This window comes from Phyllostomus hastatus, unplaced genomic scaffold (assembly GCF_019186645.2).
Source record: "Phyllostomus hastatus isolate PE091 unplaced genomic scaffold, TTU_PhHast_1.1 phas_contig_40, whole genome shotgun sequence".
Taxonomy (NCBI): domain Eukaryota; kingdom Metazoa; phylum Chordata; class Mammalia; order Chiroptera; family Phyllostomidae; genus Phyllostomus; species Phyllostomus hastatus.
This window is the reverse complement of record NW_025333872.1, coordinates 89,431,528-89,546,184: the sequence shown is the minus strand read 5'-3', so window position 1 is coordinate 89,546,184 and position 114,657 is coordinate 89,431,528. Positions and strand designations below refer to the sequence as shown.

The 114,657-nt window shown below is 42.4% G+C and overlaps 3 protein-coding genes across 5 annotated transcripts; 1 reads left to right on the top strand and 2 right to left on the bottom strand.

Moving 5' to 3' along the window:
- Positions 1-27,672: 27,672 nt before the first annotated feature.
- LOC123822025 (WW domain-binding protein 11-like) lies at positions 27,673-29,955 on the bottom strand. The gene is made up of 2 exons (XM_045843834.1): positions 29,558-29,955; positions 27,673-27,768 (listed from the first exon to the last, which is right to left on the bottom strand). Exons 1-2 carry the CDS (start codon positions 29,909-29,911, stop codon positions 27,745-27,747), a joined length of 378 nt encoding a protein of 125 aa, XP_045699790.1. The 5' UTR covers positions 29,912-29,955; the 3' UTR covers positions 27,673-27,744.
- A 17,986-nt stretch (positions 29,956-47,941) lies between these two features.
- On the bottom strand, positions 47,942-61,127 carry ARMT1 (acidic residue methyltransferase 1). The gene is made up of 5 exons (XM_045843126.1): positions 60,974-61,127; positions 58,350-58,455; positions 57,477-57,721; positions 52,828-52,993; positions 47,942-49,900 (listed from the first exon to the last, which is right to left on the bottom strand). The coding sequence occupies exons 1-5, from the start codon at positions 61,015-61,017 to the stop codon at positions 49,133-49,135; spliced, it is 1,329 nt and encodes a 442-aa protein (XP_045699082.1). The 5' UTR covers positions 61,018-61,127; the 3' UTR covers positions 47,942-49,132.
- A 255-nt stretch (positions 61,128-61,382) lies between these two features.
- RMND1 (required for meiotic nuclear division 1 homolog) lies at positions 61,383-114,218 on the top strand. 3 transcript variants are annotated; one of them, XR_006786157.1, is made up of 13 exons: positions 61,383-61,531; positions 66,631-67,145; positions 73,585-73,693; positions 80,757-80,832; positions 86,099-86,138; positions 87,904-88,004; positions 89,664-89,770; positions 90,694-90,758; positions 91,503-91,579; positions 93,577-93,697; positions 102,291-102,407; positions 102,746-102,874; positions 113,822-114,218. XR_006786157.1 is itself a non-coding variant. In XM_045843438.1 (12 exons), the coding sequence occupies exons 1-12, from the start codon at positions 61,399-61,401 to the stop codon at positions 102,776-102,778; spliced, it is 1,494 nt and encodes a 497-aa protein (XP_045699394.1). In that variant the 5' UTR covers positions 61,383-61,398; the 3' UTR covers positions 102,779-104,974. The 3 variants fall into 3 exon arrangements, 2 of the variants coding, with proteins under 2 accessions (XP_045699394.1, XP_045699395.1); XM_045843438.1 differs by lacking the exon at positions 113,822-114,218 and having other exon boundaries at positions 102,746-104,974; XM_045843439.1 differs by lacking the exons at positions 61,383-61,531; positions 113,822-114,218 and adding an exon at positions 61,547-61,750 and having other exon boundaries at positions 102,746-104,976.
- Positions 114,219-114,657: the final 439 nt, after the last annotated feature.

The following is a 114,657-nucleotide window of genomic DNA, read 5'->3' as shown; positions in this document are numbered from 1 at the left end:
ACGTAGGCCTACCAACTACGGCTGAAGCTGAAACCTTTAACTCTTGAGTTCCCCTGTCACTCAAGAAAGGAAAGATCACTCTAAAGAAGTGATGGTTACATAAGAATTTAAAAAATTAAAGTTACTGAGGCAGGAACCAGGGACATCGTTGAAACAGGAACAAGTTCAAGCAGGGCCCTGTGGCAGGGGATAGCCTGTGCGATCCAGGGTCCGAGAGAAGGCAGCAAGGCTGAAAGGCAGACGCAGAGGAAGGACAAGGAAGGCCAGGAGGAAGAGGCCGCTCAGAGTTCATCTGTGCATTCCAGGACGTGGTAGGGCTTCTCCTTCAGAACATCCCGGCTACCCTTTTTGTGCATTTTACCACGAGAATGTCAGGACCCACTTATCAAAGGCCAAAAGAAAATCCTGCTGGTATTTTTATTGGGATTGTGTTAACTTTATAAATACATTTAAGGGGAATTGACATCTTTTACATGTTCAGTCTTCCAACTAAAATAATTTTTTTCCCATTTGTTCGGAAATTATGTGTCCCTTAGCTACGATGGTTAATTTCATGCTCATGCTTGACTGAGTCACACGTTACCCAGGTCCTTGTGACGGAGGCTGGGTGGGTCCGTGCGGGTGTTTCTGGATGAGATTAGTGTTGGAATTGGTTGACTGAGTAAAACAGACTGCCCGTCCCAGCAGGGGTGGGCTTCATCCAATCCACGGAGGTCTGGACGGAACAAAAAGGCTGAACGAGAGCATCTGTGCTCTCTGCCTGAAGCTGGGGCATCAGTCTCTCCCTGACTCAGACACACACTCAGGGCGGAACTTAAAAATAGTCAGCTCTCCTGGGTCTCCGGCTTGCCAACTGCGGATCCTGGGACTTCCCAGCCTCCATTAGTGCGTGAGCCAATCCCTCATCAAAAATCTCTTCGTGTAGAGATGTATGAAAGCTGAAAGAATACAGGAGCGTATTCATTTACAGCAAAGCTTTTGTTATCATAGACCCTTAGGGAGTGTTCTTGATGGTTGTCTTCCAGATAAACTTTAATTGGGTTTGGACTTCTGCTCTGACCTGAGCGAAGAGCTCCGTTGCGGTGAAGGCCCTCCGTGTCCTGGGTTCGCTATGGATTTCTACACGACTGCACGGAGCTCAGGGCACACTGTCTGCATCCAGGGATGGTATTCACCGGTACACACCAGGGTGGCTGGCCACTGTCCGTGCAGAACTGCAGCCTTTCAGGCTGGAAAGTGCCCTTACTGTACCAGGCACTGTGTATTTTCACCATCGTCCTTGCCCTGTAATTTCTCCTTCAGGGAATTTATTGAGGTCTCTATGAAGGCTCCATTTTATGACTGTCCCAGGGGCACTTATATGGAAGGTGTATCCTCTGTATTCAGGGCTTGGAGTTCAGCATGTATCAGTTAGTTCCACCTTATTCAGTATTTTAATTAGGCACCTTCTAGAATTGACTGTCATTTTACTCCAGCATGAGCTGGACAGTGAGTTAAAGTCTCCTATGACTGCTACAATTCTCCATCTCCGTATAGCACTTGTATTCTTGCCTTATGAATGCTGGTACCATTTTACTTGGCACAGATTCAGAATGAACTTTTTTAATATAAATTCTGCAGATTTTTATTTATTTAATTAATTTATTAATTTATTTACTTATTTATTTATTTTTAGAGAGAGAGGAAGGAACGGAGAGAGGGAAAGAAACATCAGTGTGTGGTTGCCCCTTATGCGCCCCTACTGGGGACCTGGCCCACCGCCCAGGCATGTGCCCTGACTGGGAATCGAACCGGGGACCTCTTAGTTCTCAGGTCGGCATTAAATCCACTGAGCCACACCAGCCAGGGCACAGATTCAGAACTTTCATAACTTTGTTATGAATTGTACCACACAGCATCAGAATGTGCCACCATTTGTGTCATTTAACCCTTTCTGCTTGAAGTTCAACTTTTTCACATATTGAGAGCATGATCCCTGCTTTCTTTTGTTTGCATCTGACTACATATACCTTTGTTCCATCTTTTTTTATTTTCAACCTTTTTGTATCAATTTGTTTCAGAAGTCTCATATATATAAATAAAGTTGGGTTTTGCTTGTGATCCATTCTAAAATTCTGTTCCCCTTATTGGATAACTTTACTACAATTATACCTGTTAATATCACAATCTTGCTCTTAGTTCTGCTGCATTGTTTTATGTTATGCTTCTTTATCACTCTTTCACGATCTTTCTCTATGGTGTTTGTCTGCTTTCCTATATTTTGTATGTTTTGCCTGGTAATTAGGAAGGTTTGTATTTTTGTTCTAGTTTCAGGCTTATAACTATAACTTAATTTTTTTTAGATTTTATTTATTTTTAGAGAGAGGGGAAGGGAAGAAAGAGAGGGAGAGAAATATTAATGTGTGGTTGCCTCTCTCATGCCCCCCACTGGGGACCCGGCCCACAACCCAGGCATGTGCCTGACTGGGAATCGAACTGGGGACCCTTTGGCTTGCAGGCCAGGACTCAACCCACTGAGCCACACCAGCCAGGGCTATAACTTTAAATAATACCTCTTAGATGCTTTGCATCCTGCTATTTAGGTTATATCTACTAATTGGCTACAGTAGTTTATCTCCTCCTCCTTACCTCTTTCATCCCTCCCTTCCAATTTCTAATTTTGGGTCTTTATGTTATAATTCCAAATACTTCTCTTGCAACCGTAGCTCCAAGTTATTAGACGAGAGAAATCAAAATGCTTACACTGCTGCTCACCTTCCTTCCTCTCTCATGCTGCTGGTAGTTTTCAGAAGACTAACAGACAAGGCTCAGTCTCTTTCACATGTATTCCAGTTCGTCCTTTTCTGCCTATGCCATTCTAATTCTTTATTGCCGTGTCATTTTTTTCTTCTCATTCCTTCTCAATGCCTGCCTAGCTCCCCGTGCACCTGACAATCTTGCTGCTGTTTCTGTGGTAGTTTCACTATTTTTGTCTGTTCTGAGCTCTGCCAGGCCACATTTCATCTCCTCTTTCCTCCCTGCCATATCCTTTTGAGGTCCTCGTTCTCTGCTTTCTGAACACGCTTCAGATAAGTATCGGCCTCTTTCAATTGTTTATTTATGATGAAATGTTTGGTCACAGTTTTTCTTGCATCATAGCAACAGTTTCTGTCTGATAGATACTCTTCCTCTGTCATATTTTCCCTATGCCTCACCCCCACCACACCCCTCTCTTGTGGATGTTATTGCTGCTGCTGTCATAGTCTCAGATAACTCCTGTGCTGTTTCCTCTTAGATTGCTGAGTAGGGGGTGAGCGTCTGCTGCACCGGTTGTGGAAGAGGTGTGTGTGCACGTAGGTGTGACAGAGTAGGGTCATTCCTGTTCCAGCCAAGCAGGAGTCTCCCCGAGACACGGCACTCTGTGCACAACCTTACCTGACCTCTGCATCGTTCCAGCCCATGGAGCGGAGCAACTGGAGGCTGTGTCACAAGGCAGACCTCCCACGAGCCGATGCCCCAGAGCTTCTTACAGACCTGGCTCGCCATGTGCTTTTTACTTCGCCCTCCTCCCTCTCCTGCTTTTTGGGAACCCAGGGAGGTACAGAGAAGCTCCCTCTGCCAGCCCACACACCTCCGTCTTCTCTCGCAAACATGTAATTTCCGTTGGGCTGCTCTGAGTCAGCCTCTGTCTTTGGAAAGCCAGCTTTCCCAGTTTCTTCTACTCTGTGGCTGCAGGGCCTCCCACCGCACTCAGCCCCACTGCTCCGGGAAGACCTTCCACTCTGTGATTTGGGGTGGCAGCCATCTCTCGGTCACGTCAAAAAGTGAAGTTTGTGCCCTGGCTGGCGTAGCTCAGTGGACTGAGCACGGGCTGCGAACCAGTGTCACAGGTTCGATTCCCAGTCAGGGCACATGCCTGGGTTGCAGGCCATGGCCCCCAGCAACCACACATTGATGTTTCTCTCTCTCTCTCTCTCTCTCTCTCTCTCTCTCTCTCTCCTTCCATTCCCTCTCTAAAAAATAAATAGATAAAATCTTTTTAAAAAATGAAGTTTGTTTCTCATTTTCTTTGTTGCTTGTGGCTAGTTTCCAGGAATAGAAAGGAGAAGTGCTAACTGTATGTTACTATTTTTAAACTACAAGTGTCTAGATTTTTCTTTTTAACTAGATGGCTCTTTGGTGGCTCAGAGGCATTTTTTTTAAATGTCCTTTAAAAATATTTCCATTTTGAAAAAATATCTAACTAAAAGAATGTGCTACTCAGCAGGAAGTTCACAGGAAGATCAGTGTGACCCCCGAACAGTCCACAGTGTCTAGTCCTCAGAGGAACTTAGTGCATGGAAAAAGACGCACCAGAAAGAGCAGGGGAAGAAGCTATCGGTCTGTACACAGTGCAGCCGATTACTGAAGGAAAAGGGAAGAAAGGTTGGAGTTGCATTACCCATTACAAGCCAGAGTAAATTTAAGATAGATTTAAAATACGGAATATTAAAAATACGATCATAAAAAGTACTCAAAATTCATATTTATCTTGTGATGAAAGGATTTTCTAAGCATAGAAGCAATAGAAGAACATCAAAAAAATCACAGATGACAACAATATTTAAAACTTCTATGCATTAAAAATGTGTGAAAAGAATTTAAAGTGAAACAGCAAACTGGAAAAATATTTCAAAAGTAATATAATCAAGACTTTAATATACAAAGAATCCACTCAAACCAATAAGAAACCAATGTCTTAAAAGAAAAATCATGTAGAAAAACTAATAATTGTCGGAAGTACTACCAATGGCTAATAAGGGGAAAAGTATCCCACCTCACTGGTCATCAATTACATACAAATTATAATATCTGATCTTCAAACTCAGCAACATTTGAAATATACTTAATAGTTGCGTGCAATATATGAAGAGAGAGTTGCATGAGAAAGAGAGAAATGCCAGCGCACTGCTCATGGAAACAGAAAATGGCACAAAATCTCCAGGAAGGGATTTGGCAGTATGCAGTAGATTTTAAAAGTGAACACTGTGTCAGACTAAGATTAGAACCTAGAATATTTTTAAATACTGACAATTGGTAAGAAAAATCACAAACAACCCAATAGAAATGGATGGATGGATGGATAGATGGAATTCCCATGAAAAGAAATAGAAATGGCCCACAGCACATGAAAAGATGTTCAGTCTCCTCAATAATCAGGAGAATACGAATTAAAACAAAGACACACCATTTTTGATACATCCATTTGGGAAAAAATGAAAGGCTTTGTAAGATTAGGTGTTAGCAAAGTATAGAGAAAAAGTTGTTTTCCTATGTAGCTGCCAGGCATATAAAATGGTTATACCCTTTGGATACCCAACAATTCAGCTACAGCTATTAAAATTTTTAATGTTAATACTGACTGACCAATCTACTCCCCAGTTAAGTCCCTTTGAAGAATATTCGCACATGTGCATGAAGACATGGATAAGGGTGTCCATTATATTATTAAGTCCAATGGCACAAAAGGGGGAAGGGTTGAAACAATATAAATTCCTGCGACAGGGCAATTACTAAACAGAGACATTTTCTTTTTTTTAATATATTTTTTAAAGATTTTATTTATTTATTTTTAGAGAGGGAAAGGAGGGAGAGAGAGAGAGAGAGAGAGAAACATCAATGTGCGGTTGCTGGGGGCTGTGGCCTGCAACCCAGGCATGTGCCCTGACTGGGAATCGAACCTGCGATGCTTTGGTTCGCAGCCTGCACTCAATCCACTGAGCTACGCCAGCCAGGTCCAGAGACATTTTCATATTATGAGACAGATCTGTATGTTTGGACATAGTAATATCTCCAAGATAAGAAAGTATAGATTTACTGTCTGACACTCCTTTTCATAAAACACACAAAAGGAAAAGTATTATGCCTTTTATACACATATTTTCAGAGGGGATAAAAGTAAAAGATGAAAGAACACACATTTTTTTAAAGATTTTATTTATTTATTTTTAGACAGAGGGGAAGTAAGGGAGAAAGAGAGGAAGAGAAACACCAGTGTGTGGTTGCCTCTCATGCGCCCCTTACTACAGACCCAGACCACAACCCAGGCATGTGCCCTGACTAGGAATTGAACCAGCAACACTTTGGTTCACAGGCCACTATTCAATCCACTGAGCCACACCAGCCAGGGCACACATCACTTTAATAACAGTACTCACCTCTGGATCTGACAGTAGAATTGGAACTGGGGTGGGGAGGGAAGGACAATGGTTTGCTTTTTTCAAGAAGTATATATGTATGCGTTATTTGTATAATTAAACATCATCTAAAGATAAGACAAATACTGGAAAAAAATGTTAACTCTGGCTATCTTTTAGTTATAGGCCTAGATTTCGTTTTCTTCTTTATTAGGTGTTTCTATATTTTCTACATTCTTTACAATGGCCATGTATTACTTTCATAATCAGAAGGATTCACATTATCCCTTTAAATTATAAAAAGCAGCAAGAACAAGCGTAGACAAACATGATAAACTCTGCTATGCAGTGTCTTTAGGAAGCACGTGAGGACAAAGAAACAACCCGGGTAGCACAGAAGACCCAAAGGTGTATGAGGGCGGCCATATCAGCGGTTCTGCTTTCTTAATTAAGCTCTCCTGGAGTTTGTAAAATTTTTTGAAAATCCTTCAACTTCTTCTGTAAGTATTAAACAATCCTCACTTTTTAAAAAACACTAATTTTACCCTATCAAAAATGACAAGATAAAAAAAATCCATCCATTTGTCCTTACCTGAGGATAATCTAAGTTATTATTAGGTACCTTTCAGCTAACCCATGAAGCAATTTCATGTTAATTTTAGAAAGCTAGCTGCACATGATTTGATTCCGTTACTGATATTATTATGATAATGATTGAAATTGCCTCACAGGGTGGCTCACGGTCTTTTCAGAATAAAGGACGGTTTCAAAGCTCAACGGCATAAAGGAGATATGAGCATGCTCGTAATGTCCCACACAATGCGCCCAATTATCTGACCCAGGAACAACGTCTTGGGGCCAGTCTTGCTAGTATGGTATTTAGTTGTCATAGTATCCCCGAGACATAAAAATGAGAAGAAATGACTGCCTACCCCTGACACACAAAACCTCCTACGTCCATTCCTGTCTCCCTGTCCTACACGTGCTCTCCCTTTGTTCCAGCCTTTTTCCACACTGCACAATTGTGTGCCTGAGGCTCTTTCACTGTGGAATGCGTCTCCTCCTTCTCCCCCTCCTCCGCTTCCCCTCCTCCTCCTCCTCCTCTTTCCTTCTCCCTTTGCCTCTCCCTCTCCTTCCTTTCCTCCCTCTTCAGGGTCCCTGCGCTGCCCCAGGAAGCAATCCCTTCCAAGACCCTCATCCCTAGTCTCCAACGTCTACTACCAAGCAAAGTGTCTTGCCTAAGTTGCAGTGAACAAATCCAGTCTTGAAAACTGTGTTTTTCCAACCGCACCCTTGCTCCAGCCCAGTTTTGACTGGTCGTCAGTTCTTCTCCCTCCTTTGGAGGACCTCCCTGGCTCTCTGCTTTTTTTCTTACACCTGCACTTGGTTTCAGGGCTCCCCCGTGCCTGCAGGGAACAGGGTGACGGGTGTGGGTCCAGGGAATAAACCCAAGGGTCTGTGCCTTAGCCGTGGTGGGGACACATTTGGAAGAAGACATTTCTGCATAAAATCAGGTTTTATGGAAAAGCTGGTCTATTATTTTTACATTATTTTCCCATCTCTTTTGCCTTTGGTATCACTCTTCCTCGCGTAAAAACCCTTCTGATTCAATATTTCTATTGAAAAAAAATAGCATTTCTTTGATTCCCAGTCAGGGCACATGCCTAGGTTGCAGGCCATGGCCCCCAGCAACCGAACATTGATGTTTCTGTCTCTCTCTCTCTCTCTTTCTCTCTCCCTTCCCTCTCTAAAAATAAATAAATAAAAATCTTAGAAAAAATAGCATTCCAAAATATTCTTAATACAATTGCTCTACCTAAAAAAAAAAAAATTAAGTTTTCTTTTCACTGGGTGGAAAGGGGCTGCAGTTTGAAGAACTTAGATGCCACATCTTTTGGGAGTTTTCAAGAACTAATCCGTATACATATCACAACCAATATTTACTGCACCGGGAACTACTCCCGTCCACCCTTCACAGCAACCCTATGAGTAGAGACTGTTCTTATGAACATAAAAATGAGGCAGTTTAGGCCAAACACGGAAATTCTATTACCAAGTATCAAACAACCGGTACTGAGTCTGAAAGCAATGATTTCTTTTCTGTGCTGTAAACTTTTTTTTTAATTTTTCATTTCATTTCATCTTTATTGTATTTTTATGTGCTGTATAATTTTTAAAAAAATAAGTTTTAAGTATGTTTAATGAATGGATAGGAACTATATCCCTGTCACTGCCGGACACTTGGGCATACACCCTATGACCCGCAATTCCACTCCTAATTCCACACGAATGTCCGTGGTTTCTAGAGTCCGTAGGCCGGTCAGATACGGTGTACCCACATAGTGCCGCCCATAAGAGGGGACTCTGGAAAGCAGGTAAAAGAACTGACTGATTTGGAGCAACAACATACTATTTTTAAAATAAATTATTTTTTAATTACATGTTACTGATTATGCCATTACAGTTGTCCTGATTTTGACAGGGGGGCCTTTGCCCCCCTCCACCCAGCACCCTCCACTCCCTCAGGCAACCCACCCACCATCAGTCATGTCCATGGGTCATGCATGCCTGTAAGTTCTTTGGCTGCTCCATTTCCTGGCTATTCTGTAACTACCTATTTGTACTTCTTAACCTCCTCCCCCCTCCCATCTGACAACCATTTGGTAACTAAGTGCTTTTCTCTTGCTGCTTTTAAGTTTCTCTTTACAGTACGATACCATTTTTGTTCTTAAAATAAATGTTAAACAAATAATATATTTCCTATAGGCCTAAGTATGAGCATAAAAAGTATTTTTAATGGTCTGAAGGATGCCCACCAAAATTCATTATCTCTGAAGTGACTAATTTTAATATTAAAATTAATTTCTTAATTAATTAAGCAAAAGACAACTGAAAGCATGTTTGAAGCGTCCAATTTACTAGGTTCTCAATTTTCACATCCTAATCTTCAGTCTTAAGAAACTGAATTCTTCTGGCTAGCATAGCTCAGTGGATTGAGTGCGGGCTGCAAACCAAAGTGCTGCAGGTTCAATTCCCAGTCAGGGCACATGCCTAGGTTGCAGGCCATGACCCCTAGCAACCGCACATTGATGTTTCTCTCTCTCTATCTCCCCCCCCCCTTCCCTCTCTAGAAATAAATAAAATCTTAAAAAGAAAGAAAGAAAGAAAGAAAGAAGGAAGGGAGGGAGGGAGGGAGGGAGGAAGGAAAGGAAAGAAAGGAAGGAAGGAAGGAAGGAAAGAAAGAAAGAAAGAAAGAAAGAAAGAAAGAAAGAAAGAAAGAAAGAAAGAAAGAAAGAAAGAAAGAAAGAAAGAAGGAAAGAAAACTGAATTCTATGTTTGTGAATTCTGTCCTGGCTGCAGAGGCCACAGGAAACCCTGGACTTGAACCTCAGCATCACGAAGAAGGCAGAGGGAGAAGGAATCACTGAGTTCCCAGCAACACTAGGAATGTGTTTGTTGTGCAACTGCAATTTGACTACATTTAGGACAGGAAGTTCACCATCAAAATAAATGGAATATAAATAAGATTATAGCCAAAAGAGTAAGAATCTTCAAATAACGAAAACAATTCAGTGATTTTCAGTGTTTTTGTTAACTGTAAAAAAGGACCTCCAAATAACAAAAGGCAAGCCAGAGGAAGAAAATGACCTGAGTAACCTTCGTATTGCATTAAATCCTTGCTTTCTCTTCCAAAGTGGCCCTTAGCTCTGCCCAAAGAAAACTCAGGAAAAAGGACGCTGCGTCACCATTGCTAGCAGCAGCACGTCTTCTGTTAGAAGCAAGGCGTGACATCCAGCCCCACACTCCTGCCAAAGCCTCCGCAGACACCCATTCTGGAAAACATGAGAAGCCGGGCGGGGCTGGGCGGGCACATTAGCAATGTGTAACCTGGAGGTTTCACTTTTCAGTGAAATCAAACAATCTGTAACCTTCCTGTAAGAATACTTACGAGATCCACAATTAAGTTTTTAGAATTGATTTTCCTCTTTTGTGTCCAGAATAAAGAGGATGAAAGGCAGGTTTTAACCTTTACACTGCAACACTTACTAGCTGTCATGACAGGAAGACGACAAGAAAGCCCTCAGCTTGCTCTGCAGGACAGACTGAAGCGGGCAGGCTCCTGCTTGGAAACCCCTTCCTTTACAACCCGGGCTCGCCCTCTCTCCCCCGGGGCCTGAGAACACAGCAGGAGGCAGCTGGGGAAGGCCAGAGAAGGGATCGGAGGCCAACAAGAAAATCAACGGACACTGTATATACCTTAATCGTAATCCTCTCCCTCTTCTCCTGGTGACAGTTGAAAAGTCTAACCCAATCCACTTACCAGGGGGTTCACTTTGCAAGTTACATAAATGTCTAACAACTATGGCATAGAGCTGAAACTGATGCAACATTGAATGTCAACCGTAGCGGAAAGATAAAAAAAAATTTTTTTAGCAGGTCTCCTAAATCACTTTTCCTTGGCCCAGTTTCCTTTAGAACCTGATCAATCAGAATTCCCATAACCATGCTGCTGTCTTTCCACTGTCCTCACAGCAACCTGTGCTTTTCCTGCACAGCACCTCGCACAATGGTCATGAATAAACCGTATGTGTAATTAAATATTTAATATCTCACTCCCTCCAAAGATGGTGGTGTTTACTATGTCATACCTAGCATCTACTCAGCACCTCACCGTGCAAATGCTTAATGACCATTTGTAGGATGGATGCATGCATGGATGTTGTTTTTACCGATATCTTAGCCCTCCCACTTGATCCCCTCCACACTGTCATCCCGTTCTCATCTGCTGTACCAAGTGCCACGGCCCCTGAGCTGGCCAATGTCTGTCGAGCCCTCTGCACTGGTGATGGGTTGGTTCTCCCACTCTGCCCTGCCTCAGCCCATCCCTCAGCACCGCAAACCAGAAACCATGGCTGTATCACATAACCGTCAGTCCTGACAGAGAAAACTGGCCCTCCTTTTGAGTCTATGGGTGTTCTGGAACCTACTTTCCAATAACTGATTAGCAAGGCCCCACCCCGTTAGGGTTTCCCCTAATCTTTCCAGTTTACCAAAGGCCTAGATTTCAGAGAATGACTTTAACTTCCATCCAAAGTTGTGCGTTTATTTCCTATCCAGTGTCAAACCAAGAAAAACAAAAAGTAAGCAAACAGCAGTAAAGGAAAAAAAAATGTAAAGCTAAGAACAAGAGGAAACGAGTGTCATACCCAGGCTGTTGGTGCTGTCCCCTAACTAGTGGGGACCACAGTGTCACCTTCCAAGCAGATCACCATGAGTCACCCAGTCCACAAGGGAAGCAAACCAGTGTCTCAGTAACAGCACACCTATTCACTACAGGAAAGCATGACAACGTGTCAGCACCCGTGAAACAATCCCGTGGGAAAATGCTGAGCCCTCATTCAGTAAAAACACCTCTGTAGAAAGCTCAAAACCACAGAGTCCAAGCAGACATCCCTCTGGGGCTCTGGCTTTTTTAGGATAATTTTTAAGAAGAGCACAGAATGAATGAATGCCTATTCATAGGCCAATCCTCTGAATATCATTTGACAACATTAACTAAATTAATATCAAAAACACATTTCTGGGACCTCTTGTGCAGGTATGAAGCTTTCATTCCTCATTACCTGAACCCAGCTTCCTGCTGAGAGCAGTAAAATACGACCTGTTAGGTGAGTGTGAAGACTTCATATATCAAACCAACACACACTAAATTCTCAAATGTTGTATATGCTAAGCTGATTTCATCACTCTAAAGCATTTCAACATCTGGGTTGAAATGGCTCCACCAAAACTGCCTCCAAAAATAAATGTAGACTAATGCCAATAGTGTGCTTTTCCTCAAAAACATAATCAGGGTCACACTAAAACTTTACATCCTTTCTTTCACTAAATATTAATATGTTCTCAGTATTCTTTTTTAAGTTATTTTATTTTATTTTATTTTACTTTTAGCGAGGGAAGGGAGGGAGATAGAGAGAGAGAGAGAGAGAAACATCAATGTGCAGTTGCTGGGGGTCATGGCCTGCAACCCAGAAATGTATCCTGACTGGGAATCGAACCTGCGACACTTTGGTTCGCAGCCCGAGCTCAATCCACTGAGCTATGCCAGCCAGGGCTCAGTATTCTTTAAAATGTTAAAACATGCACAGTGCTCCATTATAAAGCTGTAAATTAATCAAACTGTTCTACATTTGGACATTTAGCTGTTTTTTCAATTTGTCACTATTACAAGTCTGTTGGAATTTCCAGTTTTTCTTTAGGATCATTTCCTGGCAGGGAAACATCAGGGTTGAAGTGAATTAAAATGTTTAAGGATCTTGGTACATATTATACATAAAGTAACCCCAATAACTTATTATAACAGCTTTATGATAGTAAGGGCCATTGCTTCATCAGTCCCTTCTCAATATTTTCTGTATAACTTTGAAGACATCCCAATTTTAATATTTATTGCATGACTAATAACAATAGCAACATTAGTCATCATTTTTTGAGGACTCGATATAAACAGACACAACGGAAGCACTTCGCTAACGGCACTGCACGCAGTCCTTAGCTCCATCTTATGAAAGAGGAGGAGTCATGGTCGGCCAAGGCCCCACAGGCAGTGAGGGACAGATCCTGACTTCAAACTCACAAGTCCATCTGGCCCTGAATCTAGGCTTTAAACCTGAGAGCTGCACATGGTTTTGTTTATGCAAACTTACGAGTGTGAATTTATGGAGTAAACCTGAATATTATTTATGTATGGATGATATACACATATTGCTGTACCTATTAGGCACCTTACCAAATCTACATAAAAATGTGAATTGAGTAAGGTGAGACACAAAAATATGAATTAAGATGAGACTCAGGTAAATAAAAATTCAAGTGTCTTCCTCCTGAACTGCTCATGAATCATTTTGAACACCCCCTGTAGCCACATGCCCCCTTGGAGAGCACAGCCCTCCTCTCTACACTGCATCCGAGGGCTGCCACTGCGCTGCAAGCTCCGGCGGGGGCAGGCCCTGTGTCTGTTTTCACTGGCACAGAACAGGCCCTCACAAAATACACACTGAATGTTAATAAATGAGTCATTCAGCTACAAGGTCATGGGTTTGAAGGCAAAACCTAGAACCAAGTATATCTGTATCCCTAACACCAAGCACATTTCCTACACATGATGAACACCCCCATCAATGTCTGCTGAATAGATATTCAGCCAATGTAAGTTGAACAAATGAATGAATGAATGGGTAGACGGAGGGATAGATGGATAGATGGACAGATGGATGGATGAGTAGATGAATGAACACAATGGAAAGGCTTCTTCCCCTCCAGTCACATCTTTGAGATAAAAACACCTGGCTGAACTTACTTACTTTACCATAATAACACTTTACTATTGCTAAACAAAGGCCTGTTGGGAAAAGTATAGGTGGAACTGCTCTCACCTCTTGTAAAAATAGAAAACTATACACTTCATATTGTTAAAATTAGCCCTGGCTCAAAATCAACCCAGAACGTAAATATGAGCTTTAGAAGAAGCTGGAAAACATAGCAGACAGTTGGCCAAGATACACTGGGGAGGCAAGGTCATGAATTATTCATCCACATCTTGTTAGATAAACATTTGAAATATCTATCAGATACTTAGCTTCAAGTAACCAAAATTATAAGCCTTAATCCTTGTTAAAGGTTCCTTCCTATCTGTTTATAATTATTCTGTCTCTTGTTATGAAAATATCTTGGCTAACAAGTTAGCAATTGTTTCTCTAACTCCTCCAGTATTTAGAAGCTTCCTGCCTTTGACACCCCTTGTCTAACAGCTAATCTTGATCTCGAGGTTTTACATGCCCGATGTACGTTATGAAAATTGTATTAATCACTCTATAACTTCAGTGTCTTTATTCTATAATCTCGCCGAGATGTCACTCAAGTTTGCTTGCTAGTCGGAAAACATTGAGATGTTTTGTCTTGCCTAATCCTTCAGTTGAGACTACAGTAAATAATTTGTTTCTGAAGTTAATGCAAATATGAAATTTCTCTCTAAGGCTCTTTAAACAAGTATCAGCCTCTCGTTACTTATTTCCTTTCTTGAGGTGAATACTAACACCTCATCAGAATGTAAACTCAAGAAAGATATTATTATTTATAGCCACCAGTTAGTAAATACTTATTATACTAGGTGTGTATTAAGTATAATTCAAATACAATATCATTTAACCCTGAGAGCAACCACCTGAAGCTGTTACTACTGTCCACATTGCATAAAAAGGAAATTGAGTTTCAAAGAAGATAAGCAATTTGGTCAAATCTTACAACTGTTTTTGGCTCTCCTCCTCCCCCCTCTCCTTCCTTCCTCTCCTCTGCTCACCCTCCCCTCATCTCCTCTCCTACCTCACCCTACCTCTCTTACTCTGGCTCACTCTACCCAGCCACCCTGTGGCCTGCTTTCAGGCCTGAAATTGGCCTTCCCAAACCCTCAGTTTAAATTAGATTCTTGTAGACTTCCCACCAAAGATGGAGGCATAGGTAGGTACAATTTGCCTCCTCGTACAACCAAAAGGACAACAAATTTAAAAACAAAAAATAATCTGAACTGCCAGAAAATCAAGCTGTATGGAAGTCTGACAACCAATGAGTTAAAGAAGAAATATCCATCCAGGATGGTAGGAGGAGCAGAGGCCAGCAACTGGGCAGAGAGGACTCGCAGCAAGGTGGTGACTAGAGGACTAGAGTGAGCCAGGCAGTGGCTGGTGGAGCGGGCAGTCCACATTTGCATGCAGATAAACTGGGAGGAACACTTAAGAGTGAGACAGACCATGCAACCCAGGGCTCCAGCTCAAAGAAATAAAGCCTCAAACCTCTGACTGAAAACACCTGTGGGGTTAAGGCAGCAGGAGAAACTCCCAGCCTCATAGGAGAGCTCGTTGGAGAGACCCACCCACCTAGGAATCAGTACCAGCAGGACCCAATTTGCTGTGGGTAGCAAGGGAAGTGACTGAAAGCCGTCAGAGAGTCCAGCAAGTAGCACTGTTCCCTCTCAGACCCCTCCCCCACATACAGTGTCACAACGCAGAAAGCTGGGTTGCCCCACCTGGAAAACATTTAAAGCTCCGTCCCTTACAACCTACCAGGTGTGCTGAGGCAAAGAAATATGGCCCAAATGAAAGAACAGATCAAAACTCCAGAAAAACAACTAAGCAATGAAGAGATGGCCAACCTATCAGATGCACAGTTCAAAACACTGGTAATCAGGATGCTCACAGAATTGGTTGAGTATGGTTGAAAAATAGAGGAAAAAGTGAAGGCTATGAAAAGTGAAACAAAGGAAAATGTACAGGGAACTAGCAGTGACAGGAAGGAAACCGGGACTCATATCAACGGTTTGGAGCAGAAGGAAGAAATAAACATTCAACCAGAACAGAATAAAGAAACAAGAATTTGGAAAATGAGGGGAGGCTTAGGAACCTCCAGGACAACTTTAAACGTTCCAACACTGGAATCATATGAGTGCCAGAGGGATAAGAGGAACAGCAAGAAGTGGAAAACTTATTTGAGCAAATAATGAAAGGAACTGCCCCAATCTGGAAAAGGAAATAGACTTTCAGGAAGTCCAGGAAGCTCAGAGAATGCCGAAGAAGTTGGACCCAAGGAAGCACACACCAAGGCACGTCATCATTACATTACCCAAGATGAAAGAGAGGGAAAGAATCTTAAAAGCAGCAAGAGAAAAGAAGACAGTTACCTACAAAAAAGTTCCCATAAGACTGTCAGCTGATTTCTCAAAAGAAACCTTGCAGGCAAGAAGGGGCTGGAAAGAAGTATTGAAAGTCACAAAAGGCAAGTACCTACAACCAAGATTACTCTATCCAGCAAAGCTATCATTTAGAATGGAAGGGCAGATAAAGTGCTTCCCAGATAAGGTCAAGTTAAAGGGGTTCATCATCACCAAGCCCTTATTATATGAAATGTTAAAGGTACTTATCTAAGAAAAAGAAGATGATCAAAAATATGAACAGTAAAATGACAACAGACTCACAACTATCAACAACCGAGCCTAAAAACTGAAACCAAAACAAAAACAAACTAAGCAAACAACTAGCACAGGAACAGAATCACAGAAATGGAGACCACGTGGAGGGTTATCAGCGGGGAGGGGAAGGGGGTGAATGGGGGAAAAGGTATAGGAAACAAGAAGCATAAACGGTAGGTAGAAAATAGACAGGGGGAGGTTAAGAATAGTATGGGAAGTGGAGAAACCAAAGAACTTACATGTACAACCCATGGGCATGAGCTAAGGTGGGGGAATGCTGGTGGGAGAGGGGTGCAGGGTGGAGGGAAATAAAAAGGAGAAAATAATGAGACAACCGTAATAGCATAATCAATAAAATATACCTTAAAAATAAATAAATTAGGTTCTTGTAGTATTTGCTGTCATGTCAGCCAACACTTATCTTTCACATAATCACCAACTGTAACCATTTTTTTAAATTGCGTGATTATTCATACTTAATATCTACATCCCCCCACTAGACTCTGGTGTCCCTAGAGTCAGGAAAGGGTTTTTCCACCACTGTGTCCCCAGTGACTAGGCATCAGTAAATAGCTACGGAATGAATGGCAGAATGAATGAAATGGCACCGCAAGAATTCAAACCAGAGCCTGTCTGACTACCACGTGTTCTATTCTCTATGTTATTGTTCCATATATATCTGGTTGAATGTTGAAACAATCATTCCTCCATAAATTGAGTTATTTTATGACCTTCATCATTGCTGCCTGTGTGTCTGGTGGTTGTAATCAGTTGCATGGCCATAACTAATGTTAAGTTCAGAGAATTTAACTTCAATAAAATTCATAAATCCCTTTCCAACAACTTTTTGGAAGATTCTTCCTGCTTTGTATAACTGTTCTACAATTTGGGTATAGTCCATGTAGAAGCTCATATTTCAATTAAATATAAAGGTCTTTGAAGGTTTTTTTTTCATCTGTTCACATTAGAAGGATAACTTCTTAAGCTGGATGCAAAGAAAGGCACAGGCAAATTAACTTCAGGCGCTATTTTAAGTGATTAGCAGTATTTTCCCATTGATAGTGGACACATCTCCATGGGAAGCATTGTGTATGGGGCTGTCAAAGCTAATAATGAATGCAGGTGTGGGAACACTGTCACGTATGGGGTAGCTTCTGTGAGAGGAGTGGAAAACAAAGATTTTATAAATATATATAGATAGATAAATATCTATATATATAAATATATATATATAAAATCATTTCACATGTTAAAGATTCCAAAACTCTTCCCACATGGGGTTTTTCCATGCCATCTATTATGAAACACTTGATAAATTATTTTAAAGTGAAATTTTTTCCAGGATGTAATATTTTAGTTTCTATGCTGAGTGGTGTGCTTTAAACTTTAATAAGTTATTCATACAAATTGGTTCCTTGGGATTATTTCCCTTAGAGTAGACTTGAAATATAGTTTATCCCATCTTCCCAAAGAGAACGTCTCTACCATAAAATTGTCATAGGAAGACTTAAGTCTCGCTGGATTTTATTTCAGTACTCTTCAGTTTCATGTCAGCCTATAGGAGAACCGAGCAATTGTGAGATAAAATTTTCTGCAGCGTTACTTACAGTAGACAAGACACAGAAACAACCTAAGTGTCCATCAGAGGATGAATAAATAGAGAAGTTCTAAGATTAGATAGGTAGGTAGATAGGTGATTGATAGATAAGTAGACAGATGGATGGATGGATAGGTAGGCAGATAGATACAATGGAAAGAAAAATGTGTGTGTGTGTGAGAGAGATGGAATACTATTTAGCCATGAAAAAGAAGGAAATCCTGCTGTTTGCAATAACATGGATGGAACTTGAGGAAGTTATGCTAGGTGAAATAAATCAAACAAAGACAAATGTTATACAATGTCACATATGAGTGGAGTCTAAAAAAAGAAAAATTCATAGAAAAAGAGGTTAGATTTGTGGTTACATCTAATTATAAGATAAATAAGTACTGGGAATATAACATACAGCAGAGTGACTATAGTTAACACTGCTATCTTAAATATTTCAAAGTCATAAAAAGTTCTCACAAGGAAAAAACATTCTCCTCTTTTTCTGTTTGTGTCTATGAGGTGATGAATGTTAAGTAAACTTATTGTGATAATTCACAACATATGTAACTTGAGCTATTAGGCCGTACATCTTATACTTGCACAGTGATGTATGTCTCAGGCTGAAAAACTAAAGCTCTATTACCCACCTCTCAGTATTACCTCTTCTGTTACTTACCCACGCTTTCTCCGCAGCTTCCACCCAGCGTCATCCCCCTGAAGGGCCACATTACACCCACGTGTGTGGGCCCTGTGTACTTTGGCCTTCTGGTGCCCTTTCTTCCATAAAGATGTTAAAATTGTATCTTACGACTCCATTGATATAAAGGAGAATGTGCATATCAAAATACTGTGCATTGAAATATTTTCCTCAACTTAAAAGTCCTATTTTTCTTCTTTTCTGATTGTATACAAAATTAAAACATTCTCCTGGGTCCCTTAAAGTACAGTGGGTCCCAGCGGGCACTGGTGGATGGATGGGGCCTCATCCTCTAGGAAATCAGGTGGGATCGATGACAACCCCTTCCCATCTTTCTCTGGTTGATTATTAGCCTTTGTGGTTGTATGTGGAGTACCCGAGGGCCTCGCTGTCACTGTCCTGCGTGGGAACCACAGGCCCAGTTGTTCCACCAGACTCCTCAGGAAAGGAAGGACTCAGCGTGAAATTACCCTGCGAAGAAGTCAGGGTTCCCCAGACAAACAGAACATGGAGAGGGAGGGGGAGCGGGAGAAGAAGGGGGGAGACAGATATATTTTCAGGAACTGGCTCACATGCCTGGGGGGGCTGGGAAGACTCAAACCTGCAGGGTAAGCGGGCAGACTGGAGCCCCAGGGAACAGCTGAGGTTGGAGCGTGAGTCCCAAGGCAACCTGGAAGCAGAACTCCCTCCTCCGTATGAACTTCAGTCTTTTTTCCCCTGTGAGGCCTTCAACTGGCTGAATGAGGCCCACCCACATGATGGGGGGTAATCTGCTTGACTCGAGTATCTCCTCACCTAAATCGCAGCATCGCCTACAAAATACCTTCCCAGTGACAACTAGAGTGCTATTTGGCCAAATAGTTAAGCATAACCAACTTGACACATAAAACACCATCACACCCTGTGTTTTCGAGGGTTATCTATGACCTTGAGGTTGATACCAGGCTATACACAAGGTTGCAAAAATCTTCATGCAAATATTGCTGTCAGACTAGGGAAGGAATAAATGGTCTCAAGGTCAAAATGATCATGAAACAACACTGTATCACCTGTGTCTTGAAAACTAGCTTTGTATACTTGAATACACCTAAAAATTTCAATTTTGCGTTTAAGTAGGTGGCCAGCCTACCCATGTACGAACAGGAATGCAAGCATTCTTCTTTACCCAGAGGACGTGCTTTTTAAATCATGGACCAGAAATGGCCTGAAAATACTTAGCTTATTACTATCAAAAAGACACACTTAACAACCAGTCTGGCCAAAACCATCATCATTAGTTTGGGGGGCTGTTCCCTAATATTCTAATGGCTGATGCTAAACAAATCTGGGGAAGTGTGGCTCCAATGTATTGGAAAAAGAGAACGGGAAGGGAGACTCGACCAGTGCTTAGGTGCTGCCCACTCTGTTGGGACCTCAGATGAGTGGTGGGGGGCGGGGGAACCACAAAAACTCCAGCTGACTCCCTGGCTTCCCGGCATGAGGCCATGGGGATGGGAGCCTCTGAAGAAGTCCTGCAGGTGGCGCAGCTGCTGAGGCTAGAAGGAATGGCGAACCCGGAGTGATGTGGTCATCATGCTGGAGGGGCGCTCAGCCCCCGGCACCCCCTCCTCAGACGAGGAAGGGAAACCATCCCAACACAGCCAACCCCCGGGCCTTGCTGAGCCCCCTCCTCCTCCTCACCTCCCAAAGCCCAGCTCACATCTCACTTCCGGGAGAGCGCTGCCCCGACCACCAAGTCCCAGGAACGCGTTGTGCTCCTCCCCTGACTTGACTTCCCTTTGGCATCTGACACCGGAAACATACATACTCCCCTGAGTGCCCCTTGCCCATCTCTCACGCCACCACTAACCTGGGCATCTCTTCTTTCCCTTCACTGCCTGGCCTTCCCGCCTCAGGCCCTCCTGCAGCTCATCCTCCCTCATCCACTCCTTAAGTCGGTATGTATTCTCTGGGGTTCTGTCCTCAACCCTCTTTCCTCATGACTTGAGATGCCCTCCCTGGCCCACTTCCCGCCCTCCTGCGATGTCAACCCCTTCCAGTACCCAATGGCTTGCAAATCTGCATTGCTCGCTAGAGATTCAGAATTCCAACTGGCACTGACTATCGCCAGCGTGGCCTGCTGGCGCTTGAGAGTCAACATCAACTCCCCACCACCACCAGCCTGCAACCTCAGAGAAACTCCCTCTCCCCCAGCTCTTCCCCTGGCGACCAGAGCAACCCTGGACCCGTGTTGGCTTACTTGTCTTTCCCCCCAGATCCTTATCTGAGAGAGGCCGTATCTTTACTCCGGCCAAGTTTGTCTTCTTCCTTTTTTTAACTTTTATTTATGGCCATTTTTATTTACTGAACTGTAAGTTCAAGAGTTACAGCGTCTGCTACTTGGAAATTCCATTTGTTGTAGGCACATGATTTTTTTTATGTTTTATTTCAATCTGAGGGAAAAGTTACAAGAATAATCCAATAAACTCAAGTATATCCTTCATTTATATTCAGCAACGTTGAGAACACTTTGCCACATTTGATTTATTCCTTTCTCCACGTGCATATTACAATTATGAGTATTGAATCCTGTGTAATTTGCAGGCATCGTGGCTTTTAACCCTTAAATACTTCAGCACGTATCCCCTAAGACCAAGAATACTCTTTTGCATATTAACTGTCAAATTCAAGAAGTTTAACAATGATACCATGTTATTCACCAATAATCTCAAGAATGTTCCTTAGAACGACTATGAATGCATGAGTGTGCTCATTATGTATCTTCAGTCTGTTTAATCTGGTTTTCAGCTTTTCTTTATTTTTCGTAACATTAATAATGAGATAAACTGACCTAAGGCTCCTGACGTGATATGCCGAGAAGAATACCTCTTTCATATAGAATTACCATCAACGCCAAACATCGAATCTCATGATGAGGAAATACTGGACACACCCAAACTGAGGGACACTCCACCAACTGTCCTCTTCTCACCCTCACCTTCATCCCCACCCAAGCGCCTGTGGTTGCCCTTGTCATTTCTGAGGCTGCTCCCTCCCACCACACTCACAACTCAGTGCAGTGGCCATCTCTTCGGATGACATCTGTCATCCAAAACCCACCTCCCAACCCACCTGTGCGAAGCGGACCCTACACTTCCTTACCCACTCGGTCTCCATCCCGTTGTCCTGCTTTATTTTCTTTTCTAAGTATTTGCCACTCTCTTTTTTACCATAAAATTACCTCCTTTGTGTACTGGTTTACTTTTTTATTATCTATTTCCCCCAAAAGAGTATAACTCTTATGATAGTGGAACCTTATCAAAAACAGTGCCTGCTTGAGAACAGACACTCATTTTGTAGTTGCTGGAGGAAATTTCCATATCTTTGGTGCCTGACAAGCTGCCTAAGTCTCCACGGATATTTGCCAAATGGGTGACTAATAAATACAACGTTTGATTCCCTAAGTAGAATATTTCTGGTTCAGATTTCCTCCCAAGTTCTCATTTTTGCTTAGTCTGAACAGTGACAAGATTTCATCATCAAGACTTCCTTTTGTTAAAAAGTGCAAACTGCCATTCATAAAAATAGTCATGGGGATGTAAAGCACAGCACAGAGAATACAGTCAGTAATGCTGTAATAACCATCATGGTGTCGGATGGTGCTCGACTTATCAAGGTGCTCACATCATAAGTTATATAAATGTCTAGTCACTATATTGTGCACCTGAAATTGATATAATACTGGATGCCAACTGTAATTCATTAATATATACACAAATAAATAAGTAGACTTCTTTTGGTATTCTCCACTACAACCTATTTCACTCACTCTGAAGTAGAAGAGGACTTAGGAAAATGTGATCGTTGTAGCCAGGTCTTAAAATGTTCCCTTTGCACAGACATTGAGATTAGACTATGATGACATGAATATGCTAAAAACCACATTTCTAGGTAGCCGATAAGGAAGATTCAAGAGGGAAGTTACAGGCTAAATTCAGTCAATGGAAAGAAAGCTATTTCAGTTACTCAGACATATCATTCAAATGTTTATTTTTTATGCACAATATTTAAAATATTTTCTTCAACACTAAACGTGTAGATATAGAAACCTTAATAATAGTTGTGCTGGTATCAGCAAGAGGAAGAAAGCAGTGCTACTGGGCAACCTCAGCAATGCCTTTGAACTTGCCTGCCTTAGATCAAAGCAGCAATTTCAAAGGGAAAAAAACTGGAAGTGAAACAAAGAAAAACGAAACCTTGGGTGAAGAACATAGCCTAAATAATTCCTGGTGCAGCCAGTGTGACTCCCTTTTTCGATTACATTTTTAAGTTGTCCTTGAACACAGAAAAATTTGAGTCTTTAAATTAGTCGACTTAAGTACAAACCGAGGAGCACTCACCATGGTTTCAGACAGATGAACCTCATATCCAGTAACCTGCAGTACGTCACACACAATCTCGCTAAAACACACAAAGGAAAACCTAGGGAGCTGCTGGAAGTTGGCAGCGTGGGGCTGACAGTCCTCCAGAGGAGAGATCAATTCGTACAGATTTACTGCTCAGACAAGTACAACAAGGAGTTCGAGCATGTCGAGGTGCCTGAGGGAGGACATAGCCAAGCTGGTCCCTGAAACCCATCTGATGTCTGAATCAGAAGGGAGGAATCTTGGGGTTCGGCAGAGTCCGAGACGGGTCCGTGATATGATCCTCGAACCAGAGCTGTTCCGGTGGCCACTGCCCAAGAAGCCACAGAAACGAGGCTGGGGAACCACCTTTCAGCCTCTAGTTTACACAGCTGTCCTCACTTGCTAGCATCGTTCTGATAACATTATTGTGTTGCCCTCTTGTTTCTCACTTTGATTTTTAAAGGATGTTTGGGATACACTGTTTGATGTGCCGGTGACCGGTTTGCCTCTTGAGCAGATCCAGCAGCCCCACAAGCCGGCCAGAGGAGGGCTCTTGGGCTGCAGCCTCTGCTGAGCACGACCCCAGAGACATGGGGAGCTGTGTGTCTGGCAGAACGCACGTGGCAGATGGAGGAAGCACCTGAGAACAAGACCATGGCTGTCACAGGCATTGTGTAAACTTGCTGCTTTTTTTTTTCCTGCCAGGTGTTATATGTATGGTGATTTACATTTCAATGTACTGGAAACTTTCCATTTGATTCAAGAAATCTGTTTCATGTTAAAAGCCTTGATTAAAAAGGAAGGGTTTTTTTATTATTAAAAAAAAAAGGAAAACCTGCTTTCTGGTTGGTGGGCAGAAAGTTATTTTCTTCTACCTGTTCTCTGAATGCTTTCTCACACACTGCATTCTAGAGCCAGATGGTCCAGGAATAATTAAATACCACGAGAAACTAAGTGTTGTAGTTAAATAAGATGGGTGTGCAAATAAATCAGCTGCTTATTCATTTCTAAACTTTTTATTCTAAATAACTTTAGACAGAGAAAAGTTGCAAAATTAGAGCAGAGAGTTTCTGTACACCCTCTGACCTGTACCCAGCCTCCCCTAAAGTTAATAATTGCATAACTGAGGTGCATCGGTGAAAACCGGGAAATCAACACTGGCACAATGCTATAAGCCACGGACCTTGCTCCCCTTTCACCAGTTTTCCATCACTGTCCTTCTCTGGGCCGGGGAGTCAATCCAGACACCCACAGTGCACTTAGTTGTCATGTCCCCCAAGTCTCTTCCCATCACGACCTTGACCCTTCTGCGGAGTTGTTTTGCAGAAAATCCTTCGAGGTGGGTTTGTCTAATGTTTTCTCATGATTAGAGGGTTGTCATTTATTTCGGATAGTATGAAGCCCTTTTTTATTTAAAACAAAGGGAAAACATCTAATTATTTGTCAATCCCTACCAATAGAGTACAGTTTCTAGGATCTTGTACAATTGATTAGTTTTTAGTCTAAAAGTATTGATCCCCTTGGCAAAGAAGAAAAGTCATCCTGTTAAGTTTTACAGTCATATTCCAAGTATTTTGTGTACTTTTATTTATCACAATGGCTTAACCACGTTTATATTTTTAGCTCTCTTAATGCCTCCCTTGACTTAATGTTTTAGCTCTCTTAATGTCTCCCTTGACAAATTTTTGTCTGGTCATCAGATGCTAACAGGAGTGTGTTTAAAAAATGTTTTACTCTAGTTGTGAATTGGTTATATCTCTTTACAGATTTTTGCTTCTGTCAATTTTTATTTTATATATTTTGAGGCCATCTTTTACATGCATACACATTTAGAGTTATTATAACTTCCTTATGAAAAAAATTTGTATGAAATAGAAATATAATTTGTATCATTATAGCGGCTCTCTTTATCTGGAGTAATGCTTTCCCTAAAGCATTAAAAGTATTTTATGTAATTTTACTGTAATTAATCAAATTTCTTTTGGTTGTTATTTCCCAGTTAAATCTTTTTATACACTAATGCTTTCAACTTTTCCACATTATTTTGTTTCCACAAGTCTTTCATAAATAGCATATATCTAGGTTTTAAACAAATTCAACCTGACAACTTTGGTCAGTTAACTGAGCATTTAGTCCATTTATATTTATTATAATTAATGATATATTTGTATTTCTTTCCATCATTATCTTGTTTTTCCTTATCTCCTGCTTTTTCTGTTTCTTTTTCTCTACTTTCTTGCCTTTTTTTGAGATTTGGGTGTTTTTCTTTATAACTAGAATAGACTTCTGACTTAAATTCATATGAAGACATATGATTAGTGTCAGATCCTTAGTTAAACTTGAGCTTGATTAAAAAAAAGAGAGAGAAAAAGGACAAATCACAAGAGGGAGGAAATGGTTCTTTAAAAAGTGAACATGAATACCACCTCACAATCATTAGAATGGCTACTATAAAAAAGGAAAAAGAAAGAAAGAAAGGAAGAAAGAAAGAAAGAGAGAGAGAGAAAGAGAGAAAGAAGAAGGAAGGGAGGGAGGGAGGGAGGGAACAAGTGTGGACAAGGATGTGGAGAAACTGGAACATTTGTACATTGCTGATATGAATGCAAAATGGCACAGATGCTATGGAAACCAGTAGGGCAATTGCTCAAAAAATTAAAGGTAGAATGACCATATGATCCAGGGAGTCCAATCTGGGTAGATATGCAAATTAAGTGAAGGCAGTGTCTTAAAGAGACACTCATATACCCACGATCATGGAAGCATTATTCACAATAGCTGAAGACGGAAATGGCCCAGGTGTCCATGCACAGATGAGTGGAAAACCAAAACACGGTGAACACAATGACAAAGCATTCTTCAGCTTAAAGGGGACGCGATTCTGACATGTGCTACAACATGGATGAGCCTTGAGGACGTTACATGGAGTGAAATAAGCTAGTCACAAAAACAAGTACTCTGACATTCTACCTAATGTCCAATTCAGAGACAGAAGATAGAATGGTGGCTGCCAGGGGCTAGGGAGCAGGGGGAATGGGGAGTTACGGTTTAGTGGGTGCAAAGAATCAGTTTGGCAAGATGAAGAGTTCTACAGACGGGTGGTGGGGATGGTTGCACAATAATGAGAATGTAGTTACTGCCACTTAAATACGGTTAAGACGGTAAATTTTATGTTGTGTGTATTTTATCACAATGTCTCAAAAAGTTGAAATGACCCTGGCTGGCGTAGCTCAGTGGATTGAGCGCAGGATGCGAACCAGGCATCACAGATTCGATTCCAAGTCAGGGCATATGCCTGGGTTGCAGGCCACGGCTCCCAGCAACCGCACATTGATGTTTCTCTCTCTCTCTCTGTTTCTCTCCCTCCCTCCCTTCCCTCTCTAAAAATAAAATACATAAAATCTTTTTTAAAAAGTTGAAATGATGGGGAAATGAAGGGAAAACAAACTCTACTTCCCGGATAATTACACATGACCAGCTGAGACCTTTGTTTTGAGGAACTGTAGTTGTGGATGGACTGTTGCTGTTTACCTTTGCTCCTCATAACAACTGCAGCAGACAGTTCTTCTAATGAACCCGTGTTTTACCGAGAGGAAAGGAACTTGCTCAAATTTCCAACAATGGTACACACTGGAGTCATGACTCTGGTGCAGATGTTCTAGGTATGTGAAAATACAGGCGTAGCTGGCAATCCACTGTGCATTTGTAGCTTCTGACACCCGGTCCACGCCCTTCTCACCAAATGACTGCCATCGCTTTTGGCTGACTGATGATACAACTCTATACAATTTGGTAACATTTTTCAGCTTCCATACCTTATTTCATGTTTCTGTCCTCTGTGCTTGAGCTGATACACTTCAGCTCACATAGTATTGCTCTTAGTACTGCTCACCACATTTTGTAGCCTAGTAAAACCCTGCTGATGATTTGATTAAAAGCAAACCTAACTCGAGAAAAATGCAGCATTAAAGTTAGCTCATGGGTTATGCCAATGAAACAGTCATCATCTGTTTATGTGTCTGTTTCTCGTGATTGTGAACCTTTTTTTTTAATTGAATTTATTGGGCTGACATCAGTTCTCAAAACGAGACAGGTTTCCAGTGCACGACTCAACAAAACATCAGCTGCACACCGCATCGTGCACCCAGGGCCCCAGGCAAAGTGTCTTTCTGTCCCATTTCCCCCCACTTTGCCCGCCTCCAACCGGCCCCCACCCTGCTTCCCTCTGGCTGCCGCCACACTGTCGTCTGTGTCTATGTGTTATGTATGTATGTTTTTTGGCGATTCTTCATTGACAGCAGAGACTGCGTCAAATTTGTTGTTACAGACTCTACCCCTTGCATAGACCCTCAGCAACTGACTGTGGCGTGGAGGCTGAGGTAGCACAGGAGGGGTCGGTGATGGCAGTGGTATAGTGGCTGTGGTGCTGGTGGCAAGGCAAATGCCAAATGTTACAAAGAATAATACATAACAGCTCACATCAACACACACTTATTTTATCAATCTACTGAGGGCTTTATAATGAACTGTGAAGTCCCCAAACTACACTATGTGGTGTTATGATCCCGTTTTTAGGAGAAACTAAAGTTCTGAGGCATTAAGGACTTTTTTTTTTTTTTTGCCCAAGGTGTCACGTACAACATGTGGTATCGCTAGGCCTGCTTGAATCCAAGAATAAGACCCTCAGTCCCGGCAGCCCCCTGCTTCTTCATATGGTTGTATATGGTCCCTGCTCTGTATTTTAATCTGCTTTTCAGTGCATGATGGTGGAAGAAGAAAAGTACTAACCTTTCAAGGGAAAGATATGTAAGTCTCCGCTCCATCACGAGCTAATTAAATAAGCCGTTTCATTGTCCACATAATGGGAAACTCCTGTCTGGCCTCCCTGGCTTATAAGATTATCCGATGAAGTATTCTCTAAACTGAAAAATAAATGGTAACAAATGCTGGCCTTTCTGCATCGACTTTTATTCTCAATAAAATTTAGGTCTTTCAGGTTGATTAAAATCTTGAGTGTGATAGATGCTTTCCTTTATGTACGCAGTAAAACTTACCCTAAAAAAAATCTCAATATGAATCAGTAAGATGACTCAAAAGGATCACTTATGTATAGCTAAAACTTCTTTTTCCACACTTGCAGTGGGAAACTCTGGCAGACGCTACCAATCACTGAGAAGCATCGCCAGTGGGGGCACAGACGAGATCATGTGCCTCCTGGTGTGAAGCGCTGAGACACTTCGTACACTTCTAAAGCATTTCACCAAAAATCTAATCGTGAAAAAAACGATCGGATTAACCTCTTCTACAAAAACAAACGGCCCAAAGTCCGTAAAAACTGTGGGTGCCATCCAAGATGAAGCGTGGCTGAGGGACTGCCTGTTCCAGGTTTACGGGGTCTCAAGACACATAACTAAAGACAATGTGTCATCCTCAAGTGAAAAAAATGTTTGCCGTGAACGGCATTATTGGGACAACCGGCAAATTTTAGTAGGTCGCGTACTTTAGATAATACTGTTGCAACAACGTTAAACATCTGATGTGATCGTTATAGTTTGGTTAGAGAATGCCCTTATTCTTTCAGAGGTCCACACAATCTGGGAATAAAGGGCCATGATGTCTGTAATTTCTTTTCAACGGCTTCTCCAAACAAATACATATAATATAAAAATACGACATACTTTTGCACGAGCTAACGCTCTTCACTTACAAGAGGACACCATATCGGGATAAAATATGCAAATGTCAAACGGAAGAAATACTGGTTTTATTTGCACAAGAGCACAGACACGCTGGGAATCAGGAAATCTGAATGTGGCTCAGACGTAAGTACGGCAACAATCAAAGCAGCTGAGTTATCGGAAGCGCTGCAGCGCAGTGGAGAGCTCGCCCCGAAGAACCCCCCCGTTTCGAACCCAAGAGTCTCCGCAGGGATTTCTGTGGTTAGTGTGGTTATGCCGAGGACACCTCTCAGGTTGGAAATTCAGCGGGATGCATTCCCAGGTCTCTAGCAACCCCCCCCCCCCAACACACACACACTCTGTGCCTGGTGGGGTCCCGATGCCAGGGCGGGAGGGGATACACAACCTAGGCTGAGCCAGCCTGAAGAGTGTGTGTGTGTGTGTGTGTGTGTGTGTGTGTGTGTGAACATACCTGGTGTCCTCCTGGGAGTGAATGAGTAAATGAACCCAACGGCAATTGAATTAATGTGTCGGGGGTGATTAGCAACAAGAAAAGGCCAGAGACTTTGCTCAGGACTGGCATTAACCTGACGCCATCTGATTTTAAAGAAACTGCTCTAAGTCATGTCTTAGTAGCTAAGAAGTGTAAGTTAACCGAAAGAATTATTAGCTAGGAAGGGGCTTGGTGGGGGAAGGCAGGGGATTTGGGGAGGGTCCACAGGAGACGGACACCCTGTTAACCTGTTCAGATAAAGGGTCAGAGAAGCAAATTGGTACAACCTAGACAGAATTCAGACGCACGCCACAAACCCAGGACCAGCCCAAAACTTCCCATAGTGAACGGGGCGCAGGCAACTCCAGTCCATTCCAAGGCTAGAGCACACGGACCCCGGCAGCCCCACGCGCACTCACGCACACGCATTCCAGAGAAGTTTGCGCACCCCGGGCCTCCACCCCGGTGCTCTCCCGGGTTAGGAGAGGCGTCCCCGCCACCACCCCCCTCCCGCGCGCAGCCGGCCGGCTGGGACCGTACCTCGGGCGCGGGCGACGAGGCACCACTGGTCGGGTCCAGGCGCCTGGGGCGGCCGGAGGGGGCACGGCGGCTCATGCCGGCCCTGGAGCCCCGCGGCGCGCTCGGACCCAAACCTCGGAGAGCTTGGCGGCTGCTCCGGGAACCCGCCAGTTTGTCTCCTGGGGCAACCGGTAAACACCGCGGGGGACCAGGAGGCGCGGCCGCCTTCCGCCTCGGAGAAATACCGGGAGCGACCCCGATCCTCGGGGAATGTCTCCTTGCTGTGGGGGTCCCGTTTGGCCAGGCCGAGGCTTGGCTGAGCGGCGGACCCTTGCCAAAGCGACCGGGGGACATTGGGGTTGGAGGTTGGTCCATCGCGAGCGTAACTACAGATCTTTTTCCTTTTGTTGGGGGACAAGTGACAGCTGGGGGTCAATGTTAACAGCGGTGGCGCCGGAGGTGTAGGAGCCTGTGGGCGAGGTGTAGGAGCCTGTGGGCGCAAAGGTGAGCGAGCGTCTGTGTAGCACTTACTGTGTGGAAACGCTTCTGCTTCCAGCTCCAGAGCCAGCTTCGCGGGGCGCGCAGCCCGTGCGGTGGCCCGAGGGCCCCCGCGGTGGTTCACGGCTGCGCTGCCCCAGGTGAAATTCTTCCCGATCTCTGAACGCAGCGCGCGCGCCCGCATCTGCTGTGGGCTCCCCCAGTTGTGTATCCTGTCCCGGTGGGCTTCTTTAGCTTTCTCAACCCTGCGGGCCAAACTGTAAGTAACAGCCATAGCTTCTAATTATGAAGCACGCGTGTTCTTTTGAGAGCTGCTCTAAGTGTTCCATCTATGACCTCATTAAATAAAACAAGATTATGAAGTGGATATTAGGATTAGACATTTTTAAGATGTGCTGCCCATCACAGGGAAATAAACTGTCCAAGGGTATACAGCTCGTCAAAAGACAAGAGTCAGACCCCAGAACATAAAGTACAGAGATACAGAGAAGGTGAGTAATGCCAAAACTTGTAGCAGAAGCTGAACACGGAACCCGCACTTGCCTCACTGTGAGGCCCTCGGTGGACCTTTGTGCGGTTCAGACTCAGACATATGGCAGCTTTTCTTGGTTCCATCCAATTATCTCCGTGTGTCTGAGAATTCCTTGGCCTTGACAGCGGCTTTTGATTTTACAGCAACATTGCCACCTCTCCAAGCCTCAATGCTTTCACTTGAAGCAACCCTAAAAAAAAAAAAAAAAAAAAAGTCCTTAGTGGAAACTAAGACTTTCCTAAAGCTCCTATTAGTAGTAGAGTTTGTAACAAACATGTTTTCAGGTTGCAGTGTTTCCTTGTGGCAGAATCATTACACGTTTCTTAAGTCGTCAATGAAACGACTCTGCCAGAGAAAACATAACAGCTGATGAACCCCCAGGGCACCTGGAAGAGGACCGTCTGGAGAAAGTCCCTTCCCTACTAACTCTACATCCGACTGTTCCAGAATTCAGTTTTATGAAGTCTGATTTGCAGTCTTTAAAAACAGATCGGTGTTGATGAAGAGTGTGTTAACTAGATGGGAGGAATACTTCCGCGACAGACATCAAATCGTCACTATGCACATCTTAAATATCTTACCATTTCATTTCTCAGTGACACCTCGAGAACGCTGCAAAAACACGCAATACCGAAAAACTGTCATCAGTGTTAAACAGATTTTTCTCTGTGTGAAAGCAAGGTACTGTGGTGGTTAAGTGGGAGCAGAAAAAGTACCTGGGCTGACCCCTGCCCAGAAGCCTTTGAACTTTCTGGGATGTCAAGACTCTGCAAGGCAGCATGTGGCCACGTGTCCTTTGAGGGTTGAGAAAGAGCACCCTGAGTGTGGGGCGAGGGTCGGAGCTGGAAGGGACCCCAGTCTGGCATTACCTGCTCTGCGATGGTAGGACAGGCTGGCAGTGGACGGAACCCTGGGTACGATGACCTTGATTTAAGCAAGGGAAGGAAGTAAAAATGCACAAAGCATGTTGCAGCCCAGATTTCTCGCAAAACTGGGCTGGGTTTTCAGAAACATCTATAAAGGCCACATGCACAAGACCAAAGGCAGGTAGGGTCGAGGGTGGGGAAAACTGTAGTAATTATGTACCTCGTATAGTGCCAGACGGATACTAGACTGGCGGGGTCACTCTGTAAGTTATATAAATGTCTAACCACTATGCTGTATACCTGAAACTAATATAATATTGAATGCCCATTGTAATTGAAATGTTTTTTATTACTAAAATAAAATAGAACTTGGGTTTCTAAATAAAAACTGGTTTTCTGACACACTAATCAATGTATAGCTTTAAGTTTTAAAAATATGGCCAATCCTCCTTATTTGTGGATTCCCCCACTCACTAAAACTTCTTTGCCACCTCCAGGTCAATACTTAAGACATTTTCTGGGCCATTCACAGACCTGCATGCAGACGCGACCAGTCTGAGTCATGGCCATGCTGATGTTCCCAGCTGGGGTCAAACAAAGCAGCCTTCTCTCTGCCTCGGGATTCAGTTCCCACTGTGTCTGGTTCTGGGTCTATTTAGTGCCACTTTAGTTTGGCATTTTTTGTGCTTTTTTGTGTGTGTGTGATTTCACGGTTTAAAATGACCCCATTCACAATGCTGAAGCTTTGCCTAGTGTTCCTAAGCATAACAAGGCTGTGATGTGTCTCACGAAGAAAACGGTGTATTAGATACGCTTCACTGAGGCCTGAGTCTGGTGCTGAGTTCAATGTTCATGAGTGAACAATATATATTAAACAAAGTATTTCTATCTTTAAATAGAAATGCATGTAAAACAAGGCTATGGACTGACTGGTTCATGAAAAGGCTGTGACCAAAGGCTAACACTGCATTTCTCCTAGGAACGGTGGTTCAATGTGTGCTAATTCAGTGTTTGGGGCAATTTTACATAGAAAATAACTACTGTGAATAACAAAAACCCACTGTATTCCACTGCAATCAGTCACTGATTAAACTTGACATTCACCCTGCAGTTTGTATGATCTGCTGATTGTTTATTATACAGAATGGTTGGTATCTTTCAGTTCCCAATTTAAATCTACAAATATTTTCATTGTGAGAACTGCCATTATTAAATAACTAATATTTAATAATGTGATAATTAAATGGAATAAGCCAAATTGGTACTTCCAACCAATTCAGGTATATGATCATATAATATGAATTTTTAAAATTATATATCCTTAAAAAATAAAAATAAAATTATATATTCTTGTTCAAGTCTATCTACCTGAAGTAGAACTAGATTTTCCAAAACACTCTACTAGTACAAAGTTCTGGAAATGGGTCACACATGACAAAATTATGAAAAAAAATCTGTGAATCTTGTTATTTTTTTCCTGCCTCGTACGTAGTATTTTTTTGTGCTGTATTTGAAACTCTTTAGGAATGAAGAAAATGAAAAAAAAAGAATAAAAATGAGTTCAAAGATTGGCAGCATTTATCATGCAATCTAAAAAGCTGCCCAAATGTTACTTCAAAACATAATTAACTTTGAAATGCATTTGCTCTGTATTAAGTTGGTACGGCCTGTAAAATAAAGTTCGTGGCATCCGCAAAAAGAGGCCAAAAGTCAAAAGGGGTCAAAAGTCACTGTGCACGATGCCTTTGAAAGCATCCAAGAGACTATGAGACCCTTTGGAGAAGTATGAAGCCATGACGCTTACAGAATATTTCTGGTCATTACAAAACAATGTATTCTTTAGAAGAGGGGTTCACAATATTGGAAGGACACCACTGCTGTGTCGATGCCGCCGACGTGTTACTGAGAAATCAGAACCGATCCACGGAGTGGACCGGGTTTTCCCAGACAAAAGCCAACCCTTGGTGCCAGACGGGTACTGGAAATATCAAGGGAAACATTTTGTAACGTATATGATTGTCTAACCACTGTGCTGTGTGCCTGAAACTAATCCAAAATAATATTGAATGTAAACTATAATTTAAAAAATAAACACTCCTTTTAGGTAGCGGGAAATAGTAGACCAGCCGGTGAAAACGCTGTAGGTCAAGCATTTCCCCTGCTTTAACAACCCCGGCAACCGTAAATGTGCCCTTCGTTGAAATCGTTATAAATAAGGTCTAGTCCTTTTCATATATATGAAAAAACAAAAGGTACCAGTAAAGTATAAACGTGTGTGCCGGAGATCCTGTCCTTTTTAAGAAAACGCTAGAAGCCCTTGAATGTATCCCTGGCCGTGGCGGTCTACAAACAGAGGTTAAGTGGCAGGGTCCCGGAGGCGGGCTGCCTGGGACGAAACCCTGGCCGTTCCCTAGCCTGGTGGCCCTGGGCAGATCTGCCCACCTGGTCGGACCTGCTTCCCCATCCGTCCTACAGTACTTAACTCGTGAAGTTGTTGCAAGGACTGCATGAGTTAATGTATGTAAAACCCCAGTAGAGACCCTGGAACAAAATAGAAAACAAGTCGCTCTTAGCATTATTTTAAAACACGGAGTAGAAAATTCCCACACAAGACACTTACAAAAAAAAAAAATCGGGAAACCAGAGTGTTTACTCTTATTCTAAATGACGCAGAGCTATGGAAGATCACAGGCTTAAAAAACTGTTTTGCCTACTCAGTATGTGAGAACAAATCCTTAAAGCATTTTCCATATTTTCAGAAAATAAGGGGGTTAGAAAGGGCTTGTCGGTGGAAGCAACAGAGCCACCTCCTCTCCGAGAACTCAGAAATCAATTGGCCTTTGATTACACCAAAGCAGAGATAGGCAGACGTCTTTTTTCTTATTTGCCCAACCAAGACAGCACTGTACTTCACTGAATACATTAGTACATTTTTAAAAATATGTGCTAATCACCAGTGATGCCATTGTACAATGAAAGCTCAGGGGGAAGTGGTGGACCTCAAACGCCAACGTCTTGTCCATTTGGTTGCCTTATTTCTCATCTGAATTAATCAGTACACTTTCAGATTTTTACAGTCTGAAAGTCTGTAGCCGCGATGTCGACCCCAGGGACTTTGTCTCCCCTCAGAACCCTCGTCCACTCCAGGGTGCGCCCGAGCGCTCAGGAGAATAGGGCCACGGGACCCTGGTGCCACAGTGAGTCTGGCCAGGATCCCCCTGAGACAGAGATCAAACATGACTGCATTTTCTCAGGTTCTTTTTAGCTCCCGCAAGATGGAGTTCTTGAAAGACCCACGTTAAAAATTCCACCCCAAAATAAGATCACTTGCCAAACATTCCATTAAAATCAACTTCCAAAAGCAAATGTGCTTTCTAAATTAAGCAAAAACCCCAGCTTCTTCTGGATCTTTTCAATGTCTTTATTATTTTGGAAAATCTTAGGGCTTTGAGTGGGGGAGTGTGGGATTTTCCTGACCCCATTTGAGACATGTTTCGGGATTCTTTTCAAATCATGCCAACTTTCTTTCCAAAAAGCAACACATAATTCTTGCTGAAAAGAAAAGTCTGTGGCAGTTGAGAGCGAAGACTGTTCATGCACTGCCCTGGCTTCTCGATATTGATTCTAACCACCCGCGGAGGTTTGCACAAAGTACTCAAACACACTTCCCTGATGCTCTTGATCCAGACCAGGCTCCGTTTTACTACCCGCTGAGGTTCAGCCAACCCTATCCGTACTTATAAAGTGTCTTCATCTACTCCTCCCTGCAACATCCCCAAAATAGTCTAATTTCTGGAAAGAGATTTTATCATCTGCTGATTCACTGATATGACCTCAGTTAAAATACCCTCTTTATAAGCTTGCATTACTAGCCATAAATTTCCTTGGTCTATAAAACTACATCTAATAAAAGAGAAAGAGAAGGAAGCAAGATACAGGAAGCCAAGAATCCAGCGAATCATTTTTTGGAGAAATGAACGCAGGCCTCAGCCTTCCCAGGGACAGACGTCTCTCGAGACAATTCCTGAAAGTTCCATCATTGATACGACACACTGATTTATTAGTGTAATCTGCCTTCATTTCATTTGCTAAATCAGCCACAATTACCACAAAATGCAACCATAAAAAATTTAGAGCAATACTGCAAACATGGTCATTCATAGCTGGAGCTATAAATATTCCTATTGATAGGCTAGAAAAAGACTTCGCTGGGGAGTTGAATCTCACCAGAGCTCCAAAAGATAAAATCTGGAAAAGTAAGAACTTTCCTCACTCCTGCCATCTCATGCTTCAGGCATAGCCACTTCAGAACATGTATGGAGACAAAACTCTGAATCCATCCTTACACTCTGCAGTGTTCACACACAGTCACGAAAGCTCATAAATACAGCTTGACCAAAGCCAAACTTAAATCCAGGGCCCAGCTTTATTTTTTTCCAATTTTAATTGCAATATTTTGTAATTGTACATAGCTGGAATGGTTAGCTGTTCACTAACCCTAGTTAGGTGTGGCCTTGAATGTCAGCCTTTGGTACGTGGGCGGCGGAAGTGAAATGTCTCACTTCCAGATTTGGCTCCTAGAAACCTCCAGTCTGTGTGCTTCCTCCGTCCTTATCTTCTGCTTAGACTTTGGTCCCAGCATGACCTCGGAAGCCACCCACTGAAGGTGGGAGAGCCTCTATCCATCCGCCTGGGTCCCTGAGTGTCTGCAGGGAGCCGGTAACCCCGTCACTTCCCACACACGTGTCCTGGCCCTTTGGACCGCGTACGAGTACATTCCATTCTGTGAAGCCACTGAGCTTTAGGTATATCTCTGTGGTAACAGCTAGAATAACCTCAGTTATACAATGCACCGTTTTTACAACAAAGGAAAAAAAAAAACAGATCCTGCTCAATTTTGTTGGAGAATGCTAAATATTTATGAGTGGAGATATATTATGAATTTATTTTCATTTTTAGAAGTTAAACATAAAATATCTGAGGGGAGTTTTTCTGGCTGAGTCAGATCTGTGTCCCCGGCACCACACCCCAGGCCCATGCTGTGGGGCCAGCACAGCTTCCGTCCGTGGGAAAAACTAAGACTCTTCATTTGTGGAGTAAGTTTTTGAGTCTATGGTTCTTTACAGAATAAACCCCCTCCTTTTCTTGCTCTGTGTAACAACAGTTCAGTGAAATTTTACAGGGAAGCAAACACATGGAAACAGATCATCTTGGTGCTGCTCTGGTTAAAGCGGGGGTTGCAAATGTGGCTCCCACCCCAAACTGTTCCTGGCACCCCTGGAAACACCTTAACAAAATCCTGGGGGGGCTCTTAGGAGCACAGTTTGAAAGCCGTAATTTACATGAATTCAGTCACATAGACACAGTCACACCAAACATCCTTAGTTTCCCTTGTTTGAACCTTCAACCTATGTAACCTTAGGTAATAAACCCCATTTTCCTTTCAACTTTTTTTTTACATTTATCTCCCTTCTATCTTCTCTGCCATTAGTCTAGCTCAGACCCACATGACACGCTGCTTTGCCTCAGTTTCTCCCCCCTCTCCCAATCCATTCTGCACGCATTCTCTTAAGAGTCTGTTCTCCATCCTACAACACGAGTGGCCTTTACAGGTTACAAATCCGGGCAGGTCACGCTCCTGAAACCCTCCAATGGCTGCCCATCACAACTGGAATAAAAACTCAAAGTCCCTGAATGGTCCTCAAGACTGCACATGCCCCGGCCAGGCTCCCCACTGCTCTGTCGACACCTCCTTGTACTTCCTGAGACACAGCCAGCACGTGCCCACCCCGGGGCCCCTTACACCCCCATTTCCCTACAGCTGGCCCTCTCGCGTCCCAGATGGCTGCATGGCTAACCTTGCATGCTTCATTCGGGTCTGCAATGAAATCTGACCTGCTTATGTGGCTTGCCCTGGCCACTCCGTCTCAGTTAGCCTCTTCTCCCCCCACCCTCCTCCCCAGGACCCCTCGCTTCCGGACATGGGATCATCCCCACACTGGTTTGTTTCCCCTCACTGGACTGTGAGCTCCTGGAGGATGGATTTTCACTTTGCTCGTGACTATTTCTCCAGCACCAAAAACAGTACCTAGCATGTACTTGCTGCTCAGTAAATAATTGTATAAATGAATAAATTCACAAATTTCCCGAAGAATCTGTAGAACCTGATTATTCTTCTTTCTGGCTCAAAAACATTCGGGTTCCAACATTATCAAGCCAGAGCTTCTTTTCACAGCCTTATTTCCTGGCTCAGAGTCTCCTGAAATACGGATACACACAGCAACGTGGATGGATCTCAGAGGCATGCTGAGTGAAAGAAGCCAGTCTCAGAAGATGTGTATTGTACGATTCCATTGCCATGACATTTTGGAAAGGACAGAGCTATAAGGAGAGAGAACAGATTTGTGGTGCCAGGAGTTTCGGGCGGGGGCACCCAAAGCGACAGCACGAGCGGGCTTTGGGGGCCTGATAGCACTGGCCCATAGTCTAAATTATGGTGGTGGTGACACGAATCTATGTGTGTGTTCAAATCCATAGAACTGCATCCCAAAAGAAAAAAGTCAAGTTTACTATAATTTAAAACTTAAAATGAAAAACCAACATGTAAAAAAATATTAAGTCCTAGAGGCCCTAAAATCCAGAAAAATTCACTGTTTGCTCTTCCCCACACTTGGCTCTGACTTTTCTGCCCTCCCCCTTCCGTCTCCAGTAGCCTCTCCTGTCACTTCCCATGTTTTATCTCCTTTCTAAAAATCTCTATTGGATTCTCCCCGTTACAAGTCTTCTGCAACGGAACTGACAAACTGAACTTTAAACCGGACTTTTACCAGAAACATGACTTTCCCCCTCAGAAAGGGGCTCCCTGCCATCTGTAGCAGTGGTCTCCTTGCCTTCCTCCTTGTACGTCTTTGCTCAAGTGGAGTCTTTCTCAGAAGCCCAATATGCAGAAGACTGTTTTGAAGATGCCCCAGGTTCACCTAGCTGACTGTAAGTGGGGTGCTAGAGTCCCACTAAAGCGCCTCCCTGGAGTCCTCGAGAGCTCAGAGAAGCACAGGTTGAGAACCAGGAGCCAATGGGATGAAGTCTAACTTTTCAGTGATATTTCTGATCTCTGAGAGATCTTACTATTTTTCCTAAAGAATTTATGGGACCACAGAAAGGGCAGAAGACTTGGGGACTTTTGGGTTCAGGCTCCTACCCAGCCACTTACTAGCTGTACGGACCTTGTGGAACCTCTGTCGCCCCACAGGTCAAGTGACAATAAAAATAACTGATCTCAAACGGTAAGAGTGCCTTCTTTTTTACATCTGCATAGTATTCCATTGCATAAATCTACCACAGCTTTTTTTTATCCACTTATCTACTCATGTCTCCAGACCTTGGCTATTGTAAATAATGCTGCTGTGAACATAGGGGTGCGGAACTCGTATCCCTTGCGTCAGCTTGGATGGACCTGGTGATTATTACACTAAGTGTAGTACACCAATCAGAGAAAGACAAATACCATGTGATCTCACTTATATGTGGAATCTAATGAACAAAACAAGCTGATGGACAAAATAGAACCAGAGGCATGGAAACATGGAACAGACTGACAGATCTCAGGGGAAAGGGGTGGGAAGGAACCAGATGAAGGAAGGTGAAGGGATTAGCCAAAGAGCATGTGTGTACAGCCCGTGGACACAGACAACAGTGTGGTGATGGCCAAGGGAAAGTGGGGCAGGGGCTGGGTGGAAGTGGGCAAAGGGGGGTGGGGAGACAGAGACAGCTATAATAAAACATAAATAAATAACCTATCTCATGGTGCCCTTACGGTGACATAGTATATGGATTCTTTTGAAAAGTGTAAAGTGCTTGCAAACTGTATGATAGAGTATTATTATTATGAAAGGCAACGTAGGTGGTGGCAAAACTATGGCTTTGGTCCCTTTTGACCTTGTTCGAATACAGCTTCTGCCACTTGCTACCAACTGGCAAGTTTCTTACTCTCTAAGAGTCTACTATCTCTTGTGTAAAATGGAGCACACATAACATCGTATCCAGACCTGGAAGTCTCCAGAGAAACAAGAGGGCTTCCATAAGCCTCTTTTTAAGAGCAACCATCGGGAAAGGGAGTGGCACCAACATGGGGAAGGATGCTCAAACCAGAGGTGGCTGTGCCAGGAACGACGGAAGGGAAAAAATGACTTTCGTCCAGTTGTTGAACAGTGTCAACTTCAGTTCCCACCCTGAGGGTCCTGTCGCTAAGCCAGGTGCCTCAAAGAAGCCAGGTGCTTCAAAGCAACACAATATTCCTCCGTCTCATGAAGAATTTCTATCTACAGTGTCCGCAGTCGATAATGACAAACTTTTCAATCAATTCCTTTTTTAAAATTTATTTTTAGACAGAGGGGAAGGGAGGGAGAAAGAGAGGGAGAGGAATATCTATGTGAGAGAAACATCTGTCAGTTGCTTTCTGTATGCACCCTGACCAGGGACCAGGCCCACAATCTAGGTACTGTGCCCTGACCGGGGATCGAACCTGGGACCTTTCAATTTATGGGACGATGCCCAACCAACTGAGCCACACCGGCCAGGGCTCAATTACTTCTTTTAACTGAAAATAAATTTTACCCTTTGGTTTTATTTATCAACATATTTAATTTTATCTTCATTATTTGTCTTATAGAAACGATTTAAAATTTCCAAAATAGTGAAGCTTGCAAAAGCACTTGGTCACGTATAATAGGTACCATTGACCTGTCCACTGTGGGGGTGGGGGCCATCACCTTACACATCAGAATCACGAAGGAAATCAGTCCTTCAATGGGTTAAACAGAGACTAATAGAGAGTTAAAAACTAGAGTTTTGGGTGAAGAAGAAAATGACATAAACTAGAAAGAAGGAAGTAGAATTCTTCCCAAAATCACAAAAGTAAAATGCCAGAAGAGTAAATAGGATTGCCTGTCTTAGTTTGTGGCAAAAAACACAATTAGATCATGACATCAGAGACTGAGCTAAAAGCAAGCTTACTGCCTGACATAGAAACACTAAGTGGCAAAATAATTGAACACCTACCTAAAAATCACAGTTAACTAGTAGCAGTTCCTTGCCCAAGTTACCGACTCTTTGAACAAGAACCTACCTCGACAATGGACAGTAGCTGATGGGTTTTCTCTAAGATCACCATTGTTAGGGTTTCAGCAGTTCAATTCACATTCCATTTAGGGACTGATGGAAAAGGAGATAGAAATACAAAATTAAGGCATATATTACAGATTAACATAAAATTGCACCTCATTTAATTTAAAGTGGTTTATGCTATCAAAGACCGGACAAGAAGTGGAATCATATGTATGAACAGATTTTGGACTCTACTAAGATGGATAAAAATTTTTTAAAGATTTTACTTATTTATTTTTAGACAGAGGGGAAGGGAAGGAGAAAGAGAGGGAGAAAAACATCAACGTGTGGTTACCTCTCATGCACCCCTTACTGGGGACCCAGCCCACAACCCAGGCATGTGCCCCAATTGGGAATCTAACTGGCAACCCTTTGGTTCCCAGGACTGAGCTCAATCCACTGAGCTACACCAGCCAGGGTGGATAAACAATTTTTGGTTGGAAGAACGAGCCAGTTCACTCTCATCAAATCACTTCCATCTGTTCTGAAGAACAATTTCCCTTCAAAATAACTACCCACTGTTTTGAAGCTTGTAGGTGGCATGAAACATAAGAGGTATCCCTTCATTGCTGGGTTTGCTGATTTTCAACCCTCTACATCAACGTTTTTACAAGACTTCCTTTTTCAGTGCGGTGCTCAGCCTATTGTAAAATCGCACAAATTCACATGTGCCCAATGACGTGAATATGATACAGAAAAACAATCTATTCTCACCCATCCCCATTCTAAATCATTTCAAAACATACCATGGATATCTAGCTGTTTTTTACTTCTGAGATTTCAAAATATTATTAACTCATAATATAGCTTATGAACCACATCAGTTGATGGCTCACATTTCCACTGATAGTGTGTTTACTCATTTTTAGAATTTGATTACATGGTTAGAAATTATGCTAATGACATAATAATGTCAAATAAAAGCCGTAACTTGAGTTTTGGAGTCCAGCTGATAGAAGTTTACATTTTGCTCTGTCATCGACTAATTGAGTGGCCTCGTGTTACTTGAAATCACCAAGACTTGGTGCTTTTACATGTTTAATGGAATAAAAAAAATCGTCTCCAGAATTGTTATGAGGCCACCATACCACATTATGAGTAAAGTACTTAATACACAATGCTCCATAAATGGCACCTATTCTTATTAGAGTGCACCGATCTGTGTTTGATGTTCACTGATTGCCAATTACCATAAAGACTTGAGAATGTATGTGAGAGAAATTTTTGTTGAATCTTACTTCTTGCTTTATATTTTAAACAGCTCTTTCTGATTTCTTACTTTTAGGGTCTTTAAAATATTTTAAGAAAAAGACATTACACTTTTTCATTTAAAAAAAAAAGCTCCTGCCCTGGCTGGCGTAGCTCAGTGGATTGAGCACGGGCGGCGAACCAAAGTATTGCAGGTTCGATTCCCACTCAGGGCGCATGCCTGGGTTGCAGGCCATGGCCCCCAGCAACTGCACACTGATGTTTCTCTCTCTTTCTCCCTCCCTTCCCTCTCTAAAAATAAATAAATATAATCTTAAAAAAAAAAGCTCCTAACGATAAGGTGAAGGATGACTCAAGCCACGTGCATGGGTGAACCCCTTTCCTCCTTCTAAGGACCCTGGAAGGCGCCAAGCCGGACAACAGAGGATTGCTAGTAAGTGGAGTGTGAGATGCGGGGAGAAAAGTGCAGTATAATGTGTCTCTTCTTTGCTGCAAGAAAATAAAAAATAAAAGTAAACCTAACATGCCTTTCACCAACTCCGTGAAAAGTGAAGAAAAAACTGAAAGGAGAAAAATAAGAGCATGTTCTTAATCTGCTTTTGTGCCATGTACTTCTCCAAATAAAGTGTCTAAATTCTTGATATAGTGATAAACAGTATTCCAAGATAGCTAAAGCAACTGTAATATAACATGAAAGGATTCATGCTTTCTGCAGGTGACAAAGGTACTGGTACTACTAGTATTTGAGTTTCATGGCCCAAGTTTGAAATTGAAGGGAATACTGAATTTCAGTTCGATGTTCATAAAAACAAAGATGAAATCCCCCCCCCAAGTGTACAGACCACCTGTGGATTCTATCTGCTGAATGCCCTGGACACCGGAATTCCCGACTTGGAGACGCACCAAGCTCTATTTGTATCTTCTTAAATACAAGATAGAATTGGAATATCAGCTCCTTTAAGTTTCTTGCCATCATGGTAAAAATTAACTTTCTGCACTAAAATTTACAAAATAAGGAAACAAATATAGTATTCCTGTCCTTCACACAAAGGTTAAGCAAATAGAAAGACATCCTTTTCATTTTCTTATAAAGTTTCTTCTAGTGTGACTCTTCTACATTGTTAAAATTCTAATTCTTTTTTTTCACTTGTCCCAAATTTTAATTTCACTTTCAAATTCACAGATTTTGAGATACTTCTATGATAAACCACTGTAATATTTTGTTGTGGTACAGGACACATAAAATCTCAGCCGAGAGAAGAATGGGGACATACTTTTATTGTCTTTGACCGGACTGTGGCCGTAGCGGATGCCAGAATCCTAGCCCCAGTGTAACGACTCTGAAGTGGAAACCACAGCAGTGCATGCAGTCAACAATGAAAAGCAGACCCTGCCGGTTTCTCTGGCTGGAATCTCCGTCCTGAAGAGTACAGGAGAAAATCTAGCCACTTCATTATGCTGAAGGATCTCCCCCTTGTGCCTAAACTTTGTATTGAACTCAAGCAGGATTGAAAGTCATTGGCATGGTGTATGGTACGAATTTTTTAAGAAAGGAGAAAAGCAACTTCCCTTCTTCCATAATTACTCAATATTGAGAGTTTGGGGCTATAAGTCTAATGTAAACACTATTCTTCTAGGAGGACCAAAGTAATTGGGTGCCTTCAACAATAAACAGTAACTGAAGACCTGCGAATCTTAATGGGTACTAAGTTACCTAAAGATGTTTGTTTCAGCTTAGTAATAGTAAAAATGGTGAACACTCTCCATAGCAGAAGAAAATATGGCCTAACTATACCATCAGATGTTTCTAGCCACTTGCCCTGGCTGGTGTGGCTCAGTTGGTTGGAGCATCATTCCGTAAACTGAAAGGCTGTGGGTTGATTCCCAGACAGGGCACGTGCCTGGGTTGCAGGTTCCCAACAAGAAGGAGCTGATCTGTGTTTCTCCCCGCTCTCTCTCCCTTCCTTCCCTTCTCTCTAAAATCAAGAAGCATGTCCTCAGGTAAAGAATGTTAAAAAACAAAAATGTTGTGGCCATTTTTTAAAAATCACATTTTTTAAAGAATTTTTAACAAATAGAAAATTGATCACAATACTGAAGGAATAAAACAGTATTCAAAATGCAGACATTTCTGGAAAAACTCCCAGTTACATATTTCTTTAATTCATTCAACCAGTGCTAGTTGACCTAACTGAGCAGGCTTTCTAGCAGATTCATTTCCTCCTTCAGGCTTCCGTTTAAAGAGCATCACCTCCGAGTCTGAAAATCACTTCAAATGCTGGAACTCATCACCTGTCAGTCATTCACTGGGCACCTGCTCTGTGCTCAACTCAATGTGGTGTGGGGTGGGGGGCGGCAAATACAGGAAGATGTGGTCAGTGGCTGCCCCCCCAAAATGTATGACTAATGGGAATTAATACTTTAGCAGCTTCTTCCATAAAAACTTGTTTTCCCTTCTATTTCCTAAAATACCTGAAATTGGGTGAATACATTAAAGAAACCGAAAGGCGCAAAGGTGGCCCGCCAAAGCACAGCAGGAAGGCGGAGAGGGATGTGAGTGGCGGTCTCTAACGGGATGGCCCCGCGTGTACTCACCACAGGCGGCAGAACTCCCCTCCCCGCCTCTGGTTTACAAAGCAAGAGGTCAGGTTGAGGGAACATTCAGGTGGCCGCCAGAGGATGCCAGAATGCCGCGCTCAGCAGGGCTCGTTTCCCTAGGGACATCGGGTTTGGGGATTGAATGTCGTTCGAGCTGACCAGAAATAACTTCTCCCTTTCCAGTAAAACTATGAGAATGTGACTTAGGTCACACAGTTGACAAGAAACCAGGGATTTATGAGTCCCAGACCACTACTGAGTCCCAGGTCATGTAACTGCTATCCAAGGAGAGGGAAGGAAAAAAAAACACACACACACACACACACAAAAAAAACCACTTCTCTCTCTCCAGGAGGAAATAATTAGTAAACTAGAAAAAAAATTATAAAAGTAAAATGACAATAACAAAAACTAACCAACCAGACAAAAACTTTAGGCGTTGAAAATATACCTCAGAATTAAGCAAAGTTTTAAAACAGTATGACCCTGCTTTTTTACTAGGTATGTGAAAATTACATCTATACATGGGGAAGTCTTAGAAATACATGTATCAAAATCTTAACAGGGGTATTTGAAGGTGGTAGAATTCTTTTCCTCTGCTTTACTCGTTTTCTACAATTTAAAGACATCACATGTTGTTTACTGTGTCCGACTCGACGTTAGCACTTCGTCCAGGCAATGAGACAAGCATGCGAAGACGTGTTCAGTCTCCCCGATCCCGGCATAAAAGGACAGTGTAGTTTTGTGGGGGCAGAAGCGCCAGGACAAGGCTCAGTGGGGTTTGGGGCAGTGTGAGCTTTTAGAAAATGGGTAGAAGAGGGAATTTTAATTAATCTAACTCTGAACTGTTCTCAATCCTCTCTGGGATTTTCAGAAAATCTAAGTTAAGGGTTTGAACTATGGTGATACTGCCTTTTGTGAAGGGTATCTCTTTTATAGAAACATGACCTTCAATTTGAACATGGGCTCTGACTTCATAAAGGTTTGGAAGCATTATTGCATTTTGTTAAACACAAAACACTGGCTGAAATTATGTTGTTAAAAGCTGAATTGTCCCTACAAATCTTGTTCATGTGCTGTCCTATCAAAAAGTCGCATAAACTACCATCTCCATTTAATTACTTACCTGCCCTTCATCCACATTTCCATTATACCTGAGATATTAAATCTATGTCTTGATAATACTGTATTGCATGAAGTTTGTGAGCTGCTGCTTTTGGGAGTTACTTATACTTAACCAAGTACGTACGGTATCAGCAGTTGAAACAACTGCAGATGCTGTTTTAGGGAAGTTCCCAAGATCACTCATCTCTTCAGTGACCCCCCCCGCCCCCCAGCTAACCTGAGCCTGTTTTCCCCACCATGCTACTCCACACCTACGCCAAACACACACGGGCCACATTTGCTGGAATGGAAACAAGTGGGACAGCAGGAGAGGACTGTAGGCAGGACCCTGTTCCGTCAAGTGAGTGGACTGAGGAGTCCCTCACTTTAGTGGCTCTTAAGGAGGTTAAGAAGCAGTTCAAAAACAAATGTTTTGCAAGAAAAGAATAAAGATAAAACTTCATCAAAACCTAAAACATCTGCCCTGGCTGGTGTGAGTCTGCAGACTGAGCACCAGCCTGAGAACCCAAAGGTCGCAGGTTTGATTCCCAGTCAGGGCACACACCTGGGTCGCAGGCCAGGTCCCCCTTGGGGGCCTGTGAGACAACTGATGAATGTATCTCTTGCACTGATGTTTCTCTACCTTCCTTCCCCTCTTTCTGAAAAAACAAATAAATGAATAATAATTAAAAAAAGACCCTTCTCTGCTGCAAATGATACCATCAAGTGAAAAGCCGCCCTAGCTGGTGTGGCTCTGTGGACTGAACACCAGCCTGTTAGGCAAAGGGTGGCCAGTTCAATTCCCAGTCAGGGCACGTGCCTTAGTTGCGAGCCAGGTCCCCAGTATGTGTGTTAAGAGGTAAGCACACATTGATGTTTCTCTCCCTCTTTCTCCCTCCCTTCCCCTTTCTCTAAAAGTAAATAAAATCTTAAAAATAAAAGAAGTGAAAAGCCAACCTACAGAATGGGAGAAACCATAGCAAAGTGTATCTGATGAAACTTGTATACAGAATATATAAAAACTTGTATAACTCAATAATAAAAAGATAATCTAATTTTAAATGGGCAAATAAAGGCATTTCTCCAAGACACACAAATGGCCAATAAGCACAAAAAATATGCACATCATGAATCATTAGGGTTATGCAAACCCAAACCATGAGATACTTCACACCCAGAAACATGGCTAAAATAAACACGGACAATAACAAATGCTGACAGGATGTGGAGAAATCATAGCTTTCACACATTGCCGATGGGACGTAAAATGTAGCAAACGCTTTTGAGAAGTTTGGCAGTTCCTCAAATCATTAAACACAGTTTTGCATTATGATCTAGTCCTTTCTCTCCTAGATATATTCCCAAGAGAGCTAAAAAACAAACTAAGGAAAAAAAACCTTGAATGTTCTTAACAGTATCCGTAAGTGGAAACCCACCGAAATGTCCACCCCCCCGATAAAAATGGTGTATCCACATGGGGCATGCCCACGCAATGGAGTATCAGTCAGCATTGAAAAGGTATGAAATACCAATACACACTTCACCTCCTGAACCTTGAGAAGAAGCCCGTGACAAAAGACCAAATGTTTTATTCCTCATATATGAAAGGTCCTACCCAGCAAATCCTGAGAGAGAAAGCAGATTATTGGTTGCCAAGTGCTGAGAGGGGCACAGAGAGTGACTGTTAATGGGTACACAGCTTCTTTTGGGGGGGGGGGGGGCCAATGTTCTGCAATCAGATTTCAGTACTGGCTGCACAGCCCTGTGAATACGGTAAAATGCTATACACTTTAAGTGCATGAATTATATGTGAATCGTATCTCAACAAAAGTTGGTTTCAAAAAAAAACAATCAACTGGTCCAACGACAGGAGCGCCCCCACCCCCGCTCAGCACTTTTTTTAAGGCTGCCTGACCCCTCTTCCACCGTGCCATCTTTCCTGCGCGCTGCAGAGTGCTTCCTCGCTCTCTCCCCCGTAGAAGGGAGTGGAGTGTTTACCCAGACAACCTATGTTCTTAAACAGTAAAAGAAATCCAGTGCTTTGGAAAATGTGTTACACTAGAGCTCACACTGTGGCTAAGTCAATACAAATGTAAAATTGTGCTCTAACTTCTGTCAAGTGTCAACAAATAATTCTAGTATGTGCCCTGACTGGAGTGGCTTAGTTGGTCAGGCATCATTCTGCAAAGCAAAAAGGTCACCAGTTCAATTCCCAGTCAGGACAAGGTCTAGGCTGTGGGTTCGGTCCCCATTGGGGATTGTGCAAGAGGCCACTGACCAATGTTTCTCTCTCACACTGATGTTTCTCTCCCTCTTTCTTCTTCCCTTCCCCTCTCTCTAAAAATAAATTTAAAAATTTATAAAAATAATTCCAATACACTCGATGTTTAAGTAACTTAATGTTTACAACAGGAACACACGTAGACGAGGACAGGGTAAATTTAAATGTGCAGGTTTATATAAACATTTTACCAAAAAAAACGTGAAACACTTAAAGGCATACACAACAGCTTCATTTAAGTGATACAACTTAAAAGCTGCTTTGGCACCTTCTGCAACACACTGAGTTGCTCCTTCATATGAACCTCATCTTAAGTCTTCCCTTCCTGACCTGCTCCCCTTGGAAAAGAAAACCAGTGTGACTCTCGGTGCAATTCGTTTTATTTTTTTAGTGTGAGAAAACATTCCCAGGTTTTTCCAATTTCATCTGCAAAAGCAACTGAGCTGAAAGACACTGTTTTTAAGATCTGACAGTCACCAATAAATGTGTAAGAATATAAAAAATGGATCGACTCCAAATTCAGTACACAAGTTCTTTCCTCTCTAAAGCATTTTTAAAACTTCAGAACAATCTAAAAATCTGTTCCTTTAAAACACTTGTCTGTTAAAAATAATGTATTTGTTGATTATAGGTATCACAAATAGAATATAAAAGGTACTACATTTTCCTTCAAATACCAGTTTTCCCATTCTGTTCAGTGTTGTGTTTCCTACCATCCATGCCAAAGGTCAATCAAAATCTCAATGCAAGCAAATAACACAGGCTATTGAAATGAAATAAAATTTAAGGACAAAATTACAATTAACTTATGAGGTAATTTTTACTTTCATGTGTTCAAATATCACAGTTGTAAAAAATGTCTCTCTTAACAAAGTGTATTTAAGATGTGTACTCTCACAGAGCCCTTACTTCTAGCGCTCCAAATAAGTTAAATAAAATTCCATGCTTCCCAGGATATCAAATACCATGCACCATTGTAATTTAAAAAGTTAACTTACTCATTTATATTATGCTTTCCGCCCAATTAAAACTATGCTCATGAAAACCACTTGAAAATATGCATTTAACCTGAAATAAGTTCCTTAGATTCCAGCAAAAATGTAAATGTCTATAACTAGCTTAATCCATCTATCTCCAAAACCACGTAGGGGGCACAACGTCCAGAGGAAAAAGCATCCAGTGCACGTGACTGAGCGCCAAGAAGCCAGGCTCCCCAGAGTGAACGCAAAGCATTCAAGTGACTGAAATCACACACTGCTTCTCTGCGGAAGCAGTGTGTGATACACTCTGTGGAGAACTGCCTGTCAGGCCTTTCTACATATACAACTCAGAGTTCCTAAACCCAGTCAGAGCGGACCATCAAACTGAAATATTCCGTATTTCCCAGTGGTCAGCCAGTGGGGCTCGGAAGCTGTGAGCTGCTCACCTTGCCCAGGGAGCAGACCAACCTGAACTTCAGCTTTTAACGTGCGGATGCTGCAGAGCGGGGCAGGATGGAAGCCGTTCAGAGCCTGATGGAACGGAACTGTGAACTCCCATTTTCTGTCCCCTGTCAACTTCCTGTAATTCAAATCGCCCTTGAATAAAATTAAGTGTGCCTTCTGCAGTTCGGCGTACAAGTCAGGAGCAACTTGAGACATCGCACAGAACTCATGAGGCAGCGTCCAAAACATATGATCATGATAGACCCACCTGCCCGCTTTAATGTAGTTTTCCCAGTCAACCCCACACTCGGACACCCCCTTATGATGAGACCGTTTCACTTCTTCGATCAGCCAGTTAAAATCATGTATGGTAGTATCAGACACAAACCATGGAATCGCTTTTCCATAAAAATGGACCTCGGTGGCCAGTTTAGAAAACAACAAGAAATCAGCTAATATTAAATCTGTAACAAGTTCAAAGCCAGAATTATCCAGAACAATATCCACTCTAGTAATAGATACATCTTCTCTCGTTTTCTTGTGATTGCTAAGTAATGACCAAAGTTGTTCCATGTCATTCACTAAAATGAAAGGTTTCAGGCCTTCCAAAGAATTTATTATGTTGACCTTCTGAGAACTGGTTTCCCCGCCTGACAGAGACAGGTCACACTTATTTCCCCACAGGGAAATCTGAAAAAGAAAAAGGACAAAACATTTACATTTCTTTTAAGTGACAAAAAAACATGTAGGATGTGGGGGTGGGGAAAAGGTTGCTGCAAGTATTCATAAATTCATTTCTATAGAACTCAATATAAAATGTCCATCAAATCTACTTAGTCTAGTAATGCAGAGACTATGTTTACATGGTATTGCATAAAAAGGTAAAACAACGAAACTTTCATTGGCCAATATTTGGTGAACTTTAAAAACTGGCTTGAATGATTTTAATGACCCATATCATTTAATCAGAATGAAAGCTTTTATATCTTGCAGATATGAGAACATGATTAGATGCTGTAAAAATAAGCTGCAAAGTTTACTTTTATAATTCACTGCCAAGAGAAAAATAAAAGTGCCTTTCTTCCTCTTAGCACCTTCTCTTTACCCCCGCCCCCCGGCCCCTGCAAAACTGCTCAATTTCTTTTAGTAAATCCAATCTCTGGGATTTAGTTCTCTAACTTGTAAAATAAAGAAACTGGACACGGTGATGTTTAGTCTAGAGACCCTTCCAACTGCAGTAATTATTCTACTTTAAATTGAAACAATACTCAAGCTTATTTTTAGGAAATGGCATATAATCCTATTTTTTTAAGCTATAACTAAAATTACATGTTTAGGAGTATAGGCTCTGAAATCAGCCAGTCCTGGGTTCTAATCCCAGGGTTTCCAATTAACAACCACTGGTACATTACATATGATCTCCAAGGCTCAGGTTATGCAACTGAAGAATGGGACAGTAACAGTACTAACCTTGTAGGGTTATTGTGAGAATGGACATGATGGGTGTGAGCAGTGTACCCAATAGCTGGCATGTGGATGTACTCAATATTAGCCAAAGGAGACTCTACTCTTGTGACTCAAAATAAGAGGAAAATGCATATTTCAACCAAGAATATTATTTTTGAGAAAGTAAATGAACACATGCACACATATATATATATATACTTATTTTTATCTTTGTTATTTTTCTTTCATTGTAAGTCCAAGCCTGAGGCGGAAACATCCGAGGGCGTGGAAGAGGCCTCCCCAGCTGAGGTCAGGGTCCCCGCCGGCCGCCCGCGTGCTTCCCTCACGCCACTCTCCTGTCTGTAACTAGTTCCGATCTGTGCCCTTACTTGATTGACTACAGGCCCCCAAGACTACAAGTTCTGTGACAGCAGGGACTGGTCTGTCATTCTCACCACCGCATGCCTGGCATCAAGAAGTGCGTGACAGCATGGACACCAAACTGTTTGTGTGGACAGAGGTAGAGTTCTACGGCTTCTAAAGACAGATCCGTGTTCCCGCAAACTGAAACCCCGAGCTCCGTGCAGGAAGTCGGCCTGCTGGGCAACACGAGCACCGACGGGGAGCGACTCTGGCCTCCCCTCCTGGGCAGCAGGTGGCCGGAGCAGGTGACGGAAAACAGACTGGTGCTCCTCCTCACAATTTAACTTACGGGACAAAGAACCTATTCAAAGACTATGAAAGAATGGGCTGCTATGGGTGAAGAGTAACACGCTGCTTTTCTTTTTTTTAAATTCTAAGCTAAGCACAGAGAGCAGTTCCAAGGGGAAAGGATTACTAGGTTTGTTGGCAATGCCCCAGCACCCTTTCTCCCAAACTCAGAATAAGCCCTCCCTCTTCACCACTCAGCTTGCATTGCTCGCCCTGAACCTTTCAGCAGGACTTCAGCATGTCCCGCAGCCCATCCCGCAGCCCGTCAGCGCGTTCTGAAGCCTCCACTTCCGAAGGGGACCCCGAACGAACCTTCTGACATGTAACACTTCTTATGCTACTGTCCTGGCCCTGTCACCCCTCCTGCGGGTCATCTTAGTAACTTGGCTTCTACCCTGAGCACCTCCAGTCTGTTCTCGGAAGCAACCCCTGAAACAAGTCATTCCACGTTACTCCTCTGATCCAAACTCTCCAGTGGCCCTCCCCTTGGTATTAGGAATCCAACCCAGGTCTTTCCCTTGGCTTCCTTGGCGTTCTGAGGCCCCTCCAGCCCCTCCCCTCTGACCTCTCATTTCCTACAGGGTCCCCTCCAGCAGGCTCCCCGCTCCAGCCCTCAGGGGGAATGATCCCCCCACCTCCGGACACGCCCCCGGGGCCTCCTCCTTCAGCTGTTTCAGGTCCTTCCCCGAGTCAGAGTCACCGTCTGAGCCCGCCCCTCCCCGGCAGCCCGCTTTACTCCTGCCCCCTCCCCTGCTGTACTGCTCTTTATGACATTTCCTAACATCCTTTTCTGCAAATGTTTCTAACTTTTCCTAGGAAGTGAGGGCTGGGGTATTACTGTGTAGAACTAGACATTTTCAAACAGTGCTGCTCCTAGTAACATAAATTTAAGGACTTTTTGAATGAGAATTTAAAACTAAACTTAAGACAAAGGCAGAAATGTAGTAACACCACATTAAACAGGACGCTGTTTCTACCGCACGATGACGAGAGCACATTCTGCGTCCCACGCTGTGCAGCACTCACAGGAGTGAACCCAGTTTCCCACGCCAAGTTCCGAGGCGTACGGCACCACCCTCACTTAACAGGATGAGGAAGCTAACTCAGAGACACTGAGTAACCTGCCTCAGGTCCAGCCGCAAACAAGAGCTTTGCAAAGCCAGCATTCAAGCCCAAGGCGGGCTGGGCTGACCAAATGACTGTCAAGCATTCTCCCAAGAATGACAGAAGCTACAAAGCCACTAAAACCACCTCCAGTTGGGGTAGAAGAGATTTCAAAACCCATTTTCAAGAAATTATATGGATTTTCCATCTCTTAAATACTACTACTAAAATAGCAAATGATCAATTATGACTAATATGACAAGGTATATACATGCTTTGTTGTTAAATGTGTACCAGTCTCTTTTTTAACTATTTGTATAAACGAATATACTTGGGAGATTAATTATCACATTTACCTGAAGAAGTTTAAAAAACTCATTTTTCAGCTGATTTTCACCTAGGTCTTCAATAGTTTTCTTTAACTCTTGCAGGTGAATACATAAAGCCATGATAGGTTCCTGTGACTCAAAGAAGTTTTGCTCTTTTGATTCTCGGAATACATCAAAGTCATCGATTGGTGGACTAAAGTAAAAGAAAAACATAAGTGAAACATTTATGTAACCGTACCTTTTCCCCCCACCCATTTGAGTAACTGCAATTCTTTAAAGGAAAGAGAACAGTAGCATTCAGTCTCAAAAATTACTGGTAATAGGCACTAGATATAACATAAGATCAAGTTACGTTACACAACAATAATCAAAGTACACAAAATCCCCCCAACTCATTTTAATTGTCAAAAGTTCCCTAATCAAATATTTTACTAATGTATTTAATAACTAATATTTTTATAACAAATAACAAGTAAATAATGTATTTAATAACTAATAATATTTTACCAAGTATTTAAATAACTAATGACTACATTTATAATTATTTAGCTTTGACTGGTGTGGCTCAGTAGACTGAGCACCAGCCTGCAAACTGAAAGGTCTCCAGTTCGACTCCCAGTCCGGGCACATGCCTGGGTTTCGGGCCAGGTCCCAAGATGAGGGCACATGGGAGGCATCTCTCCACATCAGTGTTTCTCTCCTTCTCTTCCTCTCTCCCTTCCCCACTCTCTAAAAGTAAATAAATAACATCTTAAAATAATTATTTACCCAGTAGGGTTTCCAAGGCAAAAGGAGGAAGAGAAAATTTCAAGACAATTCCTTTAGTTTAACAAACATTTTTGGGGGTGTTCAATGTGGCAGGTCCCAAGTAACATATAGACATAAACAGAATATTTGAATATAATGTAGTAATTAGTCGAACAGAAGCATTATGGGACTCAAAAACTACTTAAGATAAATGAGATAATACAATGTAAATTTTATTATAATGACCAATTTTGATCATTTATGTGTAGGTGTTTCATTTACTTTTTTTCCTGACAACTTTTATTCCCAAGCTGAGTCTGACCAATGGTGATGTGCCTACCATGGCTACATCTTCGTGCTGTCCAATGAGAGTTCAATAATATTCATACCAGCCCAAGAAAACCATAACTAGGGAGCCATAAATGCTGACAGAATAGCCTTTTCAGAATCAACTATGAACGACATTCAGATTACCTGAACCCCTAAATTAGCTACTTCTACCCAGGGGTCATGCACATTAGGGGAAGAACAGTATGGCTGAGTCGCGGGGCCGAGTCGCTGGGCCCACGAAGAAACCACCACCTACCAGAACGCCCACATGCAAACGACCGCCGCCTCCTTCCAGCCAGTCCCCCCGGGGGGGAGGGGGGGGCACCCTCATCCGAGGATGCTGCCATTGCTCAACGCACTTCTGGAATTCCTCCTCTGGAATCTTCTTCAGAACCCGTGGCACGTTATTAAACGTCCTGTCAGTGACAGCGTGTCTTCATCCTTTGGAGTTCATTTCTTTTTGGAAACAGCCAAAAGTCACTCAGAGCAATTTCAGTAGAAGTGTGTTAATCAAATAGAGTAAAAAACATTTTTGGTCAAAAATGAGGAGTAACTAAAAAAATGAGACTAACATTCTTTATGAGGCTTGTACACTGGCTCTGAAAAAGTTCCAAAGGATTAGAAGGCGTTTTTAGCAATGGCAGCATTGCTGAAATAAATCAGTCCCTCAAGGCGACTTGTAAGGATAAAAATGACTTTGATGCATAGGTTCACGTGTTGGGGTCAGCAAACGAGGGCTTGCAGAGCCGGTCTGGCCCACCACCTGTTCTGTATGACCTACAAGCTAAGGATGGTTTCACATTTTTGAATGGTTGGAAATAACCTAGAGTATTCCATGTCACACGAAATTAAAACCTCAGTGTCCGTGAATGAAGTTTAACTGGGACACAGCCACGCTCACCCGTCTCTGCGACACGGAGGGCTGCCGCTGCACTGCAGTGACACGGCTGAGTAGCTTCAACAAAGACCACGGGGACCTACAGCCTAAAATATATACTGTCTGAAATGTATGTATACTACACCAAAAAAGTTTGCCAACCTTTGTTCTAGGGTTTTACTAACAAATCATTTGTTCAAGTCACACCTCATGTAAGAATAAGCTTTATTTCTTGTATTTAAGAGTGAACTCACTTAACTATATATGATTTCCGATGTTAAAATGTTTGCTATTTTAGAATCTACTGAAGCTGCACATGTACATACACTATGTATGACCCAGTGGTCCACTCCTAGGTACGTACTCAGCAGAAATAAGCACACACAGATGTTCGCCAAAACACGCGTTTTGAGTGTTCGCAGCAGCACTCTTCCTAAGAACCCCAAACTGGGCACCCCTCAAATACCCATCAACAAGAGAACAGGTAAACAGTGTGGTGTATTCACACACTGCAACACGATGCAGCTACGAAAACCAATGATTTACAGTTATATGCAAATAGTGGATCAATAGATGCGTCTCACCAACGTCATGCAGAGGGAGAGAAACCAGATACAAAACTACACTCCATGTAATTTCATTTAAATGAAATTAAAAAACAGGCTATACTAACACAGGTCAGGACAGTGGTTGGTTATCCTTGAGCCGCTGTGATGGGATCCTACAAAAGTCTGAAAAACCTAAAACTTTTTTTGGTCGCTTTGGAGCTGTCAGGACAGGAATTCCTCCTGCAAGAGCCCTGACGAATGGGACACCTGAAAACGACTTGCGGGCCGGTGCTGCTGTGGGCCGGCCCCCCTTTCACTGCCCTGCGACCTGAGCTCTGTCTGGGGCACCGCCACACAAACCCGCACCCTCAGGTACCTGCCAGGGGACTGGCGTAGGAGAGAGGGCTACATCCACTGCCAACCGGTATTCTCATCCCTGGAACTCGGAGCTAAGTTTTGCCTCTGCCCCTTTTAACAAGCTCTGCTTGTCCTGCAAATGTTGACCCAGGCTGTGCAGATTCTGACATGTGACAAGAAAACCGGATGCCCAGGCCCCACCACTGAAAAATTAAATTATCTGTATTTCTTTTAATACAGTGATTTCAAATTCTGCATATAAAAAATATTCTCTCCAACTGGGTTACATGCAGATGGGTTTGTGAACTTCTGTTCTAGATTTTTTTTTTATTCTCTGACCTGATCCACCTCTAAAATAAAACTCAGAAACGACATGCATCTTGTCCTTCTAACTTCCACACTCCACTAAACCAAACTCCATCACCCAGTCTTTCAACCCCTCAGCATCTTTGGCTAATACAGATAAGTTTGCAAATCATAAAACACACACCCAGAATTTCAGATTAACCCTTGTTCCTGACATACATGCAAATGTGCCACTTGGGAAAACGTCTGACAAGGGCTCCCATCCAATGTACACAGACGGAGCACAATACTGGCTCTGCCACCCACTAGTCATGTGACCCTGCGCAAGCTGTTCACCTCTCTGGGCCTCAGACTCCTCACCTGTAAGATGGAAACCATAACACCATCCACGCTTCACTGAGCCGCAAAGTAACCGGAACGTAGGTGGTACTCAACGTGCAACACCCCTACTATCAGCTACAGTCTTTTGCCTGGATGCTTCTGTGTGCCAGGGAGTAGGCTAGACTTTTAACACGTAGTATGTTTTGCTTTTAGAACTGAAGTCCTAAAACATACTTATTCAGCAAAATCAATAAATTATAATTTATAAAGATTATAACAGAAAAAGCTAATGAATAGACTCAAATTGATGCATGTTTCCCAAAGTTATTTTTTAATTTTACTTTCAGTGCTGGTTTGACTGATTGCTTTAAATCATACTATGCTATGTTTGGACAGACACCAAAAGATTCCTCTCATTCCGCAAATCTGTGTTTTTTAACCTGTGAGCTAAAAGAACAATCCACGTTACCTTTTCTTCTGCCCTATTAAATCAGCTCGTCAGAATTTTTTAGGAAAAATAAATTAATATACACAAGTGTATAAAAAGTTATTTGGAACGTTTGTTTAACCTTTAGTCTTTTTCTAATCTAGCCATTAAAAAAAAAAAAGGAAAAGACAAAAAGGCCCTGGCCAGGCGGCTCAGGTGGTCAGAGCGTCGTCCCTGTTCCTCAGGATTGCAGATTCCACCCCCAGTGAGGGCTCACACGAGGATTAACCAATGAATGCATAGTAAGTGTAAAAAAAAACTATTGTTTCTCTCTCTCCCCTTTCCTCTTTGCAAAATCAATTTAAAAATAAATACATAACTAAAACAGGGCTCAAGATTAAGGCAGTGCTGAAACAACTGACTGATTCACTGCTATTGATTCCTTATCCCAAACGGACATGTTATCTATTTTTTAAACAAAACATGCTTACTTTGTCCCATCTTAATTTTTAAATAATTATTTAAAATTAACATTTTTTCCTCAACAAGTACAATGTATTTTACTCTAGAAGAAAAGTATCTTCATAAGAATTTCTAACTTGTTCCGGCGCAGCGGTAACATCTGCAGAGTGTCCAGCAGCGTGGTTAATATCTGCTGACCTGAATTCAGGTTTGCACTGGTTTCTATTTTTAAACTTACCACTTTATCACCTCAAAAAGAGAATAAACTATCTAAACAATTACTTGATGATTATATACTTACCTCTGGATAACTGCTTCATGAATTCTACGATACATGTAGCATTCCACAAACAGCCACGGTGAGTGGAACCACCTTGCTTTTCCATCACTGTCATTTAAAAGACTCTGTTGATATTCTAGGTACTGATTCCATATGTCAGTATCAGCAAACTTCTCAACCAAGGGGGTAATTGGCTTATCTGTTTGTAATTCATTCCGCAATTTAGAAAGAAGAGAAATAGCTTTCTTTTCAGCTTCCATGCCTTTCTGCAGAAATATGGAAGAAACATTTATATATTTAAAAATATATACATAATCTATATACAAGTAATTAAATTGTATATATAAATGCTTTACATATAACATATAAATGAATGATTCCCCTAAAGTTACACATTTTTATGGACCTATACTTAAGAAGGAAAAAATACTATATTACCTAATTACATGTTATGTCTTCACAAACTAGTATAAACATTTACATTTAGAATCTTTTAGAAGTTTTTATTTATTTTTAGAGTGGGGAAGAGAGGGAGAAAGAGGAAACATCGAGAGGCTGGGTGCCTTTCCTGTGCACCTCCATGGGTGACCCAACCACAACCCCCTGACCAGGAAGTAAACCAACAAGCTTCTGCTTTGGGAAAAGAGGCCCAACCAACTGAGCCACACAGGTCAGGGCTAAATTTAGAATTCTTAAGCTGAAAATCAAAGTACACACCCAGATATACAACATTATCCTGCTTATCTATTCTGCTTTTTTTTTTTTTTAAGTTTCATCTTATGAACAAGAATCCTTTCATTATCTACAAGTGAGATGACCATTATCTCAGAGGGGGAACTGATTACTATGTTTCTGTTAAAAGATTTAATAATTAAAATTCAAATAATTTCATACCTCTCCATGTTTCTCAAAAATTTCACTTTTATGTCGATGCAATGTATCAATAGCCTTGGTTAAGATCTGTGGTATTCGGTCTTTAATTGTAAGATATGCAAATGATCTAGAAGAGAGAATCACAAACATAATTAATATATTACTTAATAGCACTAATACTAGAAGATGGGTCATCTTTCAGTTTCTGAATCACCCTATTTAAATTAAAATTCCTTTCCATGCAACCAATATAAGGAAAACCAACAATGTCTGGCCACTACACTAAGACACAGGAAAATCTGAAAACTTCTCCAGTGTGTCATCAAAGCCGAACAGTCTTTGTGACTCTAACCTCAGATTCTCCCCTGGAGTTTATTAAATCATTCTTACCTTTCCCATTCTATTCCCTTTATTTTCCCTACTCAGAAAGTAGTTTTAACGATGTGACTAGGACAGAAAAAGAATCACCTAAAAAGCAAATAGATTCTCTCCTCCCATGTCAATTACTAAGTGACATATCGCCTACTTAGAAAAATGAATGAGACGAGGATATAAAATGGCCTAAAGACTCTACTGTGCTAGAAAAACATAAAGATGAGTTTGAACCTGCTTATTTTCGCTTAGACAAGTTTAATTTTCAAAGGCTTTTCCTGCTACCTTCTCTACCTGCACAATTATCCCTTCTACCCTGTTTTGTCCCTCAACAAAATCAAGGCATGTTACCATCTCACACTCCCAACCAAAAAAATAGTTATCAAAGAAAGTTAGAAATAAGGAAAAACTTGAGTATACTTGCATAGAAAAAAAATAACAATAGTCCTGATTTTAGACATACAAAAATCAAGATCTACAGATTATCATTTTAGATGTAATTAGTTTTTTTTTAAAGATTCTATTTATTTATTTTTAGAGAGGGAAGGGAGGGAGATAGAGAGAGAGAGGGAAACATCAATGTGCGGTTGCTGGAGGTTATGGCCTGCAACCCAGGCATGTACCCTGGCTGGGAATCGAACCTGGGACACTTTGGTTCGCAGCCTGCGCTCAATCCACTGAGCTACGCCAGCAAGGGCTAGATGTAATTAGTTTTTAAAGAAAATACATGACAAAGAAAACGCAGGCCTTAGTAAGTGGTGAAATTCTGTGCAGATTTTTTAAACAGAGCACAAAACTTAGCTGATCATTTCACTTCTACTTTCAGATCATCAGAGGCAAAGTAAAAACAAAGTTGACACAGTAATTTTGAAAATACCTCTGCCCAACCACCTATCCTAATTTTAACTTGGGATCATCACACATACAAAAAACTCTAATATCTTACTGAAGTTTTTGAAAAATATTGGGTTACACTCTCAGTTTTTCAAGGTTTCCTCAAATGATAGCTATAAAATTATAAATAGTAAAAAAAAAAAAAAAATCACAAAATACTGATTTTGTGGCACTTGAGTAACCTAAACAGTGATTAGGTTTCAACAGGTGTAATTACTACTGTGACCAGAATTTAACCTTTAAAATCACTACTAATTCCTTGGAGGAAGAGTAGGAATATTAAATGAACTGACACTCCAATTTTCCAAGGCAGTTGATACAAAAAGAAGTGACAGTTCTTGGAAGACTGTACTTAACTGGAAACTGCGTATTGCTGTTTTTCCAGCTACTAAATTTCCTCAGAGGCCTGAAGGCTGGGGCAACAAGGTCCCGCCTGGGTCAGAACTTGACTGTGAGTCCAAAAGAGCCTGGGGCTCAAACTTGAAGCAAACACCCCCTGTACCTGCACAACCTGAGTGCCCGCTTAAATGCTGGGCCACTAGTACCTCTCAGGCCTCAGTCTTCTCCATGTCAAGCCACTTTGTTGTAAGAATTCTTGTGTTTCGCAGTATTTTGGAGTAGGGACGCATGTCAAATATAAATTTGGCCATTCAATTTATACAAATGGGTACTTCTTACGGTGATCCACCCAATGTCTAAAAAGCAATTTGCACACTTTATAGTGGGATTATGAATTAATCTGATCAGCAACCGAAGAAACACGTTTCTCGATAGATCTGAGATTCCTTACTTTTGCAGAGACTTTTAACACCCCTCCCCCAAAACTGCGTTTATTGCAACATTGAAGCCACGCTCTCTGCAATACCCAGAAAAGACGGCAGAAGAGGCATAGTAAACTCTCACGGCAATCAAGCAAGAGTTAAAAAAAAAAAAAAGGAACAAACCACTTTAAAAACAAGTGAACTGCCCAATACAAATTAATATAAACCTATTAAATGTTTAAATGATCACTGCAGGGAGAGGTGGGGTAACTGGAGAATTTCAGCACCGAGCTCGAAGTCCGTGTTGGTGTTAAGAAAAGAGGCCACGAAAGCACCCCAAGAAAGATGCTGCAACGCCGATCCGAGTCTCCCAGTCTCGAGCACGTCGAGCGGCCACAACCAGGAGACTCAAGTCTCCGGCCTGCCTCGGGCCCGCCTCCGCGCGAGTCCCCGCCGCAGCCCCCGGGGAAGCGGAGCCCAACGGCAGATCTGAACTCGCAGCCGGGGGCGAGCGGGCGGCGTTCCGCCCGCCGCAGCTTCCCCGCGAGGCCGGGCTTTACGCAAAAGTGGGGACGAGGTACAGGAGCCGAGGGGCTGAGCGAAGAAAGCGACACAAACCCTACGTCCTGTCCGGAGAGAGACGCCGGCGGCCCCGCCATCATCACCTTCCCAGTTCCCCGCGCCAACGCTAGGATCTCCCCCGCCGCAGGACGAGAGGCGGTGCGGCCGCGGAGGAGGAGCTGAGGAAGGCGGGCTCCAGTGCTTTTAAAAAAAATGCTTTTGAACAAAGAAACTTTATTTGGTGCCCCTGGGACAGACAAACAATGACCGGCTGGAGGCCTCGGAGATCTTCCGGGGACGAAGGCGGGGAAAGCGAAGGGCTGCAGGAGAAGCGGAATCAGGAAGGAGGGCGGAAGGCGGAAGCAAGCAGGAACCGGTAGGTCCCAGACACTAGGGAGCGGAAAAGGTCACGGCGGCACGGGTCACGTTGTCTGGCAGTCACGTGGACAGGGAGGCTCGCGCACTGCTGAGCCCACAATTCTATGCGCCTGCGCAGTGCCGGGCGCTGGGAGAGGCCTCAGTACTGGAGGAGTGTGGCTTTGGGCAAGGTGAGGCTGCAGCCAGGCGGCGGAAGTTTGCCCCTTTGGCGCGTCCCTCTTCTCTTCCGGCGGCGAGGTTAGTGCACTGCCTTACCCTAGAAATTTGTGTGGTCCTGCACGGTGGTCCCCCGCCTTTGCTCCTGCCCGCCCTGAACCTCTCGCGTCACACGTTTCACCGGAACCTCTGTGGTCCCCTGACAGTGATCTTTGGTCGACTTAGCTGGGAGTTAAAAGCACTCAATCCACAAACAATTACGAAACGCCTTTGAGCCAGTGTATAGAGGTAACTGCAAAGGTAATATAACTTTTGAGTTTAAAGAATTGGAAGATATGTTCCCAAAGATTAGTGCCACTTAGCCATTGAATCATAGTGATAGTGATAGTGTCTTCTTTAGTAGAAAATGTGCCCATGAACTGAGTAGCTGCTTTGTATTTCATACCCAAAAAATACGACCTACAGTGTGCTGGGCACTGTGGTCCGGGGAGACAGGGTATGAACCAAAGACAAAGCTCAATCCTCAGAAACTCAAAAGGGAGAGAGACTACTCTAGCCCTTCCTCTTCTATTTTTCCTCCTAGCATCGTCACTATTTAATATGTATTGTTCCAATTTACCGTGTTTATTGTCTGTCACCCCAGTGTGATGTAAGGTTCAAAAGGTAGGGATTTCTGTCTATTTTCCTGTATTTCCAACAAGTAGGACAGTGTCTACCACATGATAGGAACTCAGTTCACATTTGTTGCACGAATTAACAAATTAAAAATACTAGGTATGCAAGTGATGTTAAATGCAATGGAGAAATATAAAGGGGTGGAAGATAGAGAGTGGTGCTGATTGCGCTTTAAATGCAGTGGTTGGGGAAGACTTCCTGGGTAGGAGGTTTGAGCCGAGGCTTACAGATACCTGGGAAAAGAGAGTAAGAAACAATAAATGCAAAGATCCAGAGGCCAAAGTAACTGCAGCAAAATGAGCAAGGGAAAGAGTTGTAGAAGATTAGTTAGAGTGTGATAAAGAACCAGAGAATGCAGGGCCACACAAGCTATTTTAAGATCTTTGGCTTTTATTTCAACTGAAACATGAGACCATTGTCAAATTTCATACAAAAGAAAGATGTGACCTGACTTACATTTTCAAAGGATCACTTCTGGTTGCTGTGTTGAGAAGAAATCTGTAAGAGGCCATGACCAGAAGCGGGAAAATAAGATAGGGGGCTGTTACAATAATCTTTGGGAAAGACAGCAACTTGGACCAGGGTGGGAGCAGTGTTGATGGTGAGAACTAGTTGGAAAAAAGCCAGTGGAGTTTGCTGATAGATTGGGTGCGGAGAATGAACAGAAGAGTCAAGGTGGACTCCAGGTTTTTGGCTTTAGCGAAGATAAGGATGTGATTGCTATTTCATGAATGGCGGAGACTTTGGGAAGAATAGGATTTGTAGGAAGATTTCAGAAGCTGACTTTTGAGCATGTTACATTTTTTATGTGAAGATGAATATTTGGTATCCATTCATGTGTAGGATGGTATAGAAGACCATGAGATCAGGTGAGATCATCAAGATCTAAGAATAAAGAAGTGGCCCAAATAACTAGCCTTGGCTCATTCCATTTTTGAGGGGTTGAGAAACCAGCAAGAGACCAAAGGTGCAGCCATTGTGGTGGGTGAGTTGTCAGTGTGGTCTCCTAGAAGCCGAGAGAAGAAGGTTCTTCAGGTGGGTGGAGGGATCAACTGTATCAGATGTTGCTGATAAGTCAGGTAAAACAGAGACAGAGAAGTGAGCATTGGACTTAGGGATATGGAGGCTATTGGTGGCCTTGACAAGTGGGTTTTGGTGAAGTGGCAGGAATAAAAGCCTGATTGGAGTGGGTTTGAGAAAAATCAAGAGTTGAGAAGTTGGGGACAGCAAATAAAACTCTAAAAGGAAGGGAGCGCAGAGAAAAGGTGTAGTATATGGAAGGGAAGATGGAGTCAGGGGACCGTGGTTTTTATAAGACGGAAGAAACTAAAGCTTAGCTGCATGCTAATAGGAATGTGCCAGTAGAGACGAGAAAATAAATGGCATGGGAGAAGAGGGAGGAAGAGCTTACCCATTCCTTCTGTAGGCAGGGAAGGATGAGATTCAGTGTGCAGCATGAGGACCTGGCTCTAGATGGAACAGCAGAAGGGATGACAAAGTCTGTGGGCACAGAAGCAATAGGTGGGCAGGTGGCTGATGGCAGAGAGCTTGTAGAAGTTCTCTGTTTTGTCGACCAGAAAGGAAGCAAGGTCATTACTGAGAGTGAAAAGGGAAGAGGAGGCCTCGAAGGTGTGAGGAGAGAGCGGAGAGTAGATGTGGAAGGGACCCGTGGTTAAGATGTTGAGCAGTAGGAAGGCCCACCTGAAGTGAGTGCTCATGATTTCAAAGTAAGCCCAGATGGCGTGCACGGTTGGTCCGTTGATTGACTGGTTGTCTCCAGCCGTGCTCAGCTGAAGGAGTCCAGGCACAAATTAGGTGAATGATACTTAGTTCAGACTGAGGTTATGTCACGTGGGTTAGTGGCAGAGAGAGGAGTGCAAGGGATTTAAGGTGTGAGTGGGGGAGAGATTATAGTGATAGACCATGAAATATAAACTGGGTGTGGAAGAAGTGGAGGGTGAGGGATGGTGAGAAAGTGGTTGTATCATCGAATTGCAGGTCCTGTTTGGGTTGAAGGATTGCTGGAACTGGGTGATGGAGGCAGTGAACGTGAAAGAATGGAAGTGGTGTTTGGAGGGTAGCATGCTTGCAGTTGAGTGTGAGGTTGCGGTTATTGGTATTGACCAGGTGTAGAGCAGCCTGTCCAATAGAAGTGCAGTGCAAGCCTCATATGGAACAAGTGTTCTAGAAGCTTTGAAAGTAAAAATCAATGGATGAAATTAATTTTAATTCATTTCATGCATCCCAATATATCTAAAAACATTATTTCAACAAATAACACAAAAATTATTGAGATAGTTTACTTTTTGTATTAAGTACAGGGTGGGGCAAAAGTAGGTTTACAGTTCATATGAAAAATAACACAATAATTAATAAATAATACAAGAATAGTCTCTTTTACGTACTCACAACTGTAAACCTACTTTTGCCCCACCCCGTATAAAATACAACGTACAGGAGAAATTTTTTCTGATTTTACTGAGCCACATTTCAAGTGCTCAATCGCCACGTACACCTAGTGGCTACTGTACAGCTCAGAGTGTATGAGCCTGAGATGTGTTCTAGTTTTTAACAAAGCCTGAGCCTTTTTGTGTGTTGGGTGCCTTAAATGCGACACCTCTGTTTTTCTCAGCAGAGAGACAGAGAAAACACACTTCTTACTTGTCCTGGAGCTTTTACTTTCTTTGTCTTGGTGCTTCACGTAACCTCCACATGAAGGTAGACTTTAGAGTTTGGAGGTAAGAATTTCCTAGAAGAGAATGGAAGAATCCAGGTCTGTGTATACAATTTTTTTATAAGTATATTCTTCAAAATCCACTGGTGCACCGGGCAGGGAATAGTACTAATTGAAGGTGAACTATAATATCTCACTGGACTAGACTAAGATACAGAATTCCAGCTTGTCGGCGTATTTTGAAAGCAACAGGTTCTGCCCCCTAAGCATCACTGTGACTCGTCCTTGTCCTCTTCCTTCTAACGGAAGGTGGTACAGGGCCGTGGTGACACGTGTTGTGTTTGGATTTGGAAAAGCCGGTGTTTTAATCACACCTCGGCCACTTGCTGACTGTGACCAGCAGTCTCTCTAAGCCCCAGTGCCCTGACCTGTGAAGTGCCTTCTAGGGTGATGGTGAGGTGCACCAGGGCACTTGGTGGGTAGGAAGTTCTCAGCGAGTGATGTCTTCAGCCTCTCCCTAACCCTCTTCTACGTCATTACCAAAGATACGTTTCTCAGACGTACCTTTGACCATGGGAGTCTCACATTTGAGTGCTCTGGCGTCCCCAACCTGCAGAAACTCTTTAGGATCCCTTGTGATCTGGCCACTGGCTCCTCTTCAGTCCTGATCTCTCAGGCCTCCCCTGAAATGGGCACTTGATGGTCAGGTAAACGGAACTGCGTGCCTGGGTGTTTGCTTTGCCCTCTGCCCTATTGAGACCCAGTTCAAATGTCACCTCTGAATTTGTCCTGCCCACCTCTTACCCCAGACACTCCCTTCCCTGGGCCGCACAATAATCTGTGTTATATATTCCTCCTATATTCCTCCGTTTTAGGGCTTATCACATTAGTCTGTCTGTTTCCCCTGCTAGACTGCGAATTCGGACATTATTGATTCATACCTGAATCCCCCGTACCTAATGTGTTATTTTTTTGAAGAATTATGAATTGCCTACCACAGACTTAAAGAGCAAATTATTTTATACTGTGAATAAGGGAGAAAATCACTTACATATACAGTCTGTTTCCTTTTTCTGGAGTGCATGTGTGTCTGTCTGCCTGTCTGTCTGATGTCTGGTACCCCAACTGCCATGCCCACCCCCAGCCTGGAAAGCACCTTGCCCTTCAAGCCGCAGCTTAAATCTTCCCAGGAGCCTTACCTGGCTCTTGTAGAATTGGGCAGGCGTCTTTGGTGTTTCCCCAGTACCTCATATGTAGGCCTTTGGCAGGGCCTAGGGCCTTCCCCCCTAAGTTACAATCAGCAGTTGAAAGCTCCTGTCTCCTCCCAGAGACCACGGACACCACGATGGCAGGACCCCGGTCCTTGCCTGGAAGCACGCCTGGCCCTGGTGCGTTGCTGTCTCACTGTGAAGGCGGCGTACGTTCTGCATAAAGGAACTTCTAAGTAGAGATTTTTAAAAATAGATATGCTGACGAAGTAAATGAGTTCTCATCACTCTGTGTTTCCTCTATCCAGGTCCTTGTCCCGTCAGTAGCTTTGTAACCTTGTCATCGTCCCAAAAGAAGGTCAAAGGAAAAGTGGCAGAAATACTCGGATTCATATTTTAACCTTGGTGGGGTTTTTGAGTTTTGCGTTTTGTTTTTTGCTAGACTTAGGTTAGGATGTACCTGTTTTGCAGATATTTTTTTACAGAAATATGCCTCTTACCTAGGAAAATATGTGTTTATTTGTATTGCTGACACTGTTATAGGTGTTCCCCTTCCAGCCCCCTTTATTATGTATTTTTTTGAAACTCTTTTTAAACTTGACCTTTGAATTCTTGTTCTTTAGCTTGGGATGCGGTCATGTCAGCCAGACTTCTCGGGGCCCTGGCCGGGTCTCGCTGTGTCTTATCAAAAGCCCGCCAGTGCCAAAGAGCCATCCATCGCACAGGAAAACCGCTTAAGGGATCTGAGAGTGCAGCACGTGGCACCCTGACAAGAAGTCGAAACTTGGATCTGTTCTTTCCCGATACAGCCACCGGTGGTCTGACTGAGTCCCAGATTCTGGAAAGGAACCGGAACATGTCAGACACAAACGTGTTCTCTGCATTAAACACTGCACGTTGCCAAGAGGGGCGAGCGCACCTTCCGACCAGGAAGTCGGGTGCTCACTGGAAAGTGACTCACAGACCAGATCTGTTAGGTCGCGAGTGGTTCAGAAGAATACTAGAGAGGCACTACTCATCTGCATCAACGGAAACAATTGTTTCTAAACAAGACTTTCCGCAAATCAAGAGACCACTGAAAGCATCGAGGACCAGGCAGCCGTCCAGGACCAACCTTCCAGTTCTGTCCCTGAACGAGGTAAAAACGTGCGGTGGGGGCCCTTCTGTTCCGTACTAACCATCCACTCCTAAGCAACAGGTCGCACGCAGCCCCACCACTAGTGTGAGGGAACTGGCGACCAGCTCCGCAGCGCTTTCTTCCACATCTCGAGGCCACATAGTAAAACTTGGTCTGTCCAAAGGGAATCAAAATCTTGATTTTAAGAATTCGCGATACTTACAAAGATAAAATATAGGCAGTTAAATGTGAAAATACAGTTTATAGAAGTGTTCGTTATTGGCCTAAGGAAACTTTGAAAAGGAAGGCTAGTATTAAATCCAGTCTAGGACTGGTACTCTAAAAAATGCACCCACTCGAAAAAAGATCAAGCTGTAGGAATTCTTTATTGAATTGATAATAAATTTTTCATAGCTATGCAGACAGGTAAGCATTCATTAGTCCATGGTGACAGCATGGGTGGGAAGAGAGATGAAATGGCGTGTCAAGGCCGAATTTAAAGAGGGGACGGTTTTTTGTGTGGTTTTTTTTTTTTAAGATTTTATTTATGTATTTTTAGAGAGAGGGGAAGGGAGAGAGAAAGAGGGAGAGAAACGTCAGTGTGTGGTTGCCTCTTGCATGCCCCTAACTGGGGACCTGGCCCGCAACCCAGGCATGTGCCCTGACTGGGAATCAAACCAGCAACCCATTGGTTCTCAGGCCCATGCTCAATCCACTGAGCCACACCAGCCAGGGCAGCAGGGGAAAGTTTTTGCTTTCTTATTCTTTGAAAGTTGAAGGAGGTTATTTTCATTCACTTTTACAAAGTATATGGGAATTTGTCAACTATAATCATATCTCCCCTCTAAATGATAAATATTTGGGGTCAGGGTCAAGCCCTTTGTTAACTTTCTTATCTTGCATTATACCTAGAACTGTGCCTTATACTTAGTGTTTATTAAGTTGGAAAGGATGGAAAAGAAGCAAAGGGATTTTTATGTCCGTGCACCTCAACATGTAAAATAGGAATGTAGAGCCCTGGCTGGTGTGGCCCAGCGGATTGAGTGCCAGCCTGCGAAGCACAGGGTCGCTGGTCTGATTCACAATCAGGGCACTTGCCTGGGTTGTGGACCAGGTCCCCAGAAGGGAGTGCCTGAGAGGCAACCACACAGTGATGTTTTCCTTCCCCCCTTCCCCTCTAAAGATAAATAAATAAAATCTTTTTAAAAACTTAAAAATAGGAAGGTAGAATATTTAAAACTTGATCAGGCCTGCTCAATCTGTCAGAAAACAGGTAGCATGTGTGCGTCTGTCTGAAAATCTCAATTCTGAGTAGACCCTAAGCATGTTTAATTTTGTTGTATTTTTTTACCACCTTTGAAAAAGATGTGCATACCATTATTAGTTATCTTCAGGCTGTGAAGTTAGGCACCGATGAATGGTTTTTTTATTTTGGATTCTAGGTTTGTTTAAATTCGTGCATGGTTTCTCTGAACCCAGGATATAAAGGGGAGGGGAGGTGTGTGTGCATGGCCTCACCATTTCTTCCTCCTAGCTCCTGATTTTTTTGCTGTATTGTTTAGATTTGCGATAGTCTGGGAAATTCATTATCTAAGTAACTGAGACAAAATTACATGTAAAAACCTGAATTCATAGCACACAGAGAAAGAGGAAGATCAATTCCCTGCTCTCTTTTGTTATATCTAGCAGCACAGCACATAACCAAGTTTCTTACAAAGATGCTGATGAGGACAAAGATGTCACCCTTTTTTGTGGTTGTCAATTGTAAACTATCAAAAAGGCATTATTTCCCTGGGCTCTTCTTACACTTGGAAGCAATCTTCCTCAATTCCATTTTTATTTTTCTTTTAAGTTTTTTTTTTAATGCTTCCAGGAAAGGATTTGAAGTAGATTTTCAAAATTTAATACAGTTTCAAATGAGATCATAAAAGCATTACATTTACAATAGAGCAAACTGTTGACATGAACAGAGAAATATGTGTTATCGAGCACCTGGTATGAATAACTCATTCAGTTGAATGTGGAGTTCTGAGAAGCCCAATGATTAAAGAAAGGAGGAAGTCCTCCTGGGTTATGTATTTCTTGTTGCCTGGTGGGGCAGGGGGAGAAGGAAAACATAAAAATGTCTTACAAGAACTAACTTCCTCCATCACAAAATTTAAGGAGTCATTTATATCCTGGGTCCTTTATATAGGAGAGATTATGTAACATAATAGATGTCACTTCAGTTGGAGTTTTGCAAAAAACAGAAAAAAATATGATGTCTCTCTAAAAGCCCAGGAAAGTAGTAGACAAACTTACATTTCCGAAAGCCTTTCTGAAGTGATCTGAAATAATACAATGTTGGAACATTACTTTCTGGTGGTCTTTCTTTGCATAGGTGAACACGGTCTTGAAATGTGACTAGGTGTGACTCTCTCCCTGGGGCTGAAGACTACCCCCAATGGAGGGCCACTCTGTCTCTGTGCGGGTGGCACGGGGCTGGCGAATCCTTTGTGACACCGTAGCCCTTTCTGCCCCCCTGGATTGAGACAGGGAGGGACCGTCCTTTGTACCAGAAAGGGGGCATGACTTGTCTCATTCCCCACAAGTGCTCCTGAGCTGGCCCCCTTTCCTCTGCCACACAGCACGCACTCAGAAGGGACGAGGTGAGGTTCGGCACCCTCTCGGTCAGATTCAGCTCTACCTGGTCCTGTTGGCAGAGATCACAACCCACTGAGAGATTCAAACCCCGTTGCACTGGCTCATAACTCATCCCAGCAACGCCCATGCGGCCGGGCACGTCCTGTCCCTCGGAAGTAGAATGCTGGAGCGTGCAGAGCACTGCTCCGAGCTGCCCAAGCCCCGCATGAGCGGGGACTGCTGGAACCCCCAAGGTGGGCTTCCCCATGAACCCCCCAGTGTGTTGTAAATTTAACTAGTGGGTTGTTGATTTTTTATTAATGCAATAGAAAAGGAAGTACAGGAATGCCTTACAAACGGTAAAGGCAAAAAACATTGGGGAAGCTTTTTGTCAGTTCTTGGTGTGTTTGCATATATGCATATGTGCACTGTGTATGTGAAGTGATTTCTCACCATAAGTTGCGGTCAGAAAGCTTAAAACTAAAGCATTGTACCAGTAACATAAAATGTATCTATGTTAATGACATTCACCTACAATGTGTACATAACAGGAAAAGCATGCACTTCTCCCTTTGTAACACACCAGCAACATTGCTGTGATGCACTAATGTTCTTTAGTCAAAGAATGTGAAAAAAATAAACTTTCCTCTTTATGAGAAGGGTTCCTTCAGCACGTGTGATGCTGTAAAACAAGAATCATATATAGATTTCTAGCCCCATCTGCTGGAACATGCTTTCGCTGACCAGGGCGGGGGAAAAAAAAACACATACTGAAAACGCTGTGGTTTTCTTGGCTTTGGGTTGTTTTGTTTTAACATTTTAAAATAGAAAGGCCTAAATTTAGTTCTAAAGTCCAATGACTATTTTTGGCTGCTTTGGCACATTTATTTAAGAATGAATTATTGACCCCATTTTAAAACTTTAAATTTGTGCGATATAAAAACACACAGAGCACTTTATATGTATAAAGTGCTCAATAGGTAGTAATTCACTATAAAAAATTAAGAAAGACGTGTGAAAATGAAAATCTCACAAAGTTGCAACACCTTTAACTAATAGGGGAGAAATGCAAAAACAAGACCCTCCATTGTCCTCTTTTCCTTTACTAAATGGATTTAAATACAGTCTTGAAATTTAAAAGCAAAAGAAGTAAAACTGTAAAATAGATATGTCTTCCAAGTCTAACTGAAAAGCTCTGTGAGTCCTTTGTTAATCGAAGAAGCCATAACTTACACAGAGACTCAGGTTCAAGTCTAAGGATGCGGAAAGTAGTGTGGTAGGCCACACACGCCATGTGACATTGGCCAGAACTTTGAGCCAGACTAAATAGGACATGGTGAGAGAAGAAAATGTGACAATCTTGAGAAAATCTGCAAAGAAGATCTTTGGAATGGCTAGGCGAAAAACAGATTGTGTTTTAAAATGTATTTATAATCTGACTATTTGGAGCTCAGAATACATTTTCTCATGGAAATGACGATTAAATGCTTTGCCTTGCCCCATTTTCGAGAGTGCACAATAGTATACATTTTCAGCACAGATGGGCCTGGTCAGTGTCAGGGGTTGGGGGGTGAAGCCGGTGAGACAGTAGGGAGTGGGCAGAACTGTGTGAGCTGGACAACCCAGGCCCCTTCCTCAACCTAGTCTGTTTTCCCCTTGATCGAAAGATGGCGGAAACCTGGGTTTTGTGTGAAATTGCTCTTTATCGTTGATAGTTAATTCAGATCTTAAAAGCACTATGTGCATCACCTCGAGGTGGGTAGCCCTCTGGCAGCAAGCTTACAGTCCCGATTCTAGAGACAGTCGGGCTCTGCCATTTCAGTCGTTGGGAAAAGACCCCCCAGTGATGGCTCCTGACCTCCTTCCTTGCCCGCTGCCTCCCCTGTCTCCTGCCCTTCCCACTGCAGCCCGAACAAACGAGGCCTGTCGGCTTCGTCAGTCACTGAGGTCGTTCTGACGTCCAGCCTCGTGCACTGTGCTTTTGCTTAGCAAGCCTCAGGAAATTTGCCTAGCCTCCAAGAGGAGGGCCAGCCTACTGTGGCCGTCCTTACCTGGTCTGACGCCTCTTAAGAGGATTCCTTTCTGTCAGCAGCTTAATCTCGTTTCCTGTCAGCTCTTTTTAACTTTGTGGACCCTTAGAAGAACAAATAGTACCAGCAGTTCTAAACCTTAAGTGCATAACTAACGGACTCCGAGGCTCCAGTAAGTATGCTTTGGCTGTGTGGGTCCATATGATCGTTTTTTTACCCTCCTGTGTGACCGTGGGTATCGGCTTCGCTAGAAAAAGAGGGCAATACGTTGATTCATGCTCACCGTGAACAGCAGCTTCAGCTTTGTGTGGCTTTTAATTGTTTAACTGAATTAAAATCATTCTGCTTATGAGTAGATATTTGATCACTTTTAGATTTTTCAGTTTGTGAGTATCCTCCGGTCCTCTGTGAATCCCTGTGCTACTTTTGGAACCACACATTTGAACTGTGTAACAGATTGAAGAAAAGGCAAAGGAGGGTTAGGCCATTTCTTGAGAAAGGGCCCAGACTTAAGTTTCAAAAGTGGGAGGAAACAAGGACTTACTATACTACTCTCCTTGAATTTCATACCAGGAATGGACCAGACAGGGAAGGGATTCAGGAGCGGAGATGAGTAAATCCCAGGAGTAAATTTTGATTTAGTGACTCACAAACCTCTTTTGACCAGTGATGGGCCAAAGCCCCATACATATCAAAAGAATAGAACCAGTAACACTCTGATCAGCAGATATGAAACACAAAGTTATGAACTTGTGAATATTCAGGTGTACGTTACTTAACAGACTTTTTAACCCCCCGTAAACATTGATGGTTTAATAACTATAATCTAAGAAATGTTAAACACCGTGCCAGTCACAGCTCAAAGCCATTGTCATCAATCAGCTCATTTAAACTTACAACAACCCTGTGAAGTGGGCATTATTGTTATCCTGATGTGCTTAAACCAGTCCGTGCATGAACTTTTATTTTTAGCGCCTGTGCCAATAGCTTTTGAATTTTATTGACCACATCTAAAGTGAGAAACATATTTTATGTTACATGCCCCTGGTGACCATATATACATAGTTAGACATATCTAAGTGACAGAAAAAAGTCATAAAATTTATCATTACTATGAATGATGTGCTCTAGTATTTTTTTAAGCTCGTTTAGGCCACTAAACTGATGCAGGACTCAGTGATGGGTTATGAGTTACAGTTTGACACAAACACCGCACTGGGACGTATTCCTAAACCGTGAGTGTTCACACATGCACACAGACGAGACTCGGTGCAGGAACCGAAGCGCTAACCAAACTTGGATGCAGTCTCAGATCGACAGGCTTTTTGTTTAATTATCAGCCAGTAAAAGTTTGGTAATTCCTTTGTAGATTTAGAGTAATCTCTGCTTTTATAATACAAGAGCAATGACAAGCTATTAGGTGACCTTAAATAATAATGTTGCTTTGAAAATCAGAGGTGGAGAGACTTTTTAAACAACATTTCATCCAGGCACCTGTATGCTGCTTTCATCCGCTGTATCTTTTGCTCGGTCTGTGCTTGGGACACTAGCAGGTGGGGAGCGGCTTTCCTTTCAGCATAGCCTGTTCGGTCTTTTTGGCCAGCAGGAGCAAATTCTTTCATAGGTTCAGCTGCAGTCTATCTCCCTGATGGTACTTTCTCCTCATCCTTAATATACCTCTTCTATGAGCCTTTGAAATGTGTGAAAAAATACTAGCTTTGCCAAACGGAGCCCTGTAAGGTGACAGCAACCGTTGCAGACACTTCAGCCACTTGCTAACCTGTGTCATACTAATCTCTCTGAAACAGGACCTGATGCACTGCACAGCGTTTGCAACTGCGGACGAGTATCACCTTGGCACTCTTTCTCAAGACCTGACCTCTCACGGATACGTCGAAGTGACGAGCTTGCCTAGAGGTACATCTTCTTGAACCTGGGGCCAAGTATGTTAAAGTGTATTAGAAAATAATTTTCCTATGATACTGTTTGAAATACGCATTTGCTTACATTTCATTTTCTGTTTAAGAGATTGCATCATAAAAGTGGTGTTGAACTTCTTTGTACAAATGATGTACAAAGATCGAAATTTTTAAAAAATCACAGAGAACTTAGTTCTCAGATTGAAATCAGTAAGATCCATTAAGCTGTATAGCATCACTAGTACATACTTGGGATGGTCAAAGGCCATGACACTTCGTTTCTGGTCTCATTAAAAAGTTGTTTTAGCCCTGGCAGGTGTAGCTCAGTGGATTGAGCACGGGCTGCGAACCAAAGCATCACAGGTTGGATTCCCAGTCAGGGCACATGCCTGGGTTGCAGGCCATGACCCCCAGCAACCGCACATTGATGTTTCTCTCTCTCTATCTCCCTCCCTTCCCTCTCTAAAAATAAATAAATAAAATCTTTAAAAATATATTTTTTTAAAAAAGTTGTTTTAGTATTACTGAAGAACCAAAAAGTTGATAGAAATGTTGGGGAAAACCTTTTAAGAAAAATTTACAAGTACAATCCAGTACTTTAAGAAGATTAATTAAAAGATAAACACAATATTAAAATGAACTTAACTGAGATTAGAGTAGCATCAGGAAGGATTCTTGAGAAAATAGCCTATATTACATTAAAAAATAAGTAACTCGGAACACTTTGAAAATTCATGAAGTTACCTCAGAGTAGCAAAAACAGTAGGTTGAAAATCCTCCTGCTACAGAGAATATTCTTAAAAGCCGTTGACCCCAGAAGAAATCATTGAAATATCATTATGCCTTTTCAGCCTTGATGATCTAAACAGACTCTTTGCTCTATTTGATGGCAAAAACAGACAAAATTGACTTAGAAAAACAGAGCTGTGTCTGGGGCCCCTAAGATAGAAAATTGTCCTTGGCAGTTGGGTAGGGTGGCCTGCGCACTGCGCAGGTCGGGGCTCTGTGGACCATTCTCACTGCTGAGTCTTCCCTTTCCATTTATGGTGCTCTTGCTTACATAGGTGAACGTTACCTTCTGTAGGACTTAGGGAAGTTTGAGTTCCACCAGAAAAGGTAGTTTAGGATTTAGTCATTGTCTGTATCCCCCAGCCTCTACCAAGAATTATGACATTTTGAGGATCCTAATCTTAGGTTAAGAAATTGTATATACTGCCCTGGCTGGCGTAGCTCAGTGGATTGAGTGCGGGCTGCGAACCAAAGTGTCGCAGGTTTGATTCCCAGCCGGGGTACATGCCTGGGTTGCAGGCCATGACCCCCAGCAACCGCACATTGATGTTTCTCTCTCTCTCTCTCTCCCTCTCCCTCCCTCCCTCCCTTCCCTCTCTAAAAAATAAATAAATAAAATCTTTAGAAAAAAAAAAAGAAAAAAGAAATTGTATATACTTTTTCACAAACAGAAGAAAGTGCAACCGTAGAGCATCCAGACAAGGAGATCAAAAAGACTACACCACTGAATTCCATAGAATTCCTACCATAGAAGTTCACCCTACAAAGACAGCTAGCAAAGCAGAACATCAGAAAGTGCAGAAACAAAAAGAGTTACCTAAAATGGGAAGACAGCAAAACCCCTGCAATCAAAAGGAAGGGAAGACTCCCCATTAAAAGAGCTAAATGAAAAGCAGGTAAGCAAACTATCAGATATAGAATTCAAAATAATGGTTATAAGGATGCCCAAGGCACTGAGTGAGAACTATAGCAGTATGAAAAAGAAAATAGAAACTATAAACGAAAACCAGGAAGAAATGAAAAATATAACTTCTGAAATAAAAAACACAGTAAAAGGAGTTACAAGCAGGCTGGATGTAGCAGAGGACCGAATTAGTGAGCTGGAAGACAAGGTGGAAAGAAACACCCAGCTAGAGCATCTGTATGAAAATAGACTGAAAAAATATGAACATAGCTTAAGGGAACTCCAAGATAACATGAAACGCAACAACATTTGAATCATAGGAATACTGGAAGGAGAAGCAAAGAAACAAGGGATAGAAACCCGGTTTGAAAAAATGGTGACAGAAAACTTTCCAAACCTAGAGAGGGGAAAAAAAACATGCAGTTCAGGAAGCACAAAGGGTCCCAGTGAAGACGAACCCAAAGAGGCCTACTCCAAGGCATACAATAATTAAAATGCCAAGTTTTAAAAACAAAGAGAATCTTAAAGGCAGTAAGGGGGAAACCAGAAGTAACATACAAAGGAGCTCCCATAAGGCTAGCAGCTGATTTCTCAACAGCAGCATTTCAGTCCAGGGGAGAATGGCAACAAATATTCCAAGTAATGAAAAACAAAGGCCTACAACCGAGACTGTTCTACTCAGCGAGACTCCCAATTGAAATGGAAGGCGAAATAAGGAGCTTCCTGGACAAAAGGTGGCTGAAAAAATATACCTCCACCAAACCAGCTCTCTAAGATGTGTTAAAGGGACTACTATAAGAAGAGGAAGGAAAAGAGTGAGAGAGAGAGGAATGCAGGTAAAAAAGGGGGAAAAATGAATAAATACCTATCAGTAATAACCTTAGATGTTAATGGATTAAATGCTCCAATCAAAAGACATAGAATAGCTGAATAAATAAGAAAACATGACCCACACACATGCTGCCTACGAGAGACCAACCTCAGAACAAAAGACCTACACAGACCGAAAGGGAAGTGTTGGAAAAAGATATTCCAAGCAAATGGACAGGAAAAAAAAGCTGGGGTAGCAATACTCATATCAGACAAAACAGACTTCAAAACAAGGGCCGTAAAGAGAAACCCAGAGGGCACTTTGTAATACTCAAGGAAAGGATCCATCAAGAAGACATAAACATTGTAAACATATATGCATCCAGCATAGGAGCATCCAAGTATATATGGAAAATCATGGAGGACTTCAAGAAAGATATAGACTACAACAGACTTATACTAAGGGATTTTCTTTTCAAACGCACATGGAATGTTTTCAAAGATAGACCCTATTATAGTACACAAAACAAACCTCAACAAATTCAAGAAAACTGAAGTCATGTCAAGCATTTTCTCTGACCACAAGGGACTGAAGCTAGAAATCAACCTCAAGGAAAAAACTCAAAAACATTCAAACTCATGGAGATTGAATAGCTTGCTATTAAACAATGAATAAGTCAATAGTGGGATCAAGGAAGAAATCAAGAAGTCTCTGGAAACTAATGAAAATGAACACACAACAGTCCAAAACTTATGGGACACAGCAAAGGCAGTCCTGAGAGGGAAGTTCATAGGAATACAGGCCTGCCTAAAAAAGATAGAAACATTTCAAATAAACAACCTAACCCTACAACCACAAGAACTGGAGAAACAAGAACAAAGCCCAGAGTGAGTAGAAGGAAAGAAGTAACCAAGATCAGAGCAGAATTAAATGACATAGAGACTAAAACAACAATCCAAAGGATTAGTGAGTTCAGGAGCTGATTCTTTGAAAAGATAAATAAAATTGACGAGCCTTTAAGCAGATTTACCAAGGAAAAAAGAGGACCCAAATAAACAAAGTCAGAAATTAAAGAGGAGACATTACAACCAGTAACACAGAGATACAAAGGATTGTAAGAAATTACTATGAACAACTATATGCCAAGAGATTTGAAAACCAGGGTGAAACGTACAAATTTCTAGAAAAAATGTCCCAAAACTGAATGAAGAAGAAGCAGAAAGTCTGAAAAGACCAATAATAGCTGATAAAATCGAAGCAGTAATCAAAAAACTCCCAGCACACAAAAGCCTTAGACCAGATGGTTTCACAGGAGAATTTTACAAAACATTTAAGGAAGAGCTAACCATTATCCTTGATACATATATATCCAGTGATATTTACCAATATCACTGATGAGCATAGATGCCAAAATCCTCAACAAAACATTGGCAAACTGCATTAAAAAGACCATACACCATGATCAAATGGGATTCACCCCAGAGATGCAAGGATTGTACAGCATTCACAAATCAATAAATGTAATATATCACATAAACAAAAGGAAAGACAAAAATCACATGATCATATCAATAAATGCAGAGAAAGCATTTGATAATAAGGTGCAGCACCCATTTATGATAAAAACATTCGGCAAAGTGGAATAGAAGGAGCATACCTCAACATGATAAAGGCCATGTGTGAGATACCTACAGCCAGCACCATACTCAATGGGCAAAAACTAAAAGCTTTCTCACTAAGATCAGGAAAAAGACAAGAATGTCTGCTTTCACCACTTCTATTCAATATAGTATTGAAAGTCCTAGCCACAGCATTCAGACAAGAAAAAGAAATAAAAGGCCTCCAAATTGGAAAGGAAGAAAACTGTCACTGTTTACAGATGATATGATGGTGTACATAGAAAATCCTGTAGACTCCACCCAAAAACTGTTTGACTGAATTTGCAAGACAGCAGGGTTCAAACTCAATATTCAGAAATCAAATGCATTTTTATATACCAACAATGAAAGATCAGAATCAGGAATCAAGAAAAAAATCCCATTTGCTATAGAAACAAGAAAAATAAAGTACCTAGGAATGAACCTTACCAAGGAGGTGAAAGACCTGTACTCAGAAAACTACATAACACTGAGAAAGAAATTAAGGAAGACACAAATAAATGGAACCATATACCGTTTCATGGATTGGAAGAATCAACATTATCAAAATGTTCATATTACCCAAAGCAATTTATAGATTCAATGCAATCCCTATTAAAATACCAATGACATATTTCACAGATATAGAACAAACATTTCAAAAATCTATATGAAACTGTAAACCATCCCAAATAGCCACAGCAATTTTGTGAAAGAAGAACACAGTAGGAGGCATCACAGTACCTAATCAAACTATATTACAAGGCCACTGTAATCAGAACAGTATGGTACTAGCTTAAGAACAGACGCATAGACCAATAGAACAGAATAGAGACCCCAGGGAGAAAAAAAGAATAGAGACCCCAGAAATAAACCCAAGTCTTTATGGTCAGTTAATATTCAGCAAGGGAGCAGAGGCATAAAATGGAGTAAAAATAGCTTCTTCAAGAAATGGCTTTGGGACATCTGGACAGCTACATGAAAAAAAAATGAAGCTTGACCACCAACTTACACCATACACAAAAATAAATTCAAGGTGGATAAAGGACAATTCATGGCACTATAAAAGTCCTAGAGGAGAACATAGGAAAATCTCAGATATTCCACCCAGCAATATTTTCACCAATACGTCCCCTAGAGCAAGAGAAATAAAGGAAATAATAAACAAATAGGATCTCATGAAAATAAAAAGCTTCTGCATGTCTAAAGAAAACAGCATTAAAATGAGGAGGGAACCAACCATATGGGAAAATATATTTGCAGATGATATCTTGGACAAGGGTTTGATCTCTAAAATATATAAAGAACTCACATGACTCCACTCCAGGAAGACAAACCCAATTAAAAAATGAGCAAAGGACTTGAATAGACACTTCTCCAAGAAGAACATACAGAGGGCCCAGAGACATATGAAAAGATGGTCAACATCACTGGCCATCAGAGAGATGCAAATTAAGACCACAATGAAATACCACTTCACACCAGTCGGAATGGCCATCATAAACAGATCAAACAACAAGTGTTGGGGAGGTTGTGGAGAAAAGGGAAGCTAGAGCAGTGCCAGTGGGAATGAAGACTGATGCAGCCACTGTGGAGAACAATATGGAATTTCCTCAGAAAAGTGAAAATGGAAATGCTTTTTTACCCAACAATACCACCATCGGGGTTATACCCTAAAGACCCTGAAAGACCAATTCCAAAGAACCTGTGCACCCCAGTGTTCATAGCAGCACAATTCACAATAGCCAAGCACTGGAAGCAGCGTAAGTGCCCATCAGTGAATGAGTGGATCAAAAAATGATGGTACATTTACACAATGGAACACTACACAGCAGAAAGAAAGAAGGAGCTCCTACCCTTCGAGACAGCGTGGATGGATCTGGAGAGCATTATGCTAAGTGAAACAAGCCAAGTGGTGAAAGAGAACTACCATATTATCTCACCTATAAGTGGAACCTAATCAACAAAACAAACAAGCAAGCAAAATACAACCAGAGACATTGAAATAAAGAATAATCTGACAGTAACCAGAGAGGAGGAGGAAGAGGGATAGTAGAGGATAATGGGGAGGGGGCCATCAAGGCACTTGTATGAAGGGCACATGGACAGAGCCAAAGGAGGGGTGGGTTTGAGGGTGGGAGGCGGGAATGGGCAGGGTAGGGGGACATGGTGGGGTGAAAATGGAGACAATTGTACTTGAACAATAAAGAAATTATATATACTTTTTATATATTAATATCAGTATATTGATAAATAAACATACTTATATATATTATAGAATATTTATATACTCAACAAGTATTTACTACTATAAAAGCTTCTTATTGAATATATATTACTATTTATATAATAATATTTAAGTGTTAACAGATGGCTACAGTAGTAATTCTCATAATTAACTTTGAAGTGGTCAGTAGCTTTGTTTCTGTATATTTTCTGTTATGCACAATTTGCAGTTAATTTAAAATTCAGCAAGATTAGTAGTTTGAGAATTATAAATAAAATGGTATTTAAAGTATTAGACTATATTAATAGTTCTTTACATTTTATCTTAAATTAATTTTGCAGAAAGTTTACTGCTTGAGCCTTGGTTATATTGAAACTAAGACTTGAATAATTACTAACTGCTGGTAATTACTGAATCAAAATGGGTCCAACTGAGCAATTTCAAATAGCACAATAAGAGTACCACAGGTTGTTGAATGTTTCATAAAGTAATTTTGTGTGGCTTTTTCGTGCTCATAACATTAAATACGTTCAGAAACCTTGGGAGAAAGGTGGACAGTGTGTTATGGAGTGCCTCATGGTATATGAAGAAATGATCGTGAGTTCCTGATTAAAAGTTTATAGGTACCTCTTAAACCTTGTGTCACCTCGTGACCTAGTGTTTCAGTGAGGTTTTTTTTTTTTTAAATCACAGATGCAGCAAATATTTTAGTGATGGGTGTGGAAAATTCTGCAAAAGAAGGTGATCCTGGAACAATGTTCTTCTTCAGGTAAGACAAGGGAAAAAACCCACTGGGAGGTGGCCCCTGGTCAGGTAATGTGGTCCCTAAAGGTGCAGGCACCCCTTCGCTCCCAGCAGTAACTGGGTTCAAAATGTGTGATTTAAATTTAGCCCTTGATTCTTATTATATTTGGGAGCGTTTGTCAGTTTAGGAATCTTCTGGTGAATCTTCTTGTAAAATAATTTTTAAAACCAGTAAAAACTCTTCCCCTGGCTTGTTTCAATTTATAAATCTGGATTTGCATTTGCCAAGTATAGGTAAAGCATCCTATTTCCTGTTCATCTTCTGTGCCTCTTCCTTATCAGACTCAGGACGCCTGCCCTGCCCTCCCCTCCCCTCCCCCTCCCCCCTCCCTCCCCTCCCCTCCCCTCCCCTCCCTCCCCGCCTGGAGCTCTTCAGCTCACACTTTTGCCCACTCTGCCTGTCCAGAGACTTCCACTGCAGCCCTGACTCACATATACTTCTTCTTTCATTTAAAGGTTGCTTTAGTGTCAGATACTCCAGAGTAGCTGAGGGGAAGGGTAGTAAGAAGAGAAATCACTTAGAACAATTTCATATTATCCTTACAACCCGTCAGAAAAGCCTGAGGAAACAAGGGGTCAGAGGAATTAAGGGAATTACCCACAATTGGGTGACTGATTAGTGGCAGACCAGAACCAAATGGAACATCCGTAAGGGTCCAAGCTTTGATAAAGTTTTTGTGGTCTCTGTCCTTGTGGTAGATGATGACTGGAAGCTGTCAGTTTGTGTTGATGTGTGTGTGTGTGTGTGTGTGTGTGTGTGTGCCCGCGCACGCGCATTGGGTGCCCTTTCTTTTGATGCTGCTTTAGAGAGTTTAACATGTAGTCCAAGTAAAATAGTGTCCCCTTTGCCTCAAGTGAGGAATTTGAATTCTGATGTCCTCTAGGTCAGTGACGTGCATTAGAAATATCATAGGAACCACAGATCTAGCCTCGTCTGTAACACATTTTCTGATAGCCACATTTTTTTATTAAAAAAAGGTGAATTTAATTTTGAACAAGACTAATAATATCATACATATAATGCCTGAAATAAATGTAATGGTATATTTTATTTAAGTCAACATACGTAAAATATTATTTCAACATGGAATCAGTCAATAATTAATGAAAGTTTCCATTTTTTTCCCTAAGAACATGACAGGGTAATTTTAATTTTTTTGATTACAGTTTACACTCGATATTATTTTGTATTTGTTCCATGTGCATGAAATGTTACGTTCTCCTTTTCAAGCTAAGTCTTTGAAACCCGGTGTGTGGCTTACGCTACAGCATCTCTCTGTTGGAACCAGGCATACGCCAAGTGCTTGGTGGCCCCCCAGGGCTCCTGCGCTCCCTGATGCAGAGCCCAGCTCCGGGCAGAGGGCGCGCGGTGCCCCAGGCCCCCCGTCTGCCTAGCAGTGACTCGGAATCGTAACCCTGCCCGTGGCTGAACACCTCTCAGGTCCACATCCTGAGACTGTATGCTGGCCTGTTGCAACGACTTACTGCCTGGTCTCCTGCCTGTCTTCTCACCCACCACCAGTCTGTCTGTCCGTGACAGGCGAGAAGATTTCTCAGTAGATCATTCTGATCACTGTACTCTCCAGCCTAAATGTCTATGGAATTTGACCCAGCACCTTATCAAAGCACAAAGTTCCTTGAGGGGTTGTCTTCTCCCTGCCTCTACCCCGAGTGCCCACTGCTTGCCCGCATCCACAGCCATTCAGACTGTTGGCTGTTTACTCCGAGACGCTGCCCTGTGCCTCCCACCTTCTGCCTGAGCCCACGGCGTGCACTCTGCCAGGCTGCCTCCGCTCGTTCTCTCCTTGGCTCCTCTGCTGGTCCTTTGAGAACTGTGTCCCTCCGATATACATCAAGTATGTGTGCTGCATAATTCTGTTAGAACGCTGATCACATGCTATTGTTATTGCTGGTCCTAGGTAGCAGTCATTTCTAGATGGGCAGGTCCTTGAGGGTGGGAACTAGACGAACTCATCCTCATATCCCATATGCTAATCATTGACCTTTACGTATACCAAGTGCCTTGCTTAAGAAATGTCTGAAGATGGATAATAGGGCGAGCGTATTTCTACCTTCCTTTCATTACCACGTTTCCTTCCTCCAGGGCAATAACCCAGAGCCATAACTTCCTTTTTTATTTACTACCTAAACAGCTCAGCATGTCAAACTTCAGAAATCAAAAACCATTTGCTTTAATTCCAGCCAAGATGGAGGCATAGGTCAACATATTGTGTCTCCACACACAATGAGAAGAAGGACAACAACAAATTTAAAAACAAAAAACAACCAGAACTGCCAGGAAATTGAACTGTATGTAAGTCTGACAACCAAGGAGTTAAAGAAGAAACACTCACCCAGACCAGTAGGAGGGGTGGAGAGGGGCCGCCCTGGCAGAGAGGACTCATGGCAAGGCTGCAGCTGGAAGACCAGGGAGGGCGAGGCAGTGGCTGGCGCAGCGGGCAATCCCACATTTGTGTGCAGATAAACCAGTAGGAACAACGTGGGAGCTAGACAGACTACGTAACCCAGGGTTCCAGCAGGGGGAAATAAATCCTCAGACCTCTGAATGAAAACACCTGTGGGGGTTAAGGTGGCGAGAGAAACTCCCAGCCTCACAGGAGGGTTTGTGGGACAGACCCACAGGGTCCTAGAATGGACACAAACCCACCCACCCAGGAATCAGCACCAGAAGGGCCCATTTTGCTTGTGGGTAGCGGTGGAGGGGCCTGGAAGCCGGCGGAGAGCTGACAGGCAGCACTGTTCCCTCTCGGACCCCTCCCCCACATACAGCTTCACAACGCAGTGACATGGGTTGCCCTGCCCTGGTGAACACCTAAGGCTCTGCGCCTTACTACATAACATGTACCTAGATAAAAAAAAAAATGGCCCAGATGAAAGAGCAGATCAAAGTTCCAGGAAAAAATACAACTAAGTAGTAAAGAGAGAGCCAACCTATCAGGTGCACAGTTCAAAGCACTGGTGATCAGGGTGCTCACAGAATTGGTTGAATTGGTCGCAAATTAGATGAAAAAATGAAGGCTACACTAAGTGAAATGAAGGAAAATGTACAGGGAACCAACAATGATAGGAAGGAAATCAGGACTCAAATCATCAATTTGGAACAAAAGGAAGAAAGAAACATTCAACCAGAAAAGAATGAAGAAATGAGAATTCAAAAAAATTAAGAGAGGCTAAGGAACCTCCAGGACAACTTTAAACATTTCAACATCCGAATCATAGGGGTTCCAGAAGGAGAAGAGGAAGAGCAAGAAATGGAAAACTTATGTGAAAAAATACGAAGGAGAACTTCCCCAATCTTGCCAAGGAAATAGACTTCCAGGAAATCCAGGAAGCTTAGAGAGTCCCAAAGAAGTTGGAGCCAAGGAAGCACACACCAAGGCACATCATCATTACATTACCCAAGATGAAAGATAAGGAGAGAATCTTAAAAGCAGCAAGAGAAAAGGAGACAGTTACCTACAAAGGAGTTCCCGTAAGACTACCAGCTGATTTCTCAAAAGAAACCTTACAGGCAAGAAGGGGCTGGAAAGAAGTATAGGAAATCATGAAAGGCAAGGACCTACATCCAAGATTACTCTATCCAGCAAAGCTATCATTTAGAATGGAAGGGCAGATAAAGTGCTTCCCAGGTAAGGTCAAGTTAAAGGAGTTCATCATCACCCAGCCCTTATTATATGAAATACTAAAGGGACTTATCTAAGAAAAAGAAGATGATCAAGAATATGAACAGTAAAACTACAGCAAACTCACAACTAGCAACAACCAAACCTAAAAATGAACTAACAACTAGAACAGGAACAGAATCACAGAAATGGAGACCACACAGAGGATTAACAGCAGGGGAGTGGGAGGAGGAGAGAGGGGGAAAAGGTACAGAGAATAAGTAGCAGAGATGGTAGGTACAAAACAGACAGGGGGAGGTTACGAATAGCGTGGGGAATGTAGAAGCCAAAGAACTTATGTGTACGACCCATGGACATGAACTGAGAGGGGGAATGCTGGTGGGAGGTGGGGTGCAGAGTGGAGGGGAAGAAAGGGGGAAAATGGGACCACTGTAGTAGCATAATCAATAAAATATTTTTAAAAACCACTTGGTTTACAGGCCTTACATTTCACCAAAGTGAGCACTGGGTGCAGAGGGCCTCCCGTGGCTTCATTGCGCAGTAGCTCTGCCGCAAGCACCGTGTGGACGGGCAGCCTCGCTCCTTGGGTGCCCGTGGCCACCTCAGGCTTTAATTTACCTCAGTCTCTTCATTCCAGACTGTTAAAATTGTGACCCTTCATTTTTCTCTGATAACCGAGTCTATAGGAGAGCTAAGACAAGTCTCAATTGAAGCAGGTATGAAATAGTCAAGATACATCAAGTTAAATGAGGGGGCACCCAAAAAGACCCAGGACTTAATTTGTAAAAAGTTTGGTATTCTTACTTGTTTGAACTTTAGTCACCTTCAGAGTACTCTCCATCTGATGCAATACACCTATCAACATTTTTCCACTGCTCAAACCAATTTTCCAACTTGCTGATTTTGATGCCTTTTAGTGTTCCTGCCCTTCCCCCCCACACACACACACACTTTTTCCACACCAGCAAAACATTGCTCTTTGAGGACTCTTTTCATCCAGGGGAACAAAATTAAGTTGCTTGTGGCGAGATCGGGGAATAGGGAGGGTGGGCCATCAGGGTCATGCCGTTTCTTGGTCAAAAACTGCTAAACACTGAGGGCTGTGTGGGCTGGTGCACTTGTGAATCACTCGTCATGAAATGGGCAAATACATTGAAAGCCTCTACAAAAAAAAATCACTGAAGCCAAACGCACCCTCTCACAACAATGCCAGCTAGTGTACTTATGCAAATGGGACCCTAAAACAATCACATACCTGGGGGAAGCCTGGAGTCCAAGGGCCCATCCTCCAGAAGATAATTCCAGTTTTGGGGGGGTGTCTGCCCTCATATAATATTACAATAATAGTTATTCTGAAAACTAGGACAAAATTTTTGAAGGGTAAGTGTTTATTAAGAGTTCAAAGAGTAGTTATGTTTTGGCAAATCTGTCTAGGAACCATAAAGTCAAATCAGTAATAAATCATATGTTTTTTAATGCATTCTGGATACATTCAACAAGTTACCTCTAAGCATGGCTTTATAGATACAGTGCTAAAGAATGTATTCTACTTTTAACTTCACTGATTCTTTTATTCTTTTAAATCAGGGAAGGAGCTGCTGTGTTCTGGAATGTGAAAGACAAGACTGTAAGTATAAATTGTAAAAGTATAAAAATACAGTTTTCCGAAATAAATTGTTAATTAGCCCCTGACAGTCTGAGCCATTGGAACATAAATTAACAGATAATCCGCATTTTATTTTCTCTGTATTATGTGATATTTATCCTAGCAATTTTATCTTCCAAAATATATATTTTGGCTTATACATTCCTACTTTCTCCACTCTCTGAGCATACACTAATTTTTGGAGAATCAGAACAATTGTAGCTATACTGGAGACAGAGGGAAAATACTTTGTACATGATAATCTACATGATAATTACAAAATTAATAATATACACAGCATTCACGGGAAACTAGCTGGTCTGAGTCTGATTCTAAATCAGTTTTCTAGAACTTTTTATCACTCACAGGAAATAATTTCCTCATTATCCTGATTGGGACACTGAAGAGTCAGGATTCTGAAGAAAATTTTTTAATACAACCTTTTTTAGAGGCAGTTTGATACTGCACATTAAAGCTTTACTATATGTAACTCAGCAATTTCACGTCTAGAAAATTACCCAGAGGAGATAATTGCAGTTATGCATGATGGATGATGTATAGGGAGATCCATCTACAAGTTGTTTACAGTAGCAAAACTGAGATATAACCAAAATACATGATAGTAGGGAGTTCATTAAATACTACAAATTTAGCTAATTTGACTACAACTGCAGTAAATGCAGAATATTATGATAGCTCTTAAAAATCTTGTGGAAAAATATCCCTAGGGAATGGTGGAGACTGTTTACAATACAGTTACAGTAAAAGAGCAGGTTACAAATATTCCCATATAATAGCAGAGCTAGTTAAAAAACATACCTTACACAATCCCCATTTTACTAAGAGCAAACACACACACACACACACACAGAGAAAGGTGGCTGGAGGGGTTCCTGAAGCAAAGGGAAATATAAATGACCGAGAAGTGTAGGAAAAGACAGTACGAATTGGCTACTTGAAAGTGATGTAAAAGGCAGACAGTACGCCATGTTTTTAAAGTACGCTCTCATAAATGTTTGGATTCTAAAACTGGAAAAACTGTGTGGAGGAGCAGTTGAGCAGTATTTACCAAAATTGTAGTGTGCATGTCTTTTCATCTAGCATTTCCTAAAGAAATATACCCACAAGCCCCGGAAGCTACACGCGTAAGGATGCGCACTGCGACCTTGTCCAAGTGGAGAGTAGGACCCATCCCCCGCGGGTGGACACTTAGGATGGTTAAGGACATTGCAGTTTCTGCATCAAAGAGCCAGCCTGGAAAATGTGCATATGGTCTCTGACCACACCCCCCGGAACGCACCGATCTCGTCTGAAAATGCGCATATGCACACTGTGATCCCACTTCTATAAAAAGCCAAGTAAATGTGCATATGCGCACACACGGGAAAATGTCTGGAAGGCTGTGCACCAGATTTAATGGCGTGGGCGTTAGGACTTTAGGAGAGCAGAGAGAGACTGTCACTTTCCGCACTCACCTCTGTGTTGTTCAACTTAAAGAATACAAACCCTAAATTTACTGGTGGTTTTCTGTGGGCTGTGGGATAATGATAATTTTTATTTTCTTTCTGCTCATTTGTGGTTTCCAAATGCAAAGACAAATGAATATATCTTCATGATGAGTTTAATATCACAATGAATTTGCCTTTTCTATAAAAACTAAACAACAGAAGAAATGTCATCAAATGTAATGAAAATATTATAAGCATTAACACTATATAATTTCTGGTTAATTTTCCTTTTGTTCTAGATGAGGCATGTGTTGCAGATTCTAGAAAAACATGAAAACCAGCCCTATGAAATTGCATTGGTGCACTGGGAAAACGAAGAGCTGAACTACATAAAAACAGAGTAAGCAGTTTACCCAGTTCACAAAAAAGCACTTGAAACAATGAGGGAAAAGTAGTAGAGGAGATAATTTATGAATTTGGAGACAAATTTTAAGGAAAAAGTTATTGTTACAAATGTGAAGCCTAAAAATACGCGGGTGGGCAAAGGGAGGTTTACAGTTGTTCATCTGGAAAGTAATGCAGTAATCAGTGAGTAGTAATACAAGAATGAACCCTTGTGTTTCACGCAGTCACTACTGTGAACCTGCTTTGCTCTCCCCTATATATTAACAATTAGTGGGTAGATGTTACTTTTTTACTTTCTCAGGCTACCCATAAATTAAAACAAGTCGGTAGTATAACCCCACAATGGTAACTTTCATAGGCAGCCTAAATCAGTAAAGTAGTATGCCTTCATGAAAATTGAACCCCTCCAATTATTCTGGTAGTTTTCTCTTCAAGTAAACCCATTTTCCCTGTTGCCATACTTTCGGTATAATGGGAAATGTACCGGGGGCAGGGGGTGATTGATCGAAGAGAACCACCTGAGGAAACGGGGTCCTGACATACATTCCCAGGTGAGGTGCAGGGGTGGGCCACACCCTAGCAGCTGCCTGTCTCAGCAAGGGGGAGGAAACGGAGAGAGAGCTGTTAGGACAGAAAGAGAAGGCAGCAGGGACCAGGTCAAGAGGTCTTTTTCCTCCTGGAGTTGCTTGTCTAGTGGAATAGGGGGGAGAGGATTCGTGTTAGGAACGGAAGTGATGAGAGCAGAGCTTTAGGACCATCAGGAAGAGGCCGGATGGGAGAAGAGCTAAGGAATAGTGGCCAGTGGAGCTCAGCTGCGTGCCCTGGGCCGGGCACTGTCCCCGGTGCTTGTCACGCATCATGTCACTGACTCCTGACGGAAACCCTGATGCTGCAGTTAGCACCTCTGCCCCCAGTGGCTGCCGCCCCACTCGCCTCTGGGGCCTGGGCTGAGCTCCTTTCGTGAAGGGTCTTGTCAGCCCTGCTGTCTTTCTCGTCCTTGTGTGTTTGTTTCCCTCCACCTGACGTCTTCAGAGCAGATTCTGTCTGTCCAGCCCTCTTTGCCCATCTCTCTCTGTCCGACATCTTTTGGGAAGATTCACCCTGTAATTCTCTGATGTTTAAATTCTAAATTCCCTCCACTTCCCCACCTCCCCACTCCCTTCCAGAGTTCGCTACACGTACACCTTAGTTTCTCAGCTTCCCGTCTACCTCCCCAGCCACACCACGTCAGTGTGATTTTAGATGGCACGGTGCGTATACTTTCAGTCAACATTCTTTGGATTAACAATCTGTTGTGATTATTTTCCCTTTCCAGTAAATATCCTTGCAGAATATGCTTTATAATTTTTGTTGTGTGGGATACTATGATTGAACCATTCTCCTATGGAACATTTAGTTTCTTTCCTACTTTTTTACTGTTAAACACTGGACTGTAAAGTTTTTGTATACAATCTTTCTTTGCATCTTTTGTTTCCATAGAATAAATTTCAAGAAGTGGAATTACTTGGGTCAAAGAGTATAAGGACATTTATAAGTCCCTTGATACAGATTACCAAAATGACCTATAGAAAGATTGTAAGGCGACTTCTTCAAAAGAAAAAAAATTAAGTGTGTTTTAAGATTTAGAACATTCTTTTCATTTCCCTTTCCACAGGGGGCAGTCTAAACTTCACCACGGGGAAATCAGGTTGAATTCAGAGCTAGATTTAGATGACGCCATTCTAGAGAAATTTGCTTTCTCGAATGCTCTTTGCCTTTCAGGTGAGTTAACACTACTTATTAAACAAGGGATTACAGAGTTTTCATTTCATCAAGGGAAGCTTAAGTGTTCAGTAAAGATTTAGGCATGTTTTCACAGAATATTCAGCAAAGCCTTAGCATTCCTTTCACTTTTTTCCCCCTCCAAGAGAAGAATGATACAGAGTATAAACACAGGTATCTGTTCTAAAGCTACTCATAATTGTATTGATAAAGCTTACCCTCTCCAAAAATATTTTTAGATTGTTATTATTACTGTGTTTATTTTCCTCTCCTCCTGTCTACATGACGATCGCTACCAGGTGGTCTCCAATGCAGGCAGAGAACACCCCGCCCAGTGACATTGGCACAGGCCTCGGTGTAGAAAAACACACTCCAGTTTTTCACAGAAGTGCAAGAGAGTCCTCATGGCTCTGGGGGATTTTTGAAAGATCCACGCACCTGAATAAATCTGGAGAAGTTCCCTAAGATTTTCATTTTCACCAGTCTGTGCTAGGCTGCTGCTGGAACCCAGCCCTACCAGCCTGGGGGCCTGGACACCTCTGAGCTATGCTCGGAGCCCCTGTGAGAGGGAGGGAAGGCGGAAAGTCCGACGCTGCCTCGTCCACAGAGCCCCGCTTCACCCCAGGGTGTGCCCCACACTCTCTGGTCCCCGAGCCACAGCATTAGAAAGTCAGGAACTCCACCTAATGGAGCTCTGGTCTGCCAGCAGGGCTTGGAAATCTACTTCGTTTCTTCCATCATTTTCCACTGTAGTGCTGTCCTTTAAGATAACTAACTATTCTTGAACTTTAGTTTCAAATTTTTAGCACATTTGCATCTTAAAATATTGTGGAAGTGGCAGGGAAAGTACTGTGCAATTCTACATTTTGGAAAACTGTGAATGTGACGATATAGAAATGATCCATTGTGAAATTTTTCCCCAGTGAAACTGGCTATTTGGGAGGCATCACTGGATAAGTTTGTGGAGTCCATTCAGTCAATTCCAGAGGTAATTATACCAGTCTTTTGTTCGTTTTCAAGGATTGATTTCAGTTTGGGGAAAAAAACAAATTTCCCACTCTAATAATATATTTTGGAGTACAATGAAAAAATAATAAACACTAAGGAAGCTATACTTCATTTAAGAAAAAGAACAGCCAATTACATATAAAATGATCAATAAAGAAACTTTATATTTGTTTTTACTTTTCAAGCATAAAATTCAAATTACTTTCTTCTGGTGGCGCAGTATTTTTATGCAGCGGAATTAAAAAATATCAAAGTGTTTCCTCTCTAAGGAAGGAGATTGATCACTTTTCTTGATTAAAAAAAGGTCATTTGCTAAATTATGAGGAAAATAGTGGCATAAAAAATACATATAAAGTTATGTATCAAAATTTGAAAATACATTAAAAGTCACATTTACGATAATTAATTTTGTATTATGGTGAATGAATAAGCTAATTATACTTGGGATAAGATGCCCAGAATTTTCAATAGGAGATTAGGAGCATACATCATAGAAAATGCAGGTGAGAAGGGAAATGAGAAAAGGAAATACAAAAGTTCTACCTGATAAGATTGATTATTTATTTATTTATTGTCTCGGAGTGAGATGCCTGGGAGACAGTTATCCAGTCATAGCAAGTACGCTGGATTGAAATTACGCCGTGTCAGAGTTTGCTTCGCAGCCCTGTTGCTCAGTGCAGATGTCTGTGTATGTACGTATGTTTTCTTTTTCCCTCCCAAATAGGCTTTAAAAGCTGGGAGGAAAGTGAAACTATCTCACGAAGAAGTTATGCAGAAAATGGGTGAACTCTTTGCCCTAAGGTAAAATGTTCCCAGTAAATAAAATATTTCATATATTTCATGATCTCAAGAAAACACTCCTGTAGTTCCATAGGAAAGAGCCAACACTGGCACCTTTGTGGGACTTGCAGCTGTTTTCAATTCATTCCTTGTAAGCGTGGAGAACTCTTGCCCATGAATAGCAGTTGGGCTGTGTTAGGACTCTGCTGGAGGAAGTTCTACGTGTGCAAAAGACAGGAGAGTTAAACTGCATTACACCTACGTGAGAGAGTGTAGTTGATGTTCTCTGAAGGTAGGAAGATACATTCTAGCGTTTGGATAATGGGAACTCTCAGTAGAAGTATACCACTGCCTCATAATGCTAAACAGAACTAATGGCTACAGAAAAGTTAGGTACCCTATTCACTGTCGGAGACCCCATAAGATGCCACAGGAGAGGAGTAACAATGCCAGTTAAAACTGTGATACGGGGCTTTTTATCACAGAATCTATATTTTGCACTTGATGAAATAGGGTTTTTTTTTGGATGTAGATTCTATCACATTCTCTCTTGGGCATACATACATTGTTGAAGGCATTGACAAGTCACAAGTGCCACCTCTAAGATATCGTCAATTATAAAGATGCCTCCCAGTTTCAGAGATGTGAAAATGGGGAGAACTGTGACTTAAAGTTGATGAAATAGTAATGCATCATCTTGAGTTAAGTGTGTGAAAAAGTTTCTGTTTATTATTCTCATAATTTCCCAGGATCCATGGAAGGAAAGTCTTGAATCTTGTTCAGTGGTTTGTCCCCTCCAGTGTCGGGGGGGATGAACTGCTAGAGTTCAGCGTGAGTAGCTGATCTGAGTTGTTTTCCAGGGTCTCCTCAGATGCTTGGCCTGGAGAGCAGTGGTCCTGCGTTTCATCATCTACACATTCCTCATAGCTCAGGGACCCTAACTCAGGGTACCAAGAAAGTAACCCCACTCCCCAGAAGCACCCACTGCTGATCTAAAGCCTTGAGTTCTCTGAGAAGTGGGGTAGAGTCTCTTCTCTTCTCTTAGTAACGCAAGCAGAATTTGATATAGCCAGTTATCAAAACTCAGGAGCTAGGGCTAAATACGCTTAGGTTGTGAATAAGTTTCACAGAGTCTTGCCGTCCTTATCCTAAGTTTTCTTCTCTTTACAATAAGATTCCTTATGTGTTCTTAAAAGGCATGTGGCAAATCTGCGAAGAATGACAAGTTTTCATAAAATTTGTGATTTTAAAAAATAGATCACAAATTGTATATGGTATGATCTGTGTAGGCCAACAAAACGAAGTGTTCATGTTTATCTTGATGTGTATATACCACACACACATATGCGCGCACATACACGTATGCACAGAAAAAGACCTGAAAAAAACACACAGGAATGTGTTGACAAGGCCTAAGGGATTTGAGCTGTGTATTCCGATAAGAGGCCCTACCGCTGTTTTCTGAATTCTCTAGGTTTTTTCCTTTTTTATAGTGAGCAGCTATTTATATGTTACTACTACAACTTACGTTTCACTTAAAGTAACCTTAGACCTGTTATGTAAAAACAGATAGAAATTAAGAGAGAGAAATTCTGTGTGCGTGCAAGCCCTGGAGGGATACAGGTAAACTAACATAGGTTACCTGTGGGGGCGGGGGAAGGGAAAGATGGGGGTAAGAATGGGAGCAAGACTGGTCAGGTTTTACTGTTTACTTTTTGAGCCATGTGATTACCTACCCACAAAAAAAAAGTGTGTATATTATAAAATTTTTTAATGAAAAAGAAAAATTTTTTAAATCTTGTTTTGTTTTAAAACTACTTCATAAATACTAACAATAAAGATTAAATTAGCTTGGTTGCAAATTTAAAAGTTCTTTTTTAAGTTTTTTATTTATGTTTTTTAAAAGTATTATAAGGTCAACAGTTACCTTAAAGCACCGTTAAAATAAAAAAAAGTAAAGAGGCCATGATTTTTAATTCAAGACAGAAAATACAATTTATGATTTTCCTTTTTTTAAGACACCGTATAAACTTGAGTTCAGACTTCTTGATCACGCCTGATTTCTACTGGGACAGAGAAAACCTAGAACAGCTTTATGATAAAACCTGCCAGTTCCTAAGCATTGCTCGTAGAGTTAAGGTATGTATGTTTCACTTTTATAGAAAAAGATTATTATTGCCTATAATGCCTAAAAACATTATTGCATATAATCTGCATAACTGTGTAAAGACAAATTTTAAATTAAGAAATTGTATTTCACTGTTCTTGGAGAATTATCTTGACTTCTACTCACTCAGACCTCTAGATTTCCCCTTTCCACTCTTGTTCTGTATAAAATTGTCAGCTGTCCTGTGGAAAAGGCTGTTCGGATACTTGCTCTACAGAGCAGGGCAGGCTGGTGAGTGGGGAGGCCCAGCGGCCCACGAGGGAGTGTTCCCCGGTTTTGAGCAGGTGTTCATGGGGTCTGGAGTCATAATGGAGGCGGCGAGAGCAGACATGGATTGCAGAAAGAAGGCTCCGAGCAAATCAAGTGCAGGGTGTCAGGGAAGCCCAGGGAGAGGGAGGAGGAAGGACGACTGAAACTTGCCTGTGGGGCCGGGGGGAGCTGAAGTGAAGATCTGAAGTTGAGGTCAGAATTACAGAGGACGTCCAGTTAGAGCTGTCTCTCAGGCGTGCAGCGGCGCAGGGGCAAAGTGGAGGAGAGACGCCTGGGTCGGGGCCAGATGGGAGTGGTGGGTGCGGCCGTGATGGAGGGGAACCGCACAGGGAGAGCAGAGAGAAAACTAAATGGACATTAGTACTGTGTGCGTGCAGAGCTTTACTGCAGTTTATCACGTGTAGATCCGTGTAACCTCGCTATCAAGACACAGAGCCGTCACCACGGAGGTCTCCCTGGTGCTGCCCCTTGGCTGCCGTGCCTCCCCCCACCCCCACCGTCTCTGGGCCAGACGCCACCCTCAGTTCCTCGCCACATGGGCTTCTCCGTAGAGCAGCTCACAGCCTGGCAGCCTGCTTCCTCGGGGAGCAGGGCCAGGGGAAGGTTGAGGGAAGAGAGAGGGGACGCGCCGGAAGGATGGAGTCACAGTCTTTTGTAAGCTAATCACAGCAGTGACGTGCCGTCGCTCTGGTAGAAACAAGTCACTGGCCAGGCCCACAGTCCAGGGTGGGGGTTGCACAGGAGCGTGAACCAGGAGGCCGAGGTCTGTGGGCGGCACGCTAGAAGTCTGCCTACTGCACACTTGAGGTTTTGAAAAAAGTGGAGAAAATTTTAAAAGCCTACTTTTTGCTTTGCTGTTTGTTTTAATTTTGAGAGTGTTTATTAAAGCAAGGGACAGTGACACAAGGAAGGGCTTAGAACAGAAGAAGTGACAGGAGACAGACTAGGCGGGGCTGCTCTGGCTCACTGGGAAGTCAGAGCAAAGGGGCCCCAGAGACAGGTTCAGGGCGTTTTTCCAGGACTAGCTGCCCCTGCCCGTTGCTCCCCTGGTTGCAGGTCCCGTGGGGACCCCCGGCGTTTAGGAGATGCAGCGCCTGTGGGGGAAGAAGGGCGTGGGCGTGCTCCTGGGAGGGAGAGCCTACCGTATTTTGCCGTGTATAATGCACTCCCGTGTATAACGCGCACGCACATATGCAGAGTTGTTATGCCCGCAGTCTGCAATCATTATGCCCTTGTGTGATGTGCCTCCTTATTTCCCCTCAAAAATTTGATCCAAAAAAGTGCACACTGTACACAGCAGAATACGGGTACTCTGCAATGACTGTGCCACACATCACCCTCACACGGCCGTCACACGCATGACTCCTCGCTTCGGGCCACCCAACGCCCTGCCACCACTGCTGGTCTCGCTTATTCCTAATTGTCAGGGAGGCCACTGCCACTTGGTCTGGACAAGGTTGATTTGACCTGGGAGGTGGCCCTTTTCATCTGTCTCTCCTTGCTGCTCAAGATGGAGTTACTGACGGCAAGTCTGCAGCAAGTGAGGACACCCTCCTTGAGTGAGAATACCGTGGCAGCCAAAAGGTCGGGTAGGTCACAGCTAAGATGAAGCCCACACCTAAGGTCATCAGTGGGAACGGGGGGTCTTGTACACCCCTGCCCCTGTGCTGGTAGCAAGCTGAGTGCACTGCCTTCAGGCCCGGGCCCCTTTGAGATTGAGCCTGCTGTCAAGGGAGTGACCTCTGCCCCTGGGTTACATACTAGCTGCCAGAGCCACCTGCTGACACAGCCCCCAGCCCGAGACCTGCAGAGAGGGCCCTGTGCGAGGCCAGCCAGCCCTGGCACCAGCCCTGTGGGGGCTCTGTCTGTAGCCCCCAGATTGAAAATCGCCTGTGAAAAGAAGTAAAACTGAATTTATTCACAGACAGTATGACCCTGTGTGTAGAATACCCTCAAGATTCTACAAAGAAGCCACTGAAACTAATAAGGGAATTTATCAAAGTGGTAAGATGCTAGGTGAATATATAAAAAAATTGCTGTTTTTCTTTATATATAAATGAACAATTGGGAATGAACTTTAAAATACCACTTACAATAATACCGAAAACTTGAATTACTTAGGAATATTTTTTAATGTAAATAAGACTCATACCTGAAAACTAGAAAACATGCCTGAGAAACTAAATAAATGAAGATAGATACTGTGTGTGTAGAATGGGAGACTCAGTGTTATTAAGATGTTTGTTCTCCCGGAGTTGACCTGTAGATTCAACTCAATCCCAATCAATCTCAGCAGGGTTGTGTATTCTATTTTAGAACAAACAAGCTGATTTTAAAATGGAAATGCAAGGGGCCTAGACTAGTCAAAGCAATTTAGAGGACACAGTTGGAGAAATTTCATTATCTGATTTTAAGATTTGCAGTAAATCAAGCTACAGTAATCAAGACAGTTGAATATTGGTGTAAGAAGTCTATAGATTAATGGAACAGAATAGAGAATCCAGAAATAGATTTGCACACACATGGGCAATTGATTTTTGACAAAAACGAGGGGAACTATTTAACAAATGGTGCTAGAACAGTAGCCATATATATTAAAAATTTAATCCTGTTATTCACACCATTTTAAAGTGAATCTGAAACTTAATGTAAAAGCTAAAATTATAAAAGGAAGGAAATGTAAGAGAAAATCCTCATTCCTTAACACCAGCATTCCCTGGAAATCCACTTTAATTTTTCTTTACGAGCTAAAATTCAAAATTCATTTAAGTTATCTTTATAAATTACATACGTTTCTACTATAGCCTTATTGGATTCTGCATTAGGAACTGGGACAAGGCAGCTAAAAATAGTAGTAGTGTATTCGGGGCAGAGGGGACTTATGTGAAGTTGGAGCTACACGCGTGGGATTTTCCCTCCTTCCCTAAAACAGAGCAGTGGACGTGACGCTTACCCCCAGTCATGTGATGGCCACACCCAAGACGGGGGTGGTTCGGCTTGTGGGCCCATCGGGTAAGGCTTGTGGGTCGGGACCCCGAGTAGGTGATGGCCTGCTAGAGCGTGGTGGACATAGGGGGTTCCAAGTACATTTCACTTTATGTAACACTTGGACTTTGGTTTCTGAAAACTCTAGTATATAACACGAAAAATTTTGCTCATGAAAATTCCTTTGGCCGCTGACAAATTTCATGGAACTCTCCTCGCATCTCAATTTGTGGTCCTAGCATCAGAGGACAGACAGTGTCCTGTTCTCTGCTGTTGTCATCCGCGTGGCTTGACGCAGCGGCGACAAGGCAGGCTCTTCATTCCCTTCCCCAGTCTCTCTCTGAGACGCCTCTTCGGTGTTACATCTGCCACGAGTTGTGAAACGTACCCAACGCCTCCCAAATTACTTTCTCGGGTATATGTATACTCCATATGAATACTCCATGCTACATGGAGTATATTCTTAGCATCCTAACGAGGATCAACACTAGTTGGATTACATGAAGGTTAATTAGGAAATCAAAGAATTTACCCTGCCTTACTGTGTTCAAAACAATCCCAGCACTATAGATAACACACACACAAAAATAAGAACCGGTCCTGACCTTCAGCAGGCATTCGAGCCTTACAAGAAGACTTACAGAACAGAGGAAGGATGGATGGTGGTAGTGCAAGGAGAAGGTCGTTCCTTGTTCTGTTTTTATTCTTTCCCAGAGGAAGGATGCTTGAGCCCCCCCGCCACGACCAGCCTTCCTCGTTTGCATGACTTCTGCTCCCACCTTTTCCTGATCATTCTCCAGCATGCATCTCTCACCTCCCTCTCTCCTCTACTTGGCCGGTGCCTCCTCCACTTGCCTCCTGAGTCTCACAGGTGTTCCACCTTGTCCTGTCTCCCAGCGCCCTTTTTGGGATTAAGTGCATGTGTCACTTGCTACTGGAATGTAGGCTGTGTGAGATGAGAGACCCTGGTTATTGTCTTTCCTGTTCAATTCCCAGTTCTTGGCAAAGGCCTTACATGGAGTATATGCTCAATAAATATATGTAGCATTAATCAACAATTAGGGTTCCAAAGTGGAACTCCTTGTCTGCTCCCAGAAAACATCGAACCTTCTCTGTCCTCAGTCTGGGCTAACGGCAGGACCGACCGCCCAGCCTCACCCACCCCGTCAGTCTAGCAGAAGCTTGAAACTCATAGTTTCCTCTTCCTGCTTCACCGTCCACATCCAGCCAGCCAGTCTTGTCTTTTCTTCCAAGTGTCCTTCATTCATTTACAAATATTTATTGAAGGTCTGTGACCAGGGGTGTCCAGTGTCCAACCTTTGGGCTTCTCTGGCCCATGCTGGAAGAGTTGTCTTGGGCCACACATTACATACATGGTGACATGTAATCACAAAAAAATCTCAGTGTTTTAAGTGAATTTACGATTTTGTGTTGGGCCACATTCACAGCGAGCCTGAGCTGTGTGCAGCCCACGGGCCGGACACTCCTGGTCTGCAGGATTAAATCCTGGGCTCCGGAAGCAGGGAGGGATACCGTACATTCTGACCTCTGCCTTCAAGTCCCTCAGCTATTAACGTGTACCCCACTGCTGTCACCCCTCTTCTCACCTGGGCTGTTCTGGCACCTTCTTCACTGTCCCCCAGCCTCCAGACTGGACGTGTTAGCCAGAAGGCAGAGATGTGCTTGTCTTACTGTTCAGTCTCGTCTGCCCAGCACAGTATAGTGAGTATCAAAGACTCTGAGACTAAACCAAGTTTGCCCCATTACCAGAAGTATCTCAAGTTCGTGTTATAGCATGGTGTCTTAGTTTTCTATTGGTGCTGTAACCCATCACCACAAACCGGCTCCTCGCCGCACGTGTCACCATTCTGGAGGTCAGAATGGACACAGAATGTCAGCAAAGGTCGCGGTTTCAGCCTGTGTTAGTAATTCCCTTCTGGAGGCTCTGCATAGCATCTATCCCCTCGCCTTTCCAGCTCCTAGAAGCCACGTACCTTCCCTGGCTCATAGCTCCTCCTCCCATCTAGCAAAGATGAGTTGAGTCCATGAACGCCTCTGGCTGCCATTTCCACCAAGGACCTTTGTGACTGCACTGGGCCCACCCAGGTGATCTAGGGTTATCTCCTGAAGACCAGCCAGTCAGCAACCTTAATTCCTAGACAGTGTTGATTCTCCTTTCCCAGGGATTAGGATGTCGGTGTCTTTGGGGGGACGTTCTCCAGCCTGCCACTTACACTCTGCAGCACCTCCCAGTTTGGTGCCGACTCACCTGGCTTAGCCTCACTTTCAAGCACTGCCTTCCGAGTTGCCCACTCTCCTGCTCTACCTGTCTGTTGTTTCCTTGGCTGGAAATGCTCTCCCCTCAGCGCCCCACCTTTTCTTCCTGGCACCTATTTAGAACCTACTTCCCACTTAACTACCTCCGTGACATCTGTTTTCTCCTGCTCGCTCACCTGTGTGTGCGTGTACCATGCGCAGCGCTGGCTAAATGATGAAATAGGCAGCATGCATTTATGGCAACTCCTCCTGCTCAAACATGACAGAAAAATGATTTGGATGGTCTTTCTTGTCTTTCACCACGTACTGGCTCACATGCCAGGACTGGGATGGAGTGTGGGGAAGGGGTGTCTCCTGCACAGACCGGAACAGGCCACTGGGACTGCTGCTCCCTGTGCGTCTCTGCGGCGGTCTGGCCTCCTCCTCGCCTTCTGAGCACCATTCCCCATTAGGTGGGGACAAAGGGGGATGTGTGGGGAGAGGGAATAGTGACGCTCACATTTCACTCTGGCAGCTTCGAAGATTTGGGACGTGTGTCTGAGTCTACGTGTCATAACTGCCTTCCAGCTTTTCAGGGAGAAGTTGGGGAGGGGTGCTGGGGGGCGTGTTGACACCATGATCGGCAGCACCCTTTGGTTGGAGTGACTCCCTAGCGGGGAGGGCAGAGAGACGGTGCTGGGCGCGGCACAACCACGCGGCGGAACAGAGCGCTGTCGGAGCACAGAGGGGAAGCGGCAGGAGGTTGGGGGTCCCACAGAGACGGAAGGGGATGCCACCCACCCACCGTCTGAAGTGTGACTGGACTAAACGGTCAGTTCTGGACCGTGGAGGAGGCGGTAGTAGTGGTTTAAAGATTTGAGCTGGAGAGTGATGTGATCCAACCTGTTTTGAGAACTCTGATGCCACTTAAAAGAAAAAATGTAAACATTCCTCCCAGCCCCCAAAAAGCAGACCGTTTTTAGGAGGTAATCAGTTCGTTGACGGTCCGGCAGGCAGTAGTATTAAGACGTAAGCAGGGGACAGACTGAAGCCTCTGAGCCCAGGGTAACTGTGGGGAGAGGGGACTCAAGGTGTTCTGTCCTGAGTGAGAAGGTGGTGTGACCTCATTTGAGACAGGGAACCCAAGAGGGGTAGACTTGGAGATGTTTGAGAAATGCTAAGTTGTGAGGTGCTGGCAGAAAACCCAAAAGATGTTTTATAGGCAGTTAAAATTTCAGAGAAATCAGCATTAAGCATTTACATTATCAGAAAGTTTGTCTTCCCCAAAATGTGCAATACATACACTTGTACAGATTAACCTAGGGACACGTGGACCCTGAAATAAGAGGTTTCCTGTTGAGAAAGGCTGGGTTTGGTTTCTGAGCATCTTGACTGGTCTCCCTTGTACGTGCGTCTCCGCCACCACAGGTTAGGCAGAGCTTCGTGTGGGCAACATCCCTGTTCCGCGTGCTGCTGGTTTTCTACTGGGGGCAGTGGTGGTCTCCTTACAAAACAAGTATGTCTGAGTGTGGTCTTCTGGGATTTAAATGACAGTACAGTTGTCACACATGGCCATGAATAGCGATGGCAGGATGGAAGTGACTGGGGTTTAGGAAGTGTCTATACAAACCGAAGTGTGAAAGGTCACGTAAGCAGCGTACAGAGCCAGAGGACACGGACAAGATCAGGGCTTTGGGAAATGCCACCCAAAGGCAAGGTGAGGCAGAGAAGACTCGGAAGAAGAATGGTGGTCACAGGTAGTTCTTGGTTCTTAGGGAGGGACAGCTAAGGAAGCATCCACTTCAGACTGCTGTCAAATGCTTGGGCTATTTGAGGTTGAACACCTAACCAAGAAGTTGTTGGATTTACTACTAGGAGACATTTGGAAGTTTCGGGGGGAGTTGTGGTAATACATACAACTTAGAAGGGCTAAGGAGTAAGTCAGAAAATTAAGTTGAGGAAGAAAATGTTGGTTCGTTAGTCAAAGGTGAAAGAAAATAGAAGAGGGTTGGATCAGTAGTTGGAAGACAGAAGCAAGCCTAAAGTTGAGCAGCACGTCTATGGACCAAGACGGAGCAGCCAGTAGGATGCGGAAGAGGAAGGGGGGGAATAAAAAAGGAAGTCTTTGTCCTAAACATTTATACACGTGAGAAACTAGTGTGACCATCAAGTCTGGAAACACGGGCAAATATCACTTATGCTACCAGTGTGGTTCCATGCGTCCTGTCATTGGTGAGGCTGTAAGTCAGTGAACGTGGTGCACTAGCACATTTCAGTGACACCCCACACATGCATCTCTCATCTCAGATTTCCGCTGACCAAACCTGCACCCTCAGCATACCCCGTAAGTAATCAAGGGGAATCAAACTACTTTTAAAACTTTGTTTCCAGACTGCACAATTTCCAAAAGAAGGTGAGCTGCAGAGAGATTAAAGAGGCATAACTTGCCAGTGGTCACATTCAAGTCTTACAGGGTGTGTGTTCCATGAAACCCCGCCCCCCTCCACGAACTTGAGGGAGGCATCCGCAGGCAGAACCTCTGCAATTCAGCGCTAAAAGCAGCGCCATCTAGTGGTGAGTGTGCAGCAGGTCATGTTGGTGTTTTGGGGGGGGCGGGGCGTTGCCTATGAGATTTTTTAGGTTTTAGTACGAGGTAATCTTTTTGTCATCTTAGGGCCATGCTGAAAAGAATCAGGTTTCAAGGTTGCCTTTCTTAACTGCTAAAAATCCAAAGGCAGTCATCATAAGCCAGGACTCAGAGGCTTTATATTTAGATCTTCCATCAAAATCTTACAAGCTTCGACGTGGAAGTGTTTCTTGCAGCTCAACCTGTGCATCCATTACAGAATGTCCCTAGACGGATGCAGGAGACAGGGAACATGGGCAGGCGCCTCTGGGCGAGGACCGAGGAGTAGGAATTAAAGGGATGATTTCTCACTGTAAACCTGTTTCAAACCTTTGGAATTTTAAAGTATGTGACCATGCTACTTATTTGCTCATGTACAGGATACTTTGTATTTTCTTATTTTTCTGTTTACCATTTTTCTAATGCAGGTCATGAATGAAAAACTTCAGCACTGCATGGAGCTAACAGATATAATGCGGAATCACCTGGCGGAGAAGAGGGCACTCCGCCTGGAGTGGATGATCGTCATCCTCATCACCATAGAGGTATCTTTTTCATGAAAACAATAAAGTTGACAAAGAAAATGCCAGGGAGAAGGACTATGACTGTATTCCAGTTACCAAGTCTATTGGGAAGGGAGTTAAGTTTCACGTGATTGCACTAATATTTTGTAAATGCACTGACTTTAAAAAGTTCCACATTTTTAAAGATGACATTTAAAGTTCTGGCTATAAACTTATCATGGACAGCCCAACAGCAGTACCTTTGCCTCTGGTCTGCACTCGCCATATGAGAAGCACAAATATGTACTCTCCCGTCAATTCACTAATCGTACCCGTGATTTACCATGAAATTAATAATTCTCATTTTTTATCACCCAAAGGTAATGTTTGAGCTGGCTCGAGTATTTTTCTAACCAAGTGATGACCAAAGGAAAAGTATCATTGCAAGACATATGCAAGTTCTACAATCAAAAATAAATGTTCACTGTTGGGGAAAATCTATTTAATAGGTATTTAATTTTTTTAAATCAAGAAGTCGTTAAAATCTTTTTCAGCTCCTTAAATGTATTGTTGCTTTAATAAAAATGAAGAATCTAGTGTTTGGGTCTGAAACACTAACGGTTTGAAAGGAAAATGTTTTATTTAAAGAACTTTGGATAAACTTAGCATCTAGGAGCTCCAAGTGAAGAAACTTATTACAGCATAAGGCCGAGATTTTAGACACTGCTCGTCTCTCCCCAGGGAATCCTAATCATGGTCCCAGCTAAGCAGACCTCAGGAATGTTAAAATAAACATATAGAGTAAGACAGGCAATTTGTTGATAGAATTTCATAAACCAATTTTAGATGGCAAAATTTGAGGGTGAATGTTCCCTGGCACTTTGTGTTTTACTAATAATTTCCATCCCCTCTCTATGAAGTCAGAATATTCTTCCCACAGAAGCATATATTTTTTTGTTTCACACATACTTTAGGGAATTTAAAAAATACCAAGTACAAAGAATTTAATATTTATAGGCTTACCATCTTTAATTTTTTAAAAAAGCAAAGCCTTCATCATTTATTTTTATGCATAACTGCCCCACCATAGTGAATTTAAAGTTCTATTTTTCTCATACATATTGATGAAAAGGATTATTATTCTGTTCAAAATTGGGACACTGTCATTTTGCAACTTGTTTAGCTGCTATGTAGAATTCCACCAAGAAAATTCACATTCATCTCCCCACCTACTGATGCCTGGAGTTGCTGTGGCAATGCCACAGGGACCATCCTGGTCTTCCACAGCACCCCACAAGAATTCTCCCCAGGTAGGAGCCTTCCATCTAAGGTACCTATACCCCGAGAGCACCTAAGGCTTTCCAAGGAGCATGTGGGCATGGATCTCAAGAACTGCTTTCTAGATCAAGTTCCGTATGAGCACCTCCATGAAACTGCTGTGCTGTGCACACACTCGTGATCAGATGTCAAGCATGTTCTCCTTTCCTCGTACAGAAGGCATCTCTCCCCCAGCTTGAATCTGAGGTTTGGCCCACTGTATTTAAAAACCTTCAAGTATATTTAACCTTTGGGAAGCCAAACAGGAGGACAATTTGAAATACTGGTCAGCAAAGCCTCCTTTAAATAAGAGGGGAATTTAAATAAATAAGTTGTTTGACCCCAAGTACCAACATGTACAATTTATGGGTCAATCAACTGTGTATTAATTATAACAATTTTAATACAAGAAAGTGAACATTTGGAGCCTTCTGATCACGACAAATGAAAATTATAACATACAAATATGTTGCAAAGAAATAGTAAGTACCTCAAGCATAAAAATTTATTAGGACTATGTTTTGTGGTATAAATTTAACCAAATTTACCCCAAATTTAACCAAATTTTAAAGGAGGAAAAGGAGCAATATTAAATTTGAATCATTTACATATGTTTAACTGGATCATGGTGTACATAACTAATTGTGGATTACATTCCATTAGATACATTAGATGCGATAGCTTTGTTCTTAAATATCAATGTTTATGATACGTCAAAAATTACATGTTTTTGAACTACATAAATTTAAGTTAAAAAATGATAAAAGCTTCAGTGTAAATTATGGAAGAGCTGTGAAATTTTTTGCAATAACACAAGATAAAAGTATTTTCAAGGTCACAACTTTTCTAAGAACAAAATGACTAAGAATATTGAGAGCCTAAAGAGTTATATTCACCAGTGGCTCTGGAAGCATTCCTCAAAGTATACCAAATTTCTATCACTCATGAGAGTACAGTGTTAAGACCATCCTGGATTTTGAATTCTTGCTCCTACCAGCACGTAACTAGCCATATCACCTCAGGCAAATCACTGAACCTCTCTAGGCCTCATATGTACAATGGGTTTAGCAACAGCACTACCTCAATTCAAAATCCATACAGGATGAGATCAAATGGGGGGTGCATCAAACCCCCAGGGTTCCCCTTTGAATCCACAGAGAAATATGAGAGGTAAAGACAGAGCAAGGGACATAAAGGAAGGAATGAACAAATGGGATCTCATCAAAATAAAAAGCTTCTGCACGGCTAAAGAAAACAGTATTAAAATAAAAAGAGAACCAACTGTATGGGAAAACATATTTGCCAATGATACCTCAGACAAGGGTTTAATCTCCAAAATACATAAAGAACTTACACGACTCCACTCTAAGACAAGCAACCTAATTAAAAAATGGGCAAAGGACTTGAACAGACACTTCTCCGAGGAGGACAGAGGATCCAGAAACACATGAAAAGATGTTCAATATCGCTAGCTATCAGAGAGATGCAAATTAAAACCACAATGAGCTACCACTTCACACCCGACAGAATGGCCATCATAAACAAAGCAACAAACAACAAGTGTTGGAGAGGTTGTGGAGAAAAGGGGACCCTAGTGCACTGTTGGTGGGACTGCAGACTGGTGCAACCACAGTAGAGAACAGTATGGAATTTCCTCAGAAAACTGAAAGTGGATCTGGCCTTTTGACCCAGCAACTCCACTGCTGGGACTATATCCTAAGAACCCCGAAACACCAATCCAAAAGAACCTTTGCACCCCAGTGTTCACAGCAACACAATTTACAATAGCTAGGTCCTGGAAGCAACCTAGATGCCCATCAGTAAATGAATGGATCAAAAAACTATGGTACGTTTACACAATGAAATTCTACGCAGCAGAGAGAAAGAAGGAGCTCCTGCTCTTTGCAACAGCGTGGATGGAGCATGGAGCTGGAAAGCATTATGCCAAGTGAAATAAGCCAGGTGGTGAAAGACAAATACCATATGATCTCACCTTTAACAGGAACCTAAAAAACTGTACTTGAACAATGATTAAAATAAAAAGATAGATATTAGTGAATGCCTCTGAATGGATGGAGTGGTTCATTTAAATATAAAGCAGTATTTCCACTGCCTCAAAGGCTTTAAACTACACATTTTGCACTGACCTAGCAGTTGCCAACAGTCATTCTGGGGTGCCTTCTCAGACAGCTACAGCATTCAGAGGCAGAAAAGTTTCTACATATAGAATCAACATATTGTTTCTAGTTTTACCATTTTTTGACAAAATAATTGTATTCACCAATTTTTAATTACTGTCCTGCCTTTCTTTACTACTTATAGCACTTTTTCCAAAGTGTGGTCCTCAGACCAAGTGCTTGATCAAGTAGCTGGGTGTCCATGATTACTGATTTCTGTGTTTTACGATCATTTAAAACCTGAGGCTACAGTTACAAATCTGTTTTTTACAACACTCCAAGATATTCCTCAACTTACAAAAATCTGAGGACCACTAACTTACAGCCTCCTGTTTATATAATTCTAAGTGACTCATTAGCACCCTCTTGTTCCACTGAACGTACTAAGTACCAAATCTCAGGGTCTCAATTCTCTCCCTGGCCCAACTGCATTCTCTCATGGCCCTGCTCTCGAAAACTGTGTGACTTCCGTGCTGGGAGGTGCGGAGAGTGAGAAGAGGAATGTTTTTGAACACCTCCAGTCCCAATCTCTTTACTACCAACTTTCTCCACTGTTTCCGAATCGGCTATCTGAAGGAAGATTTAAGGTCACTAATTCTAAAATTCCCTTTTCTCAAGAGGGTTAACATGATTTTTCTACATTCTCACTCCTGCACAATTTGAAACAAAACGTGTCTAAGTGTTCCTGTAAAAAGAAAATGTTGCGACATCCCCTAGACTTAAAATAGGCTGGCAAGCATGCAGGATGTAAAACCTAACTCACAGAGAGTCATTTCTCCACACATTTATGACGTGTTACTTCTTGCCTCCAAGACAGTGGTCACCACAGAAAGGGCCCCTACTTTCATGAGGCCTACATGCTAATGAAGGCAGCAGGGAAACACGTGACTGAGTGATCTGATTAAAGGCACAGACTCTCCATGTAGAGGTGGAAGAGTGGTATGAAAAGTCAGGAAAGGGGAACACAATAGTTAAAGAACTTGAAGTTCACTTGAGGTTTAGCTTTAACTACCTGAATGAAACAACTCAAAAACAGAAGAAACTCTTGGTAGTATAAACTTGACTTCTAATTTGTTTCTGGAAAAGACATGGGAATTTGCATACCATAACAGAATAATTTTTTAAAAACTATTGCTAATATAAAAATATGGACTGCCCTGAACCATGCGGCTCAGTTGGTTGGGTAGGTCACCAGTTCAATTCCCGGTCAGGGTGCATGCCTGGGATGCGGGCTTGGTGCCCCCCCACCCCTACTCCTGGGTACACGAGAGGTAACCAAGTAGTGCTCCTCTCCCACATGGGTTTCTAGCCTTCTCCCTCCTCCCCTCCCCCGCTAAAAATAAATAAAATAAATCCTTTTTTAAAAAATAGACTACAGTGCTTCTTGAACTCACTGCTGGACGTGATTCCAGTCAAATCTAAACCACTTACAACTAGCCCTTAAATTCACAGTGCTGATCCTAATCTGCCCCAGGTTTTGAGTTCTGCTTACCTTAGAGATTCTGACTCGAAGCACCTCGACAGCAAGATCCTTTGGAATACTTGTCCAATGCTGATTAATGAAATCCTCGAACTTCCTTTATGTGGTGCTTTCAGACCTGGGTTTCCTGGCACTGAGGGAGGGTTCCTGGAGCAGCCAGACTTTCAATGCCTAACAGGGAAAGGCCTGGGGAAAGCAACCAGCTAGCTAGCCGCTCTTCAGAGCACATTTTAGAATTAATGTTTAAACAGCTACCTTTTTCAAATCAGGAGTCTGCTGCAACTCTACAGATAAACTACTAAAAACAACCTCCTCATAGAGAAAAACAAGTGGATATAACTCAGACAAGTACAATTGTTATCAGTCGGGAAGTAGTTTTTCCCTGTAAATATTGTTTCACTTTGAAAACCCCAAACAGTTCTATAAACAAAAATTCAGGTTCACATTTATACTGTTTTTTTTTTAATTCTCACCCAAGGATATGTTTATTAATTTTGGAGAGAGGAAGGGAATAAACAACAGTGCACTGCCTTCTGTACATGTCCCAACCAGGGATCAAACCTGCAACCAAGGCATGTGCCCTGACCTGGGACAGAACCGGCAACTTTTTGGTGCACAGGATGAAGCTCCAACCAACTGAGCTACCTGGTCAGGGCTATGTTGTTTTTTAAAAAATATTTCAAAATTAAAATAAAGTTCTTTAAAAATCAGTGATGACTACTGATACGTGTTACTACTTAGATGAATCTTCCAACTTGGCCAAGAAAAGCCAGTCTCAAAAGACTACATATTGTATGATTCCATTTATATAACATGGCAGAAAAAACAAAACTAGGATGCAGAACGAATCAGTAGCTGCCAGGAGGAAGGGGCCGGAGGAGAGGAAGCATACATAAGGACAGCATGAGGAAGATTTTTGAAGTGGGAGAAGAACTGTCCTGCATCCTGACTGTGGTGGTTGTTACACAAATGTACACCTATATTAAAGTTTGCAACTATACACTAGTTCCAAAAATTTCTTTAAATCAGTAATTATTTAAAATGTTAATGATCCTGTTATTTAGTGAGGTACTGTGCTAAGTAAGCCCCCTTACATACGCTTTCTTATTTTATACTCACAAACCTGAGATAAATACTATCCCAATTTGGGTAAAACAAAAAACAGGCTCAGAGGTGAACATGCGCAAAGCCCAACAGCCTAGGGGGCAAAGCCTGATTCCAACCCTGATCTGACCCCAAAGCCTATATTCTTAACATCCCGTATTCTCTCCCCTCTACTCATAAACACCAACCGCTGTCTCCCAATGACGTCAGGAGGCTCAGTCTCCTCATCCAGTTCCTAACTGAACTCACTACAGACAGTGAAAATGTGCAGATGAGTAAAACAATTCTAGGGCACTGATTTTCAACTTGTTCTATCTCGTGGAACACAAATTACTAAAATTCTGTGGCACACCAAAAAATGTATTTTTTTGCCGACAAAATAGGTATAATTTTGATCAACAAAAGTAATAGTAGTGATAGTAATCGCCTACCTTTTTTGCTACAAAGTGACTTTTTTAAAAATCAGATACCTATACTTGTACATAAGGATTTCTGGTACCAAGAATTAACCAATCAGATGCAATCTTATGCAGTGAGACCAATACAATGCAACTCTATAATATGATCTATATATTTATGGATCAAAACAGGGCATTCACACCAGACAGTTCTCTGTGTTGGCTGCTGTCAATACAGTAGCTGTCCTTTTTTTAACCTGACAATCTAAAGAAAAAAAGGTCAGTGCCCCTCACTTAATAGATATTTCACATCTTAAAAATTCCTGTGGCACACCGGTTGAAAATTGCTGTTCTGAGCAACACGGTCCAATATAACTTTTTGTGACGATGGAAATGTCCTTTAATATCTGTTGTCCAATATGGTGGCCTCTAGTCACATGTGGCTATTGAAAGCACATGTGGCTAGTGTGACACATTAATTTATATGGCCACATGTGCCTACTTGCTACTCAAGTGGACAGCAAGGTTCCAGAAACATAAAACAAGAATGTGCATGCCAATGAAGAAATAAGCAACTTATCAAAATATGGTGACAACTCACCAACAATAAAACAATACAAGGTGAGAAACTCACAATGTCCAAACATATCACAAAACTATTGAAGATCTGCCTTAAAGATCTACTTAACCCAGAAAGATTCGGTTTAAATATCAACTTTGTTCCTACTACTGAGTGTAAACTGTACACTAAGAGGCAGTTCCTGCAAGGAGCTTACAGCAAGGAGGAGGATACAAGATATAGGCAAACAAGTCAGAAGAAAGAGCAGTCACTTAAGTATATACAACTGGTGCTTTAGCGCAGCATGAGAACTGTTAAGAGTCCTGGTGGTAAAAGAAACCAGAAAGCAGTTTAAGAACAAAGCACCCATTATCCAATTCTGTAGTAGCAAAAGTGTAAGATAATTTACTCTACCTCCACCTTTATGCAGAAAAGCCTAATGGATTAAAAAAAAAAAATCAAGGCAGGCCTCAGGAACTGACCCTGGCTTTACTCACACTACCAATGTCAGGCTCTCATCCTGCTCCTTGTACGATCAATGCAAAACTGGACTTAGAACAATCCTTCTTGCTCCAGTTTCCATGAAAATTTGACAGCAGAAGGACTTCCAGCCAAGATGAAGGCACAGATAGACACACTGTGCCTCCTCCCACAACCAAAAGGACAACAAATTTACAAACAAAAAACAACCAGAACTGCCAATCAAGTTGTACGGAAGTCTGACAACCAAGGAGTTACAGAAGAAACATTCATCTAGGATGGCAGAAGGGACAGAGATGGGCGGCCAGGAGAGAGGACTCGTGTGGCAAAGCTGCGGATGGCAGACCAGAGTGAGCGAGGCAGCGGCTGGCGGAGCGGGCAGTCCCACATTCATGTGCAGATAAACCGGGAGGAACAACTGGGGAGCGAGACAGACCACACAACCCAGGGTTCGAGCACAGGGAAATAAAGCCTCAAAACCTCTGACCACAAAAACCTGTGGGGATTAAGGCAGCAGGAGAAACTCCCAGCCTCTCAGGAGAGTTCACTGGAGAGACCCACAGGGTACTAGAACATACACAAAACAACTCACCTGGGAATCAGCACCAGAAGGGCCCAATTTGCTTGAAGATAGCAGTGGAGGGGACTAGAAGCCGGCAGAGAGCTAAGCAAGCAGCACTGTTCCCTCTAAGACCCCTCCCCCACATTCAGCACCACAGATTGGACAAGGGGGTTGCACTGCCATGGCAAACACTAAGGCTCTGCCCCTTATTATGTAACAGGCACATGGAGACAAAAAAAAAACAAAAAAAAAAACACCCAGCCCAAGTGAAAGCACAGATGAAAGCTCCAGAAACAATACAACTAAGTGGTGAAGAAAGAGCCAACCTATCAAATGCATAGTTCAAAACACTGGTAATCAGGATGCTCACAGAATTGGCTGAGTATGGATGCAAAATAGAGGAAAAAGTGAAGGCTATGAAAAGTGAAATAAAGGTAACCAACAGTGATGGGAAGGAAACCTGGACTCAAATCAATGGTTCAGAGCAAAAGGAAGAAATAAACATCCAACCAGAACAGAATGAAAAAACAAGAATTCAAAAAAATGAGGAGAGGTTTCGGAACCTCCAGGACAACTTTAAATATTCCAACATCTAGTGTCACAGGTTCGATTCCCAGTCAGGGTACATGCCTGGGTTGCAGGCCATGACCCCCAGCAACCTCACATTGATGTTTCTCTCTCTCTTTCTCCCTCCCTTCCCTCTCTAAAAATAAATAAATATTTTAAAAAAAAGTTTCCTTTAAAAAAAAAAAAACCCAACATCCGAATCATAGGGGTGCCAGAAGGAGAAGAGGAAGAGCAAGAAATGGAAAACTTATATGAAAAAATATGAAGGAGAACTGCCCCAATCTTGCCAAGGAAATACACTTCCAGGAAGTCCAGGAAGCTTAAAGAGTCCCAAAGAAGTTGGACCCAAGGAAGCACACACCAAGGCACATCATAATTACATTACCCAAGATGAAAGATTAAGGAGAGAATCTTAAAAGCAGCAAGAAAAAAGGAGACAGTTACCTACAAAGGAGTTCCCATAGGACTATAAGCTGATTTCTCAAAAGAAGCCTTGCAGGCAAGAAGGGGCTGGAAAGAAGTATAGGAAATCATGAAAGGCAAGGACCTACATCCTAGATTACGCTATCCAACAAAGCTATCATTTAGAATGGAAGGGCAGATAAAGTGCTTCCCAGATAAGGTCAAGTTAAAGGAGTTCATCATCACCAAGCCCTTGTATGAAACATTAAAGGGACTTATCTATAAAAAAGATAAAAAATGAGCAGAAAAATGACAACTTACAACCATCAATAACCAAAATGTAAACCAAAACACAAACTAGGCGAACAACTAGAACATGAACATAATCACAGAAATGGAGATCACACAGAGGATTATCAGCAGGGAAGGCAAGGGGGGAATGGGGGAAAAACTACAGGAAATAGTAGCATAAACGGTCAGTACAAAACATACAGTGGGATGTTAAGGATATTATAACAAATGTAGCAGCCAAAGAACTTATATGTACAACTCATGGACATGAACTAACATGTGAGGGGAATAAAGGGGGGGAAATGGAACAACTGTAATAGCATAATCCACAAAATACATTTTTTAAAAAAATTTCACAGCAGAAAGTAATTCTTTATACTCAAACCCTGATTATCTTTAAATTATAACATCTTTTAGGTCCTGGAAACGTGCTAATTGGTATTGCCATACAGTAGTACAATCTTGTGGTCACATGCTATATAGATAGCATATGAACCTAACAATTAGTTTGAATTCATTCAATAAGTACAGGTAATCCTTGAACAACACAGCCTTGAACTGTGCAGGTCCACCTATATGCTGAATTTTTTCAATAAATATACTTGGCCCTTCATATCCACAAGCTTCACATCAACCAAGAAAGCCAGCCATCTTCGGATTCAACCAACCACAGATCAAAAACAGTATTTTCACATTTCCACATCAGTTTCCCAACCAAGGATCTAAAATAAACTTTTTGAGCCCTGGGCTCAGTTAGTTGAAATGTCATCTGTATACAAAAAGGCTGCAGGTTCAAATCTCCAGTAGGGGCACATATGGGAGGCAACCAATCTATGTCTCTCTCTGTCTCCCTTTCTAATATCAATAAACATATTTTTAAGAACATTTTTAAAAATATTGTTTTCAACATGAATACACAGATCTGAAGGGCTGACTGCAAAGTAAAGTTTTAATTGGCCCCAGCCTGGTGGCTTGGTTGGTTGGAGCATGATCCTGTACACCAAAAGGTTGCAGGTTCAACTCCCAGGCAGGGCACGCTCCTAGGTTGCAGGTTCGATCCTCATGCAGAGAGTATTCAGGAGGCAACCAATCAATGTTTCTCACATCAATGCTGTGCTCTCTTTCCCTCTCTCTCTCTAAAATCAACAAAAAACGTATCCTCAGGTGACAAAAAAAGTTATAATCAGATTTTCAACTGGGGAGAGAGGGTGTCAGTACTCCTAACCCCCATGTTCAACTGTCAACTGACTATTTTCTGTGTCCTCAAAAACATCAATGAAGAGTAGGGGAGGTGCCAGTGTGAGGAATCTATAAAGCCATAAAGACATCAAGCATTACCTGTAGGACAAACAAGTTGAAAGTGTAAGTTCTAATACATAAAAGCTTACAAATTGGAAGACTAAATAAGTTATACACTGTAACTTTAGAAAAGACTTTTTCTTAAAAATCAGCCAATTTTCTCATCTTTATGAGCACAGATTATTCATCACCAAAGTCAGAGAAAAATATTGTTTTCTAGAGTGAATGGCCCTGGGCTAGTTCAATACTTAAGTTCTTTGAGCCTGCTTTCTCAGATTTAAGAGTAAGGAGGGAATGAGACTAGATGCCCTCAGAGATAACGATGAATTAACTATGATATTTAATGATAATTACTTGCAGATTGACTTCAGGAAGGCTTCCAATTCAATCCTAATTCATCCATAAACAGGAAACATGTAAGAACTTTGCTGGTTATTAAAATGTCAAATTCTTTGATGCTCCTCCCTTCAAGACACGGATCTTAATACCTTTGGCCTTAGGCTAGCTTTAGTGACTTGATTTTTTTTTTTTTTTAATCCTCACCCAAGGGTATGACCGCTGCTTTGAGAGTGAGACAGACAGGCAGAGAGGTATCAGTGTGAAAGAAACACTGACCAGCTGCCTCCCACACTCTGACCAGGGACCAACCCACAACCTAGGTATATGGTCTGACCAGGAATCTAAGCAGCAACCTTTCGCTACAAGGCACAGCATTCCAACTGAGCCACCCGACCAAGGTGTGACACTTGCTTTTAACTAACATTATGTGGCAGTGATGGTGTGGCTTCTTCCTTGCTCTTTCTTGGTTCACTGTTTCTAGGGGAAGCCAACCACCACGTTGTGAGGACACTCAAGCTGTCCAATGGAAGAGGACAGACCTGCCACCTGCAAGAACTAACCTGCTGGAGCACGAGCCGCCTTAAAAACAGATCGTCTGGCCCAGTGAGCATCTTGACTGCAAACTCATGAAAGACCCTGACCCAGAACTACCAACCTAATTAAGCTACCCCCCAGATTCATGACCCACAGACAATGCAGGAAATAAACAATTTTCAAACTTTGAACCCTGATCCATTTGTGATCGGTAAAATCAACTTTAGGCACCACAGTCACTTCTTTAAACTGAACTAGTTAACCCTGGCTCGTGTGGTTCAATGAATGGAGCGCCGGCCTGCTAACAGAAATGTCACCAGATTGATTCCCGTCAGGGCACATGCCTGGGCTGCAGGCCGGGTCCCCATTTGGGGGCGAACAAGAGGCAACCAACTGATATTTATCTCACACATCAATGTTTCTTCCTTCTCTTTCTCCCTCCTTTCTCCTCTCTGAAAACAGATAAAAAATTTTTTGTAAAAAATGAACTAGTTAGAAAAGATAGAAGAGTATATAACAGGTAACAGGTACTACTTCCTAAAATTTTGCTTCAATTTCACATGTATATGTATGCCAAGTAGCATTTAACAAAATATATTTCTTAGCATCAGTAGTGAAGTTTGAAACCCATAGCCTACACTTAGGTTTAAGATAAAACATTCCCTAAAGTATTGGGAATCTTTATGGAATGTGGTCTCAACAGCAACCAACTATAGAATAGGCATTTTCCATAAATTTTGTAACAAAACCAATGATATATAAGATACTCGCAAAATACATCTT

Coding starts and splice junctions, on each gene's coding strand:
- LOC123822025 (XM_045843834.1), bottom strand. CDS start 29,911: ATGGACCAACCTCCAACCCCAATGTCCCCCGGTCGCTTTGGCAAGGGT. Junction 27,769..29,557: donor CCTCGTCGCCCGCGCCCGAG/GTACGGTCCCAG, acceptor TTTATTTTTCAG/TTTAGAGAATACTTCATCGG.
- ARMT1 (XM_045843126.1), bottom strand. CDS start 61,017: ATGATGGCGGGGCCGCCGGCGTCTCTCTCCGGACAGGACGTAGG. Junction 58,456..60,973: donor CTCTCCGGACAGGACGTAGG/GTTTGTGTCGCT, acceptor TCTCTCTTCTAG/ATCATTTGCATATCTTACAA. Junction 52,994..57,476: donor CATGAAGCAGTTATCCAGAG/GTAAGTATATAA, acceptor CTTTTACTTTAG/TCCACCAATCGATGACTTTG.
- RMND1 (XM_045843438.1), top strand. CDS start 61,399: ATGCGCCTGCGCAGTGCCGGGCGCTGGGAGAGGCCTCAGTACTGGAGG. Junction 73,694..80,756: donor AGTGACGAGCTTGCCTAGAG/GTACATCTTCTT, acceptor TTTAAATCACAG/ATGCAGCAAATATTTTAGTG. Junction 86,139..87,903: donor GGAATGTGAAAGACAAGACT/GTAAGTATAAAT, acceptor CTTTTGTTCTAG/ATGAGGCATGTGTTGCAGAT.